The sequence below is a fragment of the Aulostomus chinensis genome, chromosome 16, assembly GCF_037954235.1.
Source record: "Aulostomus chinensis isolate RoL2024-O1b breed Wild chromosome 16, RoL_Achi_v1.0, whole genome shotgun sequence".
NCBI lineage: Eukaryota > Metazoa > Chordata > Actinopteri > Syngnathiformes > Aulostomidae > Aulostomus > Aulostomus chinensis.
In genome coordinates this window covers 8,889,076-9,032,206 of record NC_141335.1, presented here as the reverse complement: position 1 = coordinate 9,032,206, position 143,131 = coordinate 8,889,076, and the positions used below count along the sequence as shown (strand labels likewise).

The following is a 143,131-nucleotide window of genomic DNA, read 5'->3' as shown; positions in this document are numbered from 1 at the left end:
CGTCACATGATCTATAGGGGCTCCAAAGCAGCTCCAGATATTAGTACTCCACCAGTAATATAGGACACATCTATTCATCTTTCAAATGACTGCATGCAATACTTTATATAAATGCTTCAGTGCAATTTTTTGGGGGCTTTTCATATAAACCAAAAATCAAGCATCTTCTTTTTTCACCGGCGTTCATGTTGTGTGACCTAGCAACTCCAAAGCTGTACCAGATACTGAAATTAGCACACACCCCTTTTGCTTTCATTTTTCTGCAACATTTAATGTGAATATTTCAGTGCAAAATTCTCACCTCTATGAGATGGATCTACATAACTAACAAAGTAATTTTGTGATAGTTATTTTATTTTTTTTTACATGGACTGGACAGATAACAGGTATTTAAACTAAACATGGAGTTTTTTCCCTCCCTCATCAAGCCTGAATAATTGAAAAATTGAATTGTTCCTGAGATTGATTCATGTGGTTGAAATGCATCCAGCCATATCAACAGCACTGTTTAAATGCCTCTGCTACACATCAGTTGGTGTTTCTACAAAATACTCTCACAGGGTAAAATAAGCAGATTAACATTCAAGGGAAAAAAAGCAATCTTTTGTGTTCCGTTTTAGTACCTCACGCACACAAACACACACATTCCAAGATCCAGGGTGTTGATGGAAACAAGGAAGGTGTAAGATACGAGCTGCAAAGACACCTTTTGCTTTAATCAATATTTTACTAGAGGGAGACGGACAGCCAATGGGGCAACTGTTCCTCCACAGGGTTCCCAATTGACACTCATTATCTTTTGGGCTAAAATAATCAATTTATACACAGATGGCTTCTCAAGTGGAGCAGGAATCCTGCAGTATGTCATGCAGAAAACCCACAAACACTATGCTGTCGCTTTGCTATTGGTCAACTTAAAGAAGGAACACTTAGCTTCATTAGCAGTGAATATTGATGTCTGAGGACACAGTTGTGTCCTGTGTATCACTGGGTGATTGTGTTGTGCATGTTTACATGTAAGTGTGGAGTTTGAATGTTCCCCTGTCTGCGTGGGTTCTCTCCGGGTGCTTCAACTTCCACTTCCACACCAAAAACATGCTTGTTTGGCCAACTGGATCTAAAGTACCCATAAATATGAATGGTTGTCTGTCTCTTTATGTGAGCTCTGTCATAGAACGGCAACAAGTCCAGCGTGTACCCCTGCATGATGACCAATGATAGGCTCCACCCCCAACAGCTGATGCTGTATTGATGCAGCCATAATAGTAAGATTAGTCAGAATACTGTGAACGCAAGTGAACCAAAATGTGCCTCTTCTTTGCATTTGATCAGATGATTAAAACACAAGTAGAACTGAAATACAATCCTCATCTTTTCCGCGTATGAACATATTAAATGAAGAACAAGAATTCATGCCACAAATTTATTCTCAGGAAAAAATGTTGTACTCAAATTCTAAAAGCCTCATAGCCTCACTTCCCTGTGCTAAGTTATACCTTGTTTTGTACCAACTAGATTTAAAAAACAACAACAACAACAAAAAAACCCACCGGTTTCAATTTTTGGGTCAAAATCTGAACTTTGGGCACTTCCCTTAATTATCCACATGCCTTCTACTCTGACTGGGGATTATACAGTCCAGATATCAGCCTCCTCAGACTTGCCTGTCCTGAGTTATAGCTCTATTGTACCTGTAGAAGAAAAAAACAAAATCTTGACCTTCAAGATTGGATTCTTTTTTGGTCAATTGGACCTCCAGCAAATTTTCCTCGAAGCTGCATACGCCTTATACTCCACCTCAGGATGATACAGTATGAACATAAGCCTCCTGGCACATTCAGTTCTCGAGTCATAGCTCAACTTGAACCAACTAGGGAAAAAAAGTCTGGACCTGCAAGTTTAGTTTTTTTAGGCCCAAATTTCCAAGAACTTGCCTGAACTTTTGCACTTGTTTTTGTTTTTTTTCCCCCCTCTAAGAGCCTCGTAACCCTTCTCTCTCTGTCCTGTTTCAGTCTATAGCTTGATTTGTATCAACCAGAGAGAACTTAATTTTAACTTACAGAGCACCACTGATTGAAGCGCATAGTATGTTTGGTCTGACGCAGACGAAGCTTAGGGACGCATGATGGTCACCCTCCGGGTCCTCACCTGAGAAGAGGACTGTCACTTGACATTGATCCAAGATTGAACAATAGCAATCAAATTAAAAGTAACATCGCTGGAAGACATTTTGGTGGATGTAGCATACAACATCTGAATTTAAATTGAATTTGTTCAGTTTGGCTTCAGTTTTTCTGTTATAATACAGAGAGATCTTGTCAGTCGCAACCAAGGACAGGTTGATGTTGGATGAAGAAAAACACTCACATGGCGAGTCCAAACACAACACCTTCCTGTAATGAGACATGGATGGACCGTGGCCACCAGTGGCTCGCATTCATTTCTATACTTGGGTGAAGTTCAGCTGGGCTACAGGGCAAGAACGCTATCGCTATCTTGGTCATTTTCAGCCAAGTTGCCAAAAAACATGCCTTATAAATGCATTACTTTGTACACTCATATTTTCAGCTTATTACCGATGTAACAAAATACTTCAGAATAGATGGAGATGCATTCTTTTTTTATGACCTTATTTTTATTGAAGCGACTTCACTATGATTATTATGTTACCCGACATTGGCTGGGTTTCAAGAAAGGGGAGAAGCATGAACTTCAATATTCAGCACTTTCAGCGCTGCACCAAATCTGGACACTTATTTATAGTTTTGCTGTTACACTCGTTTCTTTTGTCCTCATATCCAGCTCCACCTTTCCCAAGATATGTGCTATGGTTCGTGTCTATATATTTGGAAAGGACAAGGTGGCTCCCAACCTCTTTCCCTCTGAGCCCCTCCACCTTCCTCCTCCTTTTGTCATTAAGGAAACGTCAGGAGCCTCTAACTGCATTAATGACTAGCAATCGAGACCTATTATGCAAGTCTTGAAACCTGAGAGCAGTCACCCATAGTGCTACATGAGCCAGGGCCCTGGGGGCCGAACAGGAGGGTAGGCAGGCCTGTTGAGCTGCGTCGCTGGAGGGCTCAGCTCATATGGATCAGACCTGAGGTACTGCAGGAAGCTTCAGATATATATATATATGGGTTTTTTTTTTTTCCCTCAAGACATGTAAAGCTAAACCAGAGGTGAATTTCAAAAAAATACCAAGATCCACTGAGGCACGTCCACCAGAGTCACCAAGGTCAAAACTCTACCAAGGACACAGCCTCTAATTTTCTTTATCTCCATTCATCTTCTTATTCTCAAGTGACTAACATGAAGCTCACAGAGTCACTTGGACAAAAATATTGACTCAGCTGATGAGTTGTGCTTTGCTCCTTGATCCTCCTTCATCTGAGAGGGGTTTCCACAGGGGACTGGCGGAAAAATACCACCACAGAGCTCTCTGAGCTATCTGGTGACTGCAAGGAGCTGTCAACTCTCTTTGGCAGGTGCAGGGATGCCGTGGCTGGAGGTGGATATAACCATTCAAAAGAGGAGCAACAGCTCACCTTGAGACTCTATTCTTTCAGGTAAGAAGAGGTTGAGTAAAAATATCTCTGTGGCTCAAAAGATGTTATTTATAAAGATGGAAGATGCCGGGTATGATTGGCTTTCTTAAAATCTTAACTAATTAACTTGCTGGCTTGTCAGAACTGAACGTATTTGTGGGTTTTCTTGTTTTTTGGTTGTTGTTTTTTTTGAGTTTTCAGTTATTGCTCTAGGTGGGAATAAATACCTCTGGAGTCCACTGGCATGTCTCCCCACTGTGAATTAATCCAGATTATGCCCCATGTGACTACATTCCAGTGACCCACATGGGAGGAAATAAAAGATTCTGTACGCATTAAAGCACAAGGGCAAAATAAAAAAGAATACAGAAAAAGAACCTCAGCTAACACAAGCCCATTTGAATAAAAGCATTTTGTCCACAAGCTCCCTCAGTGGGCCTCATATCAATACCGGCTGTGCTGATGGGTTTATCTCTGGTACGCCGCACAGCCTGTCTGCTTTTCAACCAGCTGTAGGTCTCATGCCGCTCTCTCTCAAACCCTGTCCTTTTTCCTGTCACAAGATTTCTTGCAAACTCTTTTTCTATTTTTCTCCCATGCAGGTCTTGCATATTTTACCCACCGCGTACCCACTGGTTCGAGGTGCAGAAAGAATAAGGCTGCTGATGGTTTATATTTTTATGCAAAAACTCCCATGCGACCAAAACCTACAATTTGTCCATGTCCCAATTCTTTCTATACTTTGCTACTTCCCCTTCTCTGTCTGCAGCTTGAAGCAGTTCACAAATATATACTTTTATTTCTTAACTCCTGAAATAGTTTTGCGCTGTGGTCTATGACAAAGTAGCATACTTAAGCAGGAGTTTGTTTGGGACTATTTTCAGACACGGATTCGGTATGCTAGCAAGTATTCATAGCAAGGGAATGGTGTTTGTGGGATCGACTAAAAAAAAAAACAACTACACCACCCACGTTCACTGTGATAAAGTAACGTGTCACCTTGTGCAAGGAAGCAGCACATGTATGTGTAAGAGAACAGCAGTGCAGGTCTGTGACATGGAGGGATGAGTTATACTGTGCTTATTCCTCCTGCTAGAATGCCCAGACATGTAGCTTACCAATTTTAATCTTTTAACGAGCGCTCTTTTCAATTCAGCCACCATTTACAATATTTTCCAAAAGAAGATCTTCCACTGATGTTGACTATTCCAGCACATATATAGCAAAATGTATAACAGCTGGGTAGAAAATTAGAGAAAAAAACAAAATCTATTAGGTTATTTTGGGTATTTTCCCTGAGTTTTTGAATGTTACGGGAGGGATGACCACCTTGACTCCAAGAGATACTCTCCCTACCTGGTGTTTTAAAGTTTGGTTGTTGTATAAAATGCTGACCCAAAATCTCAGAAGTACATTCAGTTGTTATGAGCTTTGATTCACGGCAAGGACACAATACCCTCCACAAAAGAGAGTTGGGAGAGACCAAGATACAACCTCAAAATGGGTGAAGAGGACTGAAACTGGAAGTACCACCTTACGAATTAACAGCAGTGTTTGTCTGAACTCATAATAGTATGTATTTGGGACAGACCTTTAGAGAATTTGATAACTTTTAGAAATAACAAATTATAGCATTCTGAGATTACACTAAATTAAGCTAGAAAATCCCTTTGTCAGAACATTAAGATGTAAAACTGTTGTTGACTTTTGTACTTTTAAATATAAAATGTGCTGATTTAATGTTGTTAGACATTCGTGTAAGATGTCAAAGCATGTAAATTATTGTTATGGCCAGAGACGATATACAGTACTTACTGTACATATTAATGACACTGTAAAGTCTTCAGTTCATCCTCAATTCCAAATGTACTTTGTCCCAAATGTTTAGAAATTCCCTCAATGGGAAAACAACCCAAAAACATCCAGGCTCTGGCCCACAGCTGCTGCTGGCACTGAGGCCTAAAAGCAAGAGTGTACATTAAAACAATAGAAAGCGAGGGTGACGGGGGTCTTTGTGATGATATGATAACTGAAGATGAATGTGAAACAGGAGCAATACTATACTTTTACTATTACAATACTAGTTATGAAAGGAGAAGTGTAATGAACGCAAGTGCTTCTGTGAGGAGCGTAAGGGGACACTGAGGGGTTACAGTGTGGAAATGATCACTGTGACCTTCGCGCAAACCTCCAAACGCGTCAATCTGCAAGATCTCACTGTGACATGATATAAAACAGGAGCAATTTTCTACATGCAAGCTCATGCCTTTGTTTGCTATTGTCTCTGGTTGATTGTAATAATGACACTAGGATTTGAATCAGCTGATTTAATACTATAATCATAATTTGATTAAAAAAGCCAAATATACTGATCGGTAAATAAACAGGGGGAGATGAGCAGCATCCTGCATTTCATGAAACAATAAGCCTGCACTTTTAAACCATTGTCTGGTTTCGCTAAAATGTGCCAGGCAAGCGAAAGCAGATGACCACATTAGGAGAGTCATCATCAGCTGAGCTAAGGAGGAGAGAGCCAGAAAGAAAATATCCATTCATCAGTTTGGTTGCTGGAGGGCAGGAATGAACTCTGAACATGCAGTAAACGATTGGATGACAAAGTTAATATTGTAATAATGAAATGTTAGCAAAAAAGCTGTTTTTGCCATAAAAGATAGCTGTACTTGTGTTGACTGGTCTGATTTTTCAGTTTCAGCTGTATAGCTTGGAGTGTGTACGCTAACGCTATGAACGCTATGAAGTCAGAAGCTGCAATTCTGTAATGATCGGTATATTTCTTTCTCTCTTGTGAACCGGAAGATTAAAAAGAAAAAAAAACACGGGACAGCTGGTCGATGTGGTGGGTTTCACAGGCTGGAGATCCCCAAGTCTATCAACACCTAACATCAATGAGGTAAACAGCTCTCGGCATCTGTTTACCAAGGTCTTATGACACGCAAACTCACTGTTTCTGCAAATACAAGGTTGAATCACCACAGTCTTTTATCAGTTGCCGTGTATGATTTCACTTGCAAATGGATTCAGGGAAATAGAAATGTAATTTGATCCCTTTTTTTTTCTCAGAATGTGTAGGTTTTCCTCCAAGTGCTCTGGATTCCACCCACAGTCCAAAGATATGCAGGTTAAGTTAGTTGACAACACTAAATTGCCCACAAGGGTGAATGTGAGTGTGCATAACTGTTTGTCAGTATGACTCAGCCCTGGAGCACTTGTCCAGGTTGGACGTTGCCTCAGTGTTAGAAGAGATCCATGACATTACACAGTATTACAGATGTAGAATTTGCCCCAATGGAAAGGTAGATATCTATAATATGACTATTGGTGTCACCTTAAAAAGCATCTGTGCTGTTTGCGCTACTGTGATTCATAAATCTTTTACCTCAGTTAAGGTTTCCTTCATGTGTAATGTTAGATGCAGACGGAGCCATCTTTCTGCGCTAGTTTTAGCGTCGGTGTGTAAAGATAAAGAGCGGTACCACCTGTAATCACAGGCGTCCTGTGGCGCAGCGAGATCAGTGAGACGTGAGGAAAACACTGAAAAAAAATTCCCGAAGTTTACGAGGAGATCCTGTGCATAAAAATGAAAAAGCACGAATTGAACTTGACCTCGCACACGAGCAGAGATTTCCAAGCTGTGCCTCTCAACAGTTACATTTTCAAAATCTCTCACTGTCACCATGATGGTTGTTCTGAACTTCCCTTTAGTGGATGGAAGACACAGAAGCTTGACGGCGGTTGTTTGAATTTGACATTTATTTTAGTATGTAAATTAAGCATAAATGGTGTCTTTGGAATAACATTCACGCATTACACCAAAATACTTGTCAAACAAAAAGCAAGACTTCATCCAGAAAGGGTTTTTTTGTGTTTTTTTTGCCTTTCAGGTACTCAGAAATAGTTGTTTTAAGCACACAAAGACATGTTTTCCCTTCTGCGTCCCATCTTTGTGACTCCAGACAGCAGAAAGAGCCAGCCACATATATTCAGCTCAAGGCTATTAGAGACATACGACTACAACAAAAAGGAGAAATGGATTATACAGGACGATGCACTTGAGAGTTTGTGCATTAACATTTCGCTGTTTAAACTGTTGTTTGCCGTCACACGCCAGCTGCCGCAAGCTAAAATATAGATGATGTAAGAAAAGAAGCTCAAGACAACTATTTGAGAGTACTTGAAAGGCAAAAAAAGACACTTTAAATAAAGTATTGGTTTAATTTTACGTGTAAGATCTCCTGATACTGGGTGATGTGAGCCAACACAGGAGTTATTCAAGGAGGTTGTTCAGTCTCTGATGCCACAGGTTGTTTTCCATTCAAACATAGAAAAGACAAATGTCATCACCAAGGTGTCCCGTCCCAAAAGCAGCAGGTAAACAGGTATTATTTTTATTATTGTTTTTTTTTCTTTCTTCAGCAGACAAATGTGGAATGTTCATTTTAAATGAACTAATTTAATATCCCAAAGCGCTGCCCGTCAAGTTACACATTGTCATGGCAACAGCAACAGATCAAGAAACAAGCAGAGCAGAAAAGAATATAATAAGCCCCTCCAATCACGACTCAGCTTGTATAATCTCCTTATTTGCAGTCTTTGGTGGTGTGTTTTAAATTGGTGCATCTTTGTATTTGCAGGGGAGTCAGTTTCACACTTTGAGAACCCTGAGCTGACACTTTCTTTTTTTTCTGTCTTTTCATAGGCCTCAAGTAAGGATATCCCTGCTTCACTGCACAGGAATGTCCTGTCATGGGGCGTGTGGCGGGGGCGAGAGGAGAAGGAGAGTGTTTCAGCTGGCGCAGTAACAAGTCTGCCTACACTCAGGCTGCAGATAGTGGATCTTTCAGTGGATTTTCCGACCCGCTCAAGACTGCAAAAGTCTCATGTGCCAGGAAAAAGTTCAGAAATAGTATTTTTCTTCCATCATCATTGCATCTTGGAAAGTGTTGCTGTGACTTTTGGCCCCTGAGGACCCAGCATATCCATCCTGTCCAACACTGTGGAGGCATTAGAACCGGAAGCTGTTGGAAGAAGAGCATTTTCGATACACGTGTGCAATGAGAGTCTCAAACTCCCAAACGGACATGCGCCAAGAGAATCCTGCTATCATGGCGCCTAATGAGTTCCGACAAGCCCACTCAACTGCTGATGGATTGGCATTGAAAGACCAGGGAAACAGGATGGGTCAACTTGCAAAATGCAGGCTGAGATACACAGAGGAGCAAAACATGATAGATGGCTCATTAACTCAGATGACCCCACAGCATTCGTACCGCTCCAGCATCCATCGTGAGGTAGCTCCAAGGTCGACAAGCTCTGTCGTTTTTTTGGACAAGTTGCTTTCCATTTCCCTCGGTGAACTTGAAGGAAGAGGTGCAAATCAAAACACTCAACACAGGTCTACTGTATCTGTTCACCTGTGTGCTTCATCCCGCCGCCAACGATCAACAGACAATTCCAAAGGAGGTTACGGGAATCCAAGAGCGGCCATCTTGGGGACAGACAAGGGCCGAGACAGTAGTTTGAACCACTGCAGAGGCCTTCAATCAAGGCAGTTGGGGCAAAATGTTGAGCCAACCGCAACCACTCACAAGGTTAACACCGAGGTTGATGATTCACATCCACAGCCCCGCAACGCCACTTTGGGATTATTGTCATTCAGAGGGCCAAGACCTACAAATACAAAGGTTGGCGAGCAGAAGGGGAATGCAGATGAGGCAGCCCACCCTACCCAGAGCAATTTCAAGCACAGGCCAAACACTTTCAATATTGGCCCAGGTATGAATTTCATCACCTTGCTTCAGAAGTGAAAATCTAACGTACCCACACCAATTGATCTGTATATTCCTTTCAGTGGCTGGTATATTGGAAACCTATTGTAAATAAGATCACATATCCGAAGCAGATGACTGTGGTGCCGAGGTGGTCTTGCGGGGTGAAAAGTCACTTTTTTTCACTCTGCCTTTCACCTTTTTGATTTATTCCTCATGCATTGTTAATAGACTCACAACCTCCCATCACAGTTCTCCTACAGCGTATTGATATTGTTTCAAATAAATCCCAGCTGCTACATGCACACACTCCCTTCACCTGCTGTCTTAAATAAAGAACAAACACTTTCATTTATTCCCCTCTCGACATCAAACGCTTCTACATAAAATCAGACGTTACAGCTACTGTATGTAAAAGCAAATCTGAAGATAGTCTTTGCATGGTTTTACAGGACTTGTGTGTATGTCAGGTTTAGTGGCATCTGGAGGTGAATAGAGATGTAAATCGAGGAGATGGAGTCTCGCACACGCGTTCTTTAATTACTAATCGACATTCCTCTGTGCTCCAACTAAAATGATGATCTCTCTCTTATCATACTTTCCATTATATTGGATTAATTCACCGTTACCAATGTAAGCCTGTAACTGGGTTAACATGGATCGTTGCCTGGTTTTCTTATTGGCACCACTGTCTTATGTATTTCTTTTTTTTTTATCATGCACTTGATAATCTCCCCTCCTCCCACACACTGTTATAGAGGTACAGCAACTCTATCCCCTAGAGTTCTAGCATGACATAACACCTGATCTTTCCCTGGGATATTTATTGCTCTCACCATCTCTGCCACAGTATATACTTCATCAGTTATTTTTTTTTTTCCTGTTTTACCCTCCTGTCAAACACATCTGGACACTGAAAATGAATGAATATGACCATGATAACTGGATACTCCTTTGTATCTCTTCCTATCCTTTCTTTCACTCCCCATATCTCTCCCACCGGTGTACTTCTTCCTTTTTTGTTGCAATAATATCTGCAACTTGCCCTTTTGGCATGACGCACTGTTCTTACCACTGCCTCTGCCTTATACTGAATCAAATATTTTATTCCATGGCTTCTCCTGAGCGGTCTCATATTAGGATTGTTTTTGCAGTTTTGTTTTTTTATTTCTACCGAAAGCAGGCAGTCATAATCATAATTATGAATCATCAACACAATGCAGTAAAATGAATATCAAAATTTTGGGGAAAAAAAAAAAAAGAAGAGAAAGTTACACCCTTGTTTGATCCTTTCAGAGGCCCGTGCCTGGTAACACTATTCTTGAGCCCTGTGTGTAAGTGTATGAAATTTATTTCTGTATATTAAGAACCTAGTTTCTTGACGGAGTTTAGTTTTCAGGGAATTTCCAGTGCATATGTAATGAAATAACCTCTGAGGTCTAAAGTACTCAGCTGACAAATAGAAGCAGGTGAGACTTTCACGAGGTGACATTTTCTGAGAGTTAAAGTTTGAGATTAGTGTTTTAGGTGTGCAGTTATTCCTGGTTTCGACAGCCTCCTTTACTGCTTCAGTTGCTGAGGTATCCTGATTGTTTCACCTCCAGAAATCTCTGTCCTTGTCATTGACTCATCATTTAACTTTAGGAACTTTTCCAAATCTGTTTCCTCAAAGATTCACTTTGGGATTTGCTCTGATCGCTGCCTAGCAGCCTAGCAGTTGCTAACGCCAGCCAAGCTATTAGACGGTACTGTAATATCCAGTGCTGACTCAGAACCTGCAGTTATATTTACCCTTGCTCTTCCGCCATCATTCATACCCACTAAATCTGTGTCTTCCATCAAAACTTCAATTATCTTTCCATTTGAGTCTATAGGAACCCCCCCCCCCAGGTCCCATAAGCACTGAAATCTGCTCATCGTGTCACTTTTTTCAGGAGTCCTCAGTACAATACCCAAATCCAACTGTTTGCATGGATTTTACTCGTTAATTACAGATAGGTACATCTTACTCGATGAAAGGAGCAGAACATCCTTCTCCCCTCCCATGGTTTCTGTCTTTCAGACGAATACAAGTCAAAAATTGCCTCTAACTAGGTTTCCGAAACATGTACCACATGTAATACATGGGTTTACAGCCATTTCCTTAATGAAATGATTGAATTCCTGGCCATTGGCCAGTATGCCTCCAGTGGCCCACCAGTGTAAAAGAAAGACCATCATTAGCAATCATGGTAACCAACCCTGCTTCCTGGCTGCAACAGCTCCATGTCAGTCCCCTAATCCTAAATGATTAACTGATGCTTGGACAACCAATTTATGTCACAGTTGCATATCTGCAGTTTTAACTTCAGTTGTGCTCGTAATCCCTCCTGGAAGCCACATAAATCCTGTCATGTGTTCTTGCTTGTTGCTCTTGGAGCTCAACGCTCCTTGTGTGACATATTTCTGTTCTCTTTACTCCCTAACAGCTTCTGCATAAGTGACCCTTCTTTCCACTTGTACTTTTTTTCTATTTCATTCTCTCGTCTCATAAACTCACACCCATCATATGCCACCCTACCAACTCCTCCCTGTTCCACACTTTACATACTGATGATCGCTCTCGTCTAGCACATCTCCTCTTCTCTTTACAGTTTTTGGCTCTGAGTCCAAACCTCTGGCAATTAAAGCACCTCAATGGCTTTGGCACAAACACTCTCACTGGGTAACTCATAAAACCTCTCTCTCCTTTCTCCTTCAAACTCAATTAATGCTGTCTCACTATCCTCTTTCGCTCCTTTTGTGGTTTTCTGTCTGTGTGCATTTTTTTTTCCTCCCTGGAGATTTCTCTGTAGATCCTCCTTACCGACATATTTCTGCACCCCCATGAGCACTCCTTTACACCCACTGTCACTGCTCCACTTGCATGCTGCCTGATCTGCTATCAACTTTTAAAGTTGGTCAGCCATCTTGGACAAGTAACATCGCTTGGACAAACCAGGTACAGGTTTTACTTGGCAAGTGAACACCTGAAAATCATTTTAGGTGATAAAAATATGAAAAAATAAAGAGTGGAAAAGAATCGGGCAATGACAATGTGTACTTTATGTTCAGAAGGTCAGAGCCACTGCACTCGTGATGACTTTTTCAATGGCATTTTATAGAGATGTTTACTGCTTTCAAGATAACTTAAGACTGAACAACGTATCCAACATGCTAAAATCACAATAAGGCCAAATGCAATATCCAAATTATAGGTGATACAGTATTTGATGGGCAGCAAGGTGGTGCAGTGGTCAGCACTGTGGCCTCACAGCAAGAAGGTTCCTGGTTCCAGTCCCAGCTCGGGCACAGGATCTTTCTGTGTGGAGTCTGCATGTTCTCCCTGTTCCTGTGTGGGTTCTCTCTGGGAACACTGGCTTCTTCCCACAGTCCAAAGACATGCACATGGAGACTAGGCTGATTGATACTCTAAATTGACGGATGTGAGTGTGAATGGTTGTCTGTCTCTATGTGTTGGCCCTGCAACTGGCGACCTGTCCAGGGTGAACCCCGCCTCTCGCCTGAAAGCTGCTGGGATAGGCTCCAGCCCCCCCCCCCCCCCCCCGCAACCCTTAACAGGATAAGCAAAAGAAAATGGATGGATGGATGGATGGATGGATGGATGGATGGACAATATTTGCTAAAGGCAAAAAGTGTGGCAACTGACTATTCTTGATGAAGTATCACAGTGCTGCAGAGATGTACCAGCCTGCAAATGGTCTACAGATACCATTATCATTTCAATATGAATAATTACCCAAAAATGAGAATTCCCTCTAATATTACAAATCGTATCGCAAATTCAACATCAGCAAAAAATAAATGCAATTCCATACATTTTCATCAACTTTCAAACCTAAAACACACTGTGGCAAATGGGACTTGAACGTGACTCAGACTCTGGTGCTGCAAAGTTTGTGCCCCTATCACAAAATCTATTTGATTAACATGGGAATCCTATCGGATTGACATTGTTTCCATGGCGCAGAAACATAATTTAACACATATTGTGTTATGACCACATATTGCAGTGTTAAGAGGTCATGGATATTTCATGTATTCTCTATAAGACCATCCTGTATTATTTATAGCTGTGCTTTTCCTGCATTGACAAGTCAAACGGTGTACCATGAAAATGGCATGAAGAATCCACAGTGCTCCCTATATCTATTGTAACTTACATGCAGTCAATGGACCTATAAAGAACTGGCAGTGGCAGTGGATGTCACGGCCAAAACCACTTGGAAAATGATGTCAGTGCCTACAGCAGTTTGTGAAACAGTCTTACCTGCCTGTCTACCTCCCATGTTACATGGTCTGCCTCACTAAACGCAACTGCAACACAACACTTTTGACTTATTAATCAACTCTCTCCACCTATTACAAAATTTATTTTCTGCACCATCCCACAGTGTTTTCTCCTAAACTTCTGTTCTCTTCACCCAACGCTTCATTTATTCCGATGCCTAAAGGGCAAAACATATCCTGTGGAAACTGTTTGACCAGATACATTACATTTTTCCCAGTGCCTGTTAGAGCATGTGATGATACTCTGCTTACATACCACATGGCTGAGTACTCACTGGAGATATATGTTCCATAAAAGGTAGAGGAATGAGGTTGCAGGTGCAGGATGGATGCACTGTCATCCTCTACATTATTCATAGGCCACACTCATGTTGCCGCTGGGTTTTTTTCCCTCTCTGAGCATGTGTGTGTGTGTGGGTGTGGGTGTGGGTGTGGGTGTGTGTGTGTGTGTGTGTGTGTGTGTGTGTGTGCGGTTGCAATACATCAATTCTGAGGTTACTTCGACAAATCATAAAAGCTTAGATGGGTCTCAACAACATCATGAAAATTCTGCTATCACTCAGCGCAGTCCGCGGGATTTAGCCAACATCCCATAATAAACTGCAAAATGACTTTGATATCAAATTACATCTCTGTATTAAAGTTGTCCTACGAGAATGAGCTTGCTTTTCTGCTCTTTGCTTTTTTTTTTGTAAATGATATGACTTGCTAAATGAAATTTCACACTCGTTTCACTTGTGTGTGTGTGTGTGTGTGTGTGTGTGTGTGTGTGTGTGTGTGCGCGCGCGCGCACGCACATATGTGCGTGTCTCCAGTGGATTCCAGAGGACAGGGCAGGCAAACAGGAAGTGACAAGCCCGAGGACCATCAAGGACCCTGCTGTTCCACGGGGCCTTTGGATAAGACTTGTTATTATCATTCCCAGCTGGGGGCAAACTCTCCTGATGGCACAGCCAAGAACCTCAGCCTCAAAGTAGCGTTCATTTTTTTAATTAATCTTAGTACTGTGTCAAATGTCCTGTTTAGTTTACATCATATTTAGTCATCCTTAACTTGTATTTTTTTTCCATTTAGTGTTCTCTTAAAAAAAACACAATTAAGTTAGTTTGATTATTGTTAGCAGGCATGCATTATATCATTTGTAATTCAAATATATTGCTATAGATAATGGCCAATTTTTTAAATGTTCAGGGATCAGTCCAGTGGCCCATATTTATATGGATTTTCAGCCAATTCCACTGTAAAAACAACAGATATCGACACTCAAAGAAATCCAATCTCATACATCCGTAACTGTTAGATGTAGTTTAGGTTTAGTTGACAAGATCCTCAAAGGGTCGTCAAGGAAAATGTTTTTATTTTTATCAGCTTAATTGAAGGAGCTACCTTTTTTAAAAAGTTTTGAACAGTTACTTGTGTTTTAAGAAATAATAATAACAAGTTAATGCGGCTCAGCTATACTTGACCTTGAAGGGTTATTTATGACCTTGTAAAACAGCAAATTCAGGTGTTTGCCATAAAAAAAAAAAAGTATTAGCTGTTAGCCCACAAACCTTTACTGGCAGACCGAGCTCCTCCTTGCTGTGCTGCTTATCATTTATCAAAGAATCTGTTGAACCGCCGAGATGCAAATGTGACAATGAACGCTTCCAAAGACAATGGGGCCGCGCAACATAATCAAGGGGAGACCGTGAACTGTTGTTCAGGAGCAGCAACACAAAGCTTCTGATCAGATGTTGGAAAGAGAGCATGTGCCATCTGGAACCTTTAGGGATCGTATTTCAATTATGCTTCCCCACACAGAGAACCGTAATGTGTTTACGGATGGATTAAACAGTATCATGTGTGCAGCAGCTTCTCTTGAGGGGTGATTTTTTTTTCTTCTTTCGCCTTAGCTGGTATTTGACACAGCTTCTGCCAAGTAGACGAGGAACGGGGAAAAAAATCAATTATGGGATTTTTTTTTCTTCCCCATCTTTTTTTTTTAATTTTTTTTTTATTTTATTTCAGTGTTTCTTCCCAGTTAAATTAACAAGTTTGATCCATTGAGGGTTGTGAGCTTTCCTAAGGATTGAGATTCCCCTAGGGGTAATGCTCTCTTACCTTTATCCCAACTAAAGCTGAGCACAATATTACCATGTTGCCTGCACCTCCTAGCTATTACAAGGCTGTGAAGAGGATTCTCCAAGGTTAAGGAATAGATTAAGGATATTTTCAGAATAGATCCAATGAAGTTTTTTTTTTTTCTTTTTCCACAGGATTAGTGTCAATGAGTTATACTCCATTCTTCCCACAAACAATCAGCTTACTGTTGATATTTTTTCTGTCTGCCCCAGGAGGCTTTGGAGCTCTTTAGGCCAGATTTCATCAGCCGATCCCAGAGTCGGGTGAGGAGGTTGGAGCAGAGGGCAATGAGAAGGAGAGCCCTGCAGGATTCAAACCCAGACCTGGTGCAAGGCCTCAGGGAAGATCGAGGCAAACAAAAGAAGAACTGCACCACACCGCATCCACTTAGTGGTGAGAAAAGATGAATATCTCTGGTTTAGAGCTAAAATAGCACAAGTAAACCTTGTAGTGGAATAGAATTTCTGCACAATGCAAACAGGAAGTCCAGCCTCCAGTGATGGCAGCAACTGTAGTATATGATAGCAGCAGTTTGGTAATGACAGCAAGTGTTTTTCCAAGTATTAGTACCTCAGTTTCATTGGGACCGCTACACATCTGCGAGTTGGGACTTCTCCTGATGACAAGTAAACATTTTAGTGCCTTCACTCTGGGAAATCAGCAAATAAGGAACTTCATTTCACCTTGCAGTGCTGTGGCTTTTATCCAACTTTGCTCTCTGCTGGCCGTTATCTAGTATTGCAGATCATCGAAAGAATGTTTCTTCAAAGCTCTGCATGCGGCAGAATATTCTACAACAGTCACTTAGAGAGGAAATACGTGTGATCTAAATAAGATCATGATCGGGAACTGTGAAAAAAATATTTTGCAGAATTTGTCTAAGTGCCTCATCCAGAAGGTATAAAAATGTAGTATGTCAAAAGGAATTAAACAACAGTAACAAGAACAATAAACAGTATAAACCCTCACCTATTTGAATATATCTACTGAACAGGTATGATATCATAGTATTTTCTGCACATACTGCAATTTCTGTCATATCTCCAGAGTAGACTTTCTCTCTGGTCTTGTGTATCTTTCATCCATACTGAAGCCGTCAGACGTGCTGTAGAAATCAACTCAGGTTGACAAGCCTCCATCTCAATTAAAGTGAGCACACTCAAATGTTTCCAAACGTTTAAACTCAACGGTTTGATCCTCTTTTTAAAGGGAAATGTCAGATTTTATCAAGTTTTTTTTTTCAGACAAGTAGAACTATAGGTGGAGTAATATTAAAGTTTTTAAATATACTGTGACTATACCCAGCACCTTCATCACTCAGATGTCTCTGTGAAATTGGCGCTCAACCCTTTGTAATTGAAGTACTCAGCTCCTAAGCTGATGTTAAAACTTCAATTACTACAGTTTTTGTGTTTTTTAACTATTAAGTTCAAGGTGGAGCAGCATGGCTCAGAGGTAGAGAGGCCATCTGGCAACCTGAGGGTCGCTGGTTCAATCCTCACTTCCCGCGGTGACCATGTCAGTGTATCCTTGAGCAAGACACTGAAACCCCAAATGCTGCTGATGGCCCTGGCAGACTGGTGACCCGTCCAGGGAGAACTGCCCCTCTCGCCCAATGTCAGCTGGGATAGACTCTAGCTCCCCACCCTCCCCACCCCCACCCCAAGCACATACACATGTGGCAAAGCACACTGGATTTTTTGTAAAAGTGAAACTTTTGATTGAGAAAAACAAAATGTTGTCATATGACACACATGTCTGCCCTCAGTCACTAACACTTTTACACTAACTCTTTCACAGTATGCTTTGTGTTTGATTTGTTTTAGGTATTGTTAGAGTAAAATAAGAAATGTATATATTTACCACAAACAGCACATTAAACCTAAGGGGATTTATTTCACTACAGTTTGGTTTTTGTTTTGGTTTTTTTAGATATTAAAAAGAGTGTGTGTGTGTGTGTGTATGTGTGTGTGTGTGTGTGTGTGTGTGTGTGTGTGTGTGTGTGTGTGTGTGTGCGAGTTAAATTTAAATTTCAGTGTTGAAGCAAAGAGACTTAATGGTTCCAACCTGAGCAGCAAGAGGCTGATAATTCCTTTCATTTAAACTGAACTGACTGGATGTAGCCCGTGTGCATGCGCGTGCACGTTGGCATGCATGTGTCTTGGTGATGGTCATATTAAATGCTCATCTGTGCATCTGTCTACAAAGGAGACATCTCTCACAGCCCTCAACGGTCATTTACATATTCAACAGTCATTAACATGTTAATTCTTATCTGCAATTCTGTGTGTGTGTGTGTGTGTGTGTGTGTGTGTGTGTGTGTGCGTGCCTGTTTGTGTTTGTACTAGATAACCTTTTCAAGCCAAGAGAGAGGTCTATATCAGGCAGAGAGATGCAGTGGAGGTCCAGACGGTGAGCTCTCCAGACCAAACCCACATCGCAGGATGTCACTCTGTCTCATGTTGCTCTTTTGTGTTTAATACAGTGTAATCCATCAAGTGTGTTTGTGCAACAACAGCAAAACCCAAAACAACATAGACAAATACACTCTGTGTGTATGTGCACAAACATGATGCAAACTCACACTCCTTCATACTGTTTGGATATAATAGTTGATTTCTAAATGTCCTGACTGGAGATATGAGCTCCCCTCTTATCTCTTTCTCTCTTTTTTTTGTCTTATCTGAAAAGGCACACCTGATCAGATGATGGCGATGCGTTGTAATTTTTTTCCGAGCAACATTATCTGACTCAGAGGATCTCTTAACAAATGGACTGTAGAGGTGGGAGTGTAAAAGGAGTCTGTGTACGGTCTTTTTATCAGTGGATCCAGGTTTTCGCCGGCTATGGTCTCACTATAGATAGTAGCTTGTCTCTAGTATGCCAGTCCTTTGGCACTGCTCAGCCACCCTCACACTTCTGACATCATATGCCTTTGCCCTGGATGAATGCGTCTGTTCTGTGTCTGTAGGATTTACAACAAGCTGCCGGAGGTGACAAAGAAAAAAGAGGAAGAGAAAAAGAGGGCTGTATCACAAACCAACAGATTGCGAGCTGAGGTGTTTAAAAAGGTACATTTGCACACTTGTTTTGGTAAAACTGGAGCAAAACGTGGAACCTGAAGCACCGGGATAGAATATAAAAGTCGCAGTTGTTCTGCGAGGAATAGGGTTGTTCTAGAGTTTCTTTTTCAGAGCTGCAAATGTCTGAAATGTTTGACATTTCCTTTTTTTGTTTTACATTCTTTTTAGTGCTCAGTCAATATTACATGAATCTCCAAATATTTATCTCAAAAAGATGTTTCAATAAGGAACGGCATGGCCGGGAGGTAGAATGGTCGTCTAGTAACCGAAGGGTCGCTGGTTCAAGCCTCACTTCTCCTGGTGACCATGTTGAAGTATCCTTGAGGCCTTAATTGCCCCTGGTGGTCCTGCGACGGACAGGCAACCTGTCCAGGGTGAACCCCGCCTCTCACCCAATGTCAGCTGGGAAAGGCTTCAGCCCCCCATCCCCCACCCTCACGACCCTGTGTGGGTTCTCTCTGGATACTCCAGCTTCCTCCCACAGTCCAAAGACATCAAGAGGGGACGAGGCTGATTGATACTCTAAATTGACTGTAGGTGTGGCTGTGAGTGTGAATGGTTGTTTTTCTGTATGTGTCGGCCCTGTGATGGACTGGTGACCTGTCCAGAGTGAACCCTGCCTCTCACCTGAAGCCCCCCCCCCCCCCCCAAACCTTAACAGGGTAAGCGGAGGAAAATGGATGGATCTTTTAAAAGTTCCATGATGGCATGAATTTGTATATTATTTCAGCCCACAATTTAGTCAAAATTGAGTCCATTTAGTCTTACAGGCAGGAAGCAAAGTCTGATGGCTTTTGTAACTCTTTCCTACTAATCAAGTACAGTACCTCTTGTAACATTAAAATCTTTGTAAGCTCGAGTAATTTTACTAGAGGTGAACCCATAATTGCTCCTGATGAGTAGGTTGGCGCCTTGCATGGCAGCCTCCACCATCAGTGTGTGAATGGGTGAATGAGATGACACTGTAAAGCGCTTTGAGTACCACTAAGGTAGAAAAGCGCTATATAAAATTGAGTCCATTTACCATTGAGTCCATTTACATAGGTCAAGAGCATCTCTTGCCTGTAAGAGTAAATTGAGGGCAAGAATGTTCTCTAATTTTTACAGACAAATATGTACATAAGAACAAGAATAAGGCCCTAATTTGCAGAGTAGATTTTTATTGGTATAACTAAATTACATACAGAATGGAGGGCTTTTTCTGTGAATGAAGTTTGTGAAATAGTTTGATCATCGTCCACCAGAGGACACTGTTTGACAGCTAAAGCAAAGTCCTCGCCACACATAACAGTCACCCTAAGGAATACAATATTAGATTCATTCATTTCCCTTTTTTTTTTTGTTTTTTTGTGTGTGACATTTATTAATTTTCAGATGCTGGTATTTGAATTCAAGCAAGATCAGACAGGCCATAATAAAAATTCAAATCTACTCCACTTATTCTTAGCTCATGTAAGCCCTTATACCACTTGACATTCAGCATTGTAGAAACTGCTGTAATAATGGAAGGCACTCGGGATATGATGCATAGGATCAGTTTGAACAAGCATCCCTGATTGTGAGCACCCACAGTTCTGGTTTGCTTGCCTTCATAGGTGAAGTTCGTCCTGCTCTCCCATTGTAGCCTAACTGCAGCTATGAATTCACCGTCAGTCACAGATTGTGAGATGTGAAAAATGTGATGTGGGGAGATATCTCCTATCTCATAGTTAATTAAACAATTATCGTAGTGCCACACTGTGTGAGAGAGAGAGAGAGAGGAAGAGAGCGTATTTTGATGTTATTCAAAGAGACTTTACTTCTGTCGTTTACTCAAGTTCATGTAAATACAGACATGATACATTTATCCTTAGTAAAATGTTTGGCTTCAGGCTTCCAACAATTTCCATCACACAGTAACAATGGATCGACAGTAAATCAGTGTGGTTTACCGACAACAACAACAACTACAAAGCGCAGCATGACGTCAAACTACTCTACTGTACAAGAGAATATTCGAGGTCTCGGGGAAATGGTGACCTTTTTTCACCTCTCAAATGAAACCATTACCCAGACTCAACTATATTGAGATTGGGAGAAAAAGAGTGTGTTCCTCCCTGATAAACACTAGGTTGTATGTGCTTTTAGGCCTTATTTCAGTCAGAGAGAGAGAGGTGGAGCCCAGGGAAGATAGATCTACTGCTGCTCTGGGTAAAGGGTGGGTGATTTTGAAAGCTGGCTGAAATAAGATTCCAGCTGTTGGCTTGTAGTGTAAGAGGATGGTGATTGCATAGCAGGGTGTTTGGTCAGATAGCAAGTGAGAATTATTCCCGTTTCCTGGATTTGGCCACGCCATTAAGGGGGGGGGGGGGGGGTGCTGATGGAAGTGAAAGCCAATTTAATAGCAAGAGTTGAATCTGTGTGACGCAGAGCTGCCCTTAAAAAACTGAAGGAGAAGGAGCACAGATACATACATGTATTATGTCTTGGGAAAGCCTTTAAAACCGTTGTTGTTTTTCTTGTTTTGCAGAGACTCTTGGATCAGATCCTGCAAAGATAAATGAACTCATTCATGCATTACTTCCACTTTCCCGCATGTAATGACTTGGTGCATAATGCAATTTATTTAGATACCTATGTTCAATTTACGCATAACTTTAATCAAGTCCCCCGTGTTCTCTAATATCCTGTTCCATCGTAGTTTCCATAGAGTTTGGCTGCATAATTCATTTAAATATCATCAAAACCAGATGCAATATCCACATCAGAGGCGCTGTTGTTTTTAAATGAAGGTCAAATGGGTCACAAAACTTGTACAATTCATTATTTGTTGCATTTTTTTCCTGTGTGAAAATGAAATGCAAAAAGTCATCTCAAAGTATTGTTCAAAATAATTGAAGTCGATTTTTTTTCAACGTTTAAAAGAGTTCAAAAAGAGTTTTAAAATGCATCGAATCAATTTTGCAAGCACAAATTTAATATTCATAATTTCATTTGACAAATTAAAACCAAGACAAATTCTGATGCTGTAGTCAATGCTAGTGGCTGAAATACACCAGGCACAGGACGTCCATGATAAAGACCTGAAGCTGCTACCACAAGGGCCGCACTGCAGATCTATTTTAACAGGTCTGAACATGTGTCGACAACATAGAAATGTGTAAAAGAAAGTATTCAGTGTCTTCAGAAATAAGTAACTCAGTGTACAAGAATCTGTGTGAGGCAGCAGAACATCAATGTGCTTGTGTGATGCCACATTGGAATACATCCGTATGTGTCAATATACCCTGCGTTTACAAATCCTGCATAACTAACTGTATTATCGCTTAGAAAAATTTGCACAGGTAAAGCTGCTCACGCGTGTGCATGCAAAAACACTGGCAGTGTCAACAGGAGAAATAAACTGCTTATAATCGCTCTTGAAAAACGCAGAATATATAGCTGGTACTCAACTGTACAAAAAGACACACAAAAAAAAAGCTGGTACTGCAGGTAAAAAAGAAACTCTTCGCCAACACGCCTGAAGTATTTTAAGGCTTTATAAGCAATTTTTTGACCCAAAGTTATTCTGTAAACATATTCTATTGATGACATAAAACTGTATATGGTGTCTAGGGACTATGCTATTAAGTTAATTGTTGTTGTGTGCTGACAAAGCCTAACCTCCTCACCTACAGCAGATGCAATTGGAATTAAAAATGAGGAGGTTATGGCATTTGGAATATTAAATTAACACCCACTGATTCAATACAACAGAAATGAATCGCACAAGTTTGTTTTTCCTCGGTGTACAGATTATAACTAGACAATTATTTTTGTACATCCAAATGATATAAAAGTATTCCAAGGGCATAAAGTGGTGTCATTTTCTAGGAAACTGCTTTGAGCAAATCACCTTGACTCTGTCATTGGTGAAATAGATGTTTATAGAAGGCAGTGGGGAGAACCGTGTTTCGTCATTGGCTTCACGTCTGCCTCGAGGCCTCTGGAACCTCCCATCCGGAACAGTGGAATTCCAAGCTAATCGAACTCAGGAGACATGAAACGTCTGGTGAAAGGAGCCTTTGTCACAGAGCCGCAAACTACAGATGACATTGTAATAAGAGAGGAGACTTGTGAGCACAGCCTGGGACCACAGTCCACATATAGCCTGGAAAGGTGACTGACATCTCTGCGGCATTTAATCACAGCCCGCTGGCATGAGGAGAGAACACGGGGAGGACATGTGCCGTAAGTTTTGGACAAACATAGTGTAAATACATGTTTTATTCAGGGTTCCTACACCCTGTGGTCGACAAACAAATCTCCAAATGTGGATGTGCAGATGTGCATGGACTGATAAATGGTGTTCCTCAAGGTCTCTGTGTCTTAATGTGTTATTTTGGAGGTATTTCAACTCATTTTTATCAATTCTCAAAAGGTCAAATATGCTTAAATTTTGCAGAAAAATCTGTCTATGTAAATTATCAACCCCCAAAATGCTGCAACAACTTCTGAAACATAGTTGTGCACGGGAACAGCCCCATAGACACTCGATACGAATAAATATGAGGAGATGAGATACAAAACCGTAATGTAATGTTTGTTACAGATTTATGAGTATTAAAATCTTGACACTTCCAGTTGTTAGGAGACACACGCCACCTTTATTGTGTGTTATCTCAGCTGAACGATCAACACCGACAACAAAAACCGAGCAGGTATTGACTATGAAAGTAATTCAATTACAATTTCATGCAGTTTCTAGCACTTTACTGAAAATTCCATCTTAGAATTGAAACATTTTCAAGAGTTCCAGCACCTGAGGGAACCTTGTGTTTTTTCTGTGAGTGAACGGCTCTGGACTAAACACTGACAGTTTTACAAATGCCAAAAAAATAAGCAAGAATGAGTTTTGGGTCTGCTACTGTATTTCATTCCTCCCTTGTTGCCTTTGCCAAGGACATTATGTTTTTATTGCTCTTTTGTTTGTCTGAACATCAGTGGAACAAGATGAAGTTTTTGAAACTGGTGCAAGGGTGTTGCATATATACTGTAGGCTGAGAGGGAAGCCATTAAATTTTGGTTCAGATTTTTGAAGTTTTTAGTTATTTCTTCTGAAATATTGCTCAGTAAGTCTGCATTCTCCACGGCGCTTCTAGTAACATCCATTAAGGACATTTTGTTTTCACCCACGTACTTTATGTTTTATTTGTTGATCTAATTGTCGGAAGGGGTACGCTGAAGTTGATTTTTCACTAAAATGGGTGGAGGGCGCGAGCCATAGGAGAACAGATTAAATTCTTGCACCAAACACGGCGAAAACCGGCATTTTATCGTAATGGCATTGGTGGAACTTTGTGGTCTCCAAGTGTCAGTATTGCCCAAAAACTGCAAGCTGATTTTTGTTCAACTTGCTGGAGGGTTGTAGCATGGTCGGATCCAATTACAATCATGGAAAAAAACTTTTTTGTTGTTGTGCTTATAATGGTCTTAATATAATGATAAAATGGATCTTTATGAAAAAAAAATTCACAGTGATAATATCGTAATAGTCTGATTCTTAGGAACAAAGAAAATATTTATATGTAGATCTTAATTCAAGCACTTATTGGCCTTTGTGTAAATTGTAGAGTTTAAAAATTAGCTCTTTCAAAGTGAGTGCCATCCACATGATTGATTCTAGCCCAAATCACACATCATAAGACCCAGAACACATCCTAACATCACCAGTGTCTTTGTAACCAGACAATGAAGTGAGCAATTCATGTTGGTGAGCTGCTCTCCTGCCATGCAGGTTGGTTCCAGTTGATGAGCACGGACTGACAGGCAGTTGAATACAAGGAGGGGTCTTCTGCCAGTCAGCCTCGCCCTCGCCGAGGCATCATGTGTCTGTTTGTCACATCGCAATCTCCTCATATTGTGGATTATGTTCTATGAGGGCCCCTGATTGGCTTCACGGTGGCCTTGACTGACTCAGATGCCTGGAGGATAGGACTGATATGTCTGGCTTACAGAAGAGGAACAAAAACTGAGCTTACACGGCTAATTATGCACATTCAAGCAGAGCCGCTGATTGTAAGTGTTTAGCTATTAGCCATTTTACTGGCTCCCGTATGACTTAAACAACTTGCCTCATACCATCAATGCCTAGTAGTGGTTCTTTGTTTTAATTTACTAGCCCCAATTAAAGCAAAATGAGAAGTTTAAAGGGGTTGTCTCTGAAGACCCTTAGGGTTTAGAAAAGGGCAAAAAAGAACGTCATTCAAAAATCAAAAGGTGATATAACTAGAACTGCAGTTGGAGAGTGCAGACCTTCACCGATGAAATATTTCCTGAGAGATCAATGAAAATGTCCAAAGATTGCTACCATGAACATGAGAGGCAGGACTCCAGCAAGTAATCCATGAAGTAATACATGAACTAGAAAGCACTCAGACTTCTGCCAAGATGAACTTTGTGTCTCGACGGGCCCTGGCTTCCCTGGGCACGGAGCAGAGTTCCGTAGACTAATGTATGCGTTATGATGCAAGTATCACTTCCTGCATCCTGGTGGCGCAAGAGAATTAGCACACAATTACCTTATTTTGCTAGTGTAGATCTTGTGAAGATAACAGTGTAATATTTGAAAACCTTTTTTCATACAGTGACATCTGTGACGTTTTACCTGCAGTGTGTAAACTATAAAAGTATTACCAAAGCAGGCCAGGTAGTCTAGGTAGTCCACCGATGTTAACAGAGTGACAAGTATTCGTGTGTGTCTGAGTCTGTGGAAGGAGATATAAAGAGAAAATAATCTCACCTAAGGGGTTTCTCAAAAATGAGGGCAGCTTGCCATTTTTTAAAATTCATTCTTAATTTGAATCCTGTTATATGCTTTCATTTCATCTCACAGTAGAGGCAACACATATAGAGTAGTTTTACTTTGAATTCAGGTCCAGCCCCCCAAACTTTCTTATATTTTAACAACGAATGACAGAAACCTCATTCAGAATTTTATTGCCATTGATAAATCAGCGCAGTCGCCTTAGAAACATTGAATTTATTCTATTTTTTCAAAAATAAAAGTGGTAAAACAAGCCAAAGCTAATATTCAGAGAAGAAAGTCCAAAATAAACAGACATTTGCTTTAGTATAAAGTCTCATTTATTGCTTACTTGTGATTGAATGTGTTTTGGAGGTGGAGTTGTCATGTCAGACTCATTCCTCAGCCAAAAACAATAAGGTAAGGTGAGTGTGTTTGTGTTGAATACGACAACAACACAGCAAAGCACTGAACATAAAGCATAAATACCAAGAGAAACAAGACATTGTATACAATGACTCATGGAATGGAACACAGGGGGTTAGATTGTCAGCAAGGTGTTTTAATTTTCCCTGTATGAGTGTAATGTTAGTGACATCACTCTGCGTGTAAACAGTGGTGTATTCGAGCCTCAATCCACATAATACAGAGATGCACGGATTCACGATGGCTGAGGGAGGCTGCCCGTCAGTCTGTGCGCATCATCTGGAACAAGCCTACATGGCAGCAGAGCAGCTCCCATCTGGATTATTCTGATAACCAAAGTGAAGAGGGTGTACCCACTGTCACTCCAGTTTGGCATGTTGACGAAGTTCGAGATGAGTGAGAGGGGTAAATCCAGGCAAGTCGCCATGGCAGCGACCTGCAATACACAAAGTACTTGCAACCTAAAGAATAAAATAATAAAATATTTTATTTTTTAATTCATTTAAAAAGTGAGCATAATCTATACATATACATATATATACATATATATATATATATATATATATATATATATATATATATATATATATATATATATATTTGTGTGTGTGTGTGGCCACTGCGGGGCGCTATACATTTTAAGATGCTTTAAACAGCCAACAGCTGTCTATCAAATCAAACTTACCATAGCAAACACGTTAGCATAGCTACGAGCTACCAAGATCGATAGACAAACGATTGAGTCTGCGTCCACCCGGCGCTAGGACCCAGAGACGCCTTTAACGCACATGGCTAAATGAGGCTGCTGTGAGGATGGAAGTCCGCTTCTCTACTCTTCAACATCCCCTCATTCGAGCTTTGCTGTCGGTCCCTGCCATGCCATTTACCCCCGAGCAACACCTCCACATGACAACACCAAGCTAACACATGTGTCTCCCCCCAGACCACCGGGTGTCCTCCGTCTGGTGTAGTTGTACAAAAAAACTTTCTCCCTTGGAGTGACAGCCTGCCAAGTGTGATTTTTTTTAACACCCCCTCCCCTTGTTATTGTTTTTACTTTGGTTTTGGAGCGTGTGTTTCGGCTTCATTGAGCGCTTTCCCCCGTGTCAACCCACCGAGCCCGGGCATCATGAGAAGCTGGCCGCGGCGGAGGAACTTTGCCTTTCTCATCTTCACTCTCCTCGGAGGTCTCTCCACGGCAGAGGAAAACGCTGACATCACGGTTTATAACTCACAGGAAGGTAAGTTGAAGAAACAGAACTTAGTCATTAATCAGCAAGTTAATTTGTGGGTGAATTACTGCTGATGCTCATCCTGGTGTGAGGGCTGTGGATCTATTTTCTCCAGGTTACACATTCTAAACAGAGTAAATATCAAAATTCAATATGTTAAAGGAATAATCCCCTGCTTTTACACCTCCGTCGTTATTTATCTGCACACGCATCTCTTGTTTATTTAACATCTGGAGCAGGAAGAAGAGAAATAGTTTTATTTTGAAAATTGAATCCAGCTTTCTACAGAGATAATACAATACAATACAATACAGGGAAGTCAGATCTGTCTGATGGACAGATGAGTTTACCATCCCGGAGGATGGGGCTTCATCTTTGGTTTGTAACTAAACAGGATGTCCTTTCTAAATTTAAACCGCTGAAAACATTGATAACAAGGCATTGTGTGTATTTGTTTGGGCTGTGATGGTTTGTCTGTGTGTAAATATTGTTGGTTCTGCAGTAACAAAGCACAAGAAAGCTACACATGGAACAAAAGAGAGATTTGAAACATGCATGTCAGATGAATGAATTTCTTTTTAAGAGAACAAGCACACGTTGTTTGGGCAAATATGAAGCCTGAAGTTGCATTATTTATAGTATTATTCATTTTAGTTGCAAAGCTCCCATGAAAATGATTCACGCTGGCAGAGGAGTTGAAAGAGATGTTTACAGCACACATCATCTCAGTGTGTGTGTGTGTGTGTGTGTGTGTGTGTGTGTGTGTGTGTGAGGGAGAGTGGGTGATTAAATCCTCCACTCAGTGGCTGAGCTGATATATGAATGCAGGGAGTAATAATAGTTTGAAGGAGTAGTGTGAGTATTGAAATAGGGCAGTGTGTAGCACCTCTTTGATGTCAGCAGGCTATTGACTTCATCTTCTCTCTGTCTGCCGTGGCTTTCCCTCCACTTCAACAACCTCCCGCATCATCAGCCATTACTTTGTGAACCAAGCGGAGATCTTGAAAGTAAAGGAGGTTTTTTTTGTTTTTGTTTTTGTTTTCCTTCTGGCAAACGAATGGCAGCCTGCCTCAAGTACAACAGTGATTTGGAATTTTTAAAATTTTTTTATGCTCACCTGTGGCCATAACCTGCTTGCAAAAGCTGTCTTTTGGTTTAATCCGATTAAATTACACTTATAAACTCCCATGCGGAAGTTTAATACTTAAGAGTTTCAAATGTGTGTAGCTTGCGATGTGATGCACAAAGAGCAGTTCAGAGTGATCGAGAAAGAAACCGGATTATGTTGATTTCATTTCATGTTTGTTTTTTGTTTTTTTAGAGGGGACAAATGCAGATTCACAGGAAAATCACAATGCGTGCGTCACAGCATTTTTAGCTACTGCTAATTACCAATGTCCATCCCTAGAAGGGCTGTAAGTATTGAAAGAGAATTAGAGCCGAAAAATTTACATTGCATGCTGCTGCTTTAATGTCTTGCGCAATCGTCTTCTGATCTGTCAGAGTTTAGCACCTTAAAACACAAACTCATCAGCCCAGATGTTTCGCAACCATCAGATTCAGCAGAGGTTCAAAACGGTCCTCTCCTTGTCTTGCAACCTGTCGTTTTTGTCTTCAAGCGGTCCATAAACCTCAGTGAAGTCGCATCAGATTCTTCAATCAAACTAGACTAGAATTGGCTTGGTAACAGACTGAGAAAGCGGAGGAGAGGTGGTCTTTGGCAGGTTGGTTTGGTCCCCCTTGGAACCCAAAGCAAAGGAACCGTTCCATTACTTGAATTGCGGCAGGTCTGAATAAAGTCGACTACGTTCTAGATTGTGAAATCGCCTCAAGTGTTTCGGTACAAGTTCACATAGCTGTAAAGTGACTGGCAGGTTGCCTAAGATTCTTGCCAGACTTGATTCAGATGTGATTTGAGGGCCAAATTCAGACCAGCTCTTGTAGTTCCGTTCTGAAACGCATTACGAGCCCAACCGACCCAATAAGCAGCAATGTATGGACCTGAACCCACTGACACCTGTACATCCTGCATCGGGACACCTCATCTAGTGTTAACATTACCCCCCCCCCCCCCCCCCCAAAAATAAAACTATTTTTATAGTATTTCCTGAAGTAAACGATGTATCAGATAACAAGAACTTTCTCTGGTAGGATTTTTAAAGATCTGTTAAGAATATCTTGGGCATTACCCACCACCGATGCATTTTTGAAAGAAAAAAAAAGTAGGCTCGCAACGAACAATTGTTTTGATCATTGATTAATCTTATGATCAACTGATGAAACTTGTTGTCAATCAGATGTAAAGAACATTTGGAAAAAATGCTCATCGCATTTTCCAAGAGTTTAAAATGACCAAAAGATTATTATTGATATAGAGACTAATTGCTTCAGTTTTCTTGCAGCCACTGTATAAATGTTAGTGGAGAAACAGTCTAGCAGAGGTTTTATGAAGTTAAAGTGGAGGGAGGGTTAATGGGTGGATTATTTGAATCAAATATTTGCTCTTTGGTTTAAAACGAAAACCCCAACAAGTTCTTCATATTTATTACTGGCGTATGTTTTGAAAACTCAAATCAAATCAAGTGTTTTCAGCCTTCAGAACTTGATTGCCTTCTGAACTTTTGCATCGAAAAATTAATAAATGAATGAATAAAAGCAGTCCCATGAGGGCAAGATTCGAGCAAGCTGTGTTTACCAATCTTTGATGCATCATCTGTCTGTGGCTATCTCTTTGTTTCGGTTCTCTGCATATATCAACTGGTTTTTCTGTGGGTCTGATCTCTTTTCTGAGCGGAGGAAACTCGATAAATAATTAGAGAAAACCAAATGACCTGGATTAGATTTGTGGATATCATCTGGTCCGGCTGCAGCATCAGACAGAATTAATTAGAAAGATTAGAACGTCTGTGTTGTCTAAACAAACTGGCGCAGAAGAGAATAAAGCTCAGCCTGACACATGCATACTCTCTCCCTTTGGTCCCTGAGGAACAAAGCCCACATATCAGATAACTTTTCTGGGATGGATCTCACATCTATCCCCCGACCTGTGGTGCTACGTATAGCTGCCATGCGCTAAAAACAACAAGCCATTTACTTCACCCCGGTCTGTCTTTCAAACCTTTGGGGTGACTGTCTCTTTACATTTTGAGGACAGACTGGCATTGATTTGTCAGCCACAAGGGAACAACAGGCAGTTCGAAGCGTCCTCCTCCGTTAAGCCTCATTGGTCATTATTACAGCCATCAGAGTGATTTAGCGTCCCCCTGCTCGCCACGTGACTCTGCACCCAAGCATGATGGGATCACGGATATAATAGATAAGCTGATGTTATGAGACAGCAACATCAGTTCATGCACAAATCAGTGGCGTGCACAACCGGGAGATGCATGTGATGATCTGATAAACTCACATGCAGACATAGAATCACGCTCTAAACACTTCCAGATGTCGTGAGAAAGAGAGGGTCAACGTGATGGGGGAAAAGAAAGATGTGAGAAATTGTTGCGAACGTGTGAGAAGTGGAGGTGAAAACAGATGCAGACAACGTGTAGCGAAGGATGCGATAGACCAGGGTGCCTATCTTTCTGTTCCACCTTTTGGAGAAACACAGGAGACGCGGGACATATTTCAAGCATGGTGCAAGCTGGTTAGGAGCAAGCATCATTGCTAGTTTCAAGCTGGTGCAAATGACGTTTTCATGCCAGGCACCCTTGTCCTTTAACGAGCACATGAACTGGCACACTTCTATATGTTAATGAGGAGTGGTGCGGGGCAGCCATGGTGAATTGCTATTTTGGGACACCAGAAAACGTTTGCGCCACAGACCAAGAAGAGGTTGGTCTATGTTCGATGGCGTTAAGTGTGAAGCCCTTCTGAAACAGCGGATCAGCAGATGCACAGCACTGCAATGCGGTTCTGTTGATGCCTGAAAATATCGATACATTGGCTGCATGTATATAATGAGAAAATCATGACCCATGTATGTTACAGTAACTATATGTGAGTGTGTTACTGTTCAGCGAGTGAACTTCACTGCACTTTATTTTTTGATATAATCTCATGGCAACTAGTAGTAAAAAACTAGTAGTAAAAAAAAAGTTTAATGAAATACTTTTGACTAAATTTGGATTTTGAGTAATCAATCTCAGTTATCTATACCATTGCAATATGGATCATATCATCAGAATAAATGGTGGAACGGTTGAAATAACAGGAAGTCATCCAACGAAACGATTGATATTTAGCGCATATATTATTGATAAATGATATTTAGTGTACAGTAAAACTAGTATCACACTCAATTCAAATTCTGTTATAATTCATATACTGCAAGACAATTATCTTGATGTACACAGACATCTGTGAAACTGGGAAAAAAATACTCCATAAAAAGCAGGAATTGTGTATTTATCAGATTCACAGTTTGATAGTTGAGATGAAACGATACAACACAAGCAGCTCCAAAACACACACGCAGATTATAATGAAAGCTGTTTTGATAAAATATTGCTTTTTGGTGTCAGATGGTATTTTATCACAATATATTGTAGTATTGATATTTTCCCAACACTGACTGACACAGGTGCAAAGGTCCATCTCCACCACTCAGTTTGAATGTAGCAGTTTTCACGTGAACCTCAGAAATTTTATTTGAGATGTACAGAAGTAATTTCTTGCTTTCTTTCTTTTGAGGAAAAGAAAAGAACACTGAGTCCCTGCTGTCACTACTTATCAGAGTTGTTGATATTTCTGCTAGCATTCAGGATGGAGGCTCATATTGAATTTGCGAGAGGTGCACACATGCAATTGTCGGTTCTCACTTTTGAAGTGAAGGAGAGGCTGGAGTATTTTTGTTTGACACAAATGGAAGAAAAAGGATATGAAATCTTTAGTTGATTGTTACTTTCATTCTACTTCTTCTATCTGAAGAAATATGCGGGGTATTTTTTTTCTTTTCTCGGATATGTGTAAGTGTGCAACAAGAAACTGGTACATGATGTTAGACTTTACACCTGCTGGCTCAAAGACTGGGTCACCGTACGTCAATAATTTCACAGCGCAAAGGTCAACACACATTAGCTGTTGTTGATTGGAGTCCAGCCATGCTTGCAAGCCTTTATTACTTTCACCAAAGAGCTCTGTTGGTTGGTTGGTTTGTTTGTTTGTTTGTGTAGTCCGCCCTCAGCCGGATTAACCACAAAAAAAACAAGCGGATTTTTCAAAAATCACGGTAAGGTACTCGCACATACATGAGAGGTGATTACAATTCTGGCCATTCATTATTTAATCTTTTTTTTTCATTCAAATATTTGTGGATATGTGATTGTTTCAGTTGTATGTGATGGAGGAGTGGGCTACTTGCCTTGACAGTAGTCTGTTCTTGTAGTCCCCTCCTGGTATTGTGTAGAAGCTTTTCATGAAGGGAATGAAGGCTGTTTTGAGAGAATATTACATGAAGCCAACACTTTTTTTAAAAATAAAATAAAAGGCTTGTCAGGCCAAGGTTGGCTGCTCTGCCTGCAGCAATTGGAGACCTTTTGATCCACGTATATATGTTATGGTGTGGGTAATGTGCAAATACATTTCATTCATGCAAAATTCTGACAGATATAAAGATATGCATGCTGTGTTCTTTGTAATTTAGAATTTTTTTTCGATTGAAATAATAGAAATGTGAATTCAAAAGTCCATCTTTTTGAATGAATATAAATCACACTAGTAGGAGTTTGTCACCCAGTGTGTGGTAGGTGACCTGGCGTGTGTGATAAATTCCAGTTAATCCTCAAATCCCTCAAGCTGTATTTCCCCAAAAGCTCTGAGACATAATGCCCAAATCAGTGCAGGACAAGATGGGAATTGGCTCTCCGTCTGCTCCCACCGGATGGAGCTGGGACACAAAGGCAAATCTGACTATTTCACCCAGAGGACTCTCTTATTACCATTACCTCACTGTGGGCTGTTGACCTTGTAGCTTACTGGGTTTGCACTAGATCTGCTTAGGGGGGCATCCAGGATTACCACCTCCTTAACTTCAGTGTTAATTACCGTAGTGTGTCATCACTTGGGAGAGTGAGTGATGGAAGAGCTGATAACAGTTTTCTCTCCATTTCTCAGCTAAATTGACTTCCGAAGTTCCCCCCCCCCCCCCCCGCTGTGAATGAGGATACAAAGTTGTTGCTCAACAGACAACATCCACCCAGCTCACCCAGAGAATATCTTCTCTCCTCTCTGCATCGAAATATGATCTTGATAGATGGAACGAAGATAAGGGCTCATCTTTTTCCCAATGCGTTATTTAGCACAATGCATTTAATTGTTTAAAGTTATTGCCTCTATTATCGGATATTTCTTTGTTGCTGACTTCCTGCACATATTTAAAAATATCCTAATTATGCGCAAGAAAATCATAGAGAATAATGCATGCTCAAACTGGATAAAATGCAAAAGATAGCTTTGAAAGCTCTTAGAGAGTGCATAACCTCACTGTGTAATCATAAATATATATATGTGTGTGTGTGTGTGTGTGTGTTTGTATATACATGTATGTATCTATATATGTGTGTGTGTGTGTGTGTGTTTGTGTGTGTGTGTGTGTGGGGGGGGTATAAATGTATATGTATGCATATATGCATATATATATATCTCAACAACAATATCAAGTATCAAGGTGATTTCCCAAAGCCAAATCATTCCACTTTCAGCCTTGTCACATCGGCTCAGGTCATGATAGAAATGCTGAGAGCTGCATTCTGCTAATGACCTAGATCAATCTTCAGGAGCATAAAAGTTCACCTTTTAAAAGATATACACTTGTTGCCTGTAATATTACCAAGCTCCCTGCCGAATTTTAATCAAAATCTCTCCATTATCATATTTTAGATATCTAGCTGAAGACGAACAAGTCAGAAACGAAATGCACCAGAGATCACACATCCTGGGCGGAGCTTAATAATAAAAGGCCTTATTTCCTAGCATTCATCTTCAAAACATACAATACATGCAGTGAAATCACCCATCGCACTGTTTGGCCCAACTCTATGATAAACAGATTTTTTTTAACTTGTGTTTTCTGCCCCTGGTGGTTGATACATGTCAGTCCTGTTTCTGACTTCCTGAGGGAAGCAAGTCAGACATTTACAACTTTAATCTTTGTTTCACTTTCTTCCAAATCATAAAAGAAATGTCTCTCTCTCTCTCTCTGAACATGAAAAAAAGCCTCGTTACGTTCCTCTTGTTGCTGTTAACTTTGTTGTCTGACATCAGTGCTCGGCGTGTGGTGTACAGTAGAGCTGTGAGGAACTGTAGGATCGGGTGATGAAAATCTGAGTTCACCACTATGAGTCCCACCTCTCACATAGAAGTTCAGTGACTCAATAGTGCTATGGAGAGCACTCGGGGGGGGGGGGGGGCTTATTCCTTTACGAAGTTGATGTGACGTCAACTGAAGGAGAAGATGAAGAACTTTTATTATTTTAATCGTTTCTCCAGTATATCCTGCAACTGCTGCAGATGTAAGATAACAAACTAATATCTTGTCTTAATCAGATGTTTCTCATCCTTCTCCCATGTGTGGCTTGTAGAAAAACCTGGCTTGAGTATTACATGCTCATCAGTTACATGGATTGGATAATACTTCTTAATGACTAATGACCCTTAGCAGTGACCCTTTTTAGAGCGCTTCCAGCGTTTACTCAGTTGGACGGGTTTATTGTGTTCCTGCGAGTGCGAGCGAATAAATGTCAAAGCCTCACAATTTACATAAAGGATCAGTTTGATATTGGACTGGATACTTATTTGCTTTCTTGCAGCGTGTTGAAGCGCACGGTACCACAGAACGCTCAATTTTCTGTTAAATATGAAGCAGAGAGGGAACATGTCTTAAACTTGGAACCTCCAACCTAAAAGCATTTTTGGGTGAAATATTGACTCCAGAACTTTTATGCTGATGGAAAGGAAACAGGAAACTGATGACAGATCACGTCAAACTGTGTCAGCCACCTAAGAACAGATGAGAACAGGTGAGTCACATGCTCACGTGAAAGTTAACGGTGGGTTTAGCAAACATGTGGAAGATTAGATTGCTGCTGGTCGTATGGGAGGTTATCATGATTATGGTGGTGCTCGCTGAAGAATCTTTAATTGTCCAATTATGGCTTTGCCATGACGCAACCCCTTGAACATGTTCCTACGCTGCCTCCCGCTGGCGAATCTTAAATTGAGAAACAAATTAGTATCCATCCATCCATCCATCCATCTATCCTTTTACCTCCACTTATCCTGTTAAGGGTCACGGGAGGCTGGAGCCTATCCCAGCGGCTACGGGCGAGAGGCGGGGTTCACCTTGGACAGGTCGCCAGTCCATCACAGGGCCAACATGTATAGACAAACCATTCACTCTCACAGCCACACCTACGGTCAATTTAGAGTATCAATCAGCCTCGCCCCCTCTTGATGTCTTTGGACTGTGGGAAGAAGCCAGAGTATCCAGAGAGAACCCACACAGGAACAGGGAGAACATGGAGACTCCACACAGAAAGACCCTGTGCTGGAGCTGGAACCTTCTTGCTGCGAGGAGACAGTGCTAACCACTGCACCACTGTGCTGCCATAAATGAATATAATCTATGTATTTTACTCATTACATTTAGGGAAAGGTTACGAGGTCATGAGGTGACAGATCAAATTCTGACATCCCATTATGACCTCAAAAAGCAGCATCTGTCAGGTTCCTATATAAAGGAACATTTGCACAAGGTTTACCATGGCAGACAAGCAACTGACAGGAAACTCATAAAGCAATCTAGAATATTATTTTGGAATACCTGAAAATGTCTTTTGTTTGGGATTTCCTCGATAAACTTATGGATGCAGTTCATCCATTCCTCTGCTGTGCCTCTACGTCCGTTCAGGAAAACCCTTATGACAATGAGGTAAGTCACAGCTCTGTCTGAGCGATTCATTGCTCTTCTTTATTTCTTAAACATATTTACGTAGTGATGTTCATCATCTCACTGCTGAATTTGACATTTTTTGGGGGTTTAAAACAGATGAACGCTCCTGTGGACGATGAGATCCCTACTACGGACAAGAACCCCAACATTGACAGGAACGCCACTTCTGAGGAGAACAAGAACACCCATGTTGATGATAACGTCAATGGTGATGTGAACCCTACTACTGAAGAGAACCCCAACATTGACAGGAACGCCACTTCCTATGAGAACAGGAACACCCATGTTGATGATAACGTCAATGGTGATGTGAACCCTACTGATGACGAGAATGACGGTAAGAATTTAAACTCAAATACACAATAACATTAATCAGAGATCCACTGAGTACAAAACTACAGACAGAGACACGTGTCATAGAAATACTTCTTTGATGTCTTTCAGTGGTGGAGGACAATGAGGGAGTAGACCATGGCTCCTCCACAGGGCCCACACAGGTGCCTCCTGAACCAGACCACTGCGGTGATAAGGTAGGACTGCTGATCCAGAAGAAATCTGTGGCCACAGTTTTATTTTCAATTGCCTGTCAGTGTGCTAATGGTCCTCTGCATGTTCATGTACCAGGCGGAGCCCATGGACCCTGCCTTTCCAGTGTTCCTGAGACATCGGGACAATTTTTTGGGAAAACTCTGCAAGCTGAAAGCTACCCTGAGGGATATGGTGGTTGACCAAGAAGATCTGCACCATTTTTGAACTGGTCTAGATGAATTAGAAGCCGCCCTGCAGTCCTTCAACTCCACCCTAGGGTGCAGCCCCTAGCTTGTCGGGCCACGATTCTCCTCATGGTCAGACATGAGCTGCTACTGTGCCCTGCACCAATGTGGCCTGACTACAGATGGGCCTGCCAGGGTTCAGGGTTCAGGATCTGGATCGCTTTGAGCCAGCCAAGTTCCTACTTTGATGACCTGGGCCATCTCTGGGCTGCTCTTCACCAGGCAATGAAAAAATAAAGGAATCAAATGTACTAAATATGTTGATGTGTTGATGTGTAGTGATATGTCTTACTGTGTTTAAAAAAGTTTTTTTCATCTGAAATCATTAAAAATCCACTTTGGGTCAAGTTTTTAAAAATCTCTTTACATCCATCCATTTTCTACCACTTATTCCTGTTAAGGGTTGCAGGGGGCGGGCTGGAGCCTATCCCAGCGGCTATGAGCGAGAGGCGGGGTTCACCCTGGACAGGTCGCCAGTCCATCCCAGGGCCAACACATACAGACAGACAACCATTCACACTCACAGTCTGGAAGGAGGAGAAGACTAGAAAATCCACCTACCAGCACCTAAGAAGCATTGCAATTACTGCAAATTATCATGCTTGTTTTTATCTGCACAAAGAGGAATGAAAATACATCATTTTAGAGTGGGAATTGTTTCCCGGCCAGGTGCCCTGGCCTCCTGTTGTCACCCTGAGAACACCAGCTGGCTGCTGCTTAGTAATAAATGGACAGTTATGAGAGTGGTATCGATCTTCTCTTGGTCTTCTTATTCTCAACTCTCAGCAGGAAAGTTTGTAATCATATTTCCCCCAAACTTCATAGTATTTTTTTTTTTAATTCTCACCATTCTGACAATCTGGACACACTTGCAAACAATACATTATACTTTTGTAAACCCTACAGCGTGTAATTTTAATCACCATACTTGGTGGAGGGTTGAATTATGGACCAAGGAAGAACAATCCATTAAATTGTGAGTGATAAACCTTTCAAGGGGGTGCTGTTTTTTTTCCAATTAATATATTACTGAACGTTATTGGAATAAAGAATCTAGCAAACCTGATCCTACTGGTGAACCTGTCTCATATCCATGCAATGGTTTCATCTTGGCTGTGATCAATACGTATGATCGATACGATAGGCACTCTGAGAAATTGCTCTGGATAAGATCCAGATTCAAATGGAACGCAACACTTGACTTTAGAATTCTCCTCTGCTGTGTTCTGCATATCTGCATTTTTTTTTTTTGCATTCATCCCTCTGTATAATTATGGTACCATCACCCACCCCCACCCCACACAGACTTCACTGTCACACATCACATGAATCACATGGGTTTGAATGGAATGTAGAAGGCTGGCGTGCCCAATCTGAAAAAAAAAAATCCATAATCAGAAATCTTAAGAATAATCAAAATGCTCTGCCGTTATTATTTTCCCCACAGTGATAAGAGATCTAATCTTGGTTCCTGGCTTTTGTATAGTCGAAAGCTGAGAACAGACCTGTGTGGTCTGAAGCATCTACAACAAACAGCTGTTTTACTTAAATTGTATTAAAGATACAGTTTGTAAAAATCTGAACAAGCTAGCGTTGGTCCATGCCATCCTTTTAGTACCACAAGTGTTGATGGTGAGTCACTGTAGCACAAATAAGCAGGGGTCCAGAAGAGTCCCCCCAGCCCTTGTTTCTGTTCATATGCGCCTCCTATTGGTTTGGAGGGTGGAATGTGATGTAAGTTGTCCTTTAAGGACTTCTCTTGCACGTTGGCATAAACATTGAGCTCAAAAGTTAATTCTCAGAACCCACTGCTAACAAAATAAGTCTCATTTCTGTCACATGATCATGAGAGTTTGCCTCGATGTTACTTTCCAGTATGTTCTTTTCAAGGTCGAAGAAACAACTCAAAAGCCCTCAAAAGTCTTCGTTTTATCCCTTTATGAGCACAAGCTGACATTTTCCACAGTAAAATAATTATGCTCTTTCCTGTGAATTCGTTTGCAGGAGGTCTGTGAAGGCCAGCTGTGATTTGTGATTTTCTCCCTCTTGTTTCCCCAAACACCTTGACTATAGATTAGCATTTGTCCTTCATCTCCTTTATTCTGACCTCCGTTATAAGATGTATTATCCTGTTCATCATAAAAAACAAACTCCCCTTGAGTACTACGTGTGAATGAAAGGCAATGTATTGTCTTTCTAATGTAGGCCTAAGGGAAACCAGATAAATCCTCACTTATGAATTTTCCATCTATTATTTGTGCAGCTGTCTTAGTTTTATAAATAAATAAATGAGAAATGAAGTTACTGATGCAGTAGGTAACATACTAAATGTTTTATATGAAATGATGTTGATTTTGTCCTTAGCAGAACCCGCCATTTGACCAAATTAATTGCGCCTCCTGATCTCTTTGGGGAGATATTTTTGGCCGCCAAATCGATATGCGACCAGCAGCTCACTGACCCCCGTGTGTGGTTGACTAAGCAATCAATATGGTTTTCAGGAAAACATACGGTATGGGATTTGCACAGATTTGTAGTAAAGGTTGCAACAGACTACAACGCCCATGAGAATGATCACCGGTGTCATATTTATTTGCTTTAGAAGTAGAGCTGGCTTTTGAACTTCCATACTTTTATGACACGGACTAAATTGTGACGGTTGTATCGACAAATGGCAAATTAAAATGAATGCGTCTTATTTATATCCCTTCAGTCCGCTTACAGGCCCTCTGCATGCTTTCTCTGCACATGCACATCGACACATGGTACAAACTGTTTTAAGCATACACTGCTCCTCTCTGCCTGGTGTAATTTAATCACGACAAAGTCCTTCAGTATCTGAGAGATCTAAATGGAGTCTTTTTTTTATGAACAAGTCTGCCTGACTTTCATTTTACAGCTCCTTTTTTGAACGCCTTTCAAGCCACAGCGTGTGGATTCAGTCGTGCTGCGCCATCCATCTAATGCGGTTTTCATGCGCCACTAAAACCAACAAACTACTGTAGGCACATGCTCAAATATCCCATTAAATATCCCTTTTACGCCCTTGTTAGCCTATTATGCGCTGTGGGTAAATGGGGATTCACTGAGAGCACAGGGCAGGACTGTTTGATGTTGAAAGAATTGCAGTTGTCGGCGGCAGGAGTCCTCGCTGAATTCTGTCTTCAAAGACTAGAAACGACAGACCTTTTGAGAGAGAGAAAGAGAGAGAGAGTGTGTGAGGAAGAGAGAGCAGCTGAAAGTGAAGACATCAGCAAGCGGGAGGAGAGAGGAAGAGTAAACAAAGTATGTCAGACAGAATTGCTGCAGCATGTACTACTGAACTCTGTTTGTACCCTGCCTGACGTTACACAGATGCTTTATGTGTGCATCCCTAGGGACTAGAAAACAGACCGAGACCTTAGACATACAGTAACTAGCAGCGTATTCACAGTCTTTCTTTGTTGGTGGCAGCCGTGTGAAACCTCAAACAACCTCTCCCCTCGAACACGCCCCCTCTCCACTCCCTTTTCCACATCTCCTTTCTGGGTTTGTAACATTTATTGGGCTTCAACCGGAAGCCTGCTGGGCCTGCTACAATACACACAGTGAGGCTGTGGGAGGAGAGGAAAGAGAGCTGATGTAGCAGAGGGAAGAGGAAGCGGGCCGATGATTCCCACGTTCTGCAAGAAGACACTGAGCCAGTTTATTAAATTTCATCATCATGCCCTACATGTGGGTCATTCTTCAGAATTTGGACAAATTGCTGCTCCACAACCAAGTAAACAAAAAAGAAAACATCTATGTTGAATTTCAGAATAATATTTGAGATAGAATTAAGCTTAATTTTGAGAATAGAAATATATTTGCTGAAAAAGCTTTGAGTGAACTTGTATATGATATGAACTTAATCCTAACTTTGATCAGTCTGACCCATTCGTTGAACTTTACAAATAAAAAAAACCCTCATATTCAAAATAGGCCTAACCCCACACTGAAAAATGTTTCAAAAATTGTAATGGTATTAATTTACCTTATAAATAGAATTTAAAGTAGCAGTTGATTTAATTTCTATCTCCTGATCTGTGTGAGAACATATATTATTGATTCTCTGTCTCTGTGGTCCTATCGCAGACATTTTAGGGAATGCACATCTCTTCACTGGAACAAGAGTGAGCTTTTACCCCTTCTCACCAGTCCAGCCCACAATCCCTTTCTCTAATTGTGTGGGATATATCCGTCTGAAATGTTACTGCTTTGTGTTAATTAGTAAGGCTTTTACACAGCAGTTCTTATCCATAGTACTTATCCTTGTCTGTTTTAAGTGCAATGTTAAACGTTATTATTGAAGTTAAGGTAATCTATTCTCCTGCTTTTTTTTTTTTTTTTCAAATTTATAGGAAGTGTTCCGGACAAGGCCGAACAGCAAGGAGATGCAGCTCAACCGAAACGCTATGGGACCACCGTTCCTCTATTACTGAAGGGCAAAGACCGCAGACCTCTCAGCGAGCTCATGCCTGGGGTAAATACTCACAAGGCCATGGGGAAGAACAAGCCTAGTACTAATAACCTGGCTCAGACGCCAGCGATGCTCAGCCATGTATGGATATCTGGCTTTACAACCACAGGATATACCACGTCATTCCACCTGTTGTTTGTTTCCTCGCTTGATTGATTTTTCTTTGTATCCTCTTTCAGTTCCATGCTGTGATTTTTCTCTCCTTTGTTTTGAATAAGCCTTTTTTTTGTGTGTTTGTTTGAGTTTTCCTTGAAGGTGAAAACTCAGCAGTTCTACGTATCAGCAGTGCAACACACCTGCTGTGAAAAGAGAGTGAGCATGCATGTCTTTTCTCAACCATAACAAAGATAGCTAGAGAAATAGATCTCGCAGACACACAATGTAGTCACATCTGCCCCTATGCTTGTGTTCTCAGACAGTAAAACCAGTGTGTTGCACGTTCTACAGCTGGAAAAAAAACCTATCACCAGCCACCCCAACTTGAGGAAAATCTTCAGAAGAGGGAAATGCGTAGGTGTTGAGAACTCCCCAAGCAATCAAAGTTTTTCCTGTTGCAGGGAAGTTCCCGTCTGAAAGATTTGATTTCTGCAGCATCATAGCATCATGTTCCTCTTGAAGCCAGCCAGTCAGTAACGTAGGGCCGTGAAGTTAATTACTTATCAGCAACTCTAGAAAACATGGCAGGCATGAAGGAAAATGCAACTCATAGTTTTACAGAGTTAATTATGCAGCCACCATTTAACCACATTAGATTAGCACTGCTGACATTCTGCATTTTATGAAGGAGAAACAGTGGTTGAACACTATCTAGCTGACCCCTGACAAATTAAAATGACTGCCAGGGCAGCTCGTGACTTCCTTATCTGAGATAGAAGACTTGTTATTGAGCTACTTCTCGTACCAATTGAAAGCTATCTGAAAGAATTGCAGAAACTCCTTTTTCCACTGCTCAAGAACCCCCGCTAGCACCTGCAAACATCTGGCTTTTGTCTGCTGTGTGAAAGGGTTTAATCAGAATTCAATCCTGGTTCAAATGACCTTTTGGTAGACGCAGGTATTTATCATCTCCTGCTCTGATTCATTCTGAGACGATGCTCTGCTACCGGTAACTTCTCAAAGTCTGTGTCATTTCTGCAACAAATTCAAGCCGATTGAGTTCAAGCGGTGCTCTGACATCATTCAATCATCGCTAAGTTTTACAAACAGGAGAAGATATGAAATAATAACCAGAGACACTGCCACTCCTCCCCGTGCTGCTTTCTGCTATACTATTTGATTATCTGTTTTTCTACAGAGAAACAAATGCAACCCATCTACTCACAATCAGCGTTTTTTCTTTCTCTTTTTTTAGCAGGTTTACCTGTGTTAAAAAAAAGAAAAAGCTGCATGTATGTTGATATGCGCAGTGGAAAAATGATTATGAGATAATGATGTAGGCCGGCAGCAGACCTAAAAAATGTCACAGTGACAGAAGACTTTCTGTGTCGGAAATGATGGTATTCGTCTATTCTTGATTTTGGTCGTCATTTCCCCGTGAAAGCCAGGACATTTGAAGACTTACCTCATGCCTGTGTCTCGAAACAACAACCGCTTCACAAGTTTTTGATTAATGCAGTTTGGAGTGGGTTTTATTTTTTGCTTTTCTGTACCATTTCATTTTTGACTCTGCAGAGCTGGTGGACAAAAATTGTGTGTCTGGGCACAGAAGTATTATTGTGCGTCAAACACCAATTTTGGAAGTGCAGGATGTGGAAGTTCTCTTCCTGTTCCTCCAGCTACTATTGTGCATCGCTACATCCTTCTTTGTATACAGCTTGTGTGTGTCAGCATAAGGTGAAGCTGATCAGGATGGGTGAGATCCGGGCAACAAGTCAACAACGCTGTCATTTCTTTTTGTCTTTCAGAATTATCCTACGTCACTCCAGTTGCTGGTACATGCTGAAGGTGAACACCTAATCCTATTGCTGGAGAAGAATGAGTAAGTTTTTCTTTGTGTTCTCTTCTCACTCATATAATGGGCACCAGCACTGAGGAATCTATATGTTTATTATGTTATTCACAAACATGTCCCTATGTATTTCTTACTTCACTTGCCGCATCGATACAAGAAAAGAATAAGTCCTCTAGGTCTGGGCGATGATATAGTGAATTCAAGGAGTGAGAAAATAATATGTCCCTTAGTGTTTTTGTTCTTTTATATATCACTTTCTCTGAAAGACCATGAGATGAAAGCTGATAAAATATAAGGCGGAAGAGAGCTCTGAGGACACGCTTGTCCTCCCCTCCTTTGTTACCCCTTTCCTCTCCTCTCCTCTCCTCTCCTCTCCTCTCCTCTCCTCTCCTCTCCTCTCCTCTCCTCTCATCACTGTACTCTCTCCTAGACTGCGGAAAATAACAGAGTGGACTGTGCAGCAAGGGGTGGGGATCATGTTAAGTTCATAAATATGCTGATACACACACACACACACACACACACACACACACACACACACATACACATACACACGCAAACGGTTTCATAAAGAGGTTGGGTTACATGTCCAGGGAAATTTACAATCTCACAAGAATGATGGCACTGCTGACTCAGGTCTTGTTTCTGCAAGTGTTTCCGTATTCGGAGCGAGTGGAAGATTTTATACTGCTGGTTTATATCGACTCTACATTGATTGAAGTGTTAGCACTACGTCACTGGTAACTCCAGAACAAACACAGATCAGCTGAGATTTTCACATGGCGTAAATGGAGTGGCAGTTTAAAATGTAAAAGGCCAAGTATCTCAGTGTCTTGTCCGGGGTCTTGGTCAGTTGACTGAGTCATCGAAGCACTGAGTCCTCTACATTGGTGACATTGTGATTTAAAAGCTTGCAGTAGTTTTGCTCCTCTTTTGACTTGTGAGAGATGGAAAAGGACATTGAAGCTGCTGGCCATTGCATTAACACAACATCTCCATGTCCCGTTTATTACTTTCTCATTACCTGTTCGGCTGGGCGAACCCACGATGCTCTGTAACATCAGAAGCAGCTGTGTTTCTTTTCCACGGGTCACCTTTAGTGCGCAGTCAAGTGGTTACTTTGTGTAGCTTTGGCTTCCTCTCTATCACTAGCAGGCTAACTTTGCTTTCAAGTTTAACACAAAGTTACTGTTTCAACCAAGAATATGTTGGATCTTCACCTGGCAGGGTTGTGAGTCCCTTTGCTGGAGAGCTTCGGGAGAGTCTTCAGGGCTGAGTGAGGCAGCTGGAGGTTGTTGTCAGAGTGAGTGGGAAGCAGCGGTTATTGGTCCAATCTGTAGAGCAAGTCAGCTTTTTAAGCCCCCCCACACCCCCACCCCCACCCAAAAAAAAAACCAACCCCAACAATTTCATTTCACTATGGACATCATCATATGCTAGTTTGCCAGACGTTGCCCAACCCTGTTATATGCCTCATCTGGCCTGGGAAAGCCTCGGGTCCCCCAGGAGGAGCTGGAGGCCGTTGCTGGGGAAAAGAATGTCAGGGTTACCTCACTCCATCTGTAAAATGGATGGAGGGATAGAAAAGTAGAAAGTGAACAAACATCGTGTTGTGCGGAACATTTCATTCTGTCTGTTTTAGGTAGTTGAACATTAGCTGTAATAAGTGTAGCTTTTGGTCTCCTGCCAACACAATTACATGCTGGACAAACTATTTATAATATCCCTGTCAAGGAATGACTCGCACACCTTGAAAAACCTCTGTCACAGCTGACCCCTCCAATTCCTCATTCTACATGTGACCTCCCGTGACCTCAGCATCAGCTGTGAGTCATCTGTCACCAGCCTGGGGCCCAGGAGCGTGCTGCCATTCCCATCCGGCCTGTTCCCTCTCAGGCCAGATGTGTCCTCTGATATCGCTTCATCAGTTCAGCCAGTTCAGAACAGGTGGTCTTTGACCTTAATGTGTGTCTGTTTTGTCTGGGGCAGACAGTGAGATGAGGACACAGAAAGGAAATGTACAGTATCTGTGGATAATACTTTAATTTAGGGAAATGATATAAGTAATATTTTCTATCTGGCTTATGTCCTCAATTGTGCACTCAAAGGTTATTTGAGTCAATCCAATGTCGCTGAGATACGCTTGAACACAATTTTATTCCCGTGCTATTTGACAGGTGTGGCATACTTCTAATTTAACCTTCTGGCTTCACTCGCTGTCACACTTTGTCAGTGTGGATATCTTTATACGTATTCCTCCTGGCTGCTTTGTATTTTTTAAAACCAATCTGTGGTTTATGTTAAACGCTTCAGGGCTTTATGTTAAATCAGACTTAAACTGATCCATAATAATGCCTTTATTGGCTCTAAAACTAGGCTTCAACATTGGCACGTATTCAAAAAAATGTAAGTTATATTTTTATTTGAGCTGTAACCTGAACACAGAGAAATCATTCGAACAAAGATGTTAGAATAAACAGTCAAGCAGTGTTCAGACCTTCCAAGTCATCAAATTCAAATTACAGTTATGCTATTTCTAAACAGAGATTTGCAGCACATTTTCCTGTTACTAATCACGTAACTAAGTATGATGTTGCATCTTATAGTCCTTGGGACAAGCAAGTGAACGGCATATAAGGAACATTACCATACAATTAAGGTTTTAAATAAGAGCATAAAGCATGTAGAGGTGTAGAATAAATGCAGAATAAACAGAAAAAGAACAACCGCTCAATACGTCGAACATCTGGAAGTGAGCAGATCTGAGTGCAGAGACCTCAAAGGTTTAGAGGTGCCCTTTTTGTGCTGAGCAGGTTTTTTTTACTTTGAAGCATTTTGCTTGAATTTGCTGAGCGCTTGCAGTTTGCTTATTTGGCACCGCTGCAGAGCCCACCTGTCCTGTTCCAAGGCCAGCGTGAATTCATCTTCACCAATGTATACATTCTACTAGACCTGCATGATGAATTAAAGCAGCTCCCCATTGGCAGCGTGTTCATTTACTCAGACCTGTTGAACCAGCACTTACTCCACCACTCCCCAAATCTCCAGCACCTTTGGCACTGTAGAAAAACCAGTACAGTCACATGTTACAAGTACCGAAGCGGCAGTTCTTGTGACACCCTTATTATTACCACTTCCTCTGACATATGTCTGCCACATCAATCCCAATCATCACATCAGCTGAGACCACAATGCTGACCCTAACGTTCAGAGGAACTCACCAACTTTTTGGAAATAATACTTATTATCCCGTCCAGACGATCTCTCCTCGGTGTGTGTGTGTTAGGGAGCTGAGAACCACAGAGACTGGCTGATTGCTGCTTAGCTTAGTACAATGAAGGACGGGTGGAGTAGCGTGCCTCCATCAGTCGCAGGGTTCAGGATCTTGGTCTGTTCTCTTACAAAGTCAACCGTCATTTGGTGCAGCAGTTACACTTATCAACAAACATTTTATTTTTGTGTGACGATGTTTTGTGGTGGTACCTCAAATCACTGCGCCCAGTCAGCAAAGTAATCTGTTTTTAGAATTACAGAGACTTCCCATATACAGGGCATTGCTCTAAGCTCGCTAGCAGTCAGCTGGTTTCTGTGGGTCTCAGCTCCTTAATGCAGACACAGAGGAGGGAAGGATGTCTATCTTCTTGTCTGGCTCTGGGGAGGATAGTAAATAAGCATATTTCATTCTTGTAAGGTTAGGGTAAGGGCCAGGCTTTATGCTAATGATATGAATGCAATGAAGCAAAGCCCTGAATGTATTTCCAGTTGATGTAATGTATTTGCAAGAGAGTCAGAGTCTCTTTTTAGTGTTCATTGCACAAATGCTTCGGCTTGGAGTGAAATTTGATTTCCCTGGGTTGAAGAGGCCATCATCCTCGCTGGGCTACTGGAATCAAACTGTCTGAATGAAATAATGTGGTATATGCAAGTGAGCTGCCCATGTATATAGCAGAGTGTGACATTTTACAAGGTGTCACTGGAGTGTCATCATCACACTTGTCAAAGGAGAAGCAGTTCAGGATGTTCTCATGTGTGAATGTCTGGGCAAAAAAAAAATAGATAAATAAAAAGTCAGTTGAGAGAAAATGTTTTACTGATTTTGGCTTCTGTCACATCTGAGCAGCACATTGACAGGTGGTTCACTTCCCAGTTGAGATTTGGCATTATGTATGACCTGTTTCTCCCAATTTATCCAAAATAGGTAGCTTAGCACAACTGAAAAGGGGAGAAATATGTTTTTTGTTGCCCTTGTCGTGTTATTTATTAACTTTTTTCGTGAACAATGGAACTAGCAGTGCCATATTCAATATTTAAGACTCTATGTACGGTGCTAACAGTGCTGGCAGGCGTTCAGACCTGTGCCAGCAGTAGCTACTTTGATGTATAGCATTGATCAGTGGCACATTTGGCCCGCTTGAAAAAAAATTAATGGTGGTCATATGGGACATTCCACATTAGTCTTGATTAAAGACTTCAATAGCTCTGTCTGGGGGACCAGCCCGCTCATGTGTCTGTGTGTGAGGGAGAGAAAGAGCGATGTGCAGCACTTAGCAACATTTTTTACAGTTATTGATGTCATTACTTGTTTTCAAGGTTATTTGGATGTCAGTCTCAAGTCGTAAAAAATACCTTTTTACATACATTTCTTTCATTTCAAGAGGGCTATGAGGGACACTTGAGGGATTAAAGGGAATGTCAAGCATACTTTTTCAACATGAATAAAGATACGTACAACTTTAAAGATACACAGCAATACTTAAATGTTAGTTTGCCAGCTTTAGATACAATTTCCTTATCAGTCACTCCATACTTAGCAAGTTTTTAGCAGAATATACGCAGATACGCATTAAACTGTCCATCACTGTGTGTGAGCCCTTGAATTGTCTACAGCTGGAACTCTTCTTCTTCCTGAATGTATTTTACACCAAGGAAACCCATCTCTCTTGTTCTTAAGGCTCACCATAATTCACCTCGACTGTTTTTATTAAAATAACTTTTTCCATTTTCTTCTTAAACACAATGTGCTGGATCGTTCTCTAACTTTTCTTTCTGTAATAAACCAATGAGAGCATTTCCGTTCATTCTTCTGCAGCAGGAAATCAAAAGGGGAAAGAGCCTATTTGAAACACACCGCCACATCTAAACATCATAATCTCTTAAAAAAAACAAAAAAAAACCCACATTTCCTTAGCGTGTTTTCAAAGGAAAGAAGATGCAGTCCATTACAGTAACTCAGTGGACAATGCCAAGATCTCTCTTCATGTGTGGTACCACAGAGGAAGTAAAGTATTACCCAGCTCATTAATCGAGGAGAGGCTCGGGCCAGAAAAAGAGAAGTACCAGAGCTTTAATTTGATCTAGGTTAAACCGTACAGGCACTAAAAATGAAATGGAAATCCTGAATGTATGAGTGGTGAAATCGTGTACAATTTTTTCCTATCACTGATGATGGTGAAAATGATATGAATGTGTGCTATGACAGCACAGTTCATCAGAACACAGTGTGGAACTATTTCATCTCTCCGATAGCGTTCTAGAGTCAAGGAGGACCCAGTTGAGCTTTCTGGGGGCCCAACAAAGATATTTTAGTATTTTACTGTTTTCACTGATAGGAAAGAGAGTTATTTCATGAATTCTCTTGAGCTCAAAATGAGGAAAACTACAACAACCAGAATGAATTGAAATTGGTTGTTTGCAAAAATGTTACAGCTCATATATGTTACATCAAACTCACACTGACCTAATGACCTCACTGTATATGGATGGAGGTTAGATGATGATTTATCTTGATATATGTGCTCCCCCCCCCCCCCCTTTTCTGGCCTCTCACTCCAATTTCCTCTGTTCCTCTAAATTTGAGATCAAGTTGTTGCCCTCCTTTCCAGTTCCATGTTGTGCTTTTTTTCTCCTCACCCCTACCTCTCGCTATTTCCTCCCGCCCCTCCTCCCCTACACTCTCCATGTGTGCATCTGTTTTCACTGAGCAGTCAACATGGAACCCGAGACCCTGTCAAAGCCACCAGGTGGAGAACCTCACACCTCAGGCTTCTGTCGGTGCCAACATGTGTACTTGGAGTTTGCTGCCAAGTCTCTGTGGGACTTGACTTTGGATGCCAAGACATTTTGTTCTGCCTGTCACAATCAATTTGTGCATTAATACATGGTTAAGCACCAGTTGCTTGAAAATAAGGGTTTTCTATTAGCTGTTGTGTTGTTTGACAATTATTCTTTGACTTCAAGTTGTGACGCAAACAGAAAAAGTTGATTTACAGTGTAAATACTATTTTTTGATGAATTCCATGCATGAGGTGTGTTTTCTTTTCTTTTTCTTCTTCTTTTTTTTTTTTTTTTTGCTTAAGAAGGTTCTTGAATCAAATGACCTGGAAGTGCTGCAGTGGCAGCCATGATATGAGCTCTTCAAATTCTCAAAAATGCAGGGAAAAAAAAGCTGCTTCAATCGTCCGCACCAGAGTTTCAGACACTGACTGTGGCTGTAGGTGCTCTACCTGCTGTTGGCACATTGTCAGTGTCACGCTGTGAAACTAAATACTTTGGCAGTCAGATCTGCTCCAAAATCGGCTTTCACACTGTGTGCATGTATGCACTGACAACATTCCCAAAACACACAGTCAGTGTGTTCACCCACTATCGATCCGACTGTGAATTTCACCTCTTCCCCCCCCCCCCCCATGACATTGTGTTTGTAGTGTTCTTTAAACTTAGAGCACATAGTAATCACATTTAGCCTCCTGCCTTCTTTAATTAGATGGTTTGTGGATAATGCAGAGTTCCCTCTGGGAAAGTTGCCCACTCTTGAAGGACAATAAGTGAATGGGCAGAGAGGGAGGGGGAGAGAGAGATCGAGAGAGAGAGCATTAGGGCCAAGTTGGCTGAAAATCTCCCTGGTGTTCCGTTTTTAAATCTCCCTCTATGTCAGGTTCATTGTTTCACTCTTAAAAGTGTAGTTGAACGTCCACAAATCCTGAGCATGGCGAGGAAGAAGTGTGAAGCCATTTTTTATTTTTATTTTTATTTTTTTTACCAAGTGATGAGTATATTTGCTGATCAACAAAGCAAATGAGATTCTACTGACCTGAAATAAAATTTTACGGATGGTTTTCCATATATTTTTTGTCGCAATGAGGTGATACCACCACCTAAAACTGTTGCTGGACTGCGGGAGTGTATGGAATGATTACCAAATGAATTTTTTATTCCTTTGATATAGTCATCATGTTTGCAGCTATTAGTCTTAGCCCTGTGTCTGACATTGAAAGCTTTCACCACATTTCATCCTTTTTTGATTTCATCGAGTTTTAAATGAATAAAAGTCTCAGCATTTTCGTCGTTATTTCTTGTTTTAGTCAATAAAGACTGCGCTCCAATTCTTTATGGTTCGCTTTAAAGCGTTTCTTCAGGTGGTTGTTTTTGTTTTTTCCTTTATCCTTTCCATCAGTTGAATTATTGTTAGTTTTGGAGTCTTTTAAGTTAGCGAAAACTGAACAAGCATTTAGGTTTCATGTACAAAATATACACCGCTGACAGTCACGCTGTTGTCTTGCGTCATCACCTGTTTTTTTGTTTTTTCCAAGCTACCGTCCTATTTTTAGAGGTCTATGTTATGACAGCAAATGTAGTTGTGTGTAGTGTTTGAGTCTCTGTGTGCAGGTGCTAATCTGTGTTGAGTGGGACATTGTTTAATTTAGCAGCTTTTAACCTTAAATGCCCCTTCAGTTAGCGTGTTTCACCTGGCAAAGCAGCATCCAAATCTGACCAGGGAGGTGATGCATTTGCAGCCTTGTTCTTGATGTCAAAGACGCGGCAGCAGTACATCTGTGTTATACTACAGTGTCAGTGGAATTAACTATTGCCTCTGAGAGTTGAAAATCTGTTATCTGCGTTGGAGCTTTGGATCTGATGAATTGAGGCTCCATATGTTGATGATGCGTAATATTTATCCGTCTTGGGCATCATTTATCAGCATCAGCGTGAAACACATCCTGGAAAGTGTGGAAGAAGACGGATTACATTACTCTGTGGTACACAGAAAGAGTTCTCAAAATAATGCAATACATGTGTGAACTACATTATAATACACTCATGTGTTTGTGACAGGATGCAGCCATTAGAGTACAGTTTGTCATCAGATAATATTTCCTGGGCCAGGGGAGAACTGCCTGCTGTGTTATACCTGTGATTCACATGCCATTCCAGAACCCTTTTGCTATTAAAAAAAAAAAAAACTTAATAAAAAAAAGCTTTAATAAGCTTTAAAAAAAAAGACATTATTTTCAAAGTGGAAATTGCTTTTTGTGTGATTCACAGCCCCCTTTTATATTTCCACACACCTCATAGGACGGTTCCTTTGTAGTGAACCCATGAGAAATAAGAACTGTTCTCCTGCAGCCGGTACAGCTCAGCAGGGGTTTCACACTCTCGCTGGTGTTTATCTGATATGATTAATGCCAGCAATATCGTTCATCATGCCATCGACCCATAGAGGTGATATAAAATCCAGATTAGCTGGGATTAGTGAGATTACGGATGATGCTGCTGCTCCCGAGCTAAAGCCACTGGCTTGTGGCAGGTTGAATTTGTGTTATCATGTATGTGTCAGATCTGTTCAGATGACGGTCTGTCTCTCTTACATGGGTCACTGTGCCGCTCAGGCTGCTACTTTTCAGTTTCAGACTCTTTGTATTCGAAAGCTTTTTTTTTGTTTTGTTTTAGTTATTGTTGCTCTTGTGGTCATTTGTGTCACCTGTTCCTCTTTTGTCAACTATAACACTTTTCCTCTGTACAAAAAGAATAAATTAATATATGAAATGAAATAAAATTAGCTACTACCTGCTAACATTCGGTTTTTGTCTGCAACAGGAAGGGTTAAATCAAGTCACTAGTCACTTAAATGACCTTACAGTACACACAGATAATGCTACGATGTAACTTCCTCAATTAAACCAAAACAAAATAAATAACAGTTACCACTGAAATGTCATGTTTGCCCTCCATGTGTCAGCTCTTTGCCTGACCTGCTGTTCTGCCTCCTGTTCCTTGTTGTGTCATTAGTTCTGTTGTTTAAAGTTTTTCTGGTCAGATCCTTTGTTCAGTTTTCCTGTTTCGGTTTTGCCAAGTTTACTTATTTGCACTCTGCCTGCCTGTCTGTGTAATGGCTGGCAGGCTTCTGCCTCCTCCACCAGGCTCCATTCGGCATGACAAAACATCATAAACAGTATATTTTTTAGCAAAACATAATAAACACACATTAACAAACACATTACTTCCAATCTTTCAGGACACTGACAGGTCAGGAGGTTTGGGATGTTTTTATTTTTTTTAAGGCAGCATTAGACTTGCATGCATAAGCGCATAACAAAGTGTGCGCACAAACACACAAGAGGAAGCATGTGTGTTCACAATAAATCCAGATGTGCCTCGGAAAACAAGGTAGAGAGGAAGTGCACCATTTGACATTACTGATAGAGGGGAAGTTTTTGCTCTGCAGGCTCTTGACAACGTGTGTGTGTGTGTGTGTGTGTGTGTGTGTGTGTGTGTGTGTGTGTGTGTGTGTGTGTGTGTGTGTGTGTGTGTGTGTGTGTGTGTGTCACCTCAGGAGCCACGGGAACTTATTCAACAAATCCTTCAACCTAAATGATCACGTCAGTCCTTTGCACCAGATAGCCCTTCGAAACAGCAGCGACTGTAAAAACACACGAGTTCCCTGATAGTCGCCTGTCTATCTATCCCACGCTTCTTCCACCTCCTTATACAGATTGTTTTTTCCGTCATTGACATCATGTGACTTCCTACTTTCCTCTACGTTCCTCATAATTACTATGGCCACTAGACGGCATCAGTCACGTACACCTAAGTATAGGTCTTTTTTAGTTCTTGCACCTTCATCCTAATTGGTTGCTTTTCTTTGGAGGACGGTCACGACTTTCAGATGATACTGTGACATGCTGTTATTGGCATATTTGTATGTGCCAAGAAACACGTGTGTTTAAGGGATTGTTTAACAGAAACAGTAAATTGAGGTCCATTTCAAAACAGATTGTACGACTTAACTTTCTCAGATTCAAGCACTTAATTTAATCAGTATAATATTATTAGGCAATTAGAAATGATGATTAAAGTTTATAACAATGAGGCCCAAGTCATGCTAAAATATTATCTCACATCCTGAAGCTGAGCGTAGTTGCAGCGCTCCCTGTCTGAGCTTGATCAGTTTCAAACTCAATACTGAGTAGTTTTCTAGCCTCAATCATTGGGATGCTGACACACTCTTGACAGCTCACACTGGCTATCAGAAAGTATCAAGTTGCGTCCGGCTGGATCGCAACATCAGGGCCCCGATTAACTTAAAGGCATTTTGTTGTGACACACCCAGTAATTGACATCACTAACTCAATAATCCAGCTGCCATTGTGACTCAGGTTACACTGCATTTGCATGTGTGACAGATTGCCCACCCTGAGCCTTCTGTTAAAATGATACATCAGCTCCAAGTTTCCATCTCCCCCATGTTCGCAGGGTAATGGGGCGGAGAATGACAGATTGCGTGCTATTATCTTATCGGTGAATCAGTGCAGCGGCCATGAAAGTGTAAAAAAAAAAAAAAAAAAGTGAACTTAATGACATGAGATGAGTTTTAAGAGGAGGGGAAGAATACTATCAACGGACAAGTGGGCTGATGGTCTGGCATGTGTGGAGTTGGCGGCTCCAGTTGTCTTCACGTGACACGATACTCCTCATGGTTATTGCGCGTCGACTTTTAGGTTTTTGAAAACAAACACCGATTGGCATGAATTTGTGCGGGAGTTGATTATCGTTATAATCTGTTTGTGTCATGGTTCTTTTGCAAGAAGAAAGCAAGAAAGAAGAAACGACGAATATGAAAAGGAAGGGTAGAAAAAAAATGAAAGACAGAAAAACATCTTTTCATATTTTTTCCTGTTTGGGGCTTAATTACACATTCCCCCTGAAGACAAAAAAAAGAAAAAAAAAGTGTGGTTGAACAATGAGGCTGCCCAGGGGAGTCACCATAGATTAATTGAACAGATAGGAACCTTCTGACATTAACATTTATGCATTTGTTTACTCTTTTTCCATGAATAATAATAGGCCACCTCCCTTGAAGATCCCTAGTCACTCATTAGTTCCGCTGTGTAGTTTGTTATGGATGGGAATATTGAAGCTGCAGAAAACACACGACCCACTACCGGTCAGGCCAGCAACTACTATTTCCAGAGCTTATAACACTTTAAAACCCTTATATCACAAACTTTTAATGAAATTGTGATGCCACTGCAAAGACTTTATATCCATCTGCCGACGCCTGTATGCAGATGTTCACATGCAGATAATTAATCTTAGGATGAAAGATTTTATTTAGCCACTAAAAACCCAACCAAAACAATGACTGTAGCTGCACAGCACTTTGCTAATAAACAACACGTGACACAAAATTCTCAACACAATAAAATGATAACAAACAATACGCACCCCCTCCAGAAAAACTGAGGAAACACTATCTGCAATGAGGAAACGCCAGAATAATAAACACACTAATGAACATAAGATGTATTTAAGTGAGGAAATAGAAGAAGGGAATAAAAAAAAAATCAAAAGGATTGTAAAAAAATATTAAGGAAATGAATAAAAGATGGGAAGGAGAAATGTCCAGAATTATAATTAAAACATATTTAACTACAAAAAGAGGAGACATTTTGAACTGAGGACAATCTGAAATAAAAAGGAAAACAATCCAAAGAATAATGTATATTTAGAATATAACATTTACAATTAAACAGATGATAAATTCAAAATGGATTAAAAAGTAAGTTCTTAAATTCGTTACGATATAAATATCAACATTCTCTGGATGTTAATTGCAACGAATGTTGTTGGTGGATGCAAACAAGTGAATATGAAGTCTTTTCGCTCCTTCCTGCTGCTGTTTTTGTTATTTTGCTCCACATACCTCCAGTCTTCATTACTGTCAGTCCCTTCTTTGCATCGTTACCTGATCATTAGTGGATAGTATCTGCTACCAAGAGTATAACAGCTCTCTATACGTAAAAAGTTCATGGTTCACTGCTTGTTAGTGGTTATGATATTGCCTGCAGGTTTGTTGGGTTTCTTTTTTGGACTTACAGTACTTCCATTTTTTTTTTTTTTTTACTTGCTACCCAGAAACATTCCTTTGTTGAGCTGATAAAGAATTCATACACTCCTTTAGCTACATGTACTTCGTACTGTATTCAAAAACATCTGCTGTTTAGCTGCGAGAGCTGGCAGCATCAATGACAACAAACAGCCTTAATAATGTGGAGAGGATACAAATGCCAGCGGCTAATTTAGCATGAGATGGACACGCTATAGCAGCAGGGAGAGAAGTTGGCTGTGTACACAGCTCACTTTTACTGTAGATGATCGCATTTCCCCTCCCGCTTATTTGACAAACTATTCCCTTTAAAGGGCGCACTGGGAATATGACATCATGCTCTTTATATAGTTATGAAGCAAAATGTGTTTAGAGTGGGAATGGTTTATAGGATGTTAAATATTCCTGATGTGTTAGCCAGCAGCTATGAAATCCCTGACCGGCTTGTTTGGACCTCAAAGGAGCTGCCATGATGTATAGAACTTGAGATCACACCTAAACTGATGTGGACTTTCTTTTTTCACGTTTAAAAGAGTGTTTTTAATCCTGGTTTTGTGCTCGCTGCCAAGTGTTAAACGCAAAGTATGTGAACAGTTGTTTGGAAATGTTTTATGAAAGGAGAAAAAGGTCTAAATCTAGTACAAGAGGGATGGTCAGTGTGTTCAGTTAATCAGAATTCATAGCAAATTGCTACACAGCTTACGGCAATTTTCATCTTGTATAAAGGCACAATATTTGTTAAAGGCTAAGTGAGTGTCAACAATAGCATTTTCAATTAAGTATTGTGTTTCTACAGAGACGTCGCAAAGAGCTACAGATCTGTAAATTGACTCCATCTCTGTTGGAATACTGATTCCCACAAAAATGACACTATTATCATTCCAATGGGGTTTTCCATTGAAAATAATGACGCAAAAGATTAATAACGGTCAATGTAATCACAATGAGATATGCTGTTGTTTTGGCCCGAGTGTGCCTGTAATGGCAATTCCTGGAACTGAATGAATGCTTACTAAGTGCTCATGAGTAATTTCTATTGTGGTCCCAGTAATATTTGAAAATTAGCTGCCATAACATTGTTGGGTCATAAAGTGATTCCATCACAATATGCTGAGATACCGTAAGCTATTGATACATTTTTAGGAAGTTGTACAATCCAACACCTTTACCTGTAATATATCAGCGGATCGTCTCCTTTTTAAAAAAAATAAAAATTCTGTCCACAATTTCCTCGTTTCACTCTGTCATGTAACCTCTCTGGGGGCGTATACATTCATTGGTACCAAGTCAATCGGGCAAGAAAAAAGATCGTATGGTCAGTAATGTAGCTGAAATATGAAATTACAGTTTGACATCAACCGTGTGAGTTGGGTTTAATGTTTTCTCATTTTTAGAGGGAGTGAAGTAGAGCGAGATACAGCCTCCACTGACTCTATCGCTACTCCTCCATCCATCTCTCACCTCTGCTTTCTAGTGCAGAAAGACTTTTTCTTTTTTTTTTCCATCTCCCTGCAGTTTTGATTTTCTGATGCGATGACTTCACCTGCCTTGATCACGCGTGCACACACACACACACACGCATACACACAGAGTTAACCCGACAGAATGTTTTTCATGGAGCCTCTCGGTGATTAACTTGCATAAATAAAGGCTTTCATTTGGATCTGAAATTAATGTTGACAATGAAGTGTAGGCAGGTTGTTAAAGTCGCTCTTACTTTGCAGTCTGACTCATTAGTACATCTGCATCTGGACAGCCATTTAAGGTCTTTAACCTTTAAAAGCAACTTAGTAGAAAAGGATATTTGCTGTCCCTGGAGTTGGTAATGTTAGTTTTTCTGCTGATCAGGAAATTTTATGTCATCTGGACCTTGATGAACTCACTGCAAAATCATTTGAAAGTGAACAAGCATTCCCTCTTTTTGACTTTTGACTAAGCAAAGAGCAATCTTGGCTCATTAAGGAGCAATCTTTGCTCTGGTCAGTCAATATTTAAAAAGGCTTCACCCGTCAGCCCGCTTGTTTGATATTAGTCTGCTCCCTGCTTGAGTGTTTATATTGGCAAATTTTAGTCTGCTCTCTCATCGATGGGACTTTTTAACCTTTCTAGCAGCATGGCTGTAACCATGGTGATGTCAATCCAATAGCCTCATGCTTGGCTCTGCTCATGTGATAACATCGGGTGAAATATCTTTACAACTGATTGCTGTGTTCCCTACTGGATGAACTGTAATGATCTCAGTGACCATTTAACCTTATTAGAGCTATTATCTGCGCAATATTTGTATTTGACCAGTACAAGCCTCTACTTTTTCTTTTTTTTTGCACTAGCATTCTAACCCCACCTCTTGCATTTATGAAGTCTTGTGCTTTTTTTTTGTTTTTTTGCTAATGTGTGCTGGTTTTCTTGCAAGATTTATTTATTCAAAGGCATAATTTGTGCATATTTGTCTCATAAAACCACTTTGTCCTTCAAGAGGAGACACTGTTGCATTAAGGCAGAGGTTCCCAACCTTTTTTGCATCAGGGACTGGTTTAATGTCAGACAATGTTGTCGGATCAGCCTTGGTGTGGCGGATAAATACAACAAAATAAACTGATAGGACCGGCATAAAAACTGTGTTTTTTTTCTAAATTAAATAAACGGTAATCCACTGTGTACTCTTATGCAACTTTATCAGCAGCATCCTCGTAAAATCGCGGCAACAACATAACACAAGTAACATCCTCTCTGCCCCCTAACACTCTGGTCGCTATGGTAATGTTTAAACATGCCTTCAAAATAAGACACACCACAAAAACAAATATAAAGTGCATAAAAAATACAACTCACTACGAGGCTACATCAGTGGGGGCCTGAGCTTGTTCCTCTGCAACGAGACGGCCCCATCTAGTTTTGTTTTGGTTGCTGTCCCTGCAGTAAACGCTGATTCACACAAATAGAATGTCGGAAATGGCAACAGGGTTTTCAGTGCTGTTGTGGAGATCTCAGGGTATTCCCCATTGATAAGCAACCACAGAAAATGTGAATCATTGCAAATACACAATATTTATTTGCTTTAAACTTGGTTGGAAACATTTGGGATAATGTAAGTACATAATAACAGGTCTAGCAGAAATTTTGCATCGTCATTCCTTTAAATTTGAACGATACCATGTGGATCAAAAGATTACCTAAAAAGAACCAAAACATTCAGAAAATGCTACTCCACTTGTGGTAACAGCCATTTTTGACCTGTTGAAGGCATAAATGTAGTCACACACAGACCTGTGTGGCTGCTACCAACAGAGACCTAAATGTAGACACAAGGGAAGGAAGGCTTTCTTAATTTGGCGGTCCAGGGGATTTTTTTCCGTTTTGCTCCCTTTGCCCCTCCCACCCTCATTTCTGTCTCTCTCTTTTTTTTTTCTGGCTTTGTACACTCCAGTTCACCCGCCATAGTCAAGCCGAAGCTGAAGGGACACTGAGCTGTATGTAAATCAATTTGGAACGCAGCCGTATGTGGAAATAGAATTAGAGTTGTCAACCACACCTCTTTGCCCCCCCCCCCCCATCTCTCTCCTTCTGTAGTAGTCTGCTCTTTTTCAAGTTAGGCATACAGTTACCATAAGCAGCAGCAGCAGCGATGGGAAGGCTTAGGGTTAGGCTCGCGGGACAGAGTGGATTAAAACAAAATCACTAGAGTTAGCAGTCTTCAAAGGAAGCACTGAGACTGCAAGAGGAGCAACATTTCCCTCAAATGGTTTCATGCTCAAGGGGCTTTGTGGGATGGTGAATTGAGGCATGGAGTCACATTTATGTAAATGGACTCAAATTTGCACAGAATACTCAGGATGCCAAAGAGGAGGATGATATTAAAAACCCTGATTGTTAACAACTTGTGACACAAGTTTCATCGATTATGCTGTCATGAGTTTGGGGCAATATATGCATTTTATATAGTTTTAAATAGCAACTCAATGAAGGGTGTGTTTTGTTCAGCAATATCTGTCTGCCATAGTTTAAGATTTGGAAGTTATATCGGCCAGTTTTCTATGCCTCAGCGATGGCCGACTACCAGAGTGATGATGTAACAGGGTTATAGTGCCAGCCGTCCTATTATTGTCAGTGCAACATCTGAAGAACCCCCTGAGGTAATTTCTCCAAATTTGGCACAAATGTCCCTCTGGGACTCAACGATTTTGGTGGTCAAAGGTCAAGGCCACAGTGACCTCACATCTGCTCATTTTTATTTATTTTTTGATGTGCTATCTCAAGGACGCCTTCAGGGATTTTCATCAAAATTTGACAGAAACATCTTCTTCAATCATTTTTTTTGGTCAAAGGTCATGGCCAACATCACCGTAAACAATGACTCATGAGTGAGTTTCTTTAAAATTGCTACAAATATCTGGTTGAGGTCAAAGTTCAAATGTTTACAGGGACATTTAGCAGAGGTATATAACCATAGTGCAATATTTCTAGTGTCTTGGTGTGGCGTTGAAAGAAGAATGTATGGTCCTCTGTAATGAGTTTTTCTGTCTGCGTGGTCCCTGCGCAGTGATTACTGGATCTCCCGTGGAAGTCTCGGAAGTCATTCATTGATTGTGGTGTCAAAAGTCCATTTATATCAAGGGAAGATCAGAATTTGAAACATCAAGATAAAAAAATCTGGGTTGGTGGCTTTTGCTTCATACTCTTTCCCGGTAATATTGATAAAGCTTAGAACATGCTAGTGTCTAAAGTAAAGTCTCGAATAAATCCGACTTGAATTACAACCTCAGTAAATCAGTAATTCCTCCTTCAAATTAATGTCATGAGATTAGTTTCATTCTGATGAGATACTTGTAAGTTGCAGAATAAAAGAGATGGGTGATTAATTTTCAAGACAAATATTTTCTGTAATGCCAAAGTGCAATTAAAAAGCCCCGCATTCATCACAATTAACCTGGGCGACTATCAGTGCACCGTTAATTAAATGTTCGACTGTGACTAGTGAATCGCAGCACACTCAGGAGCTGCGGAATCAATGTTTATTGACTCTGGAGCTGCACATAACTGGGACAAAACTGCATTCTTCAATCAGAAAAGAAAATTGTCAACATGCAGGGAAGCTGCGGGGATGTATTAGTCGGCAGGAGGACACTTCATAAAGCATTCCACAATTTAGTTTACTGTAGCAGTTGTGGCATAAATTGAATGTGCGAGGTGGAGACTGTCCTATTCCTCATGTGGATTGATGACAAATGCTCATTTAAAAAGACACATCTGTCTGGAGCTCTGTGTTTCTTTTCCATTCATAAATTTCACCGCCCCTGCCTCACCACTCATCTTTTATGTCACCTGGGGGAATTCATGCAGAGCCGAGGTGACAGTGGCTGAGGCTAATTTCGCTCCCTTAATTTCATCTACATTGAATTTAATCGGCAGCATGTTCACTGTAACAAAAACAGAGGAGGAGAAACCACACCCTAGCACGTCTTTTAGAGCCAGTGTTTGCCAATTGGTGCAGTCTCTCAATACCTGAAGTAAACCGTTTGAGAACGAGAGTCTTTCATATGAATCTTTTATATGACTAGTTCAGTGAAAATTCATCGTCATATGCTACATAATGTGTTAATTCGGTAGTTTCCGTTTCACGAGACAGATATTAGTACTACACTGGAATTATAGGACACACCTCTTTTTATTGTATTTAATTGCTTCCTGTATTTCTCCATTTAGACCCTGTGAGAATAACATTCTTTATCTGCCCTGAATTAAAATTTGAACATTAGGCTCAAGAGAAGGAAAGACATATGTTATAATTGGTCCCATAAAAGGCAGAGGGGAGGGGCATCATGCAGATTGAGGTGAGGGGGGGGGGTGAAGTCAACAGGACCACTCCTCAGTATCACACCACTAAGGTACCGTGGGTGAGGGCGGAGAAAACCCTCTTGACATACTCTGTAAACATGGCCTCATAAACTCCGTGCCAAGGAGTTGATTACAGTCGGATTCGATCATGTAAAACCGCACAGCTTTAATACAGCATGTCGTAGTTCCACTCTCTCCCTAAGCTGGCTTTCCCAAACATGCCTCCAAAAACTCGGCACGGGAGCATTTGCTCGGAATTACGGCTCGTGTGACACAAATCCAATCTCAACTGCAAACACATCCTCTATTGCAGCATTTTCAATTTGCTCTGCTGTCAATAGCAACATCTTAGTGTTGCCTTGATGCTGTTAGGAAGCGGCTGTTAATCAGTGTCACTTTCTTTAGCACCGCTTCTACAAAGCTAGTCTAAAAATATATCATTTGGGATCTGAATGTGTATGCCGGCCTCTAATGTGTCTGTCATTCATTTTATTGAAGCGTGCCAGGCTCTTAAGTATGATTTCGGGGTGTAAGTTTATCAGATTGAGTTTGCTAATTGCATGATAAGGCACATTTAAGTGATATTTAGTGTTGAAGGGCTGGGCCATGGAGGAAAGAGTCATTTTAAACATCTTTTTTCAAACTTTAATTTTTTCATAGCCTACCTGTAGTCCCACCTGTTTTGTTTAGGTCTGTTGTAGGTACCGTAATCTTTTTCATGTTAAATCACGACTTTATTCCTGAGGTCTCAAAAATATATTCATTCCTCATTTCGGCTTTATCCCTGTACTGTTCATCTTTTTTCCTCTTAAAATTACCATTTAATTCTTGCAACCACAATTGTTTTTTCCCTCAAATGTAGCCGTAACACTCGATTTGTGGGACGCCATTGTGCTGTATGGTGGTAATGATTCCCACCATGATTTGGACAATGTTCCACTTCCTCTAGCTCTTAATTATGAGTCCCATGTTCTCTAAGAAAAAAAGTCAGCCAATTTTTTGACCTATATTTAGTTTTGACATGACAGTTATGTACTTGGCATAAGGACTTACAGTGACTTTATGATCATCTCTGGAGATTATTCTGGAATTTCCAGAGGCCAGTAAGTATTTTGGTTCTGAATGTTAAATCATGTAACATACAGAGTTGTAAAAATAATTGTCACTTTTATGTATTTTTGCACTCGTGTGCTCGCAAGTGCCTTCTGACAGTGCCCGCTCTCTTTCTCTCTCTCTCGTACGCACTCACATGCACACACACACACACACACACACACACACTGAGATCATCCTGATGTCAGTGTGATTATGCAGCTGTAAAAGATGGGTGTTCCTACTGCTCCTTTGCCAATGCTTGGGGTGGGGCTCACTATGTCCATCTGCTCATGGACTAAGGAGTACAACACACACACACACACACTCATGGGCACACACCTACAGAATTTAAAATGACCCACAAATATTCAAAATAATTACCCCGGTACAAGCCTGCAGGGAATCTACTCAACCATGCCAAATTCGAGGGGAGTCCAGGTCATACAGTATACAAATCAAATGATACATTCACAGAGCATCTCCTTGCTCCGAGATGATTAGCATCTCGATCGCATCATCCCACAAATCCTTAGAAGGGACAGTGAATCTACATAAAACACACTCTTTTTCACACCTTTGTATTTGATGTCCCTTTTTCGTTCTCTTCTCAGGGGTCTTTTTGCAAGCCATTACACTGAGACACATTACAGAGAGGATGGAAGCGCAGTCACCGGTGCTCATAACTTCACGGTAAGGTGCTACTCCAATGCTTCGACATTTATGGTCAAATTGATTCTCAGTGGAAAAAAAAAAAGAAAAACATCCCTATAGACAGTCTTCTTTTCATGACAGAAAATCTACAAGGTATCATGTGAACTATACAAATGTGATTTAGAATTAAAAAGAGTTGATTGCTTTTTAATGAGTGTTTTCATCACTATAATCTGACCCAGTGTGTGTACGAAAGCATCTGGCCATTGCTGACCAGGACATTTATCCTTTGGCCTACTTGTTGATAAGCTGCGTTTTTATGCACGTTGATGTTCAGCCAGCACTTCCATCAGGATTTCATTTTAGATTCCCCTTTAAACCAATGTTCTCGCTGATAGAGAGAGAAAGACAAGATTTTGAGGCCACAAGATATCAGTTATAAATACATTTTATTGGATTAGGTATTGGCTACGTGATATTGTTTGTACCCACAAATTTTGTCATTCATGGTCGTAAGATTTTACTTGTTCCCACGCTTTGATGAATTTATGGCCACAAGGTATGACTTGTTCCCTCAATTTGATGAATTCCTGGTCGCAAGATTATGTTCACATGCTTTGATCAATTATCATCCAAGTAATATAACTTCTCGTTGTCCTGACACTGAATTCCCATTTAGTTACCAGAAATTGCTGAGAGGTTTTACACATATAGAGAAAAAAAAAAATTGAAATCAATACATATCTCCCTGGGTAGAGAGTTAAACAGAAAACGTGTATGTGAGGGGAGGAGGGCTAATGAAGACACCTCCCCCTGACCTCAGCCTTGATTTAATCAAGGCAGAAAATGATAGTATACATCACTTGAGGTAAATGAAAGTAGGTTGGGTAAATTGTGAATTTTAAGCAAACAGCTATGGTAAATCAAACAAGAATTCACGATTCATTCATTAATATTTATACTCCAGTTTTTTTGTAGAATGGTAGTTTCAGCAGGCATGCTGTCATACACTCCTGTGATGAGTGACTTTGACGAGCGTTCTCTCCGTCTACCATCGTTAACAGTCTCATGGCCTTTGCTGCTAAACTGGATTGAAATCATGGTTTAATTGAACAACAGTGTGACAGGTCACCTACAGCCCGGAGGAGAAACGTTTGGTAATTTGTCGATGATTGACAGCCCCATTTCCCGCAGAATTATACAAACAGCACGTTCGCCGCTCTCTCGTTCACCTTTAATTCTGCGTGGGAGGATGCTGCAAACATTGCATCAGGCTATCAAATAGACACACCATATTGCTGAAGATAAGCTTCACGTAGCTGCAGGTGTTTCCTACCTGATGTCACTGAGCCGTGTTAAACGGTGATGTGTGTGGAGGGGGGAAAAAAGGTGCACCGTAAATAAACATTCTGTTAATTATCTGATAAGATGAAAGAACTTAGCTGCCCCCTCATCTAACAGCAAAGCAGATAAATCATGACAAGGCATTTGAATTCTGCTGGAGTGCAAAGATTAAGTTCAAGATTCTTAAGATGCTAGATTTGTCAAGTTGGATTTTAAGAAAGTAGAAACATGGTCTTGGGTGTTTCTCTCAGTGTAAACAGACTGATATTTCCAACATTAAAGCTACACCTGGTGACAAACAGGTGCATAAGGGGCTCAACTAGGAGGGATTTGATATTCTATTTCTAAACATGAACTTACTACAAAGCACTCACTAAGCGCATATCTGCCGAAGCAAGTGAGCAAACATCCCTCCTGTGGTACTTTTATGTACCAATTGAAATTAAAGTTGCAAGCAGCGATGAACGGGCCCTCACACCCCCACACATGTGGGAGTGTGCTGCTGTCCAGTAGAGTGAGAGGGACTTGACACCTTATAACAATGGATTTTGCATGAGGGAAAAGACTTCATCCGTGAACTGTGGTGCAAATATCACTTCCTGCATTCACTAGATGGCGCTAGGGAATGCAGATTAATGTTGTTGTACATCACGCAAGAACACAACAGTGGGATTTTTACCGTTCTTTCTACACCGCAAATCCCAAGTCAAACTAAATTTAAAAAAAAACTCTTAATTTTTGCACAATCCTGCTGACAAACAGACATAAGCCAGTGAAAACATGACCTCCTCAGTGGAGGTAAATATTTAAGCACCATAAAAGTCACAATCACGCTGAGGTAACCAGGGAGGACAATCCCTCTCTCTGCCTGATGTTTTCTTTTGTGAAAGGTGAACTAATCTAGGTCAAATGTAGCCTTAAGCACATGTGACTGCTCTATTTTTGTACTTCATGTAATAATCTCTATTCCATTATCATACCGGGCAGAAGTATTTTTTTCTAAATATTTCATGGGTTTCCTCCAGCTGTAAAATATGGAAACGTTACGCATCTTGATTAGTGACAAGTGATTTTAACAGACTAGAATGGAGCACTGAGTACTGTGAATCAAGCATTTTCAGGATTCTTGAATGCCCTCGTTCTCTGCGTGGATCAGTGTGGTGGAATGATGAAAGAGCGTCAATTACCGAATTACTGTCACCTCCCATTCATGTCACTTTCCCTTCGACTGTATTGGCTGCATTCATCTAAAAAGGCCTGTTTTTGTATGGCGAAGTAGAAGGAGAGGCTGTTCTGCAGAGCATGCTAATTGAAATGAACATAACTTAAGGCAGCATCAGTGCAGTTCGACTCTATGTTGTCCTTTTCTGCTCTTTTGATGTTGGGTGAAAGCTAGCGAAATGTGACACAGCTTTCCCTTTTTCTTTAAATGTAGTACATTTTTAATAACTGTGGTTGAAGCTTTCTTTGTATGAATGTTTCCATCTCCAGGCGAACAACTTCTTTCTTAATCTCTTTTAGTATAACTGTTACTACCATGGGGAAGTGCAGGCTCATTCAAATTCTGATGTCACCCTCAGCGCCTGCTCAGGCCTTCGGTAAGAAAGCGATCCTATGTTTTGTATTCAAGCAACATCTCACCATTGCCCTTTAAGTGCTATTTGCCACCGCGATGTTTATATTTACTTAAGTCACCAGAGCCAATCGTTCCTGAGCCCCTTAAATCTGTAAGTTTGAGCGTGTGACTTGCAGGAGGAGGTGAAAATGTCACATCCCATTGTCTTTATCTACAGAGGCATCCAGTAAATCCCTGTGCTCATATCGGCAGTAATTGTTGTCAAGCTTTTGCAAGTGACAACCCACAATAGAGAGGATCAGGATTGAGTCCGAAAAACATTGAAATAAGTTAAGTTAGCTGCCTCCTCCACCCATAAAAAAGGATTTTTTTTTATGTTTTTTTGTTAAGGTGAGGATATTATATGATTAGTTCATAATAGAAAATACAAAATTAAATATCTAAGGCTGCACTGATGTGGAACTTCTACGCTGATACAGATATTTAGATAACAATTTGACTGATGGCCCTTGAACCTATCTTGCAAACAGCAAGTCGCTGATCTTTCTCCGAGGCACTGTGCTACTCTCACACGAGTGATATTACTTTTGTTTGAAAGCAAACCACACAAGTGCTCAGCACCTGTGCTGGACACTCAGGCAACCCATAGCACATGTTATATTGCCAGAGTTGTGGAGGAAGATGCAGCTGCAGGCGGGCGCAGGCAGGACAGCACATGCAGCCTTGTGCGGGCCGACCTTGTGAATATCAGCCAATTCCGTTTTAGAGCTGATAAATCTGTGCATTTACAGTTAGTAACACACTCGAGAATTTGACACTTAAGTATCTTTAAAAATGGCAGTGACACACAAGTGGCTAAACATACATTCTGGCTCCAGGAGTTGTCATGGACATTACACCTCATCATGAAAAAAAAACAAACAAACCCAAGAAGTGAAACTTGTTTGCTCATAGATTAGCATTAGCTTTTTAGCACTAGCAATTATTATCACACCTAACCCTAAAAAAAGGTGCTCATTTGTGAAGATTATCTTGCCAAACCAGAACCATGTAAGGTCTCCTGAGCTTTTGTTTGCCACAGACCTTACTTTTCAGCAATAATCCAAAATCCAGTGTAAAAATACAAACTTGCAGGTTAATACATCATCCCTGTATCACCCTACTTGAAGATTTGGGCATCAGCAAAACACATGTACATGAACCTGTTAAATAAAACAGCAAGAAAACCTGTTATGAAACAACTTACGTTTGAGTGACGATTACTTAAGATTTACAGTTAATGATAAATATCGTGACGTCATCAGTCATCTGCAGTTAATTGTATTGTTCCCAAATGGGAGCCTATATTAAAAGGACTTACTCTGATTTTTTTTTCTCTTCCCTTTTTCCCCCATTTTCATTAGATTTTTTTTCCTTTTTCCCCTTTTTTGTTGTGAAGCACTTTGGGTCCTAGTAATGCGCTATATAAGACAGATTTTTAAAAAATTATTATTATTGCTATTATTGTAAAAGCTCACTCTGGTGTTTTTAAACTGGAGCCCTACTTTCTCTGTGGGTCTAAATAATTAATAGGGACTAAAACTGTTGGAATCAAATCATATTTGAGCATAAGCATCATAACCAGCAAATGTGAAATGGCTACATGGGGCATTAGTCCACATCATAGCACTAAAAGGGCTTCCATTGCATGTAGCTTCTTCTGTGGTTGTAATTAATGCTGCTTGTTCTCACACTCTGCAACACACCCTCTGCACACAAACACCCTTTGGCATCATTTTTTTCATCTAACTTGTTATGGCCCTTGATGCTATAACAGAACTATGTGAAGACTGAACCCAGTGGTAGGAGCGTGCTTTAAGCTCCACGTTATAGACGTAACGCATGAAATAAACTTAACCTCTTCATCTTTTGGATCCAATCTCTCCAAAATGCTGAATTCATCCTTAATGGGATCATTTTGATAAAATTGGGCACATTAAGAGAGGTGATGTGGATAATATGGAACTCATTTATGAATGCAGAAGGGCGTCTGTGCATGCAATCAGTAGGAATTCCAACCCTAACAGGGTTGGCATTTAGAAGCTATGTGGCTTTGCTCTTGTGCCAAGATAAGAAAAATACATTTTATAGTTAAATTCAGCTTCAATAAAAGTGAACGTCTCATTCAATCAAATTCTGCATTTCAGGAATTGTTTATTTTGTGAACCTTTATATATTTTTTCCTGCTGTCTCTACAGAGGCTTCATTGCACTTGAAAATAAGACTTTCATCATTGAGCCGGTGTCTGGCCGTGACACCAGTGCCCACTTCATCTACAGAGTGGAAGAACTCACACTGACCCCTGGAGCTTGTGGTCACGGTTTCAACATGTCCTCACTTGCCCCTGAAAGTCACATAAAAAGCCCCTTCCAGTCCTTCCATGCGAGGGTGAGATTAGTTTTGTTGTTTTAATCTTGTTAGAGCCAATGAATACCGTAGTTCAAAGCTACAGTGTCATTAACATGAGCATTTTTTTGGAGTGCTTGATTGTCAAATGATTCCAAAGGGTAAGATTGACATCCATTTGATGGAAGACAAATGGGCGTCTTACCAAAGTTTAGCAAATTGGCAAGTTTGGGGAGGGTCCCTGAGGGTGCTGCCTTGGGCTTTACACTCATTTTTATTTGAGCTTAGAGCCCAAATTTGAGGGCCCATGCAGAGGAGTTTTGGCTAAAGATTTCATGGAGCAGGTGCAGCATCCATCTGTCCCATTTCCCAAGAATTAAAAACTTCATTTGAGTCAGAAAATTAAACTCAGCCAGGACAGTCCTTAATGACTCCTGAGTAATATTTAAGCTTTGGGTTCTCAGAGACAGAGTCTGTTACCTTAACAGAGAGGTCCTGGCCATTCTAAGCTGTACAGTGCTCATAATGGAATTGAAAATGGCTTAATTACAGCTTAAAGCTTTCTTGCCAAGAGCAAGGTGAGAGGGTCTATACCAATTTCATATCTGCATAGTAAATATGAGCCTTCAGCCAGCATCTGTCGGTTCAGCTTAGCTGAAAGACTGGGAGGTGGGGAAATGGTCAGCTCGCTTTTTTGGTTGTTTCATTCATACAGAAATATACTATGTGTAAAACCAACATGATGTGGCTTCATCATGGATTATGTGATTCAAAGAAATCACTGTTGATAAAGCTTTTCATTTACAGCGCAATATGTGAGATTAACCTTTTTAATTGTATCTGTATTTAATAAGAAAATAAAAAGCATATTTCCCAAATTGTCGCACTTATCCTTCATATTTTTTTAGGCATAAAAGCATTAAAGGGTCATGACAGATTTTTGAGAAACCTGCTCATTGTCCATCATTTTTAGTACCAGACAAACAAATACATCCCCTCCTCTCCTCATTAGAGAGCTCCAGACGGCTACCGGATGGCTAACTGCTAGTTAGCTTAGCTACAAAAAAAGAAATGCCAGGGGCAGTAGAAAAAGCTGTATCAAAAGTTATGAAATACATTTTTTTCTCAAAGTGGTCTGTGCCCACATCTAAGGAATCGCTGTGAAAAGTTACAGTTAAAAACACAATTATTTCCCAAAAAGTTGCCCCATTTACACCAAAAATTGCCCAAATGAAAGCCTACAAAACCTATAGCAGTTGTATAAATGACCAGCTCAAGTGTGGGGGTAACCATATTGTCACTGTACATTAAAATCTTGATTTATCAGCCTCTATTGCAGACAGAAAGACTCAATAAAAACCAAAAAAATGCAGAGTTTTGGTCTTCTTTGTAAAATCGCTTGCCTTTGCTCTGCTGTTTAATACAATTTTTTGGAAAATTGATAACACCTAAAATGATGCAGAGTCTTGAAGGAATTAACATGCAGTAAGAGGACCCTTTGATTGGCGTTTATCTCAGCAAATCTGAAAACACTGCTAACATGCGTTGTCTCTGGTTTCACTTCAGCACAAAAGGCACACACAGCAGACCACCAAATATGTGGAGCTGATCATCGTTGCAGACAACAGAGAGGTAATGTATTCGCCGTGCTTCCATTTACCAGAAACCACACTGAGACCACACCAAGCCCTTCATGGTTTGAGAAAGGGGAAGGAGGGCTAAGTAGTAGTAACATTAGAGCTGGTCCCTGTGGAGCTGCATATGTAGGTCAGTGTGCAACAAGCAGTGTGGTCTGGTGGCAGCCGCTTCCTTTTAACAGGAAATGCTGTATTCTCTAACTTGGCCAAGAGACAGGAAACAGGAAGAAGCCATGTGGATATAGAAGAGTCCCCCGTGAGCACTCACAAGCTCATTGTGGGGTTTCCTCCCAGTGGCCCTCTGCTAATCCCAGCCACCTGAATGGAAAGAAAGGAAATAAATAGAAGAAGAAAGGATCAAGAGGGTTGTTAGGCTTTAGAAGCTAACACAAGTGGATACACAGTCGGGTAGAAATAGACGGTTTGATGTCGCTGCAGTTCAGTACCAAAGATTTGCAGGCTGTCTGATCTGGAGCTGGATCTAGAGTTTTCTAGATTGCAACCTGCACTGGCTGCGGATCTAGTTCTCTTTGCCTAAAAGTAAAAGTAAAATATTGGTCTTTCAGAGGCCAGAAGTGTGCCTTTTGTCTAAGAAAAAGGTTACAACGTGAACTGACGGGTACACACACCCCGAGGTAAGCATTTGGACCCTTTTAGGTACACACTGATACCTGTATTTTTATTGTGTTCATACAAAATACCAACTTTTAGTGTTCTGTGTTGTTTCTTTGATCTGACAGTAATAACAGCTGTGGGTCTTCCAATGTCTGGCCAGTGATAAGATGTAATTTTGTTTTCAGTTTCAGAAACAGGGGAAGGACGTGGAGAAGGTGAAACAGAGGCTGGCAGAGATAGCCAATTATGTTGACAAGGTAAAGCAACTCCTGAGCCTTTTGCACAGGGAGGATAAATTACTTGTTTAAAAGAGAAATGTCACTGGCAGTAGAGATGAATGGGGTGACTGTTGGATATGTTAATGTCCTATTAAAACAGCAGCTTTTCTGTACAAATGCCGTGCCAGAGATATGGATTCAAAGCTAGCAGGTGGATGGATTTAGGAAGAATGTTTTACGAATGCTCTGCTCATGAAAGAAACACATGAAAGATTCAGGGGTGCCACCACAAAATATGATTCAGGAACAAGGTCTTTGTGTAACCTGTAAAGCTCCTGGCCCTTTATATTCAAGGTTGTATTCTCAGCTTGTCAACATTCATGTGGCTTCAGTTCTACAGAGCCCTGAACATCCGGGTGGCCTTAGTGGGTCTGGAGGTGTGGAGTGACATGGATAAATGTCCCATCACACAGGATCCGTTCACCACCCTGCACGAGTTCCTAGACTGGCGGAAAGTTAAGCTGCTGCCTCAGAAACCCCATGACAACGCTCAGCTCATAAGGTAGAAAATGAGTTTAACAGAAAGAAAATTGAGCTCCAAAAAACGAATAAACACATGGACATATTCCAGCTCAGGTTTCATGTTTATCTTCATTCACTATTTACAGCAGCGTACAGGGACAGAGATGTCACGGACCCTGGTGTAGTATAAATAAACATAGTCACGCACATTAACAACAAAACAAAAAACAGAACAATGTTCAAGTTTCGGGACTGACTGATACAGGAGGTTTTTTGGGGGCCCGATACATATCACCAATATTCTTATGGGATGATCCCAAAAATGTAGCTCAAAAAAGAAGCATAATGGAGGGAGGATATTTTAATAGTTTATAGTCTCAAAGGAAACCAGTACACTGAAATTGTAATCTATCGTCACGTATTGGACCTTACATAAACAATACAGATTTAGCTAAGACAGGTTGATATTGTCCGATGTTATTGGCAAACCGATTAGTGTTTGTTCAGGAAGTGTTCAGGAGTGTTCAGGAAATATATTTAACTGGCTTTAACCAGACTCTTGAAATATGAAGTATACCAGGATATGACTAAAAACATAATTGTAATTTTAATTTCCTTGGACTCTTGAATTTGCTTTTGCACATAATGAAAAATGATAATTAAAAAACAACAACGGTAATAATAACAGTAAAAGTAAATTTAGTGTTGCACCTTCTACGGAAATATGATTCACAGCGTGCTTCACACTGGTAAGGTCAAAAGGAAGTAGAAGACATTAAAAGCGAACAATAGAATACAGAACTTAAATAAGATGAATACTCATAAAATACCAGCTAATTTAATAGAAAAAGCAAAACACCCCTAAGTTATCCACGACCTCTCTTTACCTGTCTTATTTGATAAGCGTACCTTCTTCCTGAAATGCCACTTTTGACATGGAGTACTTCTGAAACTCATACTTTATGCACTATGTAAATCTTGTAAAACTACATGGATACTTTGAAGAAGCAGCTGCAATAATATAGCTGTACTTTTTCCACTGCTGCTCTGATCCTGTGTATCCTAACTCTTTAATATATGATCTCTCCGTTCACCCTGTCTTCTTCTGTCCACTGTCCGCTGCAGTGGTGTTTACTTCCAGGGCACGACCATCGGCATGGCGCCCATTATGAGCATGTGTACAGTTGAGCAGTCGGGAGGCATTGTCATGGTGAGTATAAATCCCTCGCCTTATCTTCTAACCATAGTTCAGATTAGATATTCTAACTTAATCTAGGCTTGGTTTGCTAGAGAGGCGTTTATGTCTCCCTGGACATTGTGCTTTTAAGGATAATGATTAATGGTGCACAACATTCAACCCCTCACCGTTATCACTGACACCCCCAAGGAGAATACACACCCTTGTAAGGACCTTGTAAGTACTGCAGTCACTCAATCAGACTCTCTTTTGATATGTCTGAGAGGCCTGCTGAGCCGCGGATGTAAATCAGGTCCGCTTAAACAAAACCGCATTTACATTTTTATAGGATGTGATGAATTTTATACATCGGCATACATTTGAATCAAAATACTTTTTTTTTCTTCTTTTTTTTTACACACAACCGTGCATCACCCTTGCCACACTGAATTATTACACATTGTAAATTAGCTGCGCTCCTTTAGTCGGTCCGTGTGCTCTGCCACTTGACAGCCATGCCAAATCACAAAGTGCTTATCAGCTCAATTCCATTAGGCACCAGCCCAGATGTGTCTTCCCATTAATAGATATGTTTTTGCTGGCTGTGGCTCTTCTCTGTTACTTACAAATGGCAGATGGTTCGGATGGAGATTAAAGGGCCATTAAAAAGCAGTTAGAAGCGCGTATGAGATGAACCTTTTCTGAAATCACACACTGACATTTGTGTTAATGAGCATCTAATCCTTTTAAATGAAATGGAATTACATATTTAATAAAATTACATATTTTAAGTAACTTCCGGTGGATTGGGATGGGTTAGATGACTGTGACAGTCTTTCAGCAGTACTCTTTTCTTGAGTTATTATTACCCGTGAATGGAAATGATACTGCAAAAAAAAAAAGAAAAAAGTTTGTTGTAACCAAGCAACACTATCAAAGTCTCAGTATCACAGCAATGGCTTATAGCAGCTTCAAATTAATGACTGTGGCTGCTGACATCCATTTCTGCTGACTCAGATATCAAACTTGAATACAGAAACACTACAACATGACAGCAAAGCAAAGCAAAGTTTTCCCACCCTTCCTGTTAAGCTCCCTGTGAGGCTGCTCTATATTCAGAGCAGAAAATAACTCAGTTTGCCCTCAACTCTGACATATGACCCAAGATTGCAATTTCTCACCGAACATTCAAAGACCCCAGCAGGACATGCAAAAACTAGTCACTGTATTCTGAAGGAATATTAAACAGGCTTTCCTCCTGTTTTTCAATCAGTTTCATTTAAACGGTCTTTCATCACACTCGCAGCCTTTCCTCGAGATATTCCATCATTCTTCCCTACAAAGAACCTGCTAATTTGAGAGAAAAATGCCGGGAAAGAAAATTAGGCAGATTCCTATGTGAGCCTTTGTCTATTTTGTTTACCCAGACACGACAATATAGATGATTATTAGTGTGTTTAGAGAACCATAATTCCAGTACAAGTAAATAAAACACTCCAGCAGTGAGTCACATCTGTTAAGATGTAATTTTCAGTAACTTGTGACGACAGCAGGACTAGTTTTTGAAGAATTCTAAGGGAATCAACTGAAAAGATTTTCGTGCTCCAAGGTCAAGGTTGCTGATCTGCACAATACATGAAGACATACAACAATAACGCACTATTTTTTTATATATTAAAGAAGTCCGTCATTCTGTGAGCAGCTGATCTGATTTTAAACTGCACACAAACATGAGATGGCGGTTAAGCGGGACAGCAGTAAAGCCGGTAACGTGGCTGGAAGGTTGCAGATCTTCATCCAAACAGCTCACTGTGGCTGCTCCTGCTTGTTCCATTTCCACCTGCAATATTTCAGACTGATCCGCTGTTCAATAATGCAGAAAATGATGTTGTCTTGTTTTGTAGACTCACTTAGATGAACAGCAGCACTCACTGCCAAGTTCACTTACAAACACACTGGGTTTCCTGTAACTACTTCATAACAAATGTCAACTTGTGTTTCTCTAGTTTAAGTACTTTAATGGGAAGCTGCTGCGGGGGAAATAAGTATTATTTTTGGGTTACTGTTGCCATGGACACCAACTTTTTCATTCTATGATAACTGATTATGATATAAAAAAAAAACGTATAAAAATCTTCAAAATTTGTACTTTATCGTCACAATAGAAGAATGTATGTTAATATATCACTGCAAATCATACATACATTGAAAGAAATTAGTATGGAAAACTGAATTAAATCATTTTCAGTTCTTGACATTTAGACAACAGAAATTGTCAAAGCAGTAACGCAACAACACCATCACAGTACGACTGCTGAAGTTGATATGGTCTTTGTGTTAGTATCATTTCTTTCTGGCGCCTTCACATTTCCATTTGTCCACTTCCCCCGTCTCAGTCTCTGTCCTCCTTTACCTGTCTGTATACAGAAATAGGTGAAAGTAAAACCTCCATCTTTCTCCTAATTCTCTATGTCCGTCTTCTTCACGAAGGACAGTTGTGGCGTCGTGAGTCATGCAGTGGTCGGTTTACTTTCTGCAACAGCCGTCTCCACTAGCAGTGGGTTGTGATTGGGTCGGGAGGGGTAATGAAATGGCAGATGAATTCAGGCCTCCATGAGGAGAATGAGTAATAGAAGGCGGAAGGGGGGCTGATGGTACACTGACTGGAACAGAGTTTGGGTACTGTGCTGTTTAAAAAAAAAAAAAAAAGAAAGAATAATTTCCTTTCCTTTCCTCTTTCTTTTACAGAGTGACCGTGCACTTCAGTTTTAACCCAAAGCGTGCCAGATTAATTTTGCTATTCTGGATTCTCTTTATTTTTCCTGTTGTAGGATCACTCCGAGAATCCACTGGGTGCAGCGGTGACTTTGGCTCACGAGCTTGGACACAATTTTGGCATGAACCACGACACGCCAGAGCGCGGCTGTGGCTGCAGGATGACCGTTGATCGTGGAGGCTGCATCATGACGCCCTCCACGGGGTGAGAAGTTGTTTTGTGAGTGTGTCTGTGTGAGGTGGGGTGGGGGGGTGTACACAAAAAAAAAACCCAATAAGATTGCAATGGCCTTCTTTTTTTCTAATACACAAACCTGTTGGTTGAGGCAGCTGAACCGAATCTGAATCTTTAATGCACCACACTGTCAAAATAATCACATTTCTTTGGTTGGTATTACTGTATTTATTTGAACAAAGGTTAAAAAAATCCATCCATCCATCCATTTTCTACCACTTATCCTGTTAAGGGTCACCAGTCCATCACAGGGCCAACACATAGAGACAGACAACCATTCACACTCACAGCCTCACCTACGGTCAATTTAAAGTATCAATCCCCTCTTGATGTCTTTGGACTGTGGGAGGAAGCTGGAGTACCAGAGAGAACCCACGCAGGCACAGCGAGAACATGCAAAGATCCCGTGCCTGAGCAGGGGCTCAAACCCGGAACCTTCTTGCTGTGCGGCGACAGTGCTAACCACTGCACCACCGTGCCGCCAGGTGAAAAAATAAACAATATAAAAAAAGTCATGTTACTTGTGCTGGAGAGGAAGTGTTCATGAATTCATGTCATTAAGCAATTGATGTAGATTTAGATTGTCCTTTCGTATGTAGTATATTCGTTATTCAGTGACATCATATTTGGCACAAATTTAGCAAAACTGCATCAGATTTAAACTCTTCAACTCAGAAAAATTTGTATAATGAAGATTTCATGCTTTTCATCAGTTTAGAGGTGTATAAAATTACGCTTTAAATCTTTCGGTTTGAAACGTTTATCATCTCAATAAATTAGAGACCTCTTTTCCACCTGCTCAGTCGAAAGAAATGATTTCCACTAGTTCCACAGGTTAGATCATTTTCCTCTGCATATGAAGCTCTATTGTTAAATTGTTGCCGTGTGAGGGAGAGCAATTTACGCCCTCGCACGCACACAACTACCCAAAAACACACACACACACATATGCCGGCCCGAGACCAAAGCAGTTGCTCTAGTATTCTGCCCGTGTTGCCTGGGTCGCTGAGATAACGGCACCACTGCAAGTGATGGACTCTGTGACTGTTAGTAAACAGCCAGCTGATAAGGTGAACCCAGAGCGTAATACCAGATTTCCCCTTCGCTCCGACACCAGCCGGGTTCGCCTCACGGAGACTTTCGCAAGCAGCTGAATGTGCTCGGAATAGATTCCACTGTTCTGTTAGGAGGAGAGAGACAATAAGCTGCTATTCAAGTGATTAATATTTAAATAGTTTTCAGGGTTGTGAAATACGAAACAACAAACTGCACACATGCACCTACACACCCTTTAAACTCTGGGGAGATAAATTAAAAATGAAAGGATTTATTTAAAACTAGAGGGCACTCAGGTAGAGCGTACCTCGGCCAAAATATGACGTCATCATATCCGATTCTGGATCAATCCCAAGTACAAAGTGAGTGCTTCTGTTGTACCAAATGTAATCAAGATCTATCCTCTAGCGTTTGAGTCATCCTGCTAACAGACGGACAGCAAAACCAGTGATCACACGAGCGAGAAATGTTGCTGGATCTAAGACGTTGTTCTGGTTGTGAGCCGTGACATCCTCCAGCCAGTGTTTGGACAATGACTGCAGCTTTGTAGTCCGGTTGGTGGTGATCACCCTTAGTGTGTGTGTGTGTGTGTGTGTGTGTGTGTGTGTGTGTGTGTGTGTGTGTGTGTGTGTGTGTGTGTGTGTGTGTGTGTGTGTGTCATAGTATTGTGATCAATAACTCTGCCACATTCCTTTGGCCGAGAACAGAAACAGAAAACATCTGGCTGTAGGCGCTTGGGTCCAAGCAGGAGCCAGAGTCTGTCTCCCATCTCCAAATCTATACAGCTTGTGAGCACACACTTTAAGAGTGACACAAAAATCGCCGTAGATTCTCACAGAAGAACTTGAATAACCTTTTGCAAACCAAAATTGTTCTTGTCTGAGGAGGTGACTGGTGACCTTATCTTGCTATGTCGCAGCGCACAACATTCATTTCAGAGAGAGAAAATGCAGGATGAACACTGAGCCCCAGTGGATGTTATACAGCGTTGTTTTGAAATATTTATTCGAACATGGCAACTGTACTTTTAGCTTTCTCACCCGCCAAAAATATCAAATGATGTCATGCAGAGAATTTGTGAAAAAATTATTATCTGATCTAAATGGGTTTAAATGAGTCACAGCGCTCATTAATAATTTCTAGAAGAAAATAAAGTGCAGTCATCGCTGGTGCTACACAAGCCAGAGTTTAAACAGTTAAGAGTTGTGATCGGTGACCTTTCACCCTAAAACTGGCTCTTCTGTGGGATGAATCTCTACACCACTATAGGTGACATTTTGTTTAAGTCAAAATATCAATATATTTCTCTGTAATTATTCATATTTAAATTGTGTATAGACCAGAATTCACTGTACTGCAGTCTAGATGTTGCTCAGTCAAGATGCCTGTCATCTACTACATCGGGAGCCGAATAAGTGAGTGATTTTAGTCACAGTAAATAAACACGCTTCAAGTGGACTCAAGGAGAGAAAACCTATGTGAAGGTACATGTAATATATCCTGAGAAATGAATGAAAACGTGCCAGAGGTCACGGCTCATCCTTGAACCTCCACGTGCTTTATGAAGATGTTTGTTTTTGCATCATCCCACTGATCAGACAAACAATCAAATCCTAACCCTCTTGGTGAAGGTGAAAACTGAATAACTTTGGGATAAAATTCAAACCTTAGCTGTGGTTTACTCTTCAGCATGCTCTGCTTATCAGATTGTGCTCATATGGCACTGTTGCAGGATGTTTGTTGATTCTAATAACGGAATCTAATAAAGGATCAATTCATAGCTGTTCTGAATGAACCAGTGGTTCATGTTTAACAATCTTCAGGGGCAATGTACAGGACAGTTGGTGTTCAATGCTTAATGCTAACTTAAATATGGGGGGGGGGGGGGGGGTAGGATGAGTATCAAATTTCTAGTTCATTTGTGGCTCAAGATGGATGGATGGATGGATAGAACTTTATTGATCCCACAACGGGGAAATGTGTGTGTTCCCGCAGCTCAATTACAAGAAAGAAGGAAACAGCAATTAAAATATATCAAATATTTCAAAAAAAGAGAAGAAGAACATTATATACAGAGTAACATGTATACAAGACACCCAAATATACACGGATTCCAAGCTTCTTGTCTTCTGGATGTGTAAATATAACCGTTTACTAACTTATTCACCATTTCATTAAATTCACTGATCAAATCTGCTCTAATAGTGATACTCAAGCTCAATTTAATCTGTGAAGGCCCCTTGAAATATGTTTTGTTGTATCAGACTATCAACCGAGGAGCAAGTTTGTCACTGAAAACATTTTGCAAGAGTTTGTGGGTCAGCTTTAAAGATTAAAATGATGAACTTCCCCAAGTTCAAGTTCTCCCAAATGGCATTTCTACAACTATCAGCCTGGTTTCTCTTTTTTTCGACATAACCAATGATTTGAGCAACAACATCTCCCTCCTTTGACCTGCCGCCTAAATGCCTCCAGAATGCTAAACGCAACATTGTAAAGCAGCTTGACTGTGTGTTTGGGTTACTCTCAGCTTAGACTTGCTAATGGAGGAGAGGACAGGCTGCATCTAAATGACGTGATTATCAGTGACACTGCCAGCTGCAATCAGGACCACAGCGTAGAGAGAGAGAGATCCGCAGAGAGGTGCTTTCTGCCTGGATAGACAGGCGGCGTGAGGAGGAGGCAGCGGTTTTATTTGTCTTTTATCTCTCTCAGTCGTAAAGTAAGAAGAGGAACACAAAGGGAAAGAAAGAGATGGAGAAACAAAGAGGTGAGAGTGGAAGACAAACCAGAGAAAGATGAAGGAATTTTTTTCTTTTTTGGGGGGGGTACACATGGACATTTATGACAGGCATATGAGCCATAAAGCCTGACTTCAAGAGATTTGTTCAGCAAGCGGAAACTTCAGGGAGAGATGAGAGGGACAGAATTTACATGAACATTTTGAAGTTGGAGTTGCATCATGTTGCAACGTGTGGAGAAACTCAAAAGTACTTTTCGGTGTCTGTAACTGGGAAGAAAGATGAAGCGGGCAAGAGGAGTGAAAAAGAAGACGGTAGAATTATTGGAGGACATTCTAGGGTGGAAGCTATTTAGGTTGCTTGTGGGTAAGTATAGTAAATTTGGTGTGCTTTTCTACCAACCCGCCATTGTTGCAGCCTAACATTTGCTGAAAGGTCAGACATGTCTCTCCTGCTTAACTCGGACTAAATACATGTCAGTCTGTAGAGCAGACGAGAGAGCCAGTCAGTCAGAAAAGCCTCGAAATAGAAAAGCCCTCATGTGACCAATTCCTCTACCCTTTCACCTTCCATCCACACTGATATTTCACCCTTGTCTGATCAAACTGACAGGAATAATCTGGGCAGTGGTTATGAAAAGCTCCTCCATGGATGCCTGAATCAGTATGGGTTTGATTTGATTCTACAAAATCTGTTTTTTCTTTATTACAAAAATTACTATTAAAAGGCCGCTTCCTTTCTATTTCTTTCAAACCTCAACAACTGTGTCTGTTCAATCATTAATTTTACTCTCGTGTCTCAGTAAAGAAGTGGCTTTGACAGATAAGTTATAAAAACCTGGATTTGTAGGTCTGTTTGTTTCACAAAATGGTCCTACAATGAAGAAATATATTGTATTTTTATTGTTTTTTTAACTTTACACCAAAGAAAAAACGTCTTTTTGTTCAAAAACTGAAATTCTTCAAATGAGATATGAGAGCAGTTGGATGTAATATTCGTTGTTGTCCCAACCACCTCAACTGACTTCTCTCGACATGGAAGACCAGCAGCTCTACTCTGAGTCCCTCCCGAGTGACCGAGCTTCTCATCCTGTCTCTAAGTGAGAGCCCAGCCACCCTGCTGAGAAAAATTTGGCTGCTTGTATTCGCGATCTTGTTCTATCAGTCAGTGACGGTGAGGGATGGAACTTAGACTGACCGGTAAATCGAGAGCCTTGCCTTTTGGCTAAGCTCCCTCTTTACCACAATGGACTGGTTTAGGACCCGCATCACTGCAGATACTGCCCCAATCCGCCTGTAACTGCACACCACTCGGGTTCAGGTCGGGCCTTCTGTTCCTCCCAGTCACGCCCCTCCAAGTCACGCTGTCATTGCCCACATGAGTGTTGAAGTCCCCCAATAGGACAATGGAGTCCCCAGTTGGGGCGCCGTCCTGTACCCTTCCCAGGCACTCCAAAAAAGGGTGGGTATTCTGAACTGCTGTTTGGCGCATAAGCGCAGACAACAGTCAGGACCTGTCCCCTGACCCAAAGGCACAGGGAAGCAACCCTTTTGTCCACTGGGTTAAACCCAAACATACAGGCAGAGAGTCTTGGGGCTATCAAAAAGCCCTCCGCCTCTCACCCGGAGCAACTCCAGCAAAGGAGAGAGTCCAACCCCTCTCAAGGACTTGGGTTCCAGACCCGGAGCTATGTGTCGAGATGAGGCCGACTATATCTGCTCAACCTCTTCCACCAGCTCAGGCTCCTTCCCTGTTAGAGAGGTTACATTCCATGTCCCAAAAGCCAGCTTCCATGTCTGGGGATCAGACAGCCAAGACCCCCGCCTTGGCCCACTAAAACTTCTAGAGATTTTGTCGACAAAGGAGACGAGAAGGAACAGCAATCAAGTTACTAAAATATCGCTAAATGAATGCATGTCTGTCTCTTGACTAAACTTAATAAAAATGAGCTGCAAAAAAAAAACTCATCGGGTTCGAGTTAGATCACTATATATGTGTATGCAGCTTTAAGCAAATCCCATCTCTCTTAAAATCACCACGTGAATGGCAGAGGTGAATAATTGCTTTTCTTTGCAACTTTAAACATTACTGAGTGAAATTTTAACACTTTCTGCATGATCATGTAAACATTAGTCATAATAGCCCAAAGAGCAGCGTAGAGAACATCCATTTTCTGTTTTCTACGACAGTATTTTCAAGGCTGTGTGACATTAATAAGCAACAATCTTTATTCTCAAACATGAATGACATATTTGCCTTCAAACAGAGAGAGGGGCTGGCTAATTCAATTTTGTGTAACTGTTGTGCTTAGTCAAATTTGTTCCACTCCAGCAAACTACACCTGGGGAGGCTGCAGGGCTTTAAGCCAATATTATCCAAGGAATCCTACACTTTCTGCTTAGCACATTTTCTGAGCAGCAGAGCAGCCGTGTGGTCTCAGCTGTGATAATAAACACCTTCGTTGTGGGTCTATTCCAAATTATATATCTGGGCTTTTTCTGGATTAAATAGAGCACATTTAAAAAAACCACTTCAGTTGCACAGAAGGACATTAAAATACAGAGTAAAACACAAGCACGAATACAAACTTTTATTGAATAAAAATGTCGTAAGCTGAAATTAAAAACAAAGATGGAAGACCACATCTCAAACCTAAGAGCAAAGAACTTGGAGCTTTATTATTCAAAATTTATTTCAGGAGTGTATTTTTATCGGTTTATCCAAATCTTTGACTTCTCTGCCTTGAATACATTAATCTGAGGTTCGAAGGCACAGGGGCATTTTGCTGCAGTCCAGAAAAGCTCTGAAGCTTTTTTCACACTTCAGTAGTCGATATCTGCATCAAACTAAATCATTTGCTATGGTAGAAATCACTTTCCTCCATCTGCCTTACAGTCATAGATATAAGCCAATGGCACAAAAACACTTCGCCACAGATTCTCTTCCTGATTGAGCATTTGTTCTCATCCATGTCTGGACAGTAGAGCTTTGGCTGGATGATCTGCTCATTGTCATGAACAATTGCAGCAGGCAGGAATGAGATATTCTCGCAGCACCTTTGGACCTCCTGTCAGGTTGACAACGCATCTGTTGGAGGGAAAAAGAGGACACCTGTTACCTGGCAAGACGTCAGCTGGCTGATCTGGCCGATCCAGCTTTGCAAATTAGCTGTCCAGCAGTTATCACAGCCGTACACAAACTCAGTGGCTACATTAGACATCATTTTAAATTTCCGTTAAGAATTATGTCTTTGCTCCATGCTCAATGTGCAGTCATTGTTGAATAGTCAGGCATAGAAATGACAGAGAATGTCGTAATCCCTCACATGTAGAGTTGTGAAGTGGTGAGATTTTATTTTTTTTACTGTGATTCAAAATCCAGTCAATATATTAATAAATAAATAGTTTGTGTTTTAAACCTCTGACAACAACGCAGAAAGGTTTGTATTATCTGATGGCCCATCATCTAACATCTATCATATCAACATTCAGGGTTTTTTGTCAAATTTATCAGAAACTTCCAATTTCACTCAAGGATGAACGTATTAGAATGTGATGATCAAAAGTTGAGGCCACTGTGGCCTCACAAAACCTCTAGTTGACCTTATCTCAAGAATTCATACACAGAACATGACAGCATTAAACACAAATGTCAAATGGGATAAAATAATTTTTTAAATGTTAAATAGGTTTTTACAATATGAAGGTAAATAATACGTGACAGACGACATGTCTTCTTCTCACATGGGATCTAATCCATCTTGCAGTGTAACTTGATTTGGGCAGAAGTGGATGGGAAAAAAACCTGATGTAGTTCCCACTTTGGCTCAATGAAAGCGTGTGTGGTTGGGAATCTCTCTCTCTCTCTCTCTCTCTCTCTCTCTCTCTCTCTCTCACACACACACACGCACACACATTGTAAAAGCACTTTGAATTGTAAGGGGTGGCATGGTCTGCGGTAGAGCAGCCATCTAGCAAACGAAGGGTCGCTGGTTCAATCCTCACTTCTCACAGTGACCATGTCGAAGTATCCTTGAGTAAATACTGAACCCCTAATTGCTCCTGACGGACTGGCAACCCGTCCAGGGTGAACCCCGCTTCTCGCCTAATGTCACAATGTCAGCTGGGATGGACTCCAGCCCCCCCGTGACCCATAACTGATAAGCGGTATAGAAAATGGAATTGTGGATGGACTTTGAGTCGTCTTTAAACCAGAAAAACACTACAAAAGCTTTACAGTTACCGTGACTGCCAATTTGGGCCAAAATAACCGCCACTACAACCCAATCATTGTTCAAGAACAGAATATATTTTTACTGCATTCTAGAACCTGCTGTAATTCTAGCGGGACGTACAGCATTTGGTGCTTTTGTTGACATTCTTGTGGTGTGCATAGAGTGGAGACACAGTTTGTCAGGATACTCCTACCCTGTAACAAGACCAGAGATTATGGGTTTTAGAAGATAAATCTGTTAATCGTCCACAAAGAAGAGTTGTCCCTCAAGATATACAGCGCAGTATGCCCTGTCCTCTCTTTGCCTATATAAAAACAGCGTGACTGCATATATTATACTGATACACATGTGTATTATACTTTACATGTGCGTCCGATTAAACAAACCTGATTGTTCTCAGTAAATAGCCCTTTAACATGACAACCATCCCAATGCTTACAATTAATGCCAGTTTATTGAGAACAGACTATGTTTACCTTTCTTTACCCCTCATGTGCATTCCTTTCTCCCAAAGCGTGCCTGTGCTCTGTTATCGTGGCAAGCCACGCTAGTTACAAGATGCTTGGCTGTCTCTCTGCCATGGTTTGATCCGCCTAAACGGTCTGTCCTTGATTTGGTGCGTGCAACAGACATCCAGACGCTTTTTCTTATTCCAGATATGTGGGTTATGGTGGACGCTGGCTTTGACTCTGGCCTTGGTCAGTTTCTGTGTACTATGTTTTAAAGAAATCTATGTTATTTCAGGGAGAAACAGATTTTTGTTTCATATTTCCTGTTGAATGCTTCCATGGTTATCTCCCAACACCCTCAGGAGATGCTTCGCTATAGTCAACTAACAGCAGTGAAATATCCGTGCAGTTGGTGCAGCCAAATCCCCCTCAGGCAGAGGCAAAGTATCACACGTCCCCCCCCCCCCCAATCTCTGTGCAATGCCAGGCTCTACAAGAAAATTCTGTGTAACATTGACTTTTCATATGTCCTGTCATGCCACAATCTTTTTCACAGTGTTACGTTTGAAGACTGCAGTCATTCAAAGTACAGCAATACCATATTTCTGTCTGAAGTCAAGCTTTTTTGGTATCCTGTGCCAACTGTTTCTTTCTGTGCCAATCCTCTCTGCGAGTGTTCATTGCCACCCCACATCCTCCACTTCCTCTTTTTGATGCTTGACTATGTCCCATCATGACTGTGCAAGCTTTGAAATACTTGTTTGATATACCAAAGCCTACTTTTCTCAGTCAGCCCTTTGTGATGCTGTTCTACTTCTATTGCTGGCATGTCACAAGTGCCAGGCGTGGTTATCCTACAAGTTATATTATGTGTTTCATACTGCCAGCCTGTTTAGAGGAGTCAAAGCAGGACACAAGCCCAAAACAACTTGTAAGATTTCTGCCATTTTTTTTTTGTCGGTTCCAGGATTTTATTCCTCTCTCTGTCCTGCCTTGGATGACTTTCTAACAGTTCAGTCTGTTTTTGTCAAAATAACAACTCAGTATTCTCTCTCCTATCTGTTCATTATCTATCTCTATCTCTATCTCCCCCACTCTACACTCCAGTCCTTGGTTTATCGTCTTGTAGGATTTAACTCTCTTACCCAGTCAAAAAGGAGCCAAAGACCCGTAACCATTAGAAAGTGGTTGAAGTATAGAAACGTAGAACACGTGCGTGCACATGAAGGCCTGTTATCGACATATTTGAAATTTGCACTCTGAATTATCCCGTTAGAAAAGGTTGATGGAAATGCCAAATTTGATAACGCAAGCTCCCTTGAGTTTTTTTGCCTTGTTTTCTTTTTCAGAAACAGTAAGTGGTCTGACATTGCAAACTGATCTACTGTTTCTTTTGCCGGTGGATTTGTGGATATTACCAAACTTTGTCTTCTGCTCTGGACAGCAAACAACATGCCTGATGTTAGCTAGCACGAATGAATAAATACAACTTGTCATTTAACAATAATTACCCAAAACCTCCCTCCATTTTACTGGTAAATCACTTGTTTTTTAAAAAAAAAAAATCTTTTGAAACAATGACAGCTAAAGCAAGCTACTTATAATCTTTTTCTGAATTTCATTTGATGTGCTTCCATTCTGGGAACCCCTGCTCTGACATTCCCTCAGGCTGCACAGATGTTCTTGACATATCGCACATTTTCATCTTTAGAGTTCCTCCTTTTCCAATATTAAATCCAATTTCTTCCCTCACTAAACTAGCTAATAGTCAGCACTCCAGGTAAGCAACATTAGGATGTGGAAGTCATGGGGTAGAAAGGATTTTTTTTAATTTATTTTGAAGTTTTATCTACATAAGCACATGTGCTCACACTCAAATCACTCACATCCAGAATCCTCATACTCCACATACAAAATAAGATGCGCCCCATGAAAATATAGCTTCCGGAGAGGTGGTCTGGACGTGTGATGGGCCGTTTATGTATTGAGTTAAAATGAAAATCTGCTGTGTTGAAATGGAGCTCTCAAAATATCAGTAGAGCATTACATTTGTGTTAAAAGGCCTCTTGAATGGGTAGAGGGGGCAAGTCAAACCCCTGAGTTTGAGTTGCTCAGCAGAGAGATTCCACTTTTTTCTAAATTATTTGCATTATTAAGAGTGAAATTAATCACGAGGCACGATATATTTTTGTCTCCTGCAGATTTGTGGAACTTTCAACGATGTGTTTCGATCTTTTTCTTCTTTTAGGTATCCCTTTCCAACAGTTTTCAGCACATGCAGTAAGAAGGACCTTGCTGCCAGTCTGGAGAAAGGTGTAGGCATGTGTCTCTACAACATGCCCGAGGTCAAGGTGCTCTATGGCGGACAGAAATGCGGAAACGGCTACGTGGAGGAAGGAGAGGAGTGTGACTGTGGAGAGCCTGAGGTGAGATGCTCACCTGCACTGCGGGTTGAGACTGTTAATACGAACCAGTTGGTTCAGTTTTAAATTCCGCTTTGGAATTGAACTTATCTGTCCCTGGTCACCTTCGTCAGTGCCGATCCCGAAGCGTTCTCAGGTCAACGTTGGTATATAATGCCATCCATCCCATGGCCTCCTTCGAGCTGGGCACGCCTGGAAACCTCTCTAGGGATGTGACCAGGTGGCATCCTTTCTACCGGAACTGCTTCAATTGGCCCCTACAGGAGCAGCGAATCGCCTCTGAGACGCTCACGAATGACTGAGGCAGCACATCCCTGAGACAGATGCCAGTAGCCACTCTCCTGAGAAAACCCATTTCAGCTGCTTTGCTTCCACATTCTTATTCTTTCCGTAATGACCCATATTTCATGACCATAGCTAAAACAAGAAGGAAAGATTGAGCGGGAGATCAAGAGTTTACCCTCTGGCTCAAGAAACACTGAATAAAAAGGTTAAAAAAAATTGAAACATGAACTGTTCAGAAAATCAATTTGGCAAGCCAGGAGTGAGTACTGAAAAAATATTTTTGCTGGGAAAACAAAAGTTGAAGCACGAAAAGCTGTGTGAAAAATCAATTCAGTACGGTTGGCAAATCAGGATTCAGAGAAGTAGTTAATGTCATTCAGAAAAACTCCATATGGCGGAGCTTTGTCGAAAAGAAGCCAATCTCATTTTTACGTACAGTTCCCTCCCATCAACACATGTAGGAATTGGGCTGGGCTTTGTGACTGCACCATGAATCACACGAAAAAATACCAAGCAGCCCAAATATTTCATGCATCACGAACCATAGTAAATTGATATTCCACTCACTTGGGGGCTATCCAAAGAAAACATCCAATGAAATCAGTTGTAACTGTCCTGTAAGCAATCAACCAGAACCACTGAGAGACTCAAAAGCTCGAACAGCCGCCCCTTAAAAAAAAAGAAAGAAAGAAAGAAACACCACAAACTTCAAGTCAAACTTTCTCTTGACATTGACATGGTTACTGCTGCTTAAAAGCCCTGTAACCTTTTTTTTTTTTTTTTAAAAGCTAAAAGCACTGCAAACCACCGAGGCCTCCAATGTAAGTATTTTATGTACATCACACTCTCAGTCTTCCGTAAGTGCTGAACAGTGGTTTGACAGGTTGCCACGGTGATGTCATTTCCTCGTGGAGGCCCATTAATCAAAACTACAGTCCAGTGTTGTGACAAGAGAAACAAGTTTGATTGTGTCAAGGCTGAAGTAAGCTTTCTTTGGCTGTTCCACCCAAACAACTGGGCACGGTCTGATGCAAGTATTCACCAAACATATTTCACTTCTTTTGCTTACACACACTGCAGGGCACATCGGGAAGTGAATCACATGTGGGAACCAGGTATCACTCAGTTGCAGCTGCACGTCTCTTGGAGCGTAAAAAACCCCAAGGAGATTCAAAGAATATATCCATCAAAATCTCTCAGGAGGGATGGGTTTCCTGGAGAATATTAGGCTTTACTGAACTAATAAATCAAGTGAGAGGTAGGGTCATTTTCTCATAGTACTTTATACCATCTGAATTCTTTATGCGAACAGAAGAATCGCCCCCTGCTGGCTATTAGAAACAATGCAGATGTGCCCTGGCTTCACTTTGTACTCCTTCGCGTTGTCCGTACGACACATTTTTCATGAACATAATATCTCTGGAACTTCTTGAGGGAAATTCTTCATATTTAGAGAACCTCTGTCGAATCTTAGAATCTCAACCAAATTTTACCATCATCTATGCATGAAAATTCAACTTCGGTGTGCTAGAGGAAAGATCAGGTGATCAACAAGGTTTGATTTATCCTCTGGGAACCATGAATGTATGTACTAAACTTTCAGGGCAACTCATTTATGAGTAGCTGAAATGTTTCAGTATGATGAGGATCAATAGAAAATAGAGTGAAAGTGTGAGTATTTGAAGTTCATGTGGTATGTGAATCACAAAGTCAGCTACTTAGTGGACCTTGAGGTTTTTTTTTTCTCAACTGCTGTTTCCAATATATTCAGTTTCAATTATATAAAACATGGAAAAGGAGCTGATATACCAATCATTCATCTTACATTCAGCTGATTTGTTGTCTCTGGACACTTTTCTTTTGAGTTGGCAGCTCTTTAAACCAGACTGACTCATTGATGTGTTTGATTTAGTTAAGTGATGTCATAACTACGTTGTCAATCATTCAGGGGCAACTGTTGGTTGTATTTTTGTGGAGCTATTGTGTACGACCACCATCAAAACTGGCTCTATAATTTGCCAACTCCATTCTCTGGGAGCAAGCAGCGCCTGCCGGCTTGATCGGCCGGCCCACTTAGAGAGATGAAAGCAACCTTTTTTCTGTCCTCTCTAAACAATAGGCTTATGTCAGGGCCAAGAGCTAAACAGACAGACTCATAAAACCACACATAAACTGAAAACCGGACATCAACAAACCAGCTGCCTCCAGCCTTCAACACTATTACCTTCGAGTCCCACCAGCGAAACGGCCATGCTGAGCATGGATAAATGGTGGTTGGAGTTGTTTCCTGTGTGATAGTGCAGTGCGTGACATCATTGGGGAAACCAAGCTGATGAGTTTTGGCATCTAATAAAAGATAAAAATCACCCTGAAGTCTTTTACTGCATGACTCCCCTTTCAACATTTCGTCGGCTGCCAGCCACTTGCTGATCTTGTCACTGTGGTGAAGAGGATGCTGTCTTTGCCTCTTAAAAACATTCTCCTGACCACCATAACCCACAAGTCAGCACCGCCACGGCTTACAAGGGTCTCTGTCAAAACAGAGAGGAGGATCCAAACACACCTTCCATTAGGCTGCACCCAATTATCAAATGTTGACCCCATTTACTCTGGAATTCCCAAATCCTGAAAATTTTTCAGATCAGATTACAAAAAGTGTTCCTCTGACCCAGAAGTTCTCCAGATCAGACCTACATGTTGTTCACTAGCTTGTGTTCTTGTGCTTCTCTCAGGAATGTATGAATCCCTGCTGTAACGCCACCACGTGCATGCTCAAGGGAGACGCTGTATGCGCCCACGGACAGTGCTGCGAAGACTGCAGGGTAAGACGTAGGCGTGTTCATGCATTCTCCTCCCATACGCATCTCCTCACACACTCTCAGCCAGATCTTACAAATTAAAATGCCGTTCCTCCACTTGTGATGGCTTAAAAAATTGTATGTGTTCCAAAACTCCCCTCTGCAGAAACGTAAGCTTTTCATTTCCAAGTGCAACGCCTAAAACTTTGTAAAAGCCTTTTACTTCTATGCAGGTTATAGAGAGGCTCATAAAAGTGTGACCTTGTTGATAATTGAATACATCGGAGTAGTTCATTCCAACTATATTTCGAGTCGAGGAAATATGAAAGAAGGTTTTGGTCAGGCGGAATGAAAAAGTTTGCACCCTACTGTGAATAGATTAGGAAATGTTCTTAAATACCTCGGGTGTGTGTGTGTGTGTGTGTGTGTGTGTCTCCTCTTTAAAAAGGTGCATTTGCTGAAGAGCGTTTATCCCTCTCAAACGCAGACCTCTTATTTTAAATCGAAATTCTTTTCCTATCTTTCTCACAACAGAATTTGCCATCAAGGCATCAGTAATGAATGAGATTGTGTCTTTTCATTCATAGAAAGGTCAAAAATGCAAGGAAATTTGATTATAAGTGTGCATCATTTGCAGTGTAATTCAATAATTAATTTAACTCAATAAAAGGAAATCACCTTTTTCATTAACGGCATGAAGCAAAAGATATATACAGTAATAAAAAGTGTTACCTAAAATAAGATAAATGTTACAAATAGGCATTAATGCCTGTGATGTCAAATCTTTTTTTGTTTTTGTACTTGGTTTAACAAATACTTTACTCTCGTGATTCCGCCTTAAGTTCTCTTTGAGCTGCTCTCAGTTCTTCCATATCCTCGCTCTTGCAAGCTTGTTTTATCTTTGATGCACTCATGTCAGACATGATGCAGTCTTTGTTGCTTGGATGCATCTTAATGGCTTTGTTTTAGCACTCCAACATAAAACTGAATGTACCCTGTGATACTGTAATGTACTGACATTATGTTGAAAAACATATCTGGCCTTGAAGCAGCTAATATCCTCCTTAACACCAGTTTTAAGTGTAATAACATTGCAATTTGCTTCTAAAAGCGCGGCGTGGTACGTATGTGGCTGAACATACATTCTGCCTGCTGCTGCACAGAATGGAGAGTTGTGCTTTGTCCCGCTCATTCATGGTAGGAGACCCACAAGAAATGCCAGAAGTGTATCAGAGTCATGAGCAGGAGGAACCCCCTCCATGGAAGAAGTCATCTGAGCACTGTTTTGCACCAGCGGGGCTCTGCGTGTGTTTGTGTGTAAGTGCATTTCAACAACAGGAGCTTTCCCAAGGAACTAGGAACCCTATGAGGAACTCCATACGTTTCAATCACAAGAACCAGGATCTATATTTACTTTTGTGTCGGTGTCTTCTCGGCATCACAACAACTCACAAGACAGAAGTCATTCCTTGCAATAGACCTGCAGCTCTAATCCCAGGAGGCGCAGTGGTGGATGTAATCTGCAGCAACACTCCCACAGTCTTCTTCCACGTTGGGTTGATCCCTCACGCACTTTGACAGATTGTAAACTAATTCTCAACAAACACAGCCCAAGTCACAGCAGCACAGCGCCACCTTTAATGTCCTGAAAAATACTCAACTGATTGAGAATCAGTTAAAATCTCTGAAGTTTCTAAATTGTACTGAGGATCCATAAAATCATCTCTAACTGCTTGGGACTGTATGAAAGGATATTAAGAATGATAATAAGAAAAAAAAATCAGGATCCTCATTAGTGAGAAGCATGCACGAGCCCTTAAGTGAAATCAATTTCCAAGGCCACCACTGATGTAGCCTCTTCATTCTGGATATAATTTATCCCTCCCAGTGTCTCTCAGACTCTCGTCACATGACGTGCAAAGGAGAGCCTTTGAGAGGGTGTGTGTCATGCCTGAATGGAACAATTATAAGGCCTTATTATAAGAAATAATTCAATCCATGTCTATAACGGGGCTTATGTGTACCTTTACAGCTCAAACCAGCTGGCACCCTGTGTCGAGAATCCAGTAACTCCTGTGACCTGCCAGAGTTCTGTACTGGTGCCAACCCTCACTGCCCAGCCAACGTTTATCTGCATGATGGTCACGCCTGCCACAACGTGGAGGGTTACTGCTACAATGGTATCTGTCAGTCTCACGAGCAACAATGCATCACTCTGTGGGGAGCAGGTAGGTTGAGTCTCTGCTACTTTGATGGACTTCACTTTTATTTCAGTGCTGTTTGAAAAAAAAATTTTTTTTTAATGTCTTTTCCTTATGGAGGAGCCAAACCCGCCCCAGGGATCTGCTTTGAGCGTGTCAACTCTGCAGGGGATCCTTACGGGAATTGTGGGAAGGATTCCAAAGGCTCCTTTGCCAAGTGTGATGCGAGGTAAGACTGCACCTGCATCGATGCAGTGGAAGGAGATGCAGGAATTACCAAGCAGAGCAACTGATTAGCTGAAAGTGGTGTCATTAGCAATCATTGCTACTTTGTGGAATCTCACGTGTGTTCTTCAAACAAAAGTTAACATGTGCGAGAAATATGATTACTGAAAGATATGACGTAAAAGTATTCACAGATCATTTCACGCTATTATTGTTGGGTAAATGTTCTGAAGATTTCCTCTGTTTGGTCGGATTCTGTAATCAAGCTCTTTGTTAATTTACATAATGCCTTTAATGACCGGAGAACTGAAGTGCTGCCGCTATCTCGCTGTCGTCTGTCTCCAGAGTTACTTGTCTGTGATTGACAGCTTTGATGGTTCCTACTTTTTCTAATTGTTTATCAGTGTGGCTTTGATTTAGTATGCTAACGTCCATGTCTACATCTTTGATTCTGCACACAGAGATGCAAAGTGTGGAAAAATCCAGTGTCAGGGAGGAGCCAACCGGCCGGTGATCGGAACAAACGCTGTTTCTATTGAGACCAACATCCCTCTACAAGAAGGAGGACGCATCCTGTGTCGGGGGACGCACGTGTACCTGGGTGACGACATGCCTGACCCTGGCCTGGTTCTGGCCGGTACCAAGTGTGGAGACAGCATGGTGAGTGACCACTACATGCACTCTTTATAAAAACAGAAGGTTTGCAACTGTTTATAAGACTGAAACATGTGTGCTAAGTATTTATACAGTGTTTAAGGGCCATAGTGTGTTATAAGAATATATTTTCAATAGTTTGTTGGTGTGGCTGTCAGCAGGATTGTGCAAAAATTCATCAGAAAGTTGTTGAAGGGGTGGAGCAATGAGAGAATCTTTTTTTAACGTTTTTTTTGTCATTTCTCGGTCTCATACTTGACTCCCCACCATAGCATTTCAGACATGGTAGTAAGGAGGTGTCGTTGCACAGGCCGGATGTAGTGCAGACTTTTGGAAATAAATCCAGATATACATGATGGTTGAGTCGCAGATTTACATTTAATAGAAGAGTGGTCGATCCATGTTTCAAAATAAGGAATAGCACTTTTTTGGAGTAAAGGGCAGAACATGGAACCAAAATCTGGGGTCTCACAGTTGTGTAAGCTGTCATAGGCCCCTTGTGGTTGATGGGATTGACTTTACAAGAGCTAAAAGGCCTTTAAACCCCTTTGAGCTTCATGTGCAATACGACTTTAGTCTTAAAGTATATATCTGAGATCATGGAAACGTTGTTGGCCTGAAGGTTGGTGTTTGTCATAAAAGCCTTTGTTCCTCTCAACAAAGTTCTCTGTTTTCCATGCCAGTCGGTTCATTACGTTGGCAGCACCGCCCGGGCAAGTTGAGGATGATGACGATGATGACGATGATGATGAGAGCTCAATGGAGTTCGGGAATTTTTGTCTACAGAAAAGGAGTGGCTGGGTTTTTCTAATTTGGTTGGGGGGGGGGGGGGGTTCTTGTTTTTTTTAAGGATAATAAGTGAGTTGTGCCGTACAGCATGTGTATCCACTGAAAGTGCTGTTTCATTTTGTTTTTTGTTTTCTTTCTTTCTTTCTTTTTTCCTTCTCTTCGTAGGTGTGTCTGAATAGACAGTGCCAGAATGTCAGCGTCTTTGGCGTGCACGAGTGCTCTGGAAAGTGCAATGGCCGTGGGGTGAGTGCAGAATGCTTGTTAGCTCAATAATTTGTGTTGAATTGTGAACTGTAGCAGGATGTGTTACCATAAACAAGCCTGTTAGGACTCCTTATCTCTCTATCCAGTCACTTTTTGTGTCCCGCTCACCAGTAATGACACACATTAACGGAGCGGCGTGTGTTTGCAGCGCTGCCACTGAACGCAGCAGCGACTCTGCTGGATCAATCTTTGTTGCGCCACTGATGTTAAATCAATTCCCTTTAACTGCATCATTTATGGTCCACTTACAGTGTTGTCCATCATCTTTTGTGACTGTACGGTGAAACAAGATACAGTGTAGCACTGCAGGAGGAGACCACAGCGGTGTTGCAGTATAAAAGCCAAGAAATGCTCAATCTTTTTCTTTACTTTGCATTTTTCATCAATAATTCAACAGAGGTGCTTGTTTTATTGACTCTTTGCTTTTTAAGTTCGAGCAGAGCATTGGTTCGCTCACAGAGGCCTGCTAAGATCTTCACTCTCCATTTATTGTGCAGAGATATTTAAACTGTAAGAAATCTATGATCCTAAAAATGCAGACTCTTTATCAAGTAACTGCACCTGAATCAAATGAAACAATCCTTGGTAATTCGTGCATAAAATTGCTGAATACAATGGAATCATATTCCAATGTAGAGAGAAGTGATTCACTGTGAGGATTTAATTTGTTCTGCTGAAATACCCTGAAAATGTGTAAATCCCATCATGTACAGTGGTTATATTCAGGTGCATTTTTTTCATCAATATTTACAGTGTTGGAAGTTATTTTTACTCTTCACTTAAATACAATGTTGGATATCTGGTCTTTACTTGAGCATGAGGGGACTTTGTGCTTTCACCTCTCTACGTTTGATTAGAAGCCATGATGGTTTCGGGACTTAATGGTCTTTAATCAAAAATATCATGTTAAATATTTACTTCTACTTTTTATATTGAAATGAACTCATTGTTAAATACTTCTTTACGTTTACTTGAAAAGAATTTTGAATGGGGACTTTTATCAGACTGCTGTTCTCTGGGTGCTACTGCTATTTTTATTTAAATAGAGGAAAGCACTTTTTCCACTAGTGAATATTTATATCTCATCAAGCGAACCACAGTTTTTTTTGTTGTTTTGTTTTGTTCTGTTTTTGTTTTTTTTAGCTTTCCTACCACATTGTATATATTAATAGTTCTCCACGTTCCTGCGTGGGTTCTCTCCAGGTTTTCCAGCTTTTTTTTAAAGACTAAAAGAACCTACATGATATGACCTGGATGACCTGTCCGGGGAGTTCTCCTCCTCTCACCCTACATCAGCTGGGACTGGAGACCCCACACAGGATATGTGGTGTAGATAACAGATGGATGATAAGCTGATGATCAAGTGTGTGATCAACTCTAATCAATGCCATTGGATCAGTACATATATTGGATTATTTGTTGCGATGAAAAAAGCATTCTCTGTGACTTTAATCTGTATCTGTGGTGTTTTTTAGCGAGCATGATCTGCTCAGCAGTTTTTTTCAAAGAAATACGTGCATGCACATTAAATAAGTGTGTATATTTTTTACTGTTCATTTGACATGAGAGATAGATGATGATGATGACGTCCCTCCCTTGTGACTGAACCGCGATGGTTTTAGCTTCAGTGTTTGTTCATACTACTAATAGCAATACCTCCCTCTGAGCCGTCCCCCCTCAAGTGTCTTGTAACCCTGTCACCTGATGCGAGGAGTGTCCGCGGTCTGGAGGCGGCGGAGACACTCGACTGTACGTCTGTGCTACATGTAAATCCCTCACAGCTGTGCAACTCCCTTTTGACCTGTTTCCTCCCACCCTCCTACTGACAGCTGGACCAAGTTACCTCGCCAGGGAATCCTCCTGGATCCAACTGGAAACCTCAGTGCTCTAAGGGATGGACTCTCCCTCGCACATGTTTTATTTATTATGACTTTTCGTGCACACACTTGCACGAACACATGCACATCCTCTTACGCTAAAAAAAATCACCTCAGACTGACCGAATTCTTTTTTTCTTTCTTTCTTTTTTTTAAATAAAACTATGTTATTTGAGGATAAGTCGATGAACGATGCATCATTTATATCTGGAGCATGAATTTTTGTTTTAAATACGTGATGTACACCTTGTTTGCAGGTGTGCAACAACAAGAAGAACTGCCACTGTGAAGCTCATTGGGCGCCGCCATTCTGTGAGAAAGCCGGCTTCGGAGGGAGCATCGACAGCGGGCCGACCAGGCTGGCAGGTTGTGTGGATGATTTAATTCTTCCCCTCACCAACAACATAAAGTTGCACCACATCTCTTTGTTGAGTCTGTCCCTGATAAATGGGAGGTTCGGACTCTCTTAGAACAACACAACTCCCTGTCCACCCACAGCAGTAAATTCTACTCTTCCGACTTGAAAAGGAGAGGAAGTGAATTTCCTCCAAGTGAAGAACAGAAATGAAGTTTGAATCTGGTCATGCTGTAACCATCTCTGCGTGTGTCCTGTCATTGTTTCTGTGCTGTAGATGTGCGTGTTTGTGTATTAATGTGCGTCTTGTCATACATGGCATCAGCCGACAGTGTGGTCATTACTGTGGCAATCCTGGTCACCCTGATCAGCCTGCTGGTAGCTTCTGCCATCATCTTTCTGAAGAGGAAGACTCTGCTTCGCCTCCTCTTCAGCAATAAGAAAAGTACCTTGGAAAAACTCAGGTGAGAGAGCGCACACACACTCTTACACATTATTGCAGGAAGTTTCTTCAGAGTGGCAAAATAAAGCTCACACACTTTTCGCCTTCACACTCTGAATTTGATTGGCAGACACTTGAAAGCTAACATATCTTTTTTTATTTTAACAGCAGCATCTTTCAGACTTTATCAGCTTTACTGAAAGCTCCAGGATATAATAGAAAATGGAGATGATTTTATCAGAGTCAGATTTCAAAGGCCAAAAATAGCCTTTCTCTCTTAAATACGGCCATTTATTCAGATTGTCAAATAAAACTGGCCCCCGTATTCAGTGGAAATTATTATTTATAGCCACCTCACCTTTGTAGCACCTCATTATTCTCATTTTTTTTCTGTTGCTTAAAACTCTGATCACATCACATTCAGACTGGACTATTGCACCAATCTTCACTCACACTCCCGAAATAAACCCCAGTATATCCAGAAGTCAGCCGGTCGCCACTCACATGACCATCAATGGATCCAATTCACCTTCTGGAATTGAGAGCAATTACAACACGGATGGGAGTTGTAATTACAGCCGCAGAGATTTTCAACGTCATTGCATTCATGCTGCAGGGGAAAGAAAACACTGTAACATCAGCTAATGGCGTGCATAGCTGTTGAATGTCACATGTTGTACATGTTATGGTCAGAGAGAAACATCAATGTTTGTCATATGTTGCATGAGTACACATCCAATTATGAGCTAAATGATTATGTTTATCAATCAGGTTCTCGTTCCTATGTTTGATATCATTCTGATTTGGTATCAAAGTTTTCTACCAGTAGTTTTTTAATTTGGCATTGCTCCCTGCATTTTTTTTCCTCAACCCTGAGTTTGTTTTTAGTCAAAATACAACCGAAACGTTCTTTAAGTAGCTCTGTTGTTCCTCTAGATCTGTGGAGGCCAGCCGACCCACAAGCCCCATCAGGTCTCAGTCCATGTACAGACCCACACCAAAGCGCAAGCCTCCACCTAAACCTTCCACCGCTAACATTTATAAGGTGAGTCTCTCTCTCTCTGTTATTTCTGTCACCATTTGATTTGATTCCCTTTGTAATCACACTCGATTAGATCTCCCTCGCTAACCTGCACCCGCTGTGGCTGCGTCACGCTTCCAGGTCTTGTACACGAAGCAAGACAGACAGCATGCAGGATTATTGATTCAGCCTCTCAAATATCTCTCCCTGGAAGAAACATTAATTATGTTGCTTCATTTTGATTTTTGAGCTTGTTTCATATTTATTTCTGATTAAAAAAAACAAAAATGTTCTTTATGGGGAGTGATTGATTAAGAGGGGTTTTAGCTAGATTTAGATGCACAGACTGAGATTACTGATCATCTGCAGGAGGGAGAGAGTGTGCATGTGGATCACACACTGATTTGAGTTTGCAGCAAGTGTGTGTCAAATTGATGTTACTCATGATTGAGGGTCATTTAGTTTTATAGACGCGTATAGTGCAACTATTTGAAACAGCCTGTGCCTTCTAATATTTGAGACCAGTTTGGCTGCTTACTGATGTCCAGATGTCAGTCAGCATCACTGTATCATCCTGTGAATATTTGCAGTGTGTTTGTGTGTGTGTGTGTGTGTGTGTGTGTGAGTGTGTGTGTGTGTTGTCCAGCAGCCAAATGCTGTCTGGCGATTTTAGGAGTTATTGGTTTGTTCTGGAGCGGAGGGCTAACAGCTGGTCAGGACATGTGGTCAGACTCCAGCTTTTTACCATTTCATAACGTCATATCTAATCGTTTTCTTTTCCAAATTTTGATGCCAGACTTTGACATCGACCATTTCAAACTAATGAAAGTTTTTGCGAGTGAAATGGAATTTTCCTTTTCATGCCCGCACACTTCATTTAAATATCTTTTTAAAGCTTTTCAATAATCATCTGACAAAGGCTGAATATTATTCTTTTTTAAATATTTAGCGATACGGCTAAAGGTTTGCTCACAGAGACACGGGCTATTTTTGTAGTCGTGGTCAACATATTTGCTGAAAATTCTAATTTGAGTGAATTCATGCACCAAAAATTTCTCAAGGTAAGTTGTCGCAACCTTGTTTTCCCTCCTTTTACTCTGTCATGAGTTTAAAGTTCTTCACGCTTAAAAACACAGCAGTGATAAAACAAGATGATTTTTTTTTTTTTCAAAGGAGGAAAAATATTTCAAACCAAGATTAAACCATAAATAAAACACCAGATATACTATAAGAAAGTCTTTTGATTAGAACAGGTTGTTCCACAGGCTCTTGTCTTTAACAGAGACTTGGGAACAGTGAGAAAGTTCCTGTCTGAGGAGCTCAAGCTCACTTCTGCTTGGTGGAATGTTCAGAAATATATTGTGGTGTCATCGAATGACAAGCTTTAAAAATGATGCGTTCAATCTTGGAAAAACAATGCACACAGCATTAACGGTGTATATTCTCCTGGCTTTGAACACCATTGTTAAAAAAAATAAATAAATCCAGGGAAAACCTCAGATGTTTTCAACATTCAGTCTATATGATGTCAAAGATAAAGGGGATAAAACTAAAATGGCGACGCTGGAGCCTTGTGCATGATTAAGGAGATTATTACTTCATAGAATAGTTGTCTAATTTATATTTATGTCATTAAACATAATAAGTTGCGACATGTGTTAGGGGATGTATGATTATGTGGCCTAAACTGATGGGATGAGTGACGGTAAGTGGCTCTCTTTGTGTTTGCAGCCGTCTCTCCTGAGTGCAGAGCCTCTTCTTCCTCCCCACAAGTTCCATTCTCACAGCCTGCGTCGGCTGCCCCTCTACCAGCCCCTGCACATCAGTCAGCCCATGCCGGTGTCCCTGAGCGCCGGCCAGCCCGCCCTGCCTCCTCTTCCACCCCACCACAGGGTGCTGCCTCCCCACTCCTCCCTCTCGTCACAAAGAGTGCCACCTTTCCTCAGTCTGCCTCGCCACCAGCCATCATATACAATGGAACAGGTTTGTTTGCATGAAATATTGATGAATGCTTTTCGAATGGGCACAAATTCTTTAGCCGCGTCACATGTTTTGACTTGTTTATAGATTTTACAGTGATTCTTTTTATTATAAATGTGCCTTTTTGGTTAGATGAACAGTACATGCAATTAGATTTAAACCACTTTACCTGACTCTTTTCTAAAGAGAAATTTATTTTCTTCACACCAAACAACTGTCAAATTCATTTTAATAAAGTATCCAGCCCAACACAACAAAATTGTTTGAAAGAAGCACCTTGTCACAGTCAACTATTCCACTCACTATCTATGTGTCAAGGTAGCATCTCGGTAATAAAGCTCCAGGTAGTTTTGTGGAAAAACTCTTTCTTAGTGCATTGAAGGACTCCTAGCAAATATTGTGTGGAGTTCAAACCAATGACATACCATAATAAGCCAGTATGGATACTGTAAATGCTTTTTTTTTTTTCAGACTTTGTCTGTGCATACAAAGTTCTCAAATCAAATCATGCTCATGTTGCATCACGTCTCGCCATCCTTTTTCCAAATCATCAATCCAACTGTAAACATTAGGAAAATTGGAGTTAATGATCTAAAACGTGCACACAAGTCCTTTTGTAGCAAAGTGTTGAATGCAAGAATTCCTCTGTATTCCTGCTCTGCGGTCAACTTGGTTGCCCTCATATCGACAGCAAAATTCAATCCGTCTCCTCTCTCTGGTCCAACTCATGAGTATGGTGCTGAATTGCGCTGAGCCAGCAGTATTGGATGCAGTGGAGATAGTAAATCCATCTGTCTGTTCTAGTGTTTCATCCAAATCCTGATTCGTTTTTGTAGCAACAGGGAAGGTTGAGTCTCTGTGAGACACGACAGGTTGCACAACATCTTGGCACGCCTGCTTTAAAAAAGAAGGAAAATAATATGACACCTTTCCTCACTTGGACAAAGAGTGTAATATAATTCCTGATGTAAATCCAGGGTACGAAGGTTAAAGCGATACCTCACCCAAAAATTGTTTTTCTTTTTTTTTTTCTTTTTTTTTTTTGGGACCTTTCAAGCACTCACGAATAGGAGCTCACTAATATTTTTTTTTTCAAACCTCTGTGACTCCAGAATACAGAAAGAGCAAGAAACTTATGTTTAGCTTGAAGCTAACGGAGCTAAAACAAAATTTTTTTTAAAAATTGCAGCGGAAAAAAAACCCAAATCAAAATGAACCAAAACAACAATTATTTATAAACTCTTCAAGTGCATCATCCAGTATGTCATCTTTAGTCAGTCTTATTTTCAGTAATCCACAAAAGAAATTATATTTGGCACTTGGTTATGGTAGCATCCTGGGCGACCAGTTAGCAAATTCAGCTGAACCATTTTGCTTGCAGTGTTAGATAGTTGATGTTGTTTTGATGTTTTTTTTTTATTTCTAGCTTGTTCAGTTGATCACTGCTAACTTCTGGCTAAATAAACGTGGCTGGCTCTTTCCGCATTCAGAAAGGTGTAATGCAGGAGGGTTAAAAAAAAAAAAAACAAACACCCTCATGTCCTAAATATATCCATTCGGGAGTACTTGAAAGGTACTTTTTGGGGTGAAGTATCGCTTTAATCTCGGATGTGAAACCAGAGCATGAAGCGTGGACAGATCTGAAACCTCCAAGGTTAATCATTCAGGTAAGCAGCAGCCCATATTAGGCACTTCAGCATATCAGCCATTATGTCTGTAAGTGTGTGCCAGCTCCAGAAACACTCAGAGTTCAGGGTTAACTTTATAAATAGGCTGCTCAAAGACCTGCCAAAACAATGCAAGCCTGCTACCTTCTAATATCCACTAGCTCATTTTGCTGTAATAAAACAGATGGAGCGCGCTGAGACTGCACATGTAGGTCAGAACCAGAAGAGAGGATTCTGTAGAGATTTGATAAAAGACCAGCAAGGACACACAGGGCATCAGTCCTTAAATAGGAAGTGTATTACAAGCTCATTGTAATACAGTCTCGCCTGCTGTCAATGCCAATATGTCTTATTTTGAAGGGCAAATGTTTGAGCTATTGCCGTGGAGTTTCCATGGGAGTGAGCCAATCCTGCACTTTTACAAGAGTGTTAAAAAAAAGAAAGAAGAAGAAGCGGTGGAAGTTGACAGTCTTCACAAACAGACCTCCTTGTTATTATCTCGCTACTTGTCAGACACCTGTAGCGTCTAAATAAATGTGAAAGCGCATGAGCTCCAACCCCCGTTTTCATCCGCCCATGTCTCTCTCCGAAATGTCATCTCTTCAAGAACAAATAGCTTTGTTTTTGGCTAGACATCCACGCATATTTCAGCTCCCTCGGTGGGTTTTGAAAGGTGCTCGTAAGCCCAACGCTCATAGATCTTCCTCAAGCCACTGAGGACAGTGCTATTCTTCATTCTGAATTAAGACACAGGAACATCAGCTAGACTCCAGTTACAGTGTGAGAATTTTCCGCCAAGACGGCGGTATTGAAACGCAGATGGGTCCTCGATTATCCGTTTACATCGCTGTTTTCCTCTGTACGTTCCCGTAAAAAAAAAAAAAAAAAACGATGGATAACCCGTTAACCTCCTGCGTTTGTCAGTTTTATTTATTTATTGACAAATCACAACAAAATCATGACATCAAATCGGTGTAGTTGCCTTTTTTGCAATTGAGAAAGATCTAAAAAAGAAAAAAAACACTCTTTCTTTCCATGTTGAGAGAAAACGGATCCGCGCATTTGTCGTGAATGTGCCGAACACCTCCGCTCTTCCTAGAAGAAAACCAAACTACCCATGCAGTACAACCTATTCTTCCTGCAGGTGCATACGTTCTAACCAGCTCTAGAAAATCACTACATAACTGCAGTCTGCTGAAACCTTTACTAGCTTCCTATGGTGTTTAAAATACAGTATAAAAACCCTCTCAAGCACCAGCCGGTCTGGCTGCACAGAGCATTTCACACATGCTGTCAGCCTGAAGTCCTAGCAGATCTCTCAAGGTGGAAATCTCCTTGCGCCCACATTGTCTTCTAGATCTGGGCAGAAGGCACGTGTGCAGCGTTTTCACAACTCAACGATGGAGCATTTTACTTCCATCACATAAAATCAAATTTTGTCCGTATAGCTCTCTACGGCCTCTGTCCTTGAAAACTCCCCAAAAAGTGTTTCTTTCTCTTTATTTTCATTTTAAACTGAGTCTCTCATTTCTCCAAATCAACAAAAATGTCTCCGGTGTCGTCGTTATAATGTGTGTGCCTGTACGGTTGCTAATAATATCGTATCTATCTGTGCATCAATGTTCCTGTTTATGTGTGCATCCCAATCTTTTACTTTGCTTTCATGTAAAGCACTTTGATCTGTGTCTCTATAAAATATGCGCTTTGAATTTTCAAAAAGAAAAGGACCTTCCCAGAAAACTGTAGTTGAAAGCGCATTATTGCTCCAAATATCTTTTTTTTTTTTTTTTAATGCTGCTTTTTTAAAACAACAAGTATCTTAACTGGAATTAGGGGGCTCAAAACCAGTAGAAGGACAAGTAAAAACATACGAAAAGTTCTTGGACAGGTGTGTGTGTGAGTGTGTCTGTGCATGAGGAAAAGTGCTTGCAAACACATTGTTTTCTATTAATATTCACTTTTAGTCACTCAGGTGTAAAATCTCCATCATGCAAAGTCCTGCTGACATGAAACAGTCAGCTGCAGCACCGGGGTCCCCTGGGGGCCAGCACAACTCTGCATGTCGTTGCTACCGACTCAGTCGCGTGTACTGTTGGACGCATTCATAAATGATTAAAACAGTCCGGTTCTGCCAGACTTATGAGATGATGTCCCTCCTTCTTCTTTCACTTTATTCTTTGTGTGTGTGTGTGTGTGTGTGTGTGTGTGTGTGTGTGTGTGTGTGTGTGTGTATGATTGTGTGTGTATGATTGTGTGTGTACCCGGTGTAAATCGCTACGTCACCTCCTCGCTGTAGATTAATAACACTTGATGCCACCTCATCTTGATGACCTTCTTCACTCACAGCTGAACCACAGAGGTGAGGAGGAAGAGGAGGAGGAGGAGGTTTTGGATTCATCTCATTTGAGCTTTGGAACAATCCCGATAACACAGTGCCCTCTAGTGTCTGCTTTTGTCTACTGAACCTTATTTAAAAGGACGTAGAGGGTCAGTAGCTGTGATACATTCAGGCTTCATGATAAGAATGTGATTTTTGGTTCTAGTGTCATGATTCAGTATCACTTCACATTAATACTTGTTGTATTTAAAAATGTGATTCAGATATATCTTTGTTCTGTTTCAGGATTTTGAGAAGCCGAGTCCACCGCAGAAACCTCTCCCTGCAGACCCTCTAGGGAGGAGCTCTCGAATGGCTCACAGTGTGGCGGTGGGCATGCACGTTCCTGGAGCTGGACCACTCCCCATCCCCATCCCCACTGTGCCCAGGCCTCTGCCCACCATCCCTTTACCTAGCAGGTCAGTGAACGAATTAATCATTGTGAAATAGAACGTACCAACATCAATGGGACATTCCACTTCTATTCAGAACCGCACACGTCTGCTCATTGTCTCCCTCTTCTCTGCTGCCATGATAGCTGCACATTGAGCAAGCGGGACAAGCAGTGAATGAGTGAGGACCGACGGGGTCCATGACAGGATAGGCTGGGATGCGGTTCGTTGACTCAGACTTTGGACGAGACCAAATGAACCTGTAATTTGGACGTCACATCAGATTTTAAGCACGGGTCCGTTCTCACCGGTGATGTATTGACGGTTTTCGGCTATCGGCTATTCTAGTTGACTGAATCGCAATATATACAGTTACAAAAGCAAGAGTGGAGCAGAAATGTTCTTGCTACAGTGAAGAAGGAGCCATCTGTCCGTAAATGTGACAGCTCAGGCTGTTCCACTAATGCTCTCTCTCAGGCTCCATCAGGGATGGATTTTTAAACGTTGGTTCACCATTAAAGCTTTAATTAATGACCATCGTGTGCAGGAGGGACATTGGCCCTCTTGATAAACTCCTGTTCAGTTTCATCATTTATAAGACCCCTGTGACCCTTCTTTAATGTGCGGACTCGCTCTCAGTGCTGCGCTGGAGTGCTGGTGTGATTATAAAGGAAAGTAAAAACCACTTTTAGTTTCTGGTTCCTGATTTATTATCACGTCACTTATTCCCACCTCCAAGTCTGTTAGCAAATCCGATCTGGAAGTGTTCAGATCCTTCTGAAGCTCCAAAGTTTAGTTTGAAACAAAAGGAAAAAAGAAAAAAAAACTTGATTGTTTTTTGTTGCAGACTGAGCTGACGTCAGTAGAACACAGTCTGTCACAGATGCAGATGCAAATGGCGATGTGCGTCTTCCGTGGCGCTACACTGAACACGTGTTCATTTTTGTCAACACAATTAGAAAATCAGGCTTTTGGTCCGTTTCCATTCCAGACCTGCACCAGTGTTGCCCTACAGACCACCAAAGACTCATAAGGATTGTTGAAGTCTGCCACCTTCGCCTCCCACCAGGCGATCATGGTTTTGCACTATACTTCCTGAGACTCTGGGACAGTGTGACAGAGTTTCCAGCGAGACGGGGCTGACATCACGTCTAGGTGCTGTGCCTCAAAACGGTGCTTCGTTGTCCTTGCTCAGGTACCAATGAACTATTTATCTATTTAACTATTTAAGGAGTTCATGAACAGAGAACTCTCGATGGAGGAGTGACGACCCCCCCCCCTCCCCCTCACGAGGAAGGATCAACGTGTCGTTAAGGATATTTGGGTGAATTTTATACTTTTTTCTCAAACGAAATGCTGAAATATGTTTTTTTTCTAAAACTTGTGAAGTTGCTTGAATAATTAAAGTGCAAAAAAAGATTGTTTAGAAGACAAAGGGAAAGTCAGCAAGTGGAGTCGCTGAACCTTTGCGACCCCTTGTCACTGACATGGGAAATGTTGATGATGTGGCAGTGCTGTTTTATTCTGGCATTCTTTTTTATTAATGTTTTTATGATTTATTAAACCCTGGAAACCTTTTTTCCCCTTAAATATAGCGAACAAACTCAAACATATCATTTTGCTCAGTTTCAGCCTGGGGGTACGTTCTTAAAGTGTCAGTCCAATCCGATTATTTTTGGCAATAAAACATGATTAATACTCATCCGTTTACACTGCTGAGTATTTGCTGGACTCGGGACAAGCTTGAGAAACTGATTGGTGGACTGATTGTGTTCCAGAGAGTTAAGCCAACAACACTCTGGTGTTTGTAGCTTTTACTTTTACTCTCACTTGGTCCCTCGAGTGGACCGGCCAAGCAGGAAGACTTCAGCGCTGTGAGCTCCTCCTCCTCCTACTCGACTGTGTCTAACAAGGCGATGTTTGACCAAATTTCTCTCCCGTCTCCTTTTTGGTTTATGTTTTGTTTTGTTTTGTTTTTTGCCTTTATAACGTTCCATTTGAACTTTGTATGGTGTCATTATTCATGAGCTTGGTGTTGCACTTTGAGTTCTTGGCACTTTTCTTAATGTTATTTGTTGTTTACTTGTTATATGAAGAAGGATTACGCTGTTATAAAGTTCAGTGTCCCGCGTCTTTTCAAAGACTGCTGGTGGGCGTACCCTGCAAACATTTTAAAGTCGGGAGAAAACACAAAAAAATTGAAATGGAATGAATTATAACATGTCATCAACCGGTTGAAAAAAACTCAAATCAAAATCATTTAACCAACATCAGGTTGCAATGTCATCTCAGTGTTTACTCTTTAACTTTTATAAAGTTATTATTTCTTTAACCTGATGTGATTTGCAAGCAACCGTCCTGCAGGAATGTAATATGCTGACATCACGTGCAGTCAGGGAACTCCAGTAGTCCTAAAAGCATCAGGATGGCGCTAGCTAGTTAACCTGTGTCCTTAGCTAGGCCATTTTCAGTCGATGGCTTCCACGCTAGCTTAATGTTAACTAGCTTGCTACGAAATGCATTCACATTTTAGTGAATGCATTTAGCAGTAAAGTAAATCACACAAACTGAATGACACTGTTTTTCTTTCCGAAAATACAGTATTGTTACCGCCGTCTCGTAGGCTGGAACAAAGAAGGGAGATGAACCCTGACTCACAAAAAATAAAGTGAAATCTATTAAATGATCAAATAACAACAAATATTGCAGGGAGGTGTGAAAGTCAGTATCAGAGGTGTGTGGGGGGGGGGGTGAGCGTGTGTGTGTGTGTGTGGGAATGTTTGTGTGTGTTAAGACATTTGAAAAAACCTAAGGGGCAGCATGGTTGGATGATGGGAGAGCTAACACTTAAAGCCATGTGATTGGCGACAAAGTAAGAGATTAGACACACACACACATACACACACACACACACACACACACACACACACACAAACACAATACTAAAGAAAGGCCCAATTCCCTGGAGCTGTTTCGTATGAACACATAGTAATCATCTCTAACGTTTACGTGTTTAAACCTTCCTCCACTGTGTGCTACAAGCGGCACTTCCTCTTCTGTTTCTTCTCGTGTTTTTACCACCAACCAACCAAGTCAGATTGTCTAAAGATGCACGACTTACAGAGTAGGTTGAAATTCATACTCTGAATAAAACCTACGAAACTTAATATCACTAATCACACGAGCATAACTTCCATGTTGCATATAAAAGTACACTCTAACTCTGCTACAGGTATGAATTCGTACTCGATTACATGTAATTATGTTGGAAGGCTGTGTTTTAAGCCCGTTCCAGGTTAGAGCTCCTTCTTCAGAGCCGCTAACACCCGGGTGTACAAATGTTTGCAGGGTAGCCACGCTTTAATAATGCATTTAGTTGTTGCAGCATGTTGTTGCAACTGTCTTCTCGCCACTGCAGTACAAGCTGAGTCAGTGATGACGTTGCATTCGTGTACAAATGTGTGCAAGTGATGTTTGTTTTTTTTTTTTACTTGTTATGGAAGTATTCCGATGTTTCACTTTTCGTAGTGCTGTGTCAACTCGTCTTTAAGTGTTTGTAAATCCTTATTGTACCGTGTTGATTTACATAAATGTTCAAACTCCATTTTAACGTGTAAATATCCTATGTCAGTAATCATAGCTCTTCTTTGTTTGTTCTTTTTTCTTTCATATAGAAAGTGTTTTCGGTGAAGTTTCAACCTATAAGTGTTTTTTTGGTTTTTTTTAGAGATTTTCAATGAAATCACAGAGCCAAATAAAATTTTCTTTGAGACTTTTTTTTTTTTAACAACAGGTTGTTTTAATTTCATTTACTTCTTCAGGTTTTTGAGAAAAAATGTCTTGCCTACGAGATAGGAAAATCATTTTGTTTGTGGTCCGGCGCTGCCACCTGTTGGAAAATGTTGACTATTACAACCTTTGTATGAGTCACACTCCTCGAATTTCTCCTTCAGACTTCAAGCTGCCCTTGAGTCCTACCTTCAGATCTTAAAGCTGCTTGCATCACCACTGGGAGGTGGGGGGTTGGGGGTTACACTGTGTGTACTGTGTGAAGATGCTCTGATCACATCATGTGTGCGTTTCGGGGGGGATTAGTATCAGTGACACGGAAATGCTGCTGACGTGATTAAGAAAAATAATTTAGGGAAAGTTTGGAATGTAAAGGAAGGCTCCCTCGAGTAGGACTTGTGGAGTGTTTGCAGGTACATTTTCTTGTGGTTTGGCGCGATACAAATAAAACTGACTAGACTTGACGGAAGGCCTGAGCTCTCGGGGTGAGGGTGTCGAGCCATTTTCGATATTAAAAATCAAATCAATTATCACTTTTATATTCAAATAATCCTTTTAGTTTCTGTTTTGAATTACTTGCTGCTCTTTATTTTATGATTTTTTTTATTATTATTTGATTCCTTGTCAAAATAAGAAAGAGACCCGAATACACAACATTGCGTCTGTTTGGAGGGTTATTGGCAACATCTTACAATTTATAATCATAAAACGATTAATTAATTCTGAATGATAATAAAAAGATAATAATATCAGATTGATTTGCAGTCAAATTAGTTGATTTTATAATCATTTTGCGTAAATTAAAAAAAAATTGCATTCGGATTTATCAGCCTATCTGCGTATTTATGCAACGTAGCATCTGCTTTGTGCCCTTCTGCCAATAGGGGGCGTTGTAGAGGAGTATTAGAGCCATGAGGAAGGAAAAGAGGATCATTATTTTAATTCTCAAATGTTTCTTGTATGTCGATGATTAGCTGGAATACTATTTTCTCATCATGCAAAACTGATATCCATATACCTGCGTGTGTGTATATATATACATACATATATGTGTGTATATATCATGTCAACATATATATATATATATATATATATATATATATATATATATATATATATACACATACACACACACACAGACATATATTTTTTTCTCGTAATCTTTTTTTTCCATCTCTGGCCTTGATACTCTTTCACTGGATCCAAATGAACAATTTACAAATATTAAATGTCATCAGGTTGTTTTCGCTCATTTATCAAACACAAGAGGAATAAAACCTGATGACGCACTCCATCATCCGCAGGGACCCGTTTGTTTAAACCGAAGGCTAATGAACGTCACCGTGTCGCACTTGTGTTTATTCAGGATTATAATTACTGGAACCAACATCAGGTTTTGGATGTTTGTCAACCGCTGAGGTCAATAATTCCTAAAACTCTAAATTAAACAGCAGTTGATGCAGAAAACATTTACACTAAGAACATCATGTGGGTTTTGTTTGCAGGCCAGTTCTCATTGTAAATGTTAGACACCCCACCCCCCACCCCCTGCTGTGTTTGTCCATCTATCTCTGGTTTGAGCCTCTGTGTGTGTGTGTGTGTGTGTGTGTGTGTGTGTGTGTGTGTGTGTGTGTGTGTGTGTGTGTGTGTGTGTGTGTGTGTGTGTGTGTGTGTGTGTGTGTGTCATCTGTTGATGACTGCACTTCTATGGGATTAGTGGCCACATGACAACACTGGGCTGGCCGCCTAGTGAGCCTTTCTCTTGGCTCCCCCAGCTGAGGCGGTCTGTGTGCAGTCCAACAGTTTACTGAGAGCTGGAGACGTCCTCACTTGGTTTCATTGGAGGCTCAAATGAACCTTAAACTGGACCGGCTGGGAACTCACTAGTGATGGCTCAGGACGTCAGCAGTTTGACTGGAGAGGACGACTTTGAGGAGGAGAAATCCCGCTGCTGCTCAGACACCGAGGCTTTGAGTCACGGAGACAAAGACTATGATGACATCTTGGAGCTGAATCAGTTTGATGGACTGCCTTACTCCTCCAGATTTTACAAGCTGCTGAAAGAAAGGCAAAAGCTGCCAGTGTGGAGAGCAAAGTGTGAATTCATGGACACTTTGGCTAAAGGACAGTTTGTCATTGTGAGTGGTTCAGCCAAAACTGGAAGGAGTTCCCAAGTGAGTGCTGGCGGTTGTTTTGACATTTTTTATTGCACAAAATATGAGTGTTACAGGGAAATATTGTGATGTAAACAAAACTGATTTCAGTCTTCTTTTTCTGAAACAGATTCCTGAGTGGTGTGCTGAGTTCTGCTTGTCAGTCCAGTACCAGCAAGGGACAGTGGTTTGTACCCAGATTCATGCGCAGACGGCTGTGGATCTGGCCTTGAGAGTTGCTGATGAGATGGATGTCAACATCGGCCATGAAGTGGGCTACAGCATCCCCCTGCAAACATGCTGCGCCAATGATACTGTCCTCAGGTCTGGAAAAAAAACACTTTATTCTACAATCTTTTCCTCTTAGCGATGCAATAATGCCTGGTCATGACACACGTAGCTGAACTCCCCCTCCCCACACACACACACACACACACACTTTCCTTCCAAAGGGTAACAAAAGGCCTAGAGGGGCCACTTTTCAGGGGCTCCTCTACAGATGCCTGGCCTCCCTTGTCTGCCCATATGTCACCCTCCCTTGTAAGTCAGCTGGGAACAAAAGAACTCAACACATAGAGGGGAGGAAGATTAACAGGCGCGCGCACACACGCACACACACACACACACACACACACACACACACAAACTAATTATCAGAGTAAATTACGATGACATGTCTGGCCTTACCACTGAGGATTTATTTCAGCTAATCTGAGTCTTTTCGGTGTTGCAGGTACAGCACTGATGACATGCTTCTGAGAGAGATGATGTCAGACCCTCTACTTGAGCGTTATGGTGTGGTAGTGGTGGACCAGGCCCATCAGAGGACCGTAGCCACCGACATTCTCCAGGGTCTGCTGAAGGATATCGCCCTGCAGAGGCCAGAGCTCCGCGTGGTCCTCCTCACTGCTGTTGAGCCCAGTTCCAAACAGCTGGCACATTTTACCGGTTCCACTGTGCCCCTGATCCACCTGGAGAGCCCGGGTGCACGGGAGGTGGTGCACAGTAACACAGGCGATGGCTACTTCTGCTCGGCGCTGCGTCTGGTGCTGGAGATCCACCGGTCTAAGGAGGACGGGGACGTGGTGGTGTTCCTGGTGACGACACAGGTGAGAATCAGGAGACGCGGCTGCTGCAGTCTGAGAAACATGTCATGTCCTCTGACCTTCTAGATCTCCTCCCCACCAGGAGATCGATCTGGCCCTGGACATCCTGACTCATGAGAGCCACAGCTGCCCCCCTGAACTGGGCCAGCTCCAGCCTATCGCCGTTCATCCTGGCCAGTCCGGGAACCTACCAGGCGAGGATCAGACTGGTCGGTCCAGGAGAGTCTTCCTCACATCCGGCCCCAACGAAGACTTCTTCTGGGCCGTTCGCTCCATAAACTTTGTCATCGATGCAGGTCTGGAGAAGAGAGATGTAAGCGCTCCTCTGTTGATCCTGATGAAAGTGAAGCTCTTGTATTTTTTTTTACTGGGTCCAGGCTGGTAAATCCCACTGGTGAGCAATGGGTCGCATAAAACCAGAAACAACACACGCGTGTAAAATAAAAATACTATGAGTGTTATTTAAATGAACAACACTTTTATGTTTTATTTATACAAAATTCCACTTTTTCAGCAGGTTCAGTGTTCAAGTGACCCAGTAACTCCAGATCGTTGCCAGATATTATTACCAGTCCGAACAAATACAGCACGCTTCTTTTTATGTATATTTTCTGACATCTCAATTTTATCTGATTAGAAATAAAAAGGTTGGAATTAATAAATGAATTGATAAAGGGAAGGGAGCATAAAAGAAAAATAATAAACATAAATAGATATAGGAATTGAATGTCATCGGAACCAGAAATAAAAGGGAAAAAGTAGAAGAGACATTTTTTTTCCCTGCTGCCAAAAAACTAGATCCACATTACAATCAAGATGAATTCTTGAAGCCAAAATGTTCCTCTTTCAAATATTTCACTCAGCCTGAAGGAATCTGATAGAAATTTTGTCGATGGCCAGAAAAAACATCACACAAATCCTGCCGATGACCTAAAACAGTCTCCAAAATCCAAGAACTACAATTCTGTCACCTCCAAGAGTTGTTCCTCCACTTGCCCTCACGTACAAAATCAAATATTACAGCCTGTGTTTTATTTTGGAGCATGGCACCACTAGTGTTGAAATGTCAGCGTGTTGTGATGTCACAGGTTTACAACCCTCGGATCCGGACTAACTCGGTCATAATCCAGCCAATCAGCGCAGGTCAAGCCGAGAGTCGTAAACAGCTGGCGACAGGTGAGAAGTCTCAACTTAAAGTGTGATGTATCTTCGCTACCCTGACATGTCTGAACGACCACTTCCTTCCTGTAGGCAGGTGTTTCTGTCTGTACCCGGAGGACAGGCCACTTCCTGCTGAGACCCGCCCACACATACTGGAATCTGACATCACTTCCACCGTGCTCTTCTTGAAGAGGATGGAGATCGCCGGACTGGGCCACTGTGACTTCATCGACAGGGCAGGTGAAGAATATATCCTAGTACCGGTTAAGCTCAGCTGATTTCAGGTTCTGGGTTCAGTTGGTACGTTCCTTTTTGTTCCGCCTGGACAAGAAGCGGTTTTATTGGAGAGCAGTGAGCCGTGCCTCAGCTGATCAGACAGCGACGGCTCTGCCAACATACTTTTAGAGTTGACCTGCTTCTGTCCGCTTCTGTGTGCTTTTGTTCCACAGATTTACCCCCCCCACACACACACACACACACACACACGCACACTCACAGGGCTTCTCATTAGTTGATTGCAGCATCGTCCCAGCGCTGTTGTGTGGGATGATAATAGAGAGCATCCAAGGTGGATTTTATCTCTTTTATCTCTTCTTGTCTCTTTGTTTCTCTGTCATGCAAAACATGTTCAGAGCAATTTGAAAATCTCATTTGTACCATGAACGACTTCTCTCCATTTTGCATAGTGATGCATGGCAGATGTCTGTGAGGATTATAAAATCCTAATCTGCTGCTGCCTTTTTACTCAGAGCGTGCCCACCGGGGTGCCAGGGAGGGGATTGTCCCAGTGGGTCACTACTTTGGATTACACTGTGGACATCATGCAAAACCCCAAATAATCCCTGTTGGTTTTGCTCACCGCGTATTTGTATGTAATTAATCATTTCCAATGGCCAGTATGAGGAAAGAAAGCTTGTTGTTGCCAGTTTTATCATCCTGAAACTGTCCCCCCTCAGATCCTGAAGGTCTGATGCAGGCTTTAGAGGAGCTGGACTACCTGGCTGCTCTGGATAACGATGGCAACCTGTCTGAGATGGGCATCATCATGTCTGAGTTCCCTTTGGAGCCCCAAATGGCCAAAACACTGCTGGCGTCTTGTGAGTTTGACTGTGTCAGCGAGGTGGTCATCATCGCTGCCATGCTAACAGGTAGCTCAGCACTTAAGCTGCTAAACGTCACTGTGACCTCCTAATATTGAAGCTAATAAAGACTGACAAGCAACTGGTGCCTTTAAATTGTAGTATTATGTTTCATGAAGCAGCTTCCTGGATTTTTCTCCTCCCAACACAGCTCCTACCTGCTTCACCATCACCCCGCCGGACCTAAAGCCTGAGGCGGCTCAGTGCCACATGAAGTTCCAGCACCCAGAGGGGGATCACTTCACCCTCATCAATGTCTACAAGGCTTTTAAACAGTGTCAGCAGGATCCACGTGAGTCTCTCTCACACACACTCGTCAGTTAACATGATAAAAATATAGTAAATATAGCATTTATAAACATTATAAAATGTCTACTTTTAAATATAAATAGCAGCCTATCAAACATGAAAAGGCCTTGAAAGAGCCTTAAAAGACCATAAAGAATAAAAAATGGGCATAGAGGGAAATTTTTATATATTTTTATTTTTTATAAATTTTTATATATATATATATATATATATATATATATATATATATGTGTGTGTGTGTGTGTGTGTGTATATGTATATACAGTATATATTTGTGTGTGTATGTGAACAATTCATATATGGTTTTTTAGCTCATATCCTGGCAATAAATGCTTACAAAAAAAATGTAACAGTACATTGCATATACACCCAGTATCGATATATTTTATCATCAAACTGCTAAAGTAATTTATAATATATTTACAAAATAGAGTTCAAAATTTTTTTGTAAATGGCGTGCCAAGGCCACCCTGGAGTCCTCATCTCTCTCCTCCACCCTTGTCAGACTGTAACGTGGAGAAGTGGTGTAAGGACTTCTACCTAAACCACGCCTCCCTGCTGATGGCTGACGCTCTTCGTGCTGAGTTGACTGACATTTTGAGGAGGATTGAGCTGCCCGTGTCAGTGCCGGCTTTCAGCACCCGCGTCAACACCATCAACATCAAGAGAGCCCTGCTGGCGGGTTTCTTCATGCAGGTCAGGTGACACACATCGGAGGTCGGCCATGTTGTCGACTCTTACATATTCTTTTCCGTAATCAACATTCACGATATGTTCATTTAGAATAAACTTTATTCAAAATAATACTTTGGAAAAAATCCACTGCTGACACATTTTTCAGCAGTGTTATTGCACTTCAGCTTGCCTCATCTTTTGTTTTGTACACATGAACTGAACTTTACCTGAATAACATTGCATGTTTTCAGCACCTTCACTATTTGTCTTCTTACTGATGCTTCAACTAAAAACAAACATTTATAAAGTTTTTCAAGCCGGAATCAAAAGTATGACTTAAGATCCTGTCATTCTTAAAAAGATTACCTGGATAGTGACGCCACTTCCTGGTTCCTGGATGTGGTTTCTCCTCAGGTGGCTCGAGATGTGGATGGATCAGGGAACTACTTCATTTTGACCCACAAGCATGTAGCACAGATCCACCCTCTGTCTGGTTACGGTTCCAAGACCCCCAAACTAGGCCTACCAGAGTGGGTGCTGTTCCATGAGCACTCCTTCTCTGAGGACAACTGCCTCCGCGTCGTCACGCATATAACACCAGAAGAGTAAGTCTCTTGTTAAAGGGATATTTTTTGCTATCCTCCACAGAGCCAGACAAGAAGATGGATACCTTTCTCTCCTCGGTACTGCATTAAAGAGCTGACAGCCAGAAAGGCAAGCTGGCTACTAGGGATGGGAAGTGTTAGCATACCGCTGTCAAAAAGCAACAAACGGACAAGCTTCAGGATCATTGGTTTGTCCAGCCATAGTCCTCCTCATCCTCATCAAAGCCAGTAACACGTTTTATTTTGTTGGCCAAAGTTTAGAGGTGCTATGTCAAACCACTGCGCCCAGACAGAAAAGTAGTTCCAGCTATGAGTCTGATTCTAAAATCACAACACCAAATACTATTTATATTAATCCAGATTAAGCCTGTTTTGGAGTAAAGTGTATTTGATGACTTTTGACAGAGCTACGCTAAAACTTATACCATACACTACCATTCAGTGTGCTAAGCTAACTAGCCAGTCCCTGAGTTCTGGGGATAATGAGAAATAAGGGAACTTTTCAAAAAGTTGGCATGTTCGTTTAAAATTCAAATTTTTAAACTCTTTTGCATCTGAAATGCCGCCTTTTGTTGCTCTAAAAGCACCCTCTCGACCTCTTTAAAATTTGAAGAGAAAGTCAGTCGTGTCGAATGTGGAGGGAAGTATCAGTCCTCTTTTCTAGTATCAGCTGGCCACAGAAGGATTATGGGTTGCACAGATGTCTGGGAATGTGGAGCTGCAGCTTAATGAAGGAAAAGCTCTGCAGCCTTTGTCATGCTCTCTTAGGTTCCACATCCTTAAACGTATGAATCGGAGCGGCTGCACACCAAATAATGTGAGAAGCAGATGAACTCGAAATCCTCTCTCTAACTAAAGTGAGCGGGATTGAAAAACGGCTCAAATTTAAACCAAGTTACACAATTTCCTCTCTCCTGTTTTAGGTTCATCCAGATGGCACCACAGTATTTCTTCTACAATCTGCCACCCAGTGAGAGTAAAGTCATCCTCCAGAACATTTTGGACAATGCAGTACCTCAATGCCAAAAAAAGAAAACTCCAGCTTCCCAAGATGAACCCCAACAGACTTACGACCGCTGCGCCATACAGTGACTGTTCTACTGCTCGGGTTGGATATGGAAGTAATTGTTGCACTATATTCTAGAGCAGCCATTCTAGAATTTCAGAACGATGCAGCCCATTTTGAACTCTGGAAAGATGTAATGCACTCAAACTGATCGCACAAATTAAACTGAATATATTTCCTGATATAAACTGTATTCATATATAAAATAATTTTGCGAATATGGGCTTAAAGCAACGCAGTGCCAAAAAACAGTTAATTCAAAAACACATAATTTGTAAAGCAAGAAGAAATTAAGTTTTGACAGCTTTTATGGCTGTTTGTTATAATAAAATTCTTTATTTAACAGCATCTAATGTATTTTCTCATAAATAATTTGTGGTCTTTTCCAAAGTTGATGAAAAAATAATGGAATGAGGAATTATTTACTTTTATTTTAATTATTGTGATCTCCTTCAGCCCACCATACGACGGCCCGGGGCCACGCCTCAGGAAGTTGGTTGTCTTTGTGGCGCGACGGGATTTTCTAACTCTTAGCACATAATGTTAGAGTTCCAATTTAATCTTGGAATTGCGTATTCAAGTGCAGTTTTCATCATTGTTCATTTTGGCTGGTTGTAAAAGGTTATTATTGGATGAAATAACACATTTTATGGGTGTTTGCATGGGATGGTTGAGTTGCAGACGAAGTGGTTAACTGTTAGCAAGCGCGAACACAAAGTTCAGCTCTGTGTGTCTGTTCTGTATGGAACTACAACATCTCGACTGTGGGCTGCAGGCCCAATCAGCAGCTCCATCTGGTGTGGACCCACTTCACTGACTCTTTAGTTACATTGTGGAACCTTTTCAGTGACCTGGACTGATGATACAACAAGAGCCACGTCCAGAATTCACCCGGCACAATGACACCTAGCCGACTTTCCTTCCCTCTGGACTCCTTTACAACAGCACAGGTGTTCAAATGGTGCCATCAGTGCTGAGGTGTTATCAGAGATGTGCTTGGTTTATCATATTTGAACGTACCTGGCTTGTGACTCCATTCTACTCCACTTCACCGTGACAGTATGTTGCATTATTTTTCTGTTAATAAATTTACTAATGCAAAAGTTTTACTTTTTGGAAAAAGACTGGACTAGTTTTAACAACAGTATAACCCAGTCCAGAGAACCTCAGACCCCCTTCACATGGTCTCTAGATGAAACTAAAGGGGTCATAAGATGAAAACTCCCATCAGTGTGAGGGTGAGTAGATAATGACTGAGTTTTGTTTTTTGGGTGTCCCTTTAATACGGTAGTGTTTTGTGTAGCATGACGACGCAGTAAGAACATGCCAAGAACACACACGTCAGGAGATCCGTAAGAATGTGTTATAAGTGAACATGACAGGCGGATTCCAGAAGGAAAACTATCAAGTATCAATTAATTCAGTCGCTCCAGAAGGAAAACTATCAAGAATCAATTAATTCAGTCGCTCCAGAAGGAAAACTATCAAGCATCAATTAATTCAGTCGCTCCAGAAGGAAAACTATCAAGCATCAATTAATTCAGTCGCTCCAGAAGGAAAACTATCAAGCATCAGTTAATTCAGTCGCTCCAGAAGGAAAACTATCAAGCATCAATTAATTCAGTCGCTCCAGAAGGAAAACTATCAAGTATCAATTAATTCAGTCGCTCCAGAAGGAAAACTATCAAGCATCAATTAATTCAGTCGCTCCAGAAGGAAAACTATCAAGCATCAGTTAATTCAGTCGCTCCAGAAGGAAAACTATCAAGCATCAATTAATTCAGTCGCTCCAGAAGGAAAACTATCAAGCATCAATTAATTCAGTCGCTCCAGAAGGAAAACTGTCAAGTATCAATTAATTCAGTCGTTCCATAACAGAGACTTATGGATTTCTAGGATTATATCATTGGGTAGAATAGACTCCATCAAGGAATTCCTGACACATTGCACTAGGGGGAAAAACAAAGATGGACCAAAAACTAAGAACTGGTGCCATCTAGTGGCCTTACCAATGACTTGCGTATATAAGGAAACTGTCAAGAAGCTCAACCTAGAAACCGTCAATGAGGTGGACAACCACTGGTTTCAACAGCTTTGTCTTTCTAGGCTGTATTTTGATCCAGAGAGTAGTAGCAGTAATTCCTTCGGAATTCATGTGAGAACGCTACGGATGTTAATCAATAGGAGAGAAACTGCATAAAATTTAAAAAGCATTTTTTATTTCACAGCAAACCATGCCGATGTAAACACGTGTAAATAGAGAAAAGTGGACAAACTAGCCTCTGAGTTTGCATTGGATGTTGCTTAACTATTGCACAGAGTTCTGAGAAGCAAATAACATGTCTGAGCTTATTGTAATTTCTCTTCGATCAATTTATTCACAGTATTAGTGGCGTTAGTGATTATCAAAAACACCAATTATAATTAAGTTGTGGTTCATCTGGACTTGAGCTGCATTTGTTCTCGCCTTTTGAAATCCTTCCAGAAATTATAGCTGATTATAGCATTGTTGAAAATGTTCTTATGACATGTTTTTTTTGTTGTTTTGTTTGTGAAACAATAGACGAATCAGGTGATCTTTGGTACAGTCATCATCATCTACATGTTTGAAACCTGACCCATCACTGCTTCAGCAGTAAGAAAATTAAATAACTTCTGAATTTACAACTCTTTTGACAAAAATGTACAGTGTCATGCAAATTTTAGAAAAATGTATTTTAAAAGGTGCAGAAGGTAGAACCAGCATTGAAACAGTCAGACGGTGTTGCCTGAGCATGTTAATAATGGCGACTGTAAATATCTGAAGACCATGATTGTGATGTCTTGAAAGTTAGGACTTCCAGTAAGGAGCAGACGGTCTTCCTCCATGTTTCTGTTGATGTCATGAATGTGGAGCCTTGTTGTCGCCTGTTTGGGGCATCAGCTGCTGCAGGAGCTCCACGTAGAGCTGAACACACACAAGCAGCGGTGCGTTTTTCTCTGCTCGTAGCAGCCTCGAGTACACACTCTTGTAGGTTTTCAGCAGCTCCTCGTCCTTATTGCTGGAGTGAACACATGCAGGAAGCGTGGAGAAACCGTCACATGATGATCAAGGCATCTCTACTACCTCTACAATCTTGCTCACCTAAGTTTGCGTTTCATTGTCGTCATCAGTTTGATCACTTGCAGTAACAGGAAGGAGAAACTTGGCTCAAACACGCCAATTAATTTGATCACTTCCTGGAGGTCTAGCCCGGAGGTGGGACTGGTGACCATGTCTGGAGACCCTGCTGAGTCAGCGCGGTCTGATTCACTCAGCTATGGAATGAGAAGAGACAGCAAAAAGATGAAGAGGCAAAGCTGATGAGGCACGAGGAGTGTTTCCTGTCTGCTACTGTTAAATCTACCTGGATCTGCTCCTCCTGCAGCTCTTTCTCAATCAGCTGGAAAGCGTGTTGAGTCTCTGTCATGATCTCCAGAGCTCCTGTCAGGCTCTTCAGCTTGGCAGTGCTGCTATTCTGACCTGTGGCGAAGAAGGTAAGAGTTCAGTCCCTCTCGTGTTCAGATGTTATCAATGTGATTTTTATCCAAAACAGCTCACAATATCTCATTCACACTGTGATGGAGGACGAGTGCATGACCTGCTGTCCCTCCTGGCAATCATACCTGCCATGGTAAACTCAGCGAAGGCCACCCTCTCCAGGAGCGTGCGCAGCAGCTCGCAGGGTGCATCTTTGAGGCTGAGGAACAAACTAACAGCCTTGCTGTAGTGAAGCTCAGCCAGGCTACGATGCTGCTTCCTCAAGTGTTCATTCCCCACCTGATGCACAAATACGACCAGAAACACCGACATCAATCATGAATTACGCGGCTATTGTATACGCGTATGCAACGCTTGTGAGACAAGACAACAGAATCATGCAGCAGATACTCAGAGTAAAGCAGGGTTCTATCTATGTTGTACCAGTTTCTGTGGTTTCCCACCTGGTTGCGGAAGCAGCTGTGGTACATGGAGGCCAGGCGGTGGTGGATGGTGGCCGCTCTGTACTGGTACAGCGGCTGGCGAGCTGACTCTGTCTGCAGGTCACAATACTTCAAAGACTTCATCATCGCCTCAGTCACCTCTCGCTCAATCTGGAAAAGCATGCAGGGAGATTTATTTAAAATTGTACATATTTCATTCACTTTATCCAGTTCATAAAATTCAATGGAAATGCAACATGAGCCTATATGCCTATGTTTATAACATGTACACATCTTTCTGACATCTATTCACCATGAGTGACATTATAATAGCAGAGCGGCCCTTTGGCCTTGGTGGGAGTCGGTATTCTCTGAGAGTTCCCTCCTTCAAGTTATTGTGTCTATGCTTGTTCCCAGAGTATCAGTGGAGGAGCTGCACAGTTAGGAGTCAAGGCAGCAGAATCCTCTTTGAGACGCATTGGAGGATGAACACAGTTTTTTTTTCACTCCACTCTTCTTTGAAATGCAGATTTTCACTGTCGACATTTTGAAGGCCATCTCTGAAGGTCCCATTTTAGATACAGTCACATGTAGGCCACAATCTCAGGATTTTCTCGAATGGTGCATGTATATTTTTTTTAATTTCTTATTTACTCTCTATTAGCTAAAGAGTTCTGACTCACCTGCTCCTGGGCCTTCCTGGACAGTGGAGCGTAGTCCTGTAGAAGTGTAGCGCGGGTGAAATAAGTGGTGGACAGCTCCCAGTTGACACTGTCCCACACTGCTGGGTGGCTCTCTCTGGTTGCCAATGACCTCATTGCCCGCAGATAGTAGTCTATGGCCTGAGGTGAAAAAAATTATATACTAGATGAAGTAAGTGGACCAAAGGGGATCATCAAGGTTTTAAACAAGGATTTGACCTTGATGCAGCACCTTGTTGTAGTATAGGGCCTCTTCAGGTGAGAACTCCCCTCTGCTCTGGTCTTCAGAGACGGCACAGTGGGCCTGAGCGCAGATCCTCATCAGCCTGCCAGTGTTACACAGCAGTAATGCTGTGTTGGTGCTGTCCCCGATGGCCTCAAAGTCCTTCATTCCTTTCTCGAAGAAGGCAAAACTCTTTTTCCACATCTCCTGCTCTGCTAGCGACACTGACTTCTTCGCTGGAGGGGACAGAAAGAGACGATGCAGCCAAAAAAGGGTGAGAAGGCCATTTTAAAAGGAAAACAAGGCAGAAAAAATAAATCTTGAGTTGTGTTCTGTCAAACTAAACTATTTATCAAATCAGACCTTCTTTCTCAGTCTGCACGGCGGCTGCTTGGTTCATATAATAGACTCCCATCTCGTTGCGGATGTTTCCCAGCCGTTTGAGCACCTGAGCCAGCTGATCAGAAGAGTTCTCCTTCAAGGCCTCAGAGATGAGCAGCTCGTATGCTGCCTCGTAGCATTTACAGCTAACAAAGAGCTGATACTCAGGGTCCATGGCCAGGTCTGTCGCCATGTTGAAGGCTAGAAAATATGTAAATGACAGATTAAGTCATCAACAATTGAATAGAGTGCAGCAACAAGACAAGACATTACAGGAAATCTCTGCATTTTGTAAATAATTGTGAATAAGTCGATTGTCTTTCTGCTGTGACTGACCCTGGCAGCTGCTCTCCCTGTGCAGACTGTGCAGGAGCTCCTGGTCCTCTTTGGTCTGGTAATTGTATTCTTCCAGGTAAGCTGCTCTGTTGTTGGCATTCTGGGCCAGCATCAACTGGATGTCCCCACACAGAGACAGGCACTGGCTGTGGAAGAGCAGCACCTGCGGGTGCAGCGTGCCGCTCACAGAACAATAGGCATCTGGAGAGAGCAACAGGGGGAGTGGAAAGCATAAGGTTCATTCTGTGAGTCAGCTCTAGTAGCAGAACGAACTGACTGACTAATTTGGTTGTTTCAATTATGCATGAATATCAAATGAATGTCTGAGTGGCAAAATGTGGACATTTGAGTTGTTAGGTGCGATCTGGAGCAAGATCAGTTTGATCAGATGATGTGTTTTAATAAAACAGCAGCTTGTTACATTCATTTAGTAAATTCTGATTTGATTTGTGAATAAATCATGAACACTTGTTGAAACATACAAAACTTTCACACAAAAATAAAGCAAAGTGCCCTAAAAGCTGCCCCAAAATTGAATGGGTTCTTCCTCCATGCTGCACCCACCACCACCACCACCACCACCACTAAATGTCATGTAAAGCAGCGAGATAGCTTGTGGGTTATACTGCTAATAGGACAGTTTTTGTTGGATGTAACAATCAAAGCAGTAGATGTGAGTGCTAAGCTCACCGTAGCACTGCAGAGACAATTTGATGTAGCGCAGGGCTCGGCCATATTTCAGCAGGTTAGTGGCTGCATCGGACAGGACGTAGTAGGCCTTGGAGGCTTTAAGGAAGAGCTGCAGCTTCATATGGTGCTGCCACGAGCCAGGGATCATCCCTGAGCGTGTCAGGTGTTTCAGGTCTGCCTGCAGGGGCTCCACTGAGAAAGACAAGTTAGTAGGATCAAGACTGACAAGTCATCCAAGCACTTTTGTCTGTATTCAGAAAGAGAAACTGATTTAGCTCAGTGTGTCCATGTCCTGTTTATGAACTTATATTACAGCAGCTAGGAAACGAGCCGGGACTGACCTCTTTCAAGAAGAGGAGAGATGCCTTTTTCTGCAGCACAGCCTCCGACTGCATTTCTTTCTTCATATTTGAGAGGAATGGGTGTGTTAGGGTCTGCAGCTGGGAGATCACTCTCCTTCTTCAGGCTGCTATCTACAGCCTTCAGCCCCTGGACAACAGATAATACATTTACACTGAATTACACATTTTACATGAATATGCACCGAAATCGACGTTCAAGCGTAGACATGCCTTTAGGACATAGCTCAAGACGTGTCTGCATCTCTCCTCTTTGTCTGGTGAAGCCGGGAAAGCACAACTTGGCTGCAAAGATTGGAAAAAAAGAAGAAAAAAAAAAGAGTTTATTCATTAAACACACACTTCAGTTGGAAATATGCTGTGTAACTGTTCCCTTGGATCTGTTTGCAAGGGAATGTCGTGAAACTCACTCTGATCAGGTGAGTGGATTTGTATTTCTCTGGGACCGACAGCTCCCCGACAGAGCGGATGACAGCTACAGCTTTACTATCAACCTGGGGGCTGGAGCAGTTACTGTAGGCGCCATTCTCATCGCTGTCCTCCGCCAGCTCCTCGTCTTCTTCCTCTACCTCCCTGTCTTCGTCACTGTAGCTGTCCTCTGAGCCACTGCTCCGGAGAGACTCCCCTCCGTCTTCCTCGAGCTGGAACAGCTCTGACAGCATGTAGTGGGCTGAAGCAATGATCTTAATGGAGAGGAGAGATAGAGCAGTGCCCCTCTATTAAAGAATGTGTTCTCCATCTTGTTCCTAAAGCTCAACCGTGCAAGATGTCCCGAGTTTCACACAGGATGGCTGGTTTCACCTTCACTGTTGTTCATGTAAATTTTACTCAGTGCTCATTAGAAATCTGGTTTTAGGAGAATGCACTTTTTACAAAGAATGCACTCTACCGTGAAGTAAGAGACATCTTTAACTTGTGAAATGGAAAATATTCACATCTTCTAAAAGAATAGGTATCTTGTACCCACAGTCTCACTTTCAGTGGGCATTTGTTGTTCCTGCTAGGTTACAAAACAGTCTTCCATCACTTAAACATTCCTGCAGAATGAACAGGTCTACCTGATTGGAAGCAAACAACTGTGACAAACATTAAGCCTGACTACAAAGTCCACTTTGAAGACTAAACTAGACTCTCTTTCACTCTGGTTCATCTGTTCTTACCTGAGGATGCCTGTCCAGATCCAGAAGTTTGACACAGTTTAAGAGCAGAGTTCTGATTGTGCCGTAGTGTTTCCTGTTCTGTCTGGCCTTCAGCATCAGGTTGCTCGCCACTCTACCACACAAAAAAATCACAGGATCAATGCTAATTATTTATCACGAAGTAAAATTACTTGCTACCTTATGTTGCGATTAAAAAGGCAGCTCAAATTTAGTTATCGCAAAACAGAGTTGTGTATGGTTATTTTTGACTCTTCATTGAACAAATAATTTCAGTTATATAAAAAAAAGAAAAGTCTGCCAAGCACCTACTTATAAAGTAAGACGGCCACAGGAAGAGTGAAGGGATTCTGACATTTCTCTTCTTCAGCCTCCTCACACAGAGTAGTGAGGTCATAAAGCTTGACAATATCGCTCCCGCTAGCTGACAAGTGGAGAAATAACAAACATGAGAATGCTAGAAGACGGTCAAGAACGTGACATTTAGAAATAAAACAATGTCATCGCCCACCTTTAAAAAGCCAGTAGGTGTGACCCTCTTTGGTGCAGTTGGACTTGAGGAAGGAGAGGATATTTTGAGCTATGTCTTTCACCACCCTTGTGGAGAAAGTAGAGTTCTCAAGATGGGGAATGTCCTCGGTTTTTATCATCTCATATTTCTGCAGCGAAGAAAATGACCACGTGTTTATTACAAAAGTATGAGGGCTGTTAGAGAGTTATATTTATGATTTAATACTGGCCCACCTGAACGATGCCATTGACGTGAAAGCACATGACAAGTTCTGGAACATTGCACATCAGATTGTCGAGCCAGTAGTCGATACCTGTCAGAATATTGATTGGCTTGTTGTTGTCCCTGGAAAAAAAAAAATAGAAACCCAACAACCGATAAAAGACTGCCCAGGAGTAAACACGTAGAATCTATGTGGATTTTGGATAAGGATGCAAAGTGTTGTGTTTATAAAGGAACATAAGATCATGTCATAAATGTTACATCCTGGACAGAGCAAATAAATGAAAAGATCAACCTGAGTTTAAGACTGACGGCTGGATAGCGACCACCTCCGAAAATAGGCATGTTGGACCCAACCAGCATGTGGATATCTTCAAAAGTCCACATGATGTTTCGCACAAAGTCATTTCTTAAACCCTGTAAAGTAAGAAGATACACTTATCACTTTGTTAGGTGCACCTATACAATGAATGCAGTTTTAGCCGTCTAATGACTCCTCTCGTCATGGGCCTGATAGTGTTCAGTTATTGGTTTATTCTGACAACCGAGAGTGAACAAAATATTAATGGGTTCAATTTAACAGCACCACAAACGACAACCTCTAAAATTGCCTTTAAACTCAATCAACCCCTTCCTGAAACAGTTTTAAGTGAACATTATAAACCTGATGAAGTGAGGTTGTAACTGTGGAACATTCAGGCTGAGTAAAAGGTTACACTACCTGACTGTTCTCCCCTTCATTGAAGAGTGTCAGGAGGTTTTGCTCTTTGGGTACTGATGTGACTTGGCCCAAAGCGAACTGGCTGTCCACAGAAACACTTTCCTGCTCATTTGACAATAGCAGTGTTTATAGTTTTAGTAAATTCCATCAAATGCAGACGCAGCAGTAAATAATTCATAAATAACTGATTGAAAGCCAAGAGAAAAACCTGCATATTAAATTTACCTGAGGGGGAAAAAAATCCCACGTTTTCAAAATAAGTAGTAAGAATGTGAACCCTCTCTTGGAATTTGCAGTCTTTTCAACATGCAATATTTTTTTCCCAGTGAAAATTGTGTCTTGTCAATTCAGAAAAAAAACTTTGATATCTTTCCTTCGGGTGATATGACATAATTTCATGAGGCTGACTCTCGTGGTGGACAAATAACAGCTCATCTACCTGTTTAGCTGCTGACTCTTCAGTGTCGGAGGGTGTGCTGGTGAAGGTGGTGGGCCATGAGGAGCTATACTCCTCTGCCCCCCTCTCCTCCTCTCCTTCATTCAGGTTGTCTGGTACAGGCTCAGCGGCGCCATCACCATTTATACTGCAGGAAACCCAAGCCATTAAAAAGATGCATGTAAGTGAACTCTTGTGGCTTGAGTGATGTCCAGAACTCACCTGTAGTATAGGAACTTTGAAAGGATTGCTTTCTGATACCAATGCTCTTTACTCTTCTTTTTCCTCTGCCATTTCTGATCCATCAACCGCTGATAAAACTCTTTGAGCCACGTCCAATCTCCCGTCTACACGACACACAAACACAGCAGTGGGCATCTTATTAAGACACACATTCATCGCAATGAAATATCTGGGATCCCAGCTGTACCTGAGAGGATCTCATGAAGAGCTCTTGAATGTCCAGCTCATCCAACAGCAGGGTCCGACCCACGCGATGAACGGCCATACTAACATGGGATTTGCTGTATGGGATTTTCAGAAGCTTCTTGATGTTCTGAATGGGTCAGGAAACAGTGTTTGTGATGTTGTGTGTGTTTCAGATGCAAAGAGAGAAATGTTGCCTTTGCTACAGCTCTACAAACCTCTGAGTCTGACACAACATCCACATCATCGCCGATGCAATCGATGAAATCATAGGCCATCCCAAAACTACAAAAAAGAGATGGCAATTCATGACTTGTAGAATAGAATATTTATGGTATTGAGTCCAATAACCCAAATATAAATGGAGCTGATTGAGGAAATGCCAGCAGAACTCTCAGCTACATACTACACAACATGTGATTATTCACCAAATATCTAGTTTGCTAGTGTTACAGGACAAAGGCATGGTGCCCGAATCCTCTGCAGTCTGATATTATACACAGCTTCTGATATGACTACACCAAAATGTATTGATCAGTCTTTATGAGTGCATTAAGACCAGCAGAACAAGCCAACAATTAAGCAGAGAGAAATACAAAAGTGTCCACTCCCAGCAAAAGCATAGTCTGCCAGTGTATTAGTACACATACTGCAATTTATCCTAACCAAACTATAACAAATACATGCATATCGAAGTATTAGAATGTATCTCCAAAGCAATAAAGTAAACAGAAAATTACTTTAAATGAAGGAAAATGATGAGAAATACAGAGTATTTTTTAAAGCTGGGGCCTGAGCAACATGGCTGAAAATCTACTAATTAAAATTTTTTATCTTAATGTCCACACTTTAATAACGATCATGGCAAAACAGGTTGAATACCGACTCATTTTTTTTTGTCTCCAGGGTTTCAGTTGTGTCATGTTGTTAATGCAACTTATATCTGTTAAACTATACAATATGATGATGCCTGTTTATGATAAAGTCTCCATTGCCAATACATGTTACTATTGTTTTACAGACCAAGCCAAATGTCTGTAATTTGAAATATTGAAGAGTAGCAGTCGATAACTGGTGATATCCTCCAAGGTTTCATCAAAGCAATAAAAAAACTGGTTCAGGAAAGGTTCCTTACTTCTGTAAGAGAGCGTTCTTCACCTACAAATGCTCTAGAAGAAACACAAACCTTGCTGCAGAGATCATCAACCATGGCAGAAAACACATACCTAGAAAAGGGTTTGCTTTTACTGCTGGACCCCAACACTGTGGTGCCAGCGCTGCCCAGTTGGGGGTTCTCTCTCAGCCAGTTGGCAGGAGGCAGCTTGAGGTCTGTCTTCTCCTGCAGCAGGGCATAGCTGGTGGGAGGTGGGGCAGCAGAGTACTTGACAACAGCTCGGCTCTTGATCTCACTGTTGCCAGAAAATATGGCAGAGTCCTCCAAAAATAACAAAGCATAATGTTGTTATTGTTCAAATCATCATCATGCATTCAAATTATGTTAGATGTTGGTCACCGAGTTATCGATAAATATTTAAGAAGGTGAATCTCGAATATTGGTTTATAAACTAACATGTTTGCTGTTCTCTCCTGCATTGATTGAGCCACTGTTTTCTTCCTTGGCGTTATCCACGGGGACCCCTGGGTCTCTGTCTCCAGCCGATGCGCTCATCGTGGACACATAACTGTTCAAACATGAATATACACATTGGTGATCTCTACATAAATGGACAGCCTATTCTTGCCATGGACCACACATGGTCAATCTAATGTTAAACATTATGTCATGGAGCGAGATACGCCAATGCATGTCAATAAAGTTGTCTCTAGTTTGTTAGCTTGACAAGCTAGCTCCTTTACAACGCAACTAGAGGAGACGTTAAAAAAGTAAAGTTACAATACACAATTTGCAATAAAAGTTTAACGACACTAACATGGTTTGGTCACCCTTTATAATGCGTAGTCCTTACATTATTTGGAACTTGAGCCCAAAGCTTCTCCTCCTCCTCCTCCCATCACCAGCCAGGCTGTTGTCAAAGCACACGCTCGTGCAAAGATTGAGAGAAACACTTCCGGTTTCAGGGGCAAACTAACAACTAATTTCATTATTTTAACACACTAAATAACTATTTTCCCTTTTAAATAAAAATCCAAAATGATTACCGTTATTAGTTGAATAAGCGGCAAAGTTTTAGAGACTTTCGGCTGATGAGACTTTCGTGAGAGACACAAATAAACCGGAAGTGCTTCTAGAGGTCCCGTTTCTAGAAAAATTGAGCGTATTCTAGTCCTGTTGCATTTTATTCTGAAATCTCGATTCTATTTAGATTATTATTGTTGACCAACTCCTCTGTGTATGCGTTTACTTAATTAATTTAATAAAAACAACAATAACAACTATACATGTATTTTAATGTGTGATCACATTAGCATATTAATGTATGTAAGTTATGATATTATGTTATACGATTGGAAGATTCCATCGGTAAGCAGCTGAGAGAGAAGGGAGGAGCTGCGGAGGGGAGGAGGCTTCAGACTCAGCTGACAGCTATAAGTTTCAATCAACTCTCGTGTTTGGTCAAGCCAGATATTAACAGAGAGGTCTTGGAAATAGGACTGAAAAGCTTTTCGTGGGACAGAAATCGGAACAAGAGATATTTAGGTGAATTATCATGGGAAGCTGGAAGAATCACGTGCGGGTCCTTCTGCAACGTAGAGACCAAACCGAGAAAGTCCCGTACTTTGGCGTCTTCACAAGCTGTATGATTACATTTTCTGAACTTTTCAACTCATGATGACGATACGTTCATCCACTTGCTCCCTAATCTCTGTTTTTTTGTTCTTGTTGTTTTTTTAAGTGTCTCGGTTGGAAGAACGGTTTGAAATCCGAAAAGAAATTCTAGACGATGTCCAGTCCAAGAGGTTAAAATACAAAATATTTGTGCGCTCCTCTACTGCTGGTCCGGTTAGATTTTCAACCTGCTTTTTTAAAATTATCATTATTATTATTATTATTATTACTATTTCAGTTTAGGTGGAGTAGAAGCTGGTGGAAACATTAAACTGCTTCAACTCCAGCTAAGAGAAAGTGAACATCTGGCTGAAAAGGTGAGTTTAGAAAATACAAGTTTAATAAAACAAACATAATTTGCATCAATATGTCATCAAATGAAACAAATTGCAATAATAACAGGTTTCGCTGCTGGACATTTGATTCATACTGTGCCATTGGATGCTGTACCTAAAATGGAATCATACAGCAGTAAGAGAGCTTGACATGAGCATTGTAGTTAGTGTGTGGGGGCATGACCTTTGACCTGTGTAATATTGCTTGTAGGCTGTCCATCATTTAATTAATTCTTCTTTGCTGTTCTCCTCAGCTGTCTCAGACTGTCTCTGACTTGACAGCTGTCTTGTATTTGAAAGAAGATGAACTACAGTACAGGAGGACCCGGTAAATTCAATGGCTATCAGAGTTTGAAACTCGTGCATTTGTTCAGCAATGTCATATTAAGGAATGGAATGGAATTTTTTTTTTTTTAATCTTAAACATAATTACCAAGCCTAACGTTGCGCTGTGAACAAACTACCTCTAGGGTCTTGTTAGAAACTTGGGCATTTATGACCAAATGGATGTACTTATGTAGTGTAACCTCAAATTTCTGTTGCATAAATGTTGATAAAGCCGTGAAAAATCAAAATGTCATATTTAAATGTTTCAGTGTTTCCCGTTACCACCAAGAGGCACTTGCTCTGGCTTTAGGGAGCAACACCCTGAAGATGAAACTTTCAGAATTTGAGTTCATCATTGAATGTCAAGCCAAAGAGCTGGCAGCCATGTACATAGAGCAGAGCGAACTAAAAGATGGACTGGCACAAGCTAGGAGAGAGAAAGAAGAACTCCTGCAACGATGGCTGGAGGAGAAGAGGGAGCAGGCAGAGAGGCTGAACAAATACAACGATGCCCAGGAAAGGTACGCCATTGTCAGCGGAGACTGTGCTTGCAGCCCTGTTCCCAATGACAGTTTAAGCTATCAGTGATGACTTTGTTGTGCAGGTGGCAGCGTTTGGCCAAACAGCTGAGGAAGCACCTCCGTAAGGAAATGCAAGGTTACAGTCCCACAGTGACCAACTCTTCTTGAAATGGAACGGCAGAAATGTCTCCACCAACCTCAATGTAAGAATCAGTTTTCTCTTTTTTTATGATGGAATGCAGTAGAGTTGATGAATGGCTTTGTCTTAATTTTTTAGCGGGATCAACTCGAAAACTTCTGCAAATATTTTGAATGTGACTGCAGATTTTTATCTATGACTTTGATCTCTGCGTCTGCTCTTTTCTCCCACTTGAATCTCTCAGATCTCACTTTGATCTGAGTTCTCACTTTGGTCTAAGAATTAAATGAGTAAGTGGCCCCCCGGCCTGACCTAGGGCACCTTGGCAAGAACACAGCTTATGAACACAATAATAATCATAAAGGACCAGCACACTGATTTTCTTGACCTATATATCAATGCTAGATTTTAATATTTCACCTAATGATAATGCTGCTGGTTTTGTGAGTATTTGAAGGGAAAATCCCTCTTTTTTTTCCCATTCATTTATGCTGAAGCCCAATCAAACTAGATAGTACTATACCTGACAAATAGGAAACACCTCCTCTTTTTTATTTATTTTTTTTACAATTTCACTGGTACATCCATTTTATGTAGATATTTCTTTCTTCTCATGCTACCTATTGTTGTTTTAATTGTAAATCAGTTTCCTCTTTCTAATTTACTTTTTATGTGGTTATTTAACCCTAATACACTGATTTTTGAAGTACTGAAACCCTGTACTTGTTAAACATATAAGATTTACAGGTTCAAATTGTGCACTTACATTTATTCTTCCCTTGCTGGTGTTACAGCAGAAGTTATGACCTTAAAGTTGATTTACAGTTCATTTAATGAAAGGCACAATAGTGATTATGCTTGTGACTTAATGATGAGGCAGCGATTGATTGGCTTCATTCACGCAGTCTGTGATCGCCTGTGTTCCTTCTTAACTTTGGCTCCAGCACCTCTGTTGCTTTTAGCTTTTGTAATATGATTGATTTACATTCCTCATTTGTTGAGGATTACATTTGCTCCTCTTGAGTTAAGTATGCTACCTGGGGCGTCTCTGTTTGGAATTATCTCATGCTAACACCCTCCCATTCATATTTGTGCTCTTGCAACAAAACTAGGACACCCACCTGACCAGCTGATAACTACTGAGTCACCTGCAGTGGTGGTAGTTTGGTTTTGTCAAGCTAGCTTACTTAAAATCCTGGATACGATGAACTCGCTTTGTGATACAGGCAACTGGTTCTGTAGTATCACATGTACCAGGAGGATGAGGCAGCAAGTCCTGCAACACATCTCAAGTACACTGAGGTTTATTTTGTTACTGAACGTGAACACGCCTAACGGCATCAGCAGGCAGCTCTTTTTCTCAGTTTTCACCTGATTTGTTACATATGTTTTGAAGCACAACTAGAGAACTTATTTTTTGTGTCGCTTCTCTTGTCCTCAGATAAACACCAAGGGCGGCTTTGCTTCACTTTGGCAAAAGTCTGATAATGTTTCGGATCCTAGTGATGACTGGACAAGGATTGACCTCTTTGACCCCGTTACACTTGGTGTGTGGGAAAATCATGTGGGACTCCAGAGAGATGACAAAGCAGTGACGAGGAATAGGAACAAATTGTCTTTTGTCTGTTTTCATTCATTTCAAACAGTTTTTGTTTTGTTTTTTACTGACGACTAATTCCTCATTAGAAACTTTAAAAAAAATCAGTCTTTTTTTTTTCCAAAATGATGTCAGTTACACTCCAGTTAGCTAGTCACGTTTGCACTTTGCACCGACTGAATTTTATCTGCTGTCATATCAGTTAAAGGAGGTGGTGTTACAGCACATCCGGGATCTCTATATTGACGGTGTGTGTTTATTTGAACTTAAAACTACCCTTGCTTGCAAAGAACATGGTACAAGACATTTTAATTGTGTTGCGAATATGAAAAGAGTCCTGAAATCTATCACTCTTTGATCTCTAAAGATCTCTTTTTAATGTTTTAAAAACCTCCTTTGAATTAAATCATTTAACGCGTCTCATTAAGAATCTACATCTATTCAGACGATATTGTATTGGGTTTTTATAGCACATTGTTGAAAATAAAGTCAGACAACAAATTTTGTGTTCCAAGTGATTTTATTTTTGTCAACAAGTCTCACGAACAAATAATTCTAACAACTAAACATTTAATGTGATGTCATTTGATATTTGATACAATTATTACTTGTCACAAATGTTTAAAAAAATTCCAACAGTTCTCGTTCTTCTCCAGGGCAAGTTGAGGTCGCATTTCAGGTTGAATGTTTTCAACATGTTTCCATAGTCACCAGTGATTACATTAGTTGGTGCGTGTGTGTGTGTGTGTGTGTGGGTGGGTGGGTGGTGGTGCATTTACTAAAGTCCTAGGTGAACTGAACGCTAAAAATATTTGTGTCAAAATGGTAAAAGGTAAAGGGAAATATTCTCCAATGAGCAACGACTGCAAATGGGTAAGAAATCCCTCATTTTATCACACTATCATATCAGATTAGGAATATTTATAGACTGGCATGCAGACTTGCTTTTTGACTTTTGACTAGTGAGTCCAATGACTTTTTAGTAGTAGCCATGAGTGACGAAACTCTGACAGTCTCAGAGTTCTCTTTTTGTCCTGACCCCTAGATCACAGCAAAGTAAGCCATAGTTATTTTCACCGTTCCTGTCAAGATGCTGTCATCCAGTGCTCCCGACCCTTTAGATTCAGCACCCTCAAAATCTGCACTGCACTTACTGGAGGCGCCAACAAGACGCACGCTAAGTTTGACATCAATCTGATGAACCAGTGCAGAGATAATGGAGTTACAGACATACTGACACCCGGATGATATCCCAGAGCATCGAGGCTATCCAGGCGGAACCCTGAGTCATCTCAGAACGCATTCTGGTCTCAGTGCAGCCTTAGAGACATCAATACAGACTGACATCACAGATTTACTGACATCGCAGAGGAACCTGAACAAGATCTTAATAGTTTCGGGATTTAAATGTGATCTGGGATATAAGATCGAAGGACAGGCAGAATGTGTTAACGTTGCCAAAATGGCAAGAGGCAAAGGGCAGTGTTGTCCTTCAGGTTGCAATGACGGCAGATGGGTAAAAGGCTTTTCATTTGTTACGCAATGAGATCAGTTTATTTCCAAAAATTTACATTTAAGATGAGTACACTTTCTTTTTTTTAGTTTGCGCATTCAAGTTTACCAAGAACAGAGACGAGGAACCGCGAGACCTCTACAACCACTGGTGTGATGCTGTCTCAGGTTAAAGCTTCATTGCCACAGGCGTGTAGCTTCGAGCGATATCCTAAATGGAAAACTAAGCAGGTGTGCCTGAAGAAGATGCTATGCTTTGTATGATACTTCTCATTATAGGCATTGCCGAAGGCTCTTAAAGCGTTTGGAATATTTATTTGCATGTTCTATGGAAGCATATCCGTGACTGTGTTCATTGTTACGGTATTTTCCGCTGACTGTCTTCGTGGCTCTCTTTTCAGATAACCATTGAGTACCCATTTTCACACCATGACAACAAGCGTGCCTTCAAAGGTGACATCATTGTTTTCAGTCATGTGAGTATGACAATAGTGTCGTGAAAGCTTTGGAATCTTCCAAATGATGATGTCGACCTCTGTATCTAGATTTTTGTATTTTCATGTCGTACTTCATTCAGGGTGTGAGACGCAGACAGTTCGATGATCGGAGAGAGTATGACTCCAACTTCGGTCTGGACCATGAAAGCGCTAACAGCCGGCCTGATGAGACCAAGACTTATAACTCAGCCTACAAATCTGACTTTGAGGCACACCAGGGTGTTAGTGTTCCAACCAGGAACAGGCGGTTCCCACGTAACCACCTGAAAAAGTGCACGGAGGCAGCTTTGGAACAAGCAGGGGAGAAGTTCATGTGGTTTGGACGAAGCGACTTTGAGACTCCTCAAGTGTTGCCGGCTCCAAACCATACCAGCATCTTCCGCCCCTTAGAATAATGTTACATCTCAAGATGGGCGGAAATGAAAGATGTTGAGTTGCTGTAAACCGTGTGGATCATCTCATTCACACTTTCTTAATACTAAAGGGAACCTTCTCTTGTTTTGGATGTCTGGTGTTTGAGTGGGCAGAGAGAGAGAGAGAGAGAGAGAGAGAGAGAGAGAGAAAGAGAGTGAAGGAGTGAGAGAGAGAGAGAGATCAGCTAATGGTCGAGAGACATTAGCCCATAATAATGATTAACAGAGACATGATAGGCAAACCAGAATGAGTGAGTATTCAGGGTAGGGGTGTATCCAACAGGACATCATTATCTGTTTCCAAATAGTAAATCAGAAGTAGGTGTGATCTTGACAGGAAGTGACTGTTGTATTTATTTTATTTTTTTAAACCAACAAAATTTTAATGAAATCTCTGGATTCAACCTTCACTCCCTTTTAATGTAGGATGCTGAACAGCCTGAAACTACCCCCCCCTCCCTCTCCCTCTCTATTTCTTCAGTTTGACTGGCCAGCTGGATAAAAATAAAAACAGCTCTTATTAATAAATACTGTATTTCTTTTTTTAAATGAAAACTAGGTATTGTGTTGCATTTTACCAGTTAAACTTTGCCGTCTTAAAAAGACCCTTCTGATTTTCTATGATAAACCCTTCCTGCCAATCTGAAAACATCCTTATTCCTTGATAATTATTATTTCACACATGGGAATCTCCAAACTCCCCTAAGTTCCCGGGCCTTACAACTAAAAACTACATGTTTGAGGCTTTTTTTGCTTTTGTGGGTTTGCCAGAAATGTAGCTGACGGCAAGTTTTGTTGTCTTGGTGCACTCAGAGACGGCTCCGGTAACTTTTTTTTTTCTGCGAGCAGTGGGCGGGGCTCGGATTATTATGCCAGTGCAAAGATTCATGGGAATGCTTTTTTTTGCTGTTGTAGAAATTGTTTCGGTTAATATTGTTTCGGAGTTTAAATCGTTGTGAAAGATTAACTGTGTGCTTATGGTCTTGGGTTTGAGATTGAAAGGGCAGAAATTACAGATAGGATTCTTCATAACTCTTATTCAGTTAGTATGTAACTGGGGATCAAAGCAGCCAGAAATCAAAGATGGACAGTATTTACAGGCTGTCATGACGGGCAGAATGACTGAGGTCAAAGTCAGATATTAGGGAGACTTTTTAAGCCATACAAACTATGGCCCTGCCTCTTAAACAAGGGGCACGACACCAGATAAAGGGCTGAGGCCTGTCAAAATGACCTCACATTATGATTGGATGGCTTTGATGTTTTGTGACATCACACAACCTTTCAATCAATGTAAATAAATTCAAGGAAATTGTACAACTATTTTGATTATGTGCACCCCCCCCCGCGAATTCGATCAAACTTAGTGACAGACACTAGGGTCAAAGCTCTGAGATGAACAGAATGACTGAGATCAATGAACAAAGATTTTCCTGGAGTTCCAGTGACGTTGCACAATCCATGGCCTGCCCCTCAAACAAGGGGTACTGCATGAGTAGCAACAATCCTAAATTCAAATGTATGGAACGTCATTATTTTTATTTTTGCATTTTCATGTCATCGTCATAGAAACAGCTCAACACGGCTGTACTAGTTTAGCATTAATTTTATGCCACTGAAGAGCCTGCTGGCAGGTATACATTTTGCCAGTAGAGGGCAGCAGCCCAGCGTTAGCTGATCTAAAGATCCTCTGATTTGTTCGTCAGGTAATTTGAGTGAGCAGTGTGATAACTTGTGAAATGAGCACGCTCTATGATTCTAAATATGATTTTACTCAACGCATATTTACACAAAAACACCAAATAAGAGTATGCAAATTAAAATAAGTTTGATGACATAACGCATGGTTTTGTTTCACCCCTGTGGATGAAAGTGATGCATGTGTGTGTGAATTGGCCCAGAGAAGGAAGCGTGGGAGTGAATGTAGGAGAACACTACTCAGAGAAAAGCACTTAAGTGATGAGTATGCCCAACCACTCTCTCCAAAAGCTGATGTTTTCTCCAGAGTGCATTTGGACCAGCTGCATTCTTTCTTTAAATACCCACCAGGGAAATGAGTTTTTCTCACAAGCTTTCTTTCAGCTGGAGTAATTAGCTGATCCCCATACAGTCGTGACCTAGGGATTTGTTTCACTTTTCAAAGGTGGACTAGATCTCACAGTTTTTAAACGGCGAGAAGGAAAGCTGTGAAACATCCATCTGGAGCTGCTGCCGTTTGAGATTTCACTTTGAGATGATCTCATGCATTGCTGCCAAAAATCTGATCCCCTGATGCAGGTGCACGACTGACACAGAGTTGCATGGCGAAAACAATACTAGTGCGGGGATGAAAGAAATGCTTAATTTCAGTCCTTTTTTTTATTTTGCTTTTTCACTGAGATTGTAACATATAGCATTGGTCGGATCACGCTTGAATTAACCCTCAAAGTGGTGTTGAGTGTGAAAGGAGTGTTCATTAATGAAAAAACAGCTGCGCTCTTGTTTGACAGTTGGTTCTGTCTAGTCTCGACTGCTTGTCTGACACTTCTGTCCTGTGGGTGCAGTTTGCAGACTCCACTTTCCATTGGACTTGCCACAACTTGAACGACTCCTCCGCACATAAGCCACTTCATAATCAGAGAGCCTCATTAGCTCTGTCAGAATGCCGCTGATGCTTTTAATACTTCGCAAGGCCGCAAGTGTCATATACATGTGTCGTGTAAAACCACCGCTTGCTGCATTATCAAATCTTTAACCCAAGGACAAAAGACACATCTCAGTAAACAAGCGTTGAACCACCAAAGCCTTGCACCTCATGAATATTAAATCAGACACTTTGAATCCTACCTCTTTGGTGTTCGGAGGCCCTTGTCTGGATTCTTACCATTTGCTGTGATTTATTCGCAGGTGCTGTGTCTCTTTGATGTGTTGAGTTGAGAGGTTTTGCACCTGTTAGAGGGAGAAAAAAGCTCTGAAAACAAGAGGGGGATTTGCCAGACAGTTGAAATAACAGCAAGTATTTGTGCTGCTACGGTATATTTTATGTGTTTGGGGGTTTTGTTTTTTTCTTTTTTTTTGGTTGTTGTTTTTTTCTTTTCGTAATGAGCACCACAAAATAATTTTTTCGTCAAACAATATCAATCTTTTTTCCTCTTTACTCGTGTCAGTTTTGGCATCTGTTCTGACGCTGCCAAGTTGTGCATTCTGTCCATTACCTATTCATTACAGATGTGACATGAAAAGAGAGTTGCCATGGAGACGCCATACTTAAATGACATCTTTCAAACGTTTTTATTTCTGTTTATTCTTTTGCCAATTATAAGTAATGTCTCACTGCCCTGGTTTCTTTCTGATTTTTTTTCCCACTGCTTTCTTTTGATATTCTTAAAAAAAAAAAAAAAAAAAAAAAAAAAAGGGTTTCAAGAATCACAGTGTGACCTTTCTTGATGTCTAATGTTTCTTTGTGTTCAAACAAATCTTGTCCAAATAATAATGTCACTGCAATTTCTGTCAGCAGGGTTAAACTACCTTTCTGCAAGGTTCCATCCCAGTTATTCCACTTGCAGTATTTCATATCCTCTAACTGTCTCACTTTTCAGGCAGACAGTAGGGTTCAGTCCCCCGCGGCAACCTTGTGGCCCTTGTTCCAGTAATGGTCAGGGGGCCCTCCAGAGTCTGACGGCGGTGATAAAGGTTGCTGGCTATCTCATTTCCACAGAGGACAAGATAACATGCTGAGAACATTCCCATCACTCAAGGAGTTTGTTCAGAAGAGATAAACCCCCACTGCCATCACACACACACACACACACACACACACACACACCTACCTGCTAAATCTCAGCTCAGTGAGTGTGTGTGTGTATTCGTATGTTTATGCACCGCACACACGTTTAGATGGAGTAGCATGGAGATTGCAGTCATATCCAGGCCTGCTTTTAGTTGCAGCTGTGAGATCCGCTAGCCTGACATCATGGCATTGAGCACAGCTGCAGAGACATGGCCTCTGAAGACTTATGCTAGCGCTAATTCACATTGCTCCATGTATTTTTCAAACCTCCAACACAGTTTGCATGCTAATTTGCGTGTAGGTGGTGAGTATAATTACTTTAGGCTCGTTGTAAACAAAGACCTGCAAGCTGCGTGTATCCCACCCGAGAGTTTAGAGAAGGATGGAGGAATTTGTCATACAAGTTTATGTAAAGAAAATCTTATCCCAGACTGTGTCCATTTGTAGGAATAGCTGTTGAAACTGATCAAGGGGAGAAAAACTGTGAAGAATATGAGGAGTGAAAATGATTACATGTATTGGGCTATGATTACAGCTGTGAAATTACTGCCAAATGGCATGTTTTTTCCAGTGGGATCAATTGCTCGCTTTCTTAATTGTGTTTATGTATTTAGAATTAAGGGCATAAAATGCAGAGAAATCACGCTTCTCAGCCCACACAGTTCAAATACTGTTTGCCCTCACCGTGGAGGCAACATCAGAGGGGATTAAACCTACCAGGGTCAGCTGCTATTTTGAAAATTACATTGCTGTATAGATCTTTTTTTTAATTACTTACCTTTTCTTGTTTCATTGTGTGTCACGGCAAAGATATCGGATGAATAAACAACAATCATCCCGACAGAATTCTATATATTGTGCCATGAGGACAAGTCCAAATGTTTTATTTAACTTAAGTGAATTATCCCTACAAGAATTTATCTTAACAGAGTGAGATAACCACAAATGCGATTACATCACAACATTTTATAAAAGGTTGAGAGGAGAGCCACCCAAGTAGTCAAAAACACCTGGAGTAAAATACCTATATTTAAATCCATAAGAAATAACTGAGAGAGTGATGTAGCCTACATACCATTCATATTATATTCTAGTTATCTACTTTCTAATACTTTTAAAAATAATTAGATTATAAGCATTGAGTGTTTGATAACAGAAATACTACTAATAGTGGCTATATTTGAAGTGTAGTTATCATAAGGGTTATATTTGCTGAATGATAATGTCAGAAAAGGGTGCGTGGTTCGGGGAAGGGTGCATCACTTCACATCCCCGGCCCACATTTGCTGAAATCACAAAATGTCCAGTGTGTTAAGATAAAAATGAAGGTCAAGTTCAACAACTGATGCGGTTAAAGTCCAATCCTTAGTATTCGGACATAGTAATAATCAATTCATCGAGACCGGTGTGATTCCACTGCAAGATAGTCTCGGGTCAAATATCGGGGCAGTATCACTCTCAGGACCGATTATAATTACAGGCCTGTAATCAACCGTTCCATCGCTAGTAAAGGAGCTCCATCTCAGCACCTCAGGATGTTGATGTCATCAAGATCTGGTGAATCTGTTCCACTTTACAGACCAAACGCCTCAATATCCCCAATTGTCCCTCTAACTTGACCAAAGCAATGCAGATATTTCAAGGATATAAAAAAATATGTGTCAACAAACAAGTCTAGTTTCTGACATGAACTGAGAGAAGCCGCAGAAAAAAGCATTCAATTAATTTCTTTTTGCTCACAGCAGAGACTCCTGCTTGAACAACCCTCTTATAAATATTCTCAGTTTTCTTTTTGTTGTTGTCAGAAGAAGAAAAATATCCAGACTTTTCAGGTTTAATGAAGTGTTTTCACACTTTGTCTCTTGTCAAAGGCGGCAAATCTATCTAATTTGCATTCTAGCAGAGCCATAAATATAAGACAATGAGGGAATCAGTGTCTTTTTACAGCTGCTACAAATGTGTCAGAGGTCTTACTTTGGTGGAACATAATTAGATGTAAGCGCAATCGGAGTGGCTTTGTGTGAATTATATTGTACCATCTCAAAGGCAAAGACATTCAACCATTGAATGAGCACCTACAGTGAAGGAGGCGCACATGCACATACAATACAATGGTGCACTCTTTAACCATCTAACATTATCATTGCATGTAAATTACTCTTCCGTGAGCTCCTCATTACAATATCCCATCTGTAGAGTGTGTCATACGTTGTTAAATTCTCGGTTTAACATATCGACTTTTTAGCTACTAATTGTAAGTACCCTGGTGGTAATGGTTAAGTTGAATTAGCTGCACTGCCAATCCTCCAGGAGGACAGATGTGGATGAAATGTTGATTTTTAAAATAAGTGAGGTCAACAATGTGTGTAACACAGCGATAGACTCAAGGTCATATTGAAATCTAGCGTAGTATTTTATAGGATGAAAAGATGGATTCATGGTTACAGGAGGGACTGAATGAATGAATAAGGGTCACGGCAGTTTATTTTGTTGTTGAGAAAATATATCCATAACTGAGCATTGCACAGGAACAAGTAAGAGAGGGCTATAAAATAGGGTGATTTAAGCATGAGAGACCGATTCAAGGTTGCTGTGAAATATTCATTCAAATTAGGTAAAGAGTGGAGCAGCATAAGAATAACCCGTCTTTAAAGATTAACATAACCCTTGGAGGTGTTATTGTATCCCCGTAACCAAGTCAAGACTTCAGCAGGTGCCAAACACCTCTCTCATTCTCTCTCTCGCTCTCTGTCTCTCTCTCTCTCTCTCTGTCTGTGAGTTACTGCATTAAGTCCCTCAAATTTAGTAGCACAATCATGAGCCTCCCGTTCACTCTCTGGAGTAGAAGAATTGCTTTGCATTTTAAAAAGGTCAAACACTCAGATGTCTGCCAGGAGGAATTGAGGGGAGAAATAATGTCTCTCTGCAGAAATATGCAGTTGCACACTACTGATCCTCTCAAAGAGCCACGGTGAACAGATTAGAGTTGTGTTTGTGTTGACTGCCATCTTCTAACGACCGCTACATAAACAAAAGCACAATATCAAGTTGTAATGTTTAAATAATCAAAAGGGCCGCATTGATTTCGTATGCATGCATCTGGAGGTGAGCACGTAGAACATATTGTTAAGTCGCATTATTTGATTTTATTTTGTAACGTGCAGACACAAATAAAACCTTTTCACATTGTGATGCTTTACTAAATGACCTGCACTGAGAACAACAGAAGGTAAGATTATAATTAGCAAACACAGCTTTTTGTAAGATTGCATCTGCAGCAATAAAGCAGATTTTTAAAGTAGCTATGTTCAACTCGACGAGAGGAACATTAGATGCCGTGTGCGATGAATGAAATGAATTTAGCATACCAGCATACGTGCATTACATACATGTTACTTTAAATCGTTTAATCACTTCATGTCTTGCATCTTTAACTTGCTCGTTCATCATTTGATTTTTGACTGAAAAAGGATCAGAGTTGATTTTAGACCACCTCTTTTCCCGGTCTCCTTACCCTCCTGTCATCTATTCCCTCTTCTGCCATTGCAAACATATGCTTCCATTGGTGTCCCCTGTTGGCTGGTGTTGATCTTTGGTGTGTTTGGGTTCATGCCCGGTAGTTACATTGTGCTGCAGACAAAATGACCACAGGGAAAGATGCACTCAGGACAGGGCCAAGAGCCCTCAAGGCCTGGGACCACACACAGATGGTACTGAAGCTAAGGCATAGGAGCCATGTGAATGATTAATCCACTGCATGCAGGGATTTTTCTATTATTTCTCCTATATTGTCTTTGTGGGAGGCGCGGTTCAAAGACTTGGAGGTGTTGGAAAAGTGCTGAAAAGTACCACAAAATCCTCAGAACCATCTGTTATTTCTTATTTGTCTGGAACAACTGTGTGACTGTGCTGAAGGACTACAACCATGCAACTCCAGTGACTAGATCCTAAAGAAATCAGAATATAGGGGAGATTGGATGGGTTTAAGCCTGACATTACTGTAAATTATAGCTGCAGTCGCTGCACTTGTGGTTTAAGCTGAATTCCAGTCCCCCAAAACACAAGCAATACATATTACAAATGTATACATTGAGATGTTTCTCATCCAACCAGGAAACTGACATAGCATTAGATACACAAATATGAGCCACATGACAAAAACAAATTTACAAAAAATAAACTGAAACTTTCATTTGACATCACAATTACATGTGCTACAACCTTAGCACAGGTTTAACAAGAGAGATGTATTTAAAGTCATTGAGTAATACCAAACTTTTGTTACAGATGCTGTAATTACACATTTTGGCCATTATGTGTACCTGGTTTCCACAGGTTGCAGGTCCTGTAACCAGGTCTCATGGCTTTTACAGACTTTCTAAATATACCAAAATACATCAAATTATGATAATTAACTTCACGGAGGGTTGTGAAGCTCAAGAGGTATTTCTGGAACTAATTGTGAGGTTATGAATACCACAAGAGGGGGTCCTCAAATAAAACCCTCTTGTAAACGTTTCTGTCGGAATATCTGCTTGGAGCACTTAATGAATAGCTGCAAAGTTAGCAACTGTTGGTTAGCTCTCTTATCTGATTAGCTCGATCTTGCTAGCACACTGGCCACAATATATCTTGAATCCACAACATCAGTATGTTGAAAAGAGGTGTAAACAGACCCATACCAATGTACGTATATGGCTATGGGTTGAAACTGGACCTCATTTAGGGCGGTCTTATACGCCTGTGCTCTTGAAGTAGGTTGCAAACAGGGCAACTGTAAAATTAGCATGCTAACCTCAGTATACACTGGCTAATATCAAAATTACAGAGGCCTAAATTGAGAGGACAAGTTATTTTTCATTGTTCTCAAAATATTATGTGTATCATTCTCCCAACGGCCATCCCAGCACTCCATACAAAACCATTATTTTGTCACAGGGGTAATGATGCTAACATTTTTTTTTGGTAACATTTTTCAATGTTATTAACCAAAAAATGACATTTTTCACCTTTAAACCACCCATTCAGTTTGTTGATAACATATTTTAAATGCGTCTTTGGCCGAGACCTTCATTAATAAAGTGAAAAGTATTCAAATCCAAATACAGATCGCAATCCGAAATCATCTTTCTCGAAAATTCCCACTGTCCCATCCCCATCAACTGCCAGGAGTGTTTCTCACTGTCGCGTGTGCGTGCATGTGT

At 41.1% G+C, this 143,131-nt stretch overlaps 7 protein-coding genes across 13 annotated transcripts in view; 6 read left to right on the top strand and 1 right to left on the bottom strand.

Moving 5' to 3' along the window:
* Positions 1-23,559, top strand: part of LOC147247391 (uncharacterized) — a 31,785-nt gene extending 8,226 nt beyond the window's left edge. For 2 of the 3 annotated variants that reach the window (XM_086180270.1, XM_086180272.1), the window contains 8 exons: positions 3,489-3,569; positions 6,366-6,459; positions 8,266-9,341; positions 14,479-14,636; positions 16,000-16,180; positions 18,136-18,199; positions 18,759-18,858; positions 21,380-23,559. In XM_086180270.1, the coding sequence (XP_086036396.1) occupies positions 8,621-9,341; positions 14,479-14,636; positions 16,000-16,180; positions 18,136-18,199; positions 18,759-18,858; positions 21,380-21,409 (1,254 nt within the window). In that variant the 5' untranslated portion in view covers positions 3,489-3,569; positions 6,366-6,459; positions 8,266-8,620 and the 3' untranslated portion in view covers positions 21,410-23,559. The remainder of the gene's footprint in view (positions 1-3,488; positions 3,570-6,365; positions 6,460-8,265; positions 9,342-14,478; positions 14,637-15,999; positions 16,181-18,135; positions 18,200-18,758; positions 18,859-21,379) is intronic. The other variant, XM_086180271.1, reaches the window with a different exon arrangement.
* A 3,227-nt stretch (positions 23,560-26,786) lies between these two features.
* adam12b (ADAM metallopeptidase domain 12b) lies at positions 26,787-107,783 on the top strand. Of its 2 annotated transcripts, none has more exons than XM_086180648.1 (23): positions 26,787-27,300; positions 41,394-41,515; positions 43,417-43,490; positions 63,168-63,246; positions 66,073-66,149; positions 68,365-68,554; positions 70,079-70,144; positions 70,950-71,021; positions 71,375-71,544; positions 72,630-72,714; positions 75,513-75,661; positions 86,420-86,597; positions 89,612-89,701; positions 91,710-91,905; positions 91,999-92,107; positions 92,565-92,763; positions 93,712-93,789; positions 95,945-96,053; positions 96,320-96,506; positions 97,421-97,529; positions 99,237-99,488; positions 103,776-103,948; positions 104,913-107,783. In XM_086180648.1, exons 1-23 carry the CDS (start codon positions 27,189-27,191, stop codon positions 104,962-104,964), a joined length of 2,928 nt encoding a protein of 975 aa, XP_086036774.1. In that variant the 5' UTR covers positions 26,787-27,188; the 3' UTR covers positions 104,965-107,783. The 2 variants fall into 2 exon arrangements, with proteins under 2 accessions (XP_086036774.1, XP_086036775.1); XM_086180649.1 differs by having other exon boundaries at positions 26,788-27,300; positions 96,368-96,506.
* Positions 36,041-37,383, top strand: LOC147247390 (uncharacterized). The gene is made up of 4 exons (XM_086180650.1): positions 36,041-36,220; positions 36,338-36,578; positions 36,686-36,771; positions 36,866-37,383. Exons 1-4 carry the CDS (start codon positions 36,119-36,121, stop codon positions 36,992-36,994), a joined length of 558 nt encoding a protein of 185 aa, XP_086036776.1. The 5' UTR covers positions 36,041-36,118; the 3' UTR covers positions 36,995-37,383.
* A 1,652-nt stretch (positions 107,784-109,435) lies between the features above and the next one.
* On the top strand, positions 109,436-116,272 carry dhx32b (DEAH (Asp-Glu-Ala-His) box polypeptide 32b). The gene is made up of 11 exons (XM_086180054.1): positions 109,436-109,884; positions 109,994-110,187; positions 110,597-110,972; positions 111,052-111,282; positions 112,058-112,145; positions 112,221-112,370; positions 113,087-113,278; positions 113,421-113,561; positions 114,084-114,274; positions 114,668-114,858; positions 115,782-116,272. Exons 1-11 carry the CDS (start codon positions 109,600-109,602, stop codon positions 115,948-115,950), a joined length of 2,208 nt encoding a protein of 735 aa, XP_086036180.1. The 5' UTR covers positions 109,436-109,599; the 3' UTR covers positions 115,951-116,272.
* A 1,851-nt stretch (positions 116,273-118,123) lies between these two features.
* edrf1 (erythroid differentiation regulatory factor 1) lies at positions 118,124-128,220 on the bottom strand. Of its 4 annotated transcripts, none has more exons than XM_086179947.1 (26): positions 127,961-128,220; positions 127,600-127,711; positions 127,256-127,464; positions 126,248-126,314; positions 126,034-126,159; positions 125,826-125,950; positions 125,607-125,751; positions 125,168-125,272; positions 124,742-124,863; positions 124,458-124,569; positions 124,225-124,372; positions 124,026-124,137; positions 123,717-123,828; positions 122,967-123,239; positions 122,770-122,841; positions 122,539-122,686; positions 122,198-122,389; positions 121,508-121,708; positions 121,154-121,372; positions 120,800-121,026; positions 120,550-120,708; positions 119,888-120,037; positions 119,570-119,723; positions 119,311-119,426; positions 119,049-119,221; positions 118,124-118,965 (listed from the first exon to the last, which is right to left on the bottom strand). In XM_086179947.1, the coding sequence occupies exons 2-26, from the start codon at positions 127,696-127,698 to the stop codon at positions 118,806-118,808; spliced, it is 3,726 nt and encodes a 1,241-aa protein (XP_086036073.1). In that variant the 5' UTR covers positions 127,699-127,711; positions 127,961-128,220; the 3' UTR covers positions 118,124-118,805. The 4 variants fall into 4 exon arrangements, with proteins under 4 accessions (XP_086036073.1, XP_086036072.1, XP_086036075.1 ...); XM_086179946.1 differs by having other exon boundaries at positions 127,997-128,219; XM_086179949.1 differs by having other exon boundaries at positions 125,168-125,269; positions 127,997-128,219.
* Positions 128,221-128,578: 358 nt separating this feature from the next.
* On the top strand, positions 128,579-130,203 carry LOC147247386 (autophagy-related protein 16). Its single transcript, XM_086180494.1, has 6 exons — positions 128,579-128,786; positions 128,885-128,948; positions 129,056-129,134; positions 129,407-129,480; positions 129,749-130,000; positions 130,084-130,203. Exons 1-6 carry the CDS (start codon positions 128,699-128,701, stop codon positions 130,166-130,168), a joined length of 642 nt encoding a protein of 213 aa, XP_086036620.1. The 5' UTR covers positions 128,579-128,698; the 3' UTR covers positions 130,169-130,203.
* A 2,843-nt stretch (positions 130,204-133,046) lies between these two features.
* tex36 (testis expressed 36) lies at positions 133,047-134,600 on the top strand. The gene is made up of 4 exons (XM_086180452.1): positions 133,047-133,252; positions 133,339-133,479; positions 133,650-133,724; positions 133,826-134,600. The coding sequence occupies exons 1-4, from the start codon at positions 133,199-133,201 to the stop codon at positions 134,138-134,140; spliced, it is 585 nt and encodes a 194-aa protein (XP_086036578.1). The 5' UTR covers positions 133,047-133,198; the 3' UTR covers positions 134,141-134,600.
* The last annotated feature ends 8,531 nt before the right edge of the window (positions 134,601-143,131 follow it).

What these genes read in the sequence shown, in the direction of transcription:
- adam12b (XM_086180648.1), top strand. Translation starts at nt 27,189, where the DNA reads ATGAGAAGCTGGCCGCGGCGGAGGAACTTTGCCTTTCTCATCTTCACT. An exon ending in CCGGTGCTCATAACTTCACG is followed by an intron (nt 63,247 to 66,072) that starts GTAAGGTGCTAC and finishes AATCTCTTTTAG; the next exon opens with TATAACTGTTACTACCATGG. An exon ending in AGTCGGGAGGCATTGTCATG is followed by an intron (nt 72,715 to 75,512) that starts GTGAGTATAAAT and finishes TTCCTGTTGTAG; the next exon opens with GATCACTCCGAGAATCCACT.
- LOC147247390 (XM_086180650.1), top strand. Translation starts at nt 36,119, where the DNA reads ATGTCTTTTGTTTGGGATTTCCTCGATAAACTTATGGATGCAGTTCAT. An exon ending in AAAACCCTTATGACAATGAG is followed by an intron (nt 36,221 to 36,337) that starts GTAAGTCACAGC and finishes GGTTTAAAACAG; the next exon opens with ATGAACGCTCCTGTGGACGA. An exon ending in TACTGATGACGAGAATGACG is followed by an intron (nt 36,579 to 36,685) that starts GTAAGAATTTAA and finishes GATGTCTTTCAG; the next exon opens with TGGTGGAGGACAATGAGGGA.
- dhx32b (XM_086180054.1), top strand. Translation starts at nt 109,600, where the DNA reads ATGGCTCAGGACGTCAGCAGTTTGACTGGAGAGGACGACTTTGAGGAG. An exon ending in AAACTGGAAGGAGTTCCCAA is followed by an intron (nt 109,885 to 109,993) that starts GTGAGTGCTGGC and finishes TTTCTGAAACAG; the next exon opens with ATTCCTGAGTGGTGTGCTGA. An exon ending in TCGTAAACAGCTGGCGACAG is followed by an intron (nt 112,146 to 112,220) that starts GTGAGAAGTCTC and finishes TCCTTCCTGTAG; the next exon opens with GCAGGTGTTTCTGTCTGTAC.
- edrf1 (XM_086179947.1), bottom strand. Translation starts at nt 127,698, where the DNA reads ATGAGCGCATCGGCTGGAGACAGAGACCCAGGGGTCCCCGTGGATAAC. An exon ending in CACCTACTGGCTTTTTAAAG is followed by an intron (nt 124,138 to 124,224) that starts GTGGGCGATGAC and finishes TCCACTTGTCAG; the next exon opens with CTAGCGGGAGCGATATTGTC. An exon ending in CCAGGAAGGCCCAGGAGCAG is followed by an intron (nt 120,038 to 120,549) that starts GTGAGTCAGAAC and finishes ATGCTTTTCCAG; the next exon opens with ATTGAGCGAGAGGTGACTGA.
- LOC147247386 (XM_086180494.1), top strand. Translation starts at nt 128,699, where the DNA reads ATGGGAAGCTGGAAGAATCACGTGCGGGTCCTTCTGCAACGTAGAGAC. An exon ending in GACGATGTCCAGTCCAAGAG is followed by an intron (nt 128,949 to 129,055) that starts GTTAAAATACAA and finishes TTACTATTTCAG; the next exon opens with TTTAGGTGGAGTAGAAGCTG. An exon ending in TACAACGATGCCCAGGAAAG is followed by an intron (nt 130,001 to 130,083) that starts GTACGCCATTGT and finishes TTTGTTGTGCAG; the next exon opens with GTGGCAGCGTTTGGCCAAAC.
- tex36 (XM_086180452.1), top strand. Translation starts at nt 133,199, where the DNA reads ATGGCAAGAGGCAAAGGGCAGTGTTGTCCTTCAGGTTGCAATGACGGC. An exon ending in GTTGCAATGACGGCAGATGG is followed by an intron (nt 133,253 to 133,338) that starts GTAAAAGGCTTT and finishes TCTTTTTTTTAG; the next exon opens with TTTGCGCATTCAAGTTTACC. An exon ending in CTAAATGGAAAACTAAGCAG is followed by an intron (nt 133,480 to 133,649) that starts GTGTGCCTGAAG and finishes CTCTCTTTTCAG; the next exon opens with ATAACCATTGAGTACCCATT.